We start from the raw sequence: 123,831 nt of genomic DNA on the forward strand, positions 1-123,831 counted from the left end.
AATGAAAGGTTTGATTCCCCTAAAGGCCAACTCAATTAGTACAGACATACTGCAGGTTTATTCAGTTTTTATAAAACTTACACAATGCAAAGTGTTTTATTTCAGACCACTTTTTTTTAGTCTTTAATACCTAAAGAGGGCAGTTAATCCATACATTTTTATTTTATTCATTTTCATGAAATGTTTTTGCAAATAAAAAAAATTAACTAAATTAAGGTTATAAATACACAAATACACAAGGTGTGCTAAACCATTTTGCTTATAATTAAAATGATTCATTTGTTTGTAAAGGATAGTCAATGTGCACCATTATATTAATAGTCTGCACAACAAAACCTGTTGGCAAAGTAATTTATTGTTTCCCTACCTTACCCAACTTTAACCCAGCCACTCTGCCATATCTATTTTAATAATTAGTTAAGTTAGTTAACTTAGTTAATAAACCCAACATACAAATGGATCCCTGCTCTGCTTTCAGCACCCATGTTTTCAGTCAGACTTTGTTAGGTAGGGTAAGGTTTATTGTGATCAGAATGTTTAAGGACAACAGAAAGTGGATTTTGCTGAGTTTGCGGGATCAATGTGTATGTGCTAATATGGCAAAGATATAGATATCAACAATTGAACTTCCACATGTCAAAAAGATTCTTCACGAGTGGAAAAGTATTTTCCCATGTCCGACATATTTCAATCAATAAATCCAATTTTATTTATAGAGCACTTTTCATATATACAATATAATTCAAAGTGCGTTACATCCTTAAAACCTTACATACAATAAGAAATACCCCACCCAAACAATCCACAGGAAACCAAAATGCAGCTCAAAGTGCGCTCACAAAGATAACAACAGAACATCCACCCCATACAAACCCCGTCCACCGCACACAGACACAGGTTAAAATAAGGTCAATGGGACATGGCTAAGTGCAGAGGATCTAGGTAAGGAGACATCACAAGGAGCCGTCTGCACCAGGAGCAGGACACAGACTATGGGCACAGGGTGACGAGACAGAGCCACCAGCACAGCTAAATAGCAAAAGCCATTTACCAACACAGACAGAACCACTGCAGCCACGGCCCCTCACAGCCCCTAGTGCAGAGGGCTCCCTCCGAGGAAATACTGGGACAGTAATAATAATACTAATAAAATAAAAAAACATAAAAGAACAATCTGGAAAACTATAAAAAAAAAATAACATAGAAGATAACCATCCTAAAACTATAAAAGCAAAAAAGACAACAATCCTAAAATGAACAAATAATTAGTTGAAAGCTAATTTGAAAAGGTGGGTCTTGAGCCTGTTCTTAAAAACATGAACGTTCTCTGCAGCACTGAGGTTCTCTGGCAAACTGTTCCACAGACGGGGCCGTAAAACTGGAACGACGCCGCACTGTGTGTGCGTGTCCTGACTTTGGGGATTATTAAAAGACCAGCACTGGAGGACCTCAGGGCTCGGGAAGGCTCATAGAGTAAAAGTAGTTCTGAAGATAAGAGGGCCCAAGACCATTAAGACATTTAAAAACCAGAACGAGAACCTTAAAATGTATCCTGAAACACACGGGGAGCCAATGCAGCGATTTTAAAATTGGTGTAATGTGTTCCCGCCTCCTGGTCTTCATCAGGACACCTGCTGCTGAATTCTGTAATAATTGTAAACTTAAAATAGTCTTTTTGGGAAGACCAGTAAGCAGGGCATTACAGTAATCAATCCAACTAGTGATAAAAACATGCGTGTCCGTGTTGACCTGAGAGAGAATGGGACAGACTCTGGATATGTTCTTCAAATGATAAAAACCTAATTTTGTTATATTTTTAACGTGAGGGATAAAAGTGCGCTCGGAGTCTAAGATAAAACCAGGTTTTTAATTTGTATAGTGAAAGATGCAGTTTGAAGTTTAGGACCGAGAACTAAAACTTCAGTTTTGTCCTGATTGAGCTGGAGAAAGTTTTCTGCCATCCAGGATTTGATATCTAAAATACAGTTAAAAAGAGCATCCATTGGACTGGTGTCATCAGGAGACACAGAGATGTACAGCTGTGTATCGTCAGCGTAAGTGTGGAACTCCATGTCTCCTAATGACATCACCAAGAGGGAGCATATACAGATGAAATAAAACAGGGCCTAAAATTGATCCCTGAGGCACACCACATATTATTTCATGGACCTTAGAGGAAAACTTACCATAAAAGTCCTGTCTGTGAGGTAGGATAAAAACCATTTGTGAACAGCACCAGAGAAGCACATCAGGTGTTTGAGTCTGATTAAAAGAATGGTGTGGTCTACTGTGTCGAAAGCGGCACTAAGGTCCAGTAGAACCAACACTGTTTTTCTTTTTGTTTCCAAGTTGTACCTAATGTAAATCGACTAATTGGACTTGATTTTATATAACGCTTTATCACCACACTGAAGCAGTCTCAAAGCGCTTTACATATCAGCTCATTCACCCATTCACTCTCACATTCACACACCAGTGGGACAGTGCTGCCATGCAAGGCGCTAGTCGACCACTGGGAGCAACTTAGGGTTCAGTGTCTTGCCCAAGGACACTTCGACACATAGTCAGGTACTGGGATCGAACCCCCAACCTCTCGATCAGAAGACGACCCACTACCACCTCATTTAAAATCTTGAGGAGGGCAGTCTCTGTAGTGTGGTTCACTCTAAAACCAGAATGGTACTTTTCAAAGATATTAAAATTGACTAAAAAGTGATTCAGTTGTATAAAAACAAGGTTTTAAAAAGGTTTGCTTAAAAATGGTAAGTTGGATATTGGCTTGTAATTGTTCAAATCATTAAAATCTAATTTGCTATTCTTCAGAAGGGGCCTCACCACTCCTGCTTTAAAGGCTGCAGGAAAGGTTCCCATCTGAAGAGAGCAATTTATAATGTTTAAAAGTTCATACCTGTAAGATCCATAAAATGTTTTAAAAAATGAAGTCGGGATTGGATCTAAAAGACACGTGGTGGATTTTACTGTGGAGAAAACTTTATCAAGCATCTTAGCATCAACCAGGACAAAACTGTCCAGTGTTTCCTCAGGTAACGATAGACACTTAGGACTGTTGAAAACAATGTTACGATTAGATAAAAGGCAAATGTATTATTTCATGGCAAAGGGTAGCTTTATTGAGCAAAATGTGGAACAAAAAGAGGCAAAATGTAGGGAAAAGGGAAACCAGTGGTATTTATTGGCAAAAGGTAGCTTAAGTCTGAAAAAAGTGTCGGAACTTTTGGAAAAGTGGCAAACATGGGACAAAGGAATTTGCAAAACAGCCAAAGGAATTAGGTAAATTGGGGTAAAAAGTTCCCCCTTTTTAAGGTTCTCTGGGGGAATATTAATTCAAATTAAGGCATAAAAAGCCACATGTTACACATTACTGACTTAATAACAGCTTCTACATGGTGTCTGCTGATAATGTAGTGGGCTGGTCTGAAGGAGATGCCAGGGCTGAATTTTTGTCTCAGTCCACAACTGACTACACAAGGTCAATTTGTGTTATCAACGCATCAAGAGTGGAGCAAAGTGTTGCAGTTAGAGCCGCAATGGAATAGTTTTTAGTTTGTCAAAGGCAAATTGAATGCTAAATACCAATCTGAGCAGTTCAATATTTACAGCCTTAAAGTTTTACATCAGTTGATTGAAACTCATTGTTATTTTGCTTCAAAACATAGGCAGATTGAAAAAAAAAAAACAACCACATTTTATTAAGCTATGCTAGCCTACAGACGACTAGGGCATGCTCACAGACCACAGAATGAGAAAGGCTATTCTGGATCAGTCTGTGCATTGGTAACGGAAGTAAAAAGATACTTACTTGGCTTCATTCGGTCAAGCGCAAAGTTAAGAGTAGAGAAAAAAAGTTTTTTTTTTTTGTTTTGTTTTTAAAATGAAGTTAATTTTGGATGATTTCATAATCCTAACTTTGATGAAGCAGTTTGCCAATGGCCAACATACTGTAATTGCACACAAGTACCTCAGCAAAGTGCATAAATAGAGGGGTTGAGCTTGCAGATGAAGAATATTGGACAAGAAATAACTCCAGGATTTCAGAGCTGAGGCTAACAAAAACGCGAGTTTTTCACTGTTGTTTACGCATGTCTCTGAGGACATAAAATGCTTAAGGTAATAAAGTTAGGGCTGTCACTTTAATGCATTGATTGCGATTAATTAATTACAGGAAAAATGTACCCGCCAAAAAAAACAACACAGTTAAATGCTTTTTTTAGCACTCCAAAATTGCGCGGAACCTTTCTTTTTTCAAGAGTTCCCGGTATACCCATAATACTGATGCACAGGCAACAATACAAGACTGCCAAACTGCTAGGCTTCGTTTGGGTTCTTTTTTTCCTTTTAAAAACACCAGATGGAAAACTAAAGCCTGGTTGTGTGCAAAATGTGCAAGAAAGAGTTTGCCTAATCACCGGAGCTTTGTAGCCTCAATGCTAAACATGTAGCAGCTAGGACGGACAGCGAGCGCAGACACTCGGACAGTGGTAACTGGTACATGCTGCACGCCGTGACTGACAAATGAACAAACTCACTGGATAAATATTATCTGAAGGAGAGAGAAAGCAACAAGTTCGGTGTCAGAAAAGTGTTCTTACTGTTTATGATGTGCTAACTTATAACACTACATATGATGTTTCATTTCACTTGTATTTTCTATTATTTGGAGATTGACAAAAGTACACAGCATTATGACACTTAGCCCTTGGGACTAATCTCAAAACAAAAAATAAATGACTTAATAAAGCCACTTTATTATGAATCAATGTTTTGATCTGCCACAATAATTTAATTTAAATGAAAATACCTCAAGTTGAGGGCATTTCTCAGCATTTTTTAGGTGAGATTAAAAAAGAGATTAATCAGATTAAATAATTACAGAGCATGATTAATGAATTGCACAATTATTTTAATTTCTTGGCAGCACTAAATATAGTGTATTGTAGATTATGTTTACATTCATTTTGTGGAATATGACGTCAAGAATTATTATTTGAGCTATTGCTAAGAGCTGATAAGTTTACCAAGATAAAAACAAAGCATGGACACATCATCTAAACGTGCACATCTGAACACTTTCACAGCTGTAGACCTAACAGCATGTTTGCAATCAAACAGTGTTGTTAATTTCACAGCAATTATTTAACAAAAAGGCTTTCCACCCATCCATTGTGGGACGTGAGACACAAATTCCTGTGCCAGGAAGTGATGAGGCCAATGCTGCTTGCCATTACTGTACAGTATCACCTATTTAAAAATATTTGGTCATGATTTACAGCCTGTTTGGCTGAAAATATAATACAAAGGTTGACTTTAAAGCAGGGGTTTTGATAGCACTTTGCAGTCAGTTTGAATCCATGTCTTCAGCTCTGCTTGTTCAGTTTGTTAAGATGCAAATCTACACCTGAGGTTTTTTTGGGGGTTTTTTTTAGATGATTTCCAACATCCATGGAGCAACACCTCAATTGAGTCCAAAAGAATTCCAAGGTGCCATATGATCACGACAAACTCTCACTTCAATGACTTTCCTTAGCAGCTGAACAAAATTCCTCCGATGAATTCAGAGTCTCCAAGATGCTGTCCAAATCTATGTCCATGTTGCTTGCAGGACTAGAAGAATAGAACATATGATAGGCATTCAGTACCTTCAAAAATTAAAGGAGCATAGGGTAGGATTTGTGAAAATATAAACATTCATTTTAAGTTCTTTTTAATGCTAATGGGTGATGAAGCATTCTAAACCAAGAGAATGAGTCCACACACATTTCTACCTATTGCCTCGAAAAGATTGTGTGATACATTTTGTACTGCTGTTCTGCGGACGTGAAGTCAAATGACGCTGGTGCGCATTCATTCCCAATGCCGGAAATGAAAAAAGAAGTAAACAGTCACATGAACGGCGAGTAAAAAAATAACCGTGTCACGGTTGAAGTGCAAATCGGGCCAAATTTTTTCGTCCAAGTCCGACGCAACAGTGAAAACCTGATGTTTTTCTCAAAAAAATGACATATTTATGTTTGTGTCAGTGGTAAGCACATATTTATATTAACATCCATCTATCCATCCATCCATCCATTTGCTTCCGCTTTTATCTGGGGCCGGCAGCAGTCTCAGCAGAGATGCCCAGACCTCCCGATCCACGCATACCTCCTCCAGCCGTTCTGGGGGGACCCCACGGCGACACCAGGGCAGCTCAGAGACATAGTCGAACCAGCGTGTCCTGGGCCTTCCACGAGGCCTCTTCCCAATAGGACATGCCTGAAACACCTCCCGAGGGAGGCGACCAGGAGGCATCCGAAACAGATGCCCGAGCCACCTCTCAGCTGGCTCCTTTCGACGTGAAGGAGCAGCGACTCTACTCCGAGCTTCTCCCGGGTGACTGAGCTTCTCACCCTATCTCGAAGGGTGCGCCCAGCCACCCTGCGAAGGAAACTCATTTCGGCCACCTGTATCCGCGATCATTGCCCAAATCTCATGACCATAGGTGATGGTAGGAACGTAGATTAATCGGTAAATTGAGAGCTTTGCCCCCCGACTCAGCTCCCTCTTCATCACAACAGTCCGATACAGCGACCGCATCACTGCTGACGCCGCACCGATATTTGTTTCTTAACAAACAACTGTTAATGTCAACATGAGATCAGCGCACGGGTAACAAGCGAAAGTGAAACAAACGGGCACACAGCACGCACGATTATTTACATAATCTATGTATCAAAAATAAGGAAAATCCATGTTATTGTGCAGAAAAAGGAATGTTTTAACCGTGTATTCCTTTATAATATATTCTCCCTCCACTGGGGATCACAGCTCTCACTGTTACAGATAAAGTTGCATTCTACAGGGCTACAGCAGCAGGAAAGGAAGAACGCTGCGCGCAAACAACACTACAGAATGTGACCGAACACGACCACCAGTTCTAAATATCTGTCCAAATACTGACGGGACTCAACTGCACCAGACGGGTCTGGTATCCATCCTCTATCCACAGCATCAGCTCCGGTGATAAACAGATAGTTAATGTGCGCCCCTGCGGCGGCTTGGCTGATGGCTTTAGTTACGCTAACCATCGTGGTGTCACTATAGAGTCTGATTTCTAGATCCAGCGCTATGCTCCTTTAATAGATGTAAATGGTTTTCATACACAAACACACAGAGAAAAACCCACATTTGTTCATTGAAGATGGGAGGAGAAGCAGGATTTTCCAGTATATTGTCCGGCATCTCTTGGGAGGTGAAAGACTGCTGGAAATCAAGACTGGAAAAAAACTCAAAATGAGATCAACAGAACAGGGTTGGGGTCAATTATAATCGTGTAATTGATAATTAATCACAATTATGGCCTAATTGTAACTTTAAAAATCTGTTGCTGTTGTAATCCTAATTACATTGTAAATGAGTTCAGATAATTGACTTTCTAATTGTAATTGCCATGAAAATTCTATAAAAATTGTCAATTATAATTTACCGCAAAACTGGCAAACCATGTTACAGTTCTATGTAAAGTTCTACACAATTATTAAAATGTTTCATATCAAGCTTTCCCACATTTTACCATTTAAAAAAATATGAAAACCTATATATTTTCTTTGATTAGGTAGCCTATTTCCATTAGATGATAGATATTTGTTTTTAGTGTATTTTACAGCTGATTTAGGACCTGTTATCATTAGAGATGCTAACAGAAAGCTAACACCAAGAGGAATGTTAACTTTTATTAGGTTATTTATTCCAGACTCAGTAATTATGATTAATTGTAATTGAACTTTAGTAATTGAGAATGTAATTATCTGAAGATAAAAATATTTTGTAAATTAATTGTAATTGGAATAAAGGCAGGCAACCGTAATCATAAATGAATTGTAACTTAACATGGGTAATTGAAAATGTAATTGTAACTGAAAAATGTAATTGACCCCAACCCTGCAACAGAACATTAGAAAAGATTGAGAAATGTGTGTTTATCTAAAAAAAAAAGTGTCAAATTAAAATTAATTTAAAGTGTAAATTCTAAGCTTCTGCAGATGACTAATGCCATTTTTTCCCGACTATCTACATTAATAACAATACAGTAGATTCATATGTATGGGCACCATGGTTGGGGTCAATTATAATTGTAATTGCATAATTCATTACAGTTATGATGTAATTATAATTGTAATTGAAAAAATCTGTTGCTGTTGCAATCATGATTGAATTGTAACTGTCATGGAAACTTTATAAAAAATGACTTTTATAATTTAATTAAAGGGGACTTATTATGCTATTTTTCACCCATTTACATTTGTTCTAAGAACCCCAAAAACATAGTATTTCAGGTTTATTTTCCCAAACTCGCCTATTTTCCAGAGTTTCACCGGTAGCCATCACTCTTTCGCTAGCGAGAAAAACAATAGCGGACTTTCGCAAACGTTTTCATCAGGTTGGCGGCGGAGTCCATGGGTGGAGTTACCAGCAGAGGGGAGGGTAGTTTCTTTCCCATTTTCACTTGTGACATCACAAATGTAGAACATTTGAAACAGAGCACTTTTCTCTGTGTTGTAAGACTTACACAGAGCACAAACAAACAACTTCATGGATTTATTTCACATTTTGTGTGTCGTGTGGACACTCAAGTTACCTCATTTGTGTTAAAAAAGACTGCAAAGGTGGATTTTTCATAATATGTCCCCTTTCAATGCAAACCTGTAGAACCATGTTGCAGTTCTATGTCTTACACATGTAGTTAATAATTATTCAAATATAATTCAGATAAACTTTTCCCACTACCTGTCACTTCTCTTCAGGATCATTTTACCATTTAAAAAATATATAAATCTAAGGGTATACTGACAGAAAAAAGGCTCAGACGCCCACACCAAAATATATTAACAGTGATATTTTCATTGATTAGGAAGCCAAACAAAGTAACCAAGTGATGAAAAACAAATTGGATGATAGATAATATTTTTTAGTATATTTTGATTTAAGACATGGGTCAAACTGACCCGTTATCATTAGATGCTAACAGAAAGCTAACACAAGAGCAAGGTTAGATTTTATGGGATTATTTATTAAAAGCTCAGTAATTGTGATTAATTCAATTTGAACTTTAGTAATTGAGAACATAATTGTAATTGAGTTTCAGGGTAAAATAATAATTTAAATTTAAATTGTAATTGCTGGTCACTGTAATCCTAAATGAGTTGTAATTGAAGATGAATAATTGAAGACGTAATCCTTATGGGCACCCCCATTTTTTTTTTTTTTTAAAGGGTCAATGTTAAGCTAAATTAACTTTTCTGTGCTTTAAACATCATAAAGTGCTATTAGGGCTTCATACACATGCCCAAAGTGTTTTATTCATTGATTCCCTCAATCGTTAGTTATAGGGTGATTTGCTCCTTTCTTACTGCAGGGTGAGCCCAAACACCTCGCTCCAATTTGATGACACTTTCCCAATTTGATGACAAATTGGACGTGGCACTGAGCTGGAGAAGCCACGCCTCCAGGAAGCACTCTGCTGTGATTGACATGTAAGCAGACACGCCCACGAAGGTGAGCATTTCAGTGTCCTTCGTGCAGTGCTATGTATGGAAGTCAGTTTGTGTAGAGTTGCTCAGAAAGTGGCTTTTCAGAGGCTAAAACTCTGGAAAACAGGCGAGTTTGGGAAAATAAACCTCAAATACTATGTTTTTAGGGTTCTTGGAACAAATGGAGATGATATGGGACCTTTAAATGCTTTGTTAAGCTATTCCAGGGAAGAACTGGTCAGATTTTTTTTTGTGTCAATGACAATAAACAAATGCATCTTAATAATAAATAATAAATCATCATGTAGGTGCCTGGTCACATTTATTATAGATGTATTTTTAGTAGAATTTACACTTACACAGGAAAGCCACCATGAGGACTTTTAGAAAGAGATCCTATCTTTGAAGCTGCTGTAGCATCACTGAAAGTAAAATGAGGTGGAAAGTCTGACAAAATAAATGTTTCGGATCGTTTAAAAAACGATCCGAAACGATCCAGTGTCCAAAGCTGGAAAAAAATGCCTTCTAGTGTTTTTTTTATGGTTGCCGGATGAGGTATTCACGTTATTAATGCACATCATTAAAAACAGTATATTTTCTAACATAATTCAGTGACTCAAAGAAGTTACCAACTAAGATGACCACTTGAGAGACACAATCACATTTTCTATGATATTCTACAAAAATGTACAAAAGTGATACTTACACCCGAAAACCACCATGAGAATTTTCAGGGAGAGCCGCCATGTTGGAAGACTGTACCCCCTCCCTGTAGACAAATATGATAGAAACAGAAGTAAAACGGATTAGAACAGATCACATATCATTACATCACCTCTGCAAAGGCCAAACCAAGTACTTTCATCACGGGAATTTAAAAAAAAAGACATTTCAGATTTGTATTTCTATATACACTGGTATGTACTAGAGATGTTCAATATTACATTAGCTTTTTTCTGATATCCAATATTGTCCAACACTTGATTTCCAATAGAGGAAAAACATTTTATTGGTAGATAATATCAGGGGGCCAGTAATATCCCCATCCCAGCCAATCTTATATATAGTATATACCGTAGAGCATGAGGGAGTGGAACAGTTAAGGAACCACATACAGACCAATTTGTCCTGAAGAAGGTTTAGAAAAATACAATTTAACTATTAACAGTTCCTTTTTTTAAACACCTCCACGCGTACACAACTGTGTTACTAAAGCTGTTCATTATTTGGTTACAAATTCACCGTATAATTTTATACTCACTTAAAGCCAAATCTTCCTGCGGGCCAAATGTAATGCTCTGGCTGGCCAGATTTGGGCTGCGGCCTTTAAGTTTGACACGCCTGACCTGAATATGTGAATCAAAAGGAACAGGGACACTCACATACTGAAGCTTCCATGAGGGCTTCCTGCAACAGGTGTTATATTAGGGGCAGCGTCCCTGCATAGAAAACACATGTATAAGCTCATTATTATCACCAGTAGAAACATTAACACCATCTTCCTCATCATCGCCCAGGATTTTTTTTAAAATGTTGGGGAAACTTTTGGATCCTTTTTGACGACTATACCTGCAGGCTGATCTCCTATAACCGTGACCTGTATGGGGAAAGATTTGTCTCAAAAATATTCATGTATTTTTCAAATCCACAAAAAAAGCCACAAATTGCAACAAGTGTTTTTTTAGAATTCCACATGTATTTTTTTAGATGTTCACGTGTTTGTTAGATTTTCATTTGTGTTTTTCAGATCCACAAATACAGCCACGATTTTCACGTGTTTGTGTGTGTGTGTATTTATCATGAATTATTAAACTGGTGTAAAAATGCAGTAAGGTATGAAAAATGAGAAAAAACACCACACCACAAATCAGAGATAAGGCATAAAAATTGAAAAAATTGGGAATTTTTTTTCTGAGATAAGGCTATCACAAGACCCTTAAAACTAGTTCAAATATGATGTGCACACTTAAACTGGTGTGAAAAAGCAGTAAGGCATGAAAAATGAAAAAAAAAGTGATAAACACCACAAATCAGAGGTAAGGCTATAGTAAGGGCATAAAAGTTGAAAAAATTGGGAAATTTTTTTCCTGAGATAAGGCTATCACAAGACCCTAAAAACTAGTTAAATAAAGATGTGCACACTTAAACTGGTGTGAAAATGCAGTAAGTCATGAAAAATGAGAAAAAAAGTGATAAACACCACAAATCAGAAGTAAGGCTATAGTAAGGGCATAAAAGTTGAAAAAATTGGGAAATTTTTTTCTAAGATAAGGCTATCACAAGACCCTAAAAACTAGTTCAAAAATTATGTGCACACTTAAACTGGTGTGAAAATGCAGTAAGGCATGAAACATGAGAAAAAAGGGGAAAATGAGAAACACTCCAATTTAGAGGTAAGGCTATCAATATAAAGACATGCAAATTGAAAAAACATCAGATGTTTTGATTCTTGGTGCTGTCAGGGTTTGAACCGAGGCCCTCATGTATGCAGGGTATACACTCTAACTCTGAGCCACATTCCTCCATTAAAACCTCCAAAAATTAGAAAAAAGTGACAAATACCACAAATCAGAGGTAAGGCTATAGTAAGGCATAAAAGTTGGATAAAAAATTTGGATTTTTTTTTCTGAGATAAGGCTATCAAAAAACCCTAAAAACTAGTTCAAAAATTATGTGCACACTTAAACTGGTGTGAAAAAGTAGTAAGGCATGAAAAATGAGAAAAAAAGTGATAAACACCACAAACCAGAAGTAAGGCTATAGTAAGGGCATAAAAGTTGAAAAAATTGGGAAATTTTTTTCTGAGATAAGGCTATCACAAGACCCTAAAAACTAGTTCAAATATGATGTGCACACTTAAACTGGTGTGAAAATGCAATAAGGCATGAAAAATAAGAAAAAAGTGATAAACACCACAAACCAGAAGTAAGGCTATAGTAAGGGCATAAAAGTTGAAAAAATTTGGATTTTTTTTTCTGAGATAAGGCTATCACAAGACCCTAAAAACTAGTTCAATAATGATGTGCACTCTTAAACTGGTGTGAAAATGCAGTAAGGCATGAAAAATAAGAAAAAAGTGACAAACACCACAAATCAGAGGTAAGGCAAAAAATTTGAAAAAAATGGGAATTTTTTTCTGAGATAAGGCTATCACAAGACCCTAAAAACTAGTTCAAATATGATGTGCACACTTAAACTGGTGTGAAAATGCAATAAGGCATGAAAAATAAGAAAAAAGTGATAAACACCACAAATCAGAGGTAAGGCTATAGTAAGGCATAAAAGTTGGATAAAAAAATTTGGATTTTTTTTTTCTGAGATAAGGCTATCACAAAACCCTAAAAACTAGTTCAAAAATGATGTGCACTCTTAAACTGGTGTGAAAATGCAGTAAGGCATGAAAAATAAGAAAAAAGTGACAAACACCACAAATCAGAGGTAAGGCTATAGTAAGGCAAAAAATTTGAAAAAAATGGGAATTTTTTTTCTGAGATAAGGCTATCACAAGACCCTAAAAACTAGTTCAATAAAGATGTGCACACTTAAACTGGTGTGAAAATGCAGTAAGGCATGAAAAATGAGAAAAAAGTGACAAACACCACAAATCAGAGGTAAGGCTATAGTAGGGCATAAAAGTTGGAATTTTTTTTTTTTTTTTTTTTCTGAGATAAGGCTATCACAAAACCCTAAAAACTAGTTCAATAATGATGTGCACTCTTAAACTGGTGTGAAAATGCAGTAAGGCATGAAAAATAAGAAAAAAGTGATAAACACCACAAATCAGAGGTAAGGCATAAAAGTTGAAAAAATTGGGAAATTGGTGTGAAAATGCAGTAAGGCATAAAAAATGAGAAAAAAGTGGAAAATGAGAAACACTCCAATTTAGAGGTAAGGCTATCAATATAAAGACATGCAAATTGAAAAAACATCAGATGTTTTGATTCTTGGTGCTGTCAGGGTTCAAACCCAGGACCTCATGTATGCAGGGCATACACTCTACCTCTGAGCCACATTCCTCCATCAAAACCTCCAAAAATTAGAAAAAAGTGACAAATACCACAAATCAGAGGTAAGGCTATCAAAAAACCCTAAAAACTAGTTCAAAAATTATGTGCACACTTAAACTGGTGTGAAAAAGTAGTAAGGCATGAAAAATGAGAAAAAAAGTGATAAACACCACAAACCAGAAGTAAGGCTATAGTAAGGCATAAAAGTTGGATAAAAAAATTTGGATTTTTTTTTCTGAGATAAGGCTATCAAAAAACCCTAAAAACTAGTTCAATAATGATGTGCACACTTAAACTGGTGTGAAAATGCAGTAAAGTATGAAAAATGAGAAAAAAGTGACAAACACCACAAATCAGAGGTAAGGCTATAGTAAGGCATAAAAATTGGATAAAATTTTTTTTTTTTTTTTTTTAGATAAGGCTATCACAAGACCCTTAAAACTAGTTCAGATATGATGTGCACACTTAAACTGGTGTGAAAATGCAGTAAGGCATGAAAAATGAGAAAAAAGTGGAAAATGAGAAACACTAAAATTTAGAGGTAAGGCTATCAATATAAAGACATGCAAATACAAAAAACCTCAGATGTTTTGATTCTTGGTGATGTCAGGATTTGAACCCAGGCCCTCATGTATGCAGGGCATACACTCTAACTCTGAGCCACATTCCTCCATCAAAAACTCCAAAAATTAGAAAAAAGTGACAAACACCACAAATCAGAGGTAAGGCTATAGTGAGGCATAAAAGTTGGATAAAAAAATTGGAATTTTTTTCTGCGATAAGGCTATCACAAGACCCTAAAAACTAGTTCAAATATGATGTGCACACTTAAACTGGTGTGAAAAAGTAGTAAGGCATGAAAAATGAGAAAAAAAGTGATAAACACCACAAACCAGAGGTAAGGCTATAGTAAGGCATAAAAGTTGGATAAAAAATTTGGATTTTTTTTTCTGAGATAAGGCTATCACAAAACCCTAAAAACTAGTTAAATAAAGATGTGCACACTTAAACTGGTGTGAAAATGCAGTAAAGTATGAAAAATGAGAAAAAGGTGACAAACACCACAAATCAGAGGTAAGGCTATAGTAAGGCATAAAAATTGGATAAAATTTTTTTTTTTTTTTTTTTTTTTAGATAAGGCTATCACAAGACCCTTAAAACTAGTTCAGATATGATGTGCACACTTAAACTGGTGTGAAAATGCAGTAAGGCATGAAAAATGAGAAAAAAGTAGAAAATGAGAAACACTAAAATTTAGAGGTAAGGCTATCAATATAAAGACATGCAAATACAAAAAACCTCAGATGTTTTGATTCTTGGTGATGTCAGGGTTTGAACCCAGGCCCTCATGTATGCAGGGCATACACTCTAACTCTGAGCCACATTCCTCCATCAAATACTCCAAAAATTAGAAAAAAGTGACAAACACCACAAATCAGAGGTAAGGCTATAGTAAGGCATAAAAGTTGGATAAAAAAATTGGAATTTTTTTCTGAGATAAGGCTATCACAAGACCCTAAAAACTAGTTCAAATATGATGTGCACACTTAAACTGGTGTGAAAATGCAATAAGGCATGAAAAATAAGAAAAAAGTGATAAACACCACAAATCAGAGGTAAGGCTATAGTAAGGCATAAAAGATGAAAAAATTGGGAATTTTTTTTCTGAGATAAGGCTATCTATCACAAGACCCTAAAAACTAGTTCAATAATGATGTGCACACTTAAACTGGTGTGAAAATGCAGTAAGGCATGAAAAATAAGAAAAAAGTGACAAACACCACAAATCAGAGGTAAGGCTATAGTAAGGCATAAAAGTTGGATAAAAAAATTGGAATTTTTTTCTGAGATAAGGCTATCACAAGACCCTAAAAACTAGTTCAAATATGATGTGCACACTTAAACTGGTGTGAAAATGCAATAAGGCATGAAAAATAAGAAAAAAGTGATAAACACCACAAATCAGAGGTAAGGCTATAGTAAGGCATAAAAGATGAAAAAATTGGGAATTTTTTTTCTGAGATAAGGCTATCACAAAACCCTAAAAACTAGTTCAAAAATTATGTGCACACTTAAACTGGTGTGAAAAAGCAGTAAGGCATGAAAAATGAGAAAAAAGTGGAAAATGAGAAACACTCCAATTTAGAGGTAAGGCTATCAATATAAAGACATGCAAATTGAAAAAACATCAGATGTTTTGATTCTTGGTGATGTCAGGGTTTGAACCCAGGCCCTCATGTATGCAGGGCATACACTCTAACTCTGAGCCACATTCCGTCATCAAAAACTCCAAAAATTAGAAAAAAGTGACAAACACCACAAATCAGAGGTAAGGCTATAGTAAGGCAAAAAATTTGAAAAAAATGGGAATTTTTTTTCTGAGATAAGGCTATCACAAAACCCTAAAAACTAGTTCAAAAATTATGTGCACACTTAAACTGGTGTGAAAAAGCAGTAAGGCATGAAAAGTAAGAAAAAAGTGATAAACACCACAAATCAGAGGTAAGGCTATAGTAAGGCATAAAAGATGAAAAAATTGGGAATTTTTTTTCTGAGATAAGGCTATCACAAGACCTGAAAAACTAGTTCAAATATGATGAGCACACTTAAACTGGTTTGAAAATGCAGTAAGGCATGAAAAATGAGAAAAAAGTGGAAAATGAGAAACACTAAAATTTAGAGGTAAGGCTATCAATATAAAGACATGCAAATACAAAAAACCTCACATGTTTTGATTCTTGGTGATGTCAGGGTTTGAACCCAGGACCTCATGTATGTAGGGCATACACTCTAACTCTGAGCCACATTCCTCCATCAAAAACTCCAAAAATTAGAAAAAAGTGACAAACACCACAAATCAGAGGTAAGGCTATAGTGAGGCATAAAAGTTGGATAAAAAAATTGGAATTTTTTTCTGCGATAAGGCTATCACAAGACCCTAAAAACTAGTTCAAATATGATGTGCACACTTACACTGGTGTGAAAATGCAATAAGGCATGAAAAATAAGAAAAAAGTGATAAACACCACAAATCAGAGGTAAGGCTATAGTAAGGCATAAAAGTTGGATAAAAAAATTTGGATTTTTTTTTCTGAGATAAGGCTATCACAAAACCCTAAAAACTAGTTAAATAAAGATGTGCACACTTAAACTGGTGTGAAAATGCAGTAAAGTATGAAAAATGAGAAAAAGGTGACAAACACCACAAATCAGAGGTAAGGCTATAGTAAGGCATAAAAATTGGATAAAATTTTTTTTTTTTTTTTTTTTTTTTTTAGATAAGGCTATCACAAGACCCTTAAAACTAGTTCAGATATGATGTGCACACTTAAACTGGTGTGAAAATGCAGTAAGGCATGAAAAATGAGAAAAAAGTGGAAAATGAGAAACACTAAAATTTAGAGGTAAGGCTATCAATATAAAGACATGCAAATACAAAAAACCTCAGATGTTTTGATTCTTGGTGATGTCAGGGTTTGAACCCAGGCCCTCATGTATGCAGTGCATACACTCTAACTCTGAGCCACATTCCTCCATCAAACACTCCAAAAATTAGAAAAAAGTGACAAACACCACAAATCAGAGGTAAGGCTATAGTAAGGCATAAAAGTTGGATAAAAAAATTTGGATTTTTTTTTCTGAGATAAGGCTATCACAAGACCCTAAAAACTAGTTCAATAATGATGTGCACTCTTAAACTGGTGTGAAAATGCAGTAAGGCATGAAAAATAAGAAAAAAGTGACAAACACCACAAATCAGAGGTAAGGCTATAGTAAGGCATAAAAGTTGGATAAAAAAATTTGGATTTTTTTTTCTGAGATAAGGCTATCACAAGACCCTAAAAACTAGTTCAATAATGATGTGCACTCTTAAACTGGTGTGAAAATGCAGTAAGGCATGAAAAATAAGAAAAAAGTGACAAACACCACAAATCAGAGGTAAGGCTATAGTAAGGCATAAAAGATGAAAAAATTGCGAATTTTTTTTCTGAGATAAGGCTATCACAAGACCCTAAAAACTAGTTAAATAAAGATGTGCACACTTAAACTGGTGTGAAAATGCAGTAAGGCATGAAAAAAGTGGAAAATGAGAAACACTAAAATTTAGAGGTAAGGCTATCAATATAAAGACATGCAAATACAAAAAACCTCAGATGTTTTGATTCTTGGTGATGTCAGGGTTTGAACCCAGGGCCTCATGTATGCAGGGCATACACTCTAACTCTGAGCCACATTCCTCCATCAAAAACTCCAAAAATTAGCAAAAAGTGACAAACACCACAAATCAGAGGTAAGGCTATAGTGAGGCATAAAAGTTGGATAAAAAAATTGGAATTTTTTTCTGAGATAAGGCTATCACAAGACCCTAAAAACTAGTTCAAATATGATGTGCACACTTAAACTGGTGTGAAAATGTAATAAGGCATGAAAAATAAGAAAAAAGTGATAAACACCACAAATCAGAGGTAAGGCTATAGTAAGGCATAAAAGATGAAAAAATTGGGAAATTTTTTTCCTGAGATAAGGCTATCACAAGACCCTAAAAACTAGTTAAATAAAGATGTGCACACTTAAACTGGTGTGAAAATGCAGTAAGGCATGAAAAATGAAAAAAAAAGTAATAAACACCACAAATCAGAGGTAAGGCTATAGTAAGGCATAAAAGTTGGATAAAAAAATTTGGATTTTTTTTTCTGAGATAAGGCTATCACAAAACCCTAAAAACTAGTTCAATAATGATGTGCACTCTTAAACTGGTGTGAAAATGCAGTAAGGCATGAAAAATAAGAAAAAAGTGATAAACACCACAAATCAGAGGTAAGGCTATAGTAAGGCATAAAAGATGAAAAAATTGGGAATTTTTTTTCTGAGATAAGGCTATCACAAGACCCTAAAAACTAGTTAAATAAAGATGTGCACACTTAAACTGGTGTTAAAATGCAGTAAGGCATGAAAAATAAGAAAAAAGTGATAAACACCACAAATCAGAGGTAAGGCTATAGTAAGGCATAAAAGTTGGATAAAAAATTTGGATTTTTTTTTCTGAGATAAGGCTATCAAAAAACCCTAAAAACTAGTTCAAAAATTATGTGCACACTTAAACTGGTGTGAAAAAGTAGTAAGGCATGAAAAATGAGAAAAAAAGTGATAAACACCACAAACCAGAAGTAAGGCTATAGTAAGGGCATAAAAGTTGAAAAAATTGGGAAATTTTTTTCTGAGATAAGGCTATCACAAGACCCTAAAAACTAGTTAAATAAAGATGTGCACACTTAAACTGGTGTGAAAATGCAATAAGGCATGAAAAATAAGAAAAAAGTGATAAACACCACAAATCAGAGGTAAGGCTATAGTAAGGCATAAAAGATGAAAAAATTGGTAAATTTTTTTCCTGAGATAAGGCTATCACAAGACCCTAAAAACTAGTTAAATAAAGATGTGCACACTTAAACTGGTGTGAAAATGCAGTAAGGCATGAAAAATGAAAAAAAAAGTAATAAACACCACAAATCAGAGGTAAGGCTATAGTAAGGCATAAAAGTTGGATAAAAAAATTTGGATTTTTTTTTCTGAGATAAGGCTATCACAAAACCCTAAAAACTAGTTCAAAAATGATGTGCACTCTTAAACTGGTGTGAAAATGCAGTAAGGCATGAAAAATAAGAAAAAAGTGACAAACACCACAAATCAGAGGTAAGGCTATAGTAGGGCATAAAAGTTGGAATTTTTTTTTTTTTTTTTTTCCTGAGATAAGGCTATCACAAGACCCTAAAAACTAGTTAAATAAAGATGTGCACACTTAAACTGGTGTTAAAATGCAGTAAGGCATGAAAAATAAGAAAAAAGTGATAAACACCACAAATCAGAGGTAAGGCTATAGTAAGGCATAAAAGTTGAAAAAATTGGGAAATTTTTTTCTGAGATAAGGCTATCACAAAACCCTAAAAACTAGTTCAAAAATTATGTGCACACTTAAACTGGTGTGAAAATGCAGTAAGGCATAAAAAATGAGAAAAAAGTGGAAAATGAGAAACACTCCAATTTAGAGGTAAGGCTATCAATATAAAGACATGCAAATTGAAAAAACATCAGATGTTTTGATTCTTGGTGCTGTCAGGGTTCAAACCCAGGACCTCATGTATGCAGGGCATACACTCTACCTCTGAGCCACATTCCTCCATCAAAACCTCCAAAAATTAGAAAAAAGTGACAAATACCACAAATCAGAGGTAAGGCATAAAAGTTGGATAAAAAATTTGGATTTTTTTTTTCTGAGATAAGGCTATCAAAAAACCCTAAAAACTAGTTCAAAAATTATGTGCACACTTAAACTGGTGTGAAAAAGTAGTAAGGCATGAAAAATGAGAAAAAAAGTGATAAACACCACAAACCAGAAGTAAGGCTATAGTAAGGGCATAAAAGTTGAAAAAATTGGGAAATTTTTTTCTGAGATAAGGCTATCAAAAAACCCTAAAAACTAGTTCAATAATGATGTGCACACTTAAACTGGTGTGAAAATGCAGTAAAGTATGAAAAATGAGAAAAAAGTGACAAACACCACAAATCAGAGGTAAGGCTATAGTAAGGCATAAAAATTGGATACATTTTTTTTTTTTTTTTTTTTAGATAAGGCTATCACAAGACCCTTAAAACTAGTTCAGATATGATGTGCACACTTAAACTGGTGTGAAAATGCAGTAAGGCATGAAAAATGAGAAAAAAGTGGAAAATGAGAAACACTAAAATTTAGAGGTAAGGCTATCAATATAAAGACATGCAAATACAAAAAACCTCAGATGTTTTGATTCTTGGTGATGTCAGGATTTGAACCCAGGCCCTCATGTATGCAGGGCATACACTCTAACTCTGAGCCACATTCCTCCATCAAAAACTCCAAAAATTAGAAAAAAGTGACAAACACCACAAATCAGAGGTAAGGCTATAGTGAGGCATAAAAGTTGGATAAAAAAATTGGAATTTTTTTCTGCGATAAGGCTATCACAAGACCCTAAAAACTAGTTCAAATATGATGTGCACACTTACACTGGTGTGAAAATGCAATAAGGCATGAAAAATAAGAAAAAAGTGATAAACACCACAAATCAGAGGTAAGGCTATAGTAAGGCATAAAAGTTGGATAAAAAAATTTGGATTTTTTTTTCTGAGATAAGGCTATCACAAAACCCTAAAAACTAGTTAAATAAAGATGTGCACACTTAAACTGGTGTGAAAATGCAGTAAAGTATGAAAAATGAGAAAAAGGTGACAAACACCACAAATCAGAGGTAAGGCTATAGTAAGGCATAAAAATTGGATAAAATTTTTTTTTTTTTTTTTTTTTTTTAGATAAGGCTATCACAAGACCCTTAAAACTAGTTCAGATATGATGTGCACACTTAAACTGGTGTGAAAATGCAGTAAGGCATGAAAAATGAGAAAAAAGTGGAAAATGAGAAACACTAAAATTTAGAGGTAAGGCTATCAATATAAAGACATGCAAATACAAAAAACCTCAGATGTTTTGATTCTTGGTGATGTCAGGGTTTGAACCCAGGCCCTCATGTATGCAGGGCATACACTCTAACTCTGAGCCACATTCCTCCATCAAACACTCCAAAAATTAGAAAAAAGTGACAAACACCACAAATCAGAGGTAAGGCTATAGTAAGGCATAAAAGTTGGATAAAAAAATTGGAATTTTTTTCTGAGATAAGGCTATCACAAGACCCTAAAAACTAGTTCAAATATGATGTGCACACTTAAACTGGTGTGAAAATGCAATAAGGCATGAAAAATAAGAAAAAAGTGATAAACACCACAAATCAGAGGTAAGGCTATAGTAAGGCATAAAAGATGAAAAAATTGGGAATTTTTTTTTCTGAGATAAGGCTATCTATCACAAGACCCTAAAAACTAGTTCAATAATGATGTGCACACTTAAACTGGTGTGAAAATGCAGTAAGGCATGAAAAATAAGAAAAAAGTGACAAACACCACAAATCAGAGGTAAGGCTATAGTAAGGCATAAAAGTTGGATAAAAAAATTGGAATTTTTTTCTGAGATAAGGCTATCACAAGACCCTAAAAACTAGTTCAAATATGATGTGCACACTTAAACTGGTGTGAAAATGCAATAAGGCATGAAAAATAAGAAAAAAGTGATAAACACCACAAATCAGAGGTAAGGCTATAGTAAGGCATAAAAGATGAAAAAATTGGGAATTTTTTTTCTGAGATAAGGCTATCACAAAACCCTAAAAACTAGTTCAAAAATTATGTGCACACTTAAACTGGTGTGAAAAAGCAGTAAGGCATGAAAAATGAGAAAAAAGTGGAAAATGAGAAACACTCCAATTTAGAGGTAAGGCTATCAATATAAAGACATGCAAATTGAAAAAACATCAGATGTTTTGATTCTTGGTGATGTCAGGGTTTGAACCCAGGCCCTCATGTATGCAGGGCATACACTCTAACTCTGAGCCACATTCCTTCATCAAAAACTCCAAAAATTAGAAAAAAGTGACAAACACCACAAATCAGAGGTAAGGCTATAGTAAGGCAAAAAATTTGAAAAAAATGGGAATTTTTTTTCTGAGATAAGGCTATCACAAAACCCTAAAAACTAGTTCAAAAATTATGTGCACACTTAAACTGGTGTGAAAAAGCAGTAAGGCATGAAAAGTAAGAAAAAAGTGATAAACACCACAAATCAGAGGTAAGGCTATATAGTAAGGCATAAAAGATGAAAAAATTGGGAATTTTTTTTCTGAGATAAGGCTATCACAAGACCTGAAAAACTAGTTCAAATATGATGAGCACACTTAAACTGGTTTGAAAATGCAGTAAGGCATGAAAAATGAGAAAAAAGTGGAAAATGAGAAACACTAAAATTTAGAGGTAAGGCTATCAATATAAAGACATGCAAATACAAAAAACCTCACATGTTTTGATTCTTGGTGATGTCAGGGTTTGAACCCAGGACCTCATGTATGCAGGGCATACACTCTAACTCTGAGCCACATTCCTCCATCAAAAACTCCAAAAATTAGAAAAAAGTGACAAACACCACAAATCAGAGGTAAGGCTATAGTGAGGCATAAAAGTTGGATAAAAAAATTGGAATTTTTTTCTGCGATAAGGCTATCACAAGACCCTAAAAACTAGTTCAAATATGATGTGCACACTTACACTGGTGTGAAAATGCAATAAGGCATGAAAAATAAGAAAAAAGTGATAAACACCACAAATCAGAGGTAAGGCTATAGTAAGGCATAAAAGTTGGATAAAAAAATTTGGATTTTTTTTTCTGAGATAAGGCTATCACAAAACCCTAAAAACTAGTTCAAAAATTATGTGCACACTTAAACTGGTGTGAAAAAGCAGTAAGGCATGAAAAATAAGAAAAAAGTGATAAACACCACAAATCAGAGGTAAGGCTATAGTAAGGCATAAAAGATGAAAAAATTGCGAATTTTTTTTCTGAGATAAGGCTATCACAAGACCCTAAAAACTAGTTAAATAAAGATGTGCACACTTAAACTGGTGTGAAAATGCAGTAAAGTATGAAAAATGAGAAAAAGGTGACAAACACCACAAATCAGAGGTAAGGCTATAGTAAGGCATAAAAATTGGATAAAATTTTTTTTTTTTTTTTTTTTTTTTTAGATAAGGCTATCACAAGACCCTTAAAACTAGTTCAGATATGATGTGCACACTTAAACTGGTGTGAAAATGCAGTAAGGCATGAAAAATGAGAAAAAAGTGGAAAATGAGAAACACTAAAATTTAGAGGTAAGGCTATCAATATAAAGACATGCAAATACAAAAAACCTCAGATGTTTTGATTCTTGGTGATGTCAGGGTTTGAACCCAGGCCCTCATGTATGCAGGGCATACACTCTAACTCTGAGCCACATTCCTCCATCAAACACTCCAAAAATTAGAAAAAAGTGACAAACACCACAAATCAGAGGTAAGGCTATAGTAAGGCATAAAAGTTGGATAAAAAATTGGAATTTTTTTCTGAGATAAGGCTATCACAAGACCCTAAAAACTAGTTCAAATATGATGTGCACACTTAAACTGGTGTGAAAATGCAATAAGGCATGAAAAATAAGAAAAAAGTGATAAACACCACAAATCAGAGGTAAGGCTATAGTAAGGCATAAAAGATGAAAAAATTGGGAATTTTTTTTTCTGAGATAAGGCTATCTATCACAAGACCCTAAAAACTAGTTCAATAATGATGTGCACACTTAAACTGGTGTGAAAATGCAGTAAGGCATGAAAAATAAGAAAAAAGTGACAAACACCACAAATCAGAGGTAAGGCTATAGTAAGGCAAAAAATTTGAAAAAAATGGGAATTTTTTTTCTGAGATAAGGCTATCACAAAACCCTAAAAACTAGTTCAAAAATTATGTGCACACTTAAACTGGTGTGAAAAAGCAGTAAGGCATGAAAAATGAGAAAAAAGTGGAAAATGAGAAACACTCCAATTTAGAGGTAAGGCTATCAATATAAAGACATGCAAATTGAAAAAACATCAGATGTTTTGATTCTTGGTGCTGTCAGGGTTCAAACCCAGGACCTCATGTATGCAGGGCATACACTCTACCTCTGAGCCACATTCCTCCATCAAAAACTCCAAAAATTAGAAAAAAGTGACAAACACCACAAATCAGAGGTAAGGCTATAGTAAGGCATAAAAGTTGATTAAAAAAATTGGAATTTTTTTCTGAGATAAGGCTATCACAAGACCCTAAAAACTAGTTCAATAATGATGTGCACACTTAAACTGGTGTGAAAATGCAGTAAGGCATGAAAAATAAGAAAAAAAGTGACAAATACCACAAATCAGAGGTAAGGCATAAAAGATGGATAAAAAATTTGGATTTTTTTTTCTGAGATAAGGCTATCACAAGACCCTAAAAACTAGTTAAATAAAGATGTGCACACTTAAACTGGTGTGAAAATGCAGTAAGTCATGAAAAATGAGAAAAAAAGTGACAAACACCACAAATCAGAAGTAAGGCTATAGTAAGGCATAAAAGTTGAAAAAATTGGGAAATTTTTTTCTGAGATAAGGCTATCAAAAAACCCTAAAAACTAGTTCAATAATGATGTGCACACTTAAACTGGTGTGAAAATGCAGTAAGGCATGAAAAATGAAAAAAAAAAGTGATAAACACCACAAAGGCATAAAAGATGAAAAAATTGGGAATTTTTTTTCTGAGATAAGGCTATCACAAGACCCTAAAAACTAGTTAAATAAAGATGTGCACACTTAAACTGGTGTGAAAATGCAATAAGGCATTAAAAATAAGAAAAAAGTGATAAACACCACAAATCAGAGGTAAGGCATAAAAGTTGGATAAAAAAATTTGGATTTTTTTTTCTGAGATAAGGCTATCACAAGACCCTAAAAACTAGTTCAAATATGATGTGCACACATAAACTGGTGTGAAAATGCAATAAGGCATGAAAAATAAGAAAAAAGTGATAAACACCACAAATCAGAGGTAATGCTATAGTAAGGCATAAAAATTGAAAAAATTGGGAAATTTTTTTCTGAGATAAGGCTATCAAAAAACCCTAAAAACTAGTTCAAAAATGATGTGCACACTTAAACTGGTGTGAAAATGCAGTAAAGCATGAAAAAATGAGAAAAATTAGAAAGTTTCCAAATCAGAGAAGTTGAAAAACTGTCCACATGTGTGAAAAGCACCACCCCTCCCCTAGGCAGCAGTATTAAAGTCTCTGCTGAATATTAATTCCATTGAAGCATTCCATGCATACATGTGTAAATCTGAAAAACATGTGAAATCTCTCCCCATAGACCTGGTCAATTTTTTCCATTTGAGTTGATATCACATGGAATGAGAAAGGCTGACTGACTATTCACTGAAATAAATGAGCAATCTTATAGGAGAAGCCAGGAAAATAAGAGGAAAAGAAACATTTTTCCATTCTAACACTTTACATTAACTCCTACTCTCCTCTTATATTAGGAATTAGACCTTACATGCCGACTTTAGTTTGAAGAGACACAGGGATGTAACCGGCAGTCGTGGGCACTTGAGGCTCTATAACAAAGTACACAGAGAAGAAAAAATACCATTTCATTGTTTGTTTTCACAGTAATTTCACTGGCTCAGTTCAAACAGATACCTGAGTAGTACTTTTTGAAAACCTCATGTTTAGGACAGGCAGGATACAAATACATGATGTCGTCAATGTCACAGATCCGATCCCCAAGGCTGCGGATTTCCAGATCTCTCTTTGTGAACGGCTGAATGTTCTGGATTTTCTGCCCACCATCTAGATAAAACAATATTGGACGTGTCAGTGTATATATGAGGGGAAGGTTTGTGGGATCCATCCACTGATGTTCCTCTGTGTTTACAGAGCTATGCAGAAATGTAAAGCGTAGACCAGAGGGGTGATCCATAAAGCGGGTTAGGTTCAAACTCTGAGTATGTTCGGGCTCAAATGAGGGAAACTCTGAGTCGCAGGTTCGCGTCCCGCTTGAGCTTTTTTTTATGACATATTATAGGACGTCAAGATGACTCTGGCGACAATATTACATTAAAAATCAATATAAATGATTTGATATCAAGCGGCAATCACTGTCTTTGTAGCCAGTGTAAGGGGAGGGCTCTCTATGCAGCCATCCTTTACTGCTGCCACGTCTCCTCAGACACATTTTATTCATATTATTCACCACTCGTCACGTTACTGAAGCGATAAAGCGATGAAGTGACCAAAAACCGCGACTAATCATGGTGATTTAAGCCACTATAGTCACTGAAGGTGGGTTCAGTGTGAACACACCTTTAGAACAGGCTCATATTCCTCAAACACCGGCTTATTTCACCCATCAGGGTCAATAAATCACTCTCTTCCGGGTGGTTACCATGGTAGTTTGTGTAACCCTTAATCCTTTGATGATGGCTTTTTATCGCGCGCGTGCATGTAAGTAACCCAAGGTTTACATACTCAGGGTTGATTGACCCACATCATACCAGCTGTAATGGAATCAGATACCCAGAGTTTCCCATCGCGGGGTATGTTGACCCAGAGTTTATGGATAGACTCAGAGTTTGTTAACCCTCCTTTATGGAACACACCTCAGGAGTGTCAAACATACCGCCAAAACCGCGTCGCCAGGAAGTCCAATCCCGTACACGGACTTTGTTTGATTTTTGTTTAAAAAATGATATGAAAGACATTTTGTCTAAAACTGCTTTACCTAATTTGCAGTCACACTGTTTTTGTAAGAGTAACAACCAGGAGAATAAACAACATTTCAGAACTGAACAGCTGCCAAACCTAAAGAAAGGTTCTCCAATGATCTAAAACATCCATTTTCAGTCCACTTAAGCATTTGATTTGATGAAAACCTGAGAACAATATTACATACTTAAATTTGAGATATTTTCCCAGTGAAATATATGGTACGTTATTTTATGTATTTATTTATTTATTTCCAACAAACAAGACAGAAGACAGAAACAAACGACGATACAATATCCTGACAACGCCCAAACGAAACGACATTTTACGTATCCTTCATATTACAATAAACAGTGTGTGTGTGTGTGAAACAGGGGGGAAAAGGATGGAGAGAGGAAAAATAATAATAATAATAATAATAATAATAATTAAATTAAAAAAATACATTGACTAGGGCTCAGCTGGTAGTTTTTTCGCTTAAAGAAGCAGAGGGGCCCAACCCGGCGGATAGGAAGGAGCCCAATACCCCCACCACCGCACCCCCCAATGCACACGTGCACTTTTTGCGCATGTTTTTCAAAATAAACTTTGCAAAAAAATATTTGAAAAAAATATGCACACCTATAGAATGTGCATGCATTAAACCGAAGGGTGAAGATTAAAATTATTTAGAAGTTTTTATGCCATGATACTACACTTTAATGAGTTTGACACCAATGGTCTATTGAGTCAGATGTTAAATTGGATAATCAGATGACACTGACACTCACTCTCAGTCGCAGACACATAGGCAATGGTTATGCCTCCAATCTCAGAATCACTGAAACGGAGCAGGAAGGTCCCGTTGGGGCTGTTTTGAAGAATCAGGTGAAGATGCTGCTTCCCAATGAAGCCAAATATCAGCCTAATGGGGTCAGACATTTGTCATCAATTCACAATATTATCCGCTGACAGTTAGCACCTCAGTGTTTAGTCATGGGTTCAGCTCACCCCTCACTCCAGTAGGTCCGAAGATGTTTCTTAGTTAACTCGATCACTCCTTCAAACCACTGCCAGAAAGTGAATGTTCTACCTGGCAGGACTTCCTGGAAGTAACACAACTCTGAGACTTTGAATTGAGTTTTTTGTGTGTAAATTGGCTTTAGGAGAAACATACTGTACCAATGATTACCTTATTAAACTGGAACCAAGAAACCATCATGTTGCTGAAGTCATCAACACAATTGTTGAAGATTTTTTGAGCCAAAAAGTGTTGATGGTACTGGTCCAGGTTGTGTTTGGTCTGCACCTCAGACGTGAATTTACTGTTCAAAGTGTTGTACATCATCCTCCAAGACACACGTTCTGGCACCATGAATGGCACTCTGTCCTGGAGATGGAGACAACAACAAACACTGACGTGCCACGACTGGAACAAAATACCTAAATCAGACATGGGCATTGGCAGTCCTCCAAATAATTTTGTAAGGCTCCCAAAGTAAATGCCTGAACATTTTTAATTCAAGAAGTTGGATTGTATGAACACAATACATAAAATAACTCCAATAACACACATAGTGACAGCAAAATGCACAAATTGACAACAAAGACACAAAACACCCACTTCAATAGACAAAAGGACTCCAAAAACACATAAAATGGCAACAAAAATACACAAAATGATAGAAAAACATACAGAACAACAACAACAATTTTAAAAATCAAAGAATAAAGCACAAAATAACAACAAAGACAAAAGTCTTTCTTTTTTCCTGTGTCAATGCTTACACTGGTCATTATTCTATATGCTGACAATAATGTTGAAAATGACAGATCAGTTAATCACATTTTCCCTCTGTGATAAAAGTTGCCCATCCCTGAGCAAAACTATAGCCCACACCTTCATCTCTTCGTTTGGCAAAAGATTGAACAACATTTATTTCATTTCTAAGATTTTTTTTCTATCGTTGGAAAATTACAATGTCCAATACTGAACAATAAAACAAAAAGTGAGTTAAGAAACGTGAAACTGCAGAGGAAGAAACTAAACTTTGTTGTGTGTTAATTGATTTTGTTTCTATCTTGAATATTTTAATGCATAAAGCCTATCCTCTCTATAAACATGCTGCTCTAATGATGGTTTCTTAGGAAAAATCGATGGGCTTTTCCCCCATTAGATGTTGTAACATTAGAACCCACAAGTGCATCTGACAGTGTGTCTCATCAGTATGACTGAGGAAGAAGCTTTCAGCCTGTTAATGGTTTAATGTGGATAAACTAAAAGCTTTAATGGCTGCAACATGAAGGAACTGTTGACACACAGATTGAAAATGACTTTATGTTATTGCTGTCATTAACAAACTCAGAGTAAAGAAAGGTAAAATGTTAATGAATTCTGTAACTCATATACGTCTTTGGGCTAAGCGGTTACCGTCACCTGTAAGTGTCTTTAAAAGAGAGTAACCAACTGTTAAAAACAAATGTATTGGTGCATGAAGTATTGCAAATTTATACTTGTCCAACTTTCTTTAGTCGCTTTGGTCAAAGTATTTTAATTTGCTGTATTTTGTTGTAAACAAATGTAAGAGTGACAGCCCTCTATGGGTTGAAACTGGGCTAATACAACTGCATTTTGCTATTGGCTGAGAATGCTGGCTAGTGATGCTTTGGTGGCTTCTTACATCACAAACCACCACTGTTGACTCCGCCCCTCCAATACAAACTAGCACCTGCTGACTCAGAAATCTGTGGTGAGTGAGTTTGACTGACATAATTGTGAATAGGGAGGTATAGACCCTTGCAACTGACGTCACGGCACATTGACCCAGCGACATCTTGTAAGATGACAGCCCTTTACGTATGTACCTTGGTGGGTGTGTTTACTTAAATAATAGCGTTATTTTTTGACTTATTGAAAGCAGCCCATGTGCTTAACGATTGTCAAAGGTCGTCTCCGTTTGGCCTTAATATGTCGGAGGCCACGGATTATGTTGACACTCTACCAGAAACTGAGAGAAGTTGGTACAAGGAGAAACTGGGTCTGATCGGCGGGAATGACCCCTACAACGTTCCCGTTGACAAATGGAATAAAGATGTCTCCTATTTGCTGGGAGTGACTTATCCTGACATCGTGAACGACCTCTTCTTTACATCTACCTCATACACAATGGACCACATGAAAAGTTTCAAGGGACTGGAAGCTTACAACCAGTTTGTTTGTGGCTGGATTTGTGAAGTAGCTGCTTTTATTCATAATGGACTCCATGTGGTTAAATCCAGGGTAAGAAGGCAAATTTTTCATAAATCATCTTTAATATGAATGTGCAATGCTGGTTTTTCAGAATCTGAGCTATTTTATTGATTACCTAAATTTGTGTGAAAAATAGATCTGCACACTTGGGATCAATGCAAATAAAACAATTTAATTTCCCAAGCTTTCAGTCAAAGGACCTACATCAAGGTAACAAACAACATGGCGACAATGAACAGGCTTATATAATACAGTTAGAACACTCAAACTGCGCAAAAGTTTACCATCGATGTGTGCTCTCTGCTTCGCTATATACAGTCTATGGTTTCAAAACGTTTCCTGCGGTGGCTTGTTCTTCCATCATGGCGGAAGGCCGTACATCACGTGACCTGTGAGGTCATGTGGCATGGGTCTATAGTGAGTATTGAGTAGCTAGCTCGCATAGTATAGATTGTTCTTTGAAGATTTTATAGTATGGACTGTGTAGGAGAACATGTCTGTGGCTGATACCACAGCTTAATTGTAACCACAGGACAGCGAAAATAACCATGTGTCTTTCCCCCTCCTTTCTCTCACAAGAGACAAAATGAGCATACGGAAATGTATGACCTAACTGCATGCTCTTCCCCCACCCTTGCTTATCACGCACTGAGGCAGAGACACTGTGCCTTTTCTCAAGAATTAACCATATAACATTCTAAAAATGGACAAAGGTTTTGATACAATCTTGAAATGTATTTTTCCTACACTGTCATTAACTCTTTCATTCACAGGTAATTCTGAAAATAAGGTTACACACAGTAAAGCTACATTTATGTGTTCTTAATGAATATCCCTCATTGACATTATATCATGTTTAGTGTGAAACAAACTAGAAAAATATGATCTTTGCTCTCATTATGCTTTGAAAGTTATGATTTAACTGTGTTTTGAGTTATTTTAACATTTCTTTCCCAAATAAGTTTTTCATTCTATCTCACATGAACACACCCACAAATCACCCAAAGCAATCTGATTGGCTCCTGCAAAAACGTCGACCAATAGGAACACTTAAACCCAGCATGACATCACCATTTAAAGACCAGGTGCAGAGATCAAATCTTTGGATCTTGTCGCTGCTGGTCGCTGAACACCCCATTGCGATGTAACCTTTTATTTTTCTTCGTAACATCACCGTGTTTTGTTTTATTAGACTTTAACTGAGCGCGTGAGCAAACTTCACAAAAACATGTTTACAGATCTGTGTTTCTCAAATTTAATAAACAGTGGTGACTGTTAAGGCTTTTATTTTCAAGTTTGATGTACTAAAGGAAGTTTTGCTAAAACTGAATTAGCTGAGCTTTAGTTTGTCAATTACTCTAACTGTTATGCATCACATACTTTCTAACATAGCATAACAGCTGAATAAAGGTAAGCTAGGCTGACTTGGAGCGAAAGGTGGCTTCTTAGCGAGAAACAGACACTCACTGGTTCAGAAAATGCACAATCCCATATGATGGTAGCAACTGCGCTGTTGTCTTGACTCCCGTGAACAATGACAACCACCGGCTGAGAGATCATCTGCAAGCAGGTTAGTTTTCATTAATAGGTTTGTTGACGCAGAGACTATAAAATAATATTTACCTTGAATATTCCTACACAAACAATACTACATTTTCTGAGTTGAAGCGGGGCAGGGTGTAAAGAGCCAAACCTGTATCCTGTAAGGAGTGTCACAACCAGTGATGTTGATCTCAGTGGAGAACAGGAGAGCAAACTTTTCCTCAGTTACAGACTCAGTTCCTTTCCTGTCAGCCCTCTTGATTTTCTTGATGGACTTTTGAATGTTAAAAAAAAACAAAAACATTTTGAAATATTTCAGGCTAACAATAGATGAAGACTTGCGTGCGTACCATGTTTCTAAAGGTAGCACATGTGCTTTTGCTGGTTGTGTTGTGCTCCAAGATGGCCGAGTTGTTGATCAGCTCTGCAACATTTTCCCTGCATCACAAAAAGTTATTTGTTAATGTGTAAAATAATGATCTAGTCACTGAATGGTGTAATGTTTTACATGTGCAGTGCACCATTATTAACTGGCACTTAGTGCTTTTTGTTATAAACCAAATAAAAAATGCATTTGTGTAAACAATGTCATCCCTCATTCTGATGAGTTCCACAGACAGACACTTACCCCAGCATCCCGCCCAGGTTCCTGGCCTGCAGTTCATTTACAATCTGTGCCTTTAGCACTACAGGCTTTCCCGGAGCTACCTTCTCTCCCAGAAGATATCGCACAGTTGTTGAGAACTTTGACTGAGTCTTAATAACCTGGGGAGGCTGCTTGTCCACAACAAGGGAGCTACAACAAAGTTATGTAGATAAGGGGCATCAAGGAGCATGGACCGAAGTTGAGAGAGTGATAAATACATGAATGAAAGAATGAGTTATGAATACCTTTCAATCACAGTCTGCAGAAGTTGCCTCAGTCTTTCCTGAAGGTCTAGAGTTTGATCTCCAATCAGCATCAGTTCTTGTCTCAGTTTTCCATTCATCGCAAGCAGTTGCTCGCACCTTTCCAACGATGAGGAAACACAATGTCAGACCTTTATCACATTTCTGATGGATGGATGGATGGATCACCTCACCAGGTCTGCAGTGGGTTGAGGTTGTCGTCAAACGGAAGGCCAATGGCTGCTTTGTGCTGCTCACACCTCCAGGCCTTCAGCTTGCTGATGAACCCAGTCTGACAGCAATCCAGACAGTCCACACAGTCTTTTAGCAGCTGGAAATGGTTCTACAAAAAACAGCACACATCCTAATTACAAACACACACACAGGCCCTTATTTAACAACTGCTCGAACGTTCAGATCTGAGTACAAGCAACTGTCATTTAAGCATAAACAGACACACATTTAGAACAGATCAAAATGCACTATTAAAACTAAATAAACCAAATAAATTCAATTTCCAAAAAGGCCACTTTATTATTGATACCACTTTTTTTGGTTTTCCTTCCATGGTATACCATATAACCCCGCTAATAAACTCTGCTCCTGAGCAGGAGTGCATGGGTTCACCCAGTGCGCCCACACGGACATGTTGCTATGCTCTGTCTTCAATAATAAGGTCCTATTTCCTGCGTACAGCCTCCAGTGATGTGCTGTACAGAGGAAATATGACCTCATTAATGCTTTTAAATGTAAATAGTTCCTTAAACTTTTACAAATGCGCTGCAGTAATTGGTAATGTGATGAATTATAGGTGAAATTGGCTGAAGGCATAATTAAAACACACAAGAGACAACATTTAGTCATTTGTAAAGCTTCTTTGAAAGCATTTTGATTGTTAATTTCTTTTAATGCAATATTTATTGTCGAAAGCGTAGGAACTGAGGCTGATATAAACGTTATATCCGTGTGTGTCTCCAGAATCTCTGCTGTGAAGTTGCACACAGGGGGGCAGACGTCACCTTCTCAGTTGAAATGCGCTCATTAAGTACAGTTTTCACACAGTCATGATGTGAGGATGTTGATTTTGACCTTGGGAAAGCGTCTTTTCTTGTTTGACCTCAGTGAGGCAGGGCCTCCAAACAGGAAGGTGTAACATGTTAATGACAGTTGAATTCAGCCGGCACATTTATCAACACCCAATCATTGGTATACTGAGATTGGTCATATACAAATGTTTCGTGAATCAGACGTTGGTCCTGTCGTACGACCAAATTTCACCCATTTTCATGCAAGGTTGATAACTGAGGGCCACAGTGTCTATATGTTACACACTCCACAAACACACAATCATACAGAACTTTCATCTCATTATTTAAGTCAACTTATTATTTGATCTTTACTGACCCACTTTCAGCAGATCAGTATATTTACTATTACATTGAAGTTAAGTCAAATAACCGAAACCACACACAATAGGTTCCCATAGTTTAGTGAATGTAAAGATTTTGCTCACAGTGGACATTGTGTTGACTTTGAACTCCAGCTGCTGAATGTGCTTCTGGAGTCTCTGCAGCTCAGTGTTTGGCGGATCCATCCCATTCTGTTGAAATGACCCTGTTAAATCAAACATTATTCATTGAGTCGTCTGGGCTGTCGGGAAAGAAAACAGCAAAATGACTAAAAAATGGATGACAAAGACGAGACCAACACTAAATAATTGGTTGGACATAACAACAGAAATCTATAGAATGGAGGGGTAAACAAATCACTTCTGCACTAGAACTCAAAATGGGTCAATTTTTATATTATTGTGAAAAAATTGATACAATATGTATTACTTTGTCAAATAAGTTACTATAGTGTTATTTTGAGTTTCATTAAGAGACAACAGTGTTTGATTATTTAATAAGTAAATAACCTGTCACCTATGCATTTTTCCCCTGTTTTTTTTTTGTTTATATTTTGCTCATTCTCTCTGGATCTAAAAAAGTGCACCTTTGTTTTTCATTTAAAGAGTGATACATAGAAAAGGATGAAAAAGAGAAAGGAAAATGTAGACAAGAACAGCCTGGGAATGAATGTGGCATTATTTTTTATGTTTCTTTTTTTTTGTTTATGTCTATGTACAGAAAAAAATGGATCCATGTCTTGAAATATGTGTTTAATGTGACAGAGAGTGGGAGATAATCTGTAAATAAAGTTATTAATTGTAATAGATGTCTTCATCTACCTCAAAATTGTATTTTATTTTTTTCATATTCTAAAAAAAATGACCTTTAATGTAAGTAACTACACAAAAATGTACTTATTTTCCCTTTAGCCTTTTATCAAAAAAGCCTTGAATTTGACTCCATGGGTGAACCTAGCACTTTCTAAGTGGAGTTTGCATGTTCTCCCAATGACCATGTATTTTCATCCACGAATACTTTAACAAGAGTTAATAGATGTGTGTGCGTGTGTGTGCGTGCGTGCGTGTGTGTGTCCCACCCTGCTGTAAACTCTCATGGTTTTGCCTCTCCCAGTTCAGTTCTTCTTGCAGCTGGTGCATCTGCTTGCGTATCTCCTGGACCTCCAGCACCTTCAGCTCCAAGTGGTCGACATCTTGCTGGTTCTTGTCCCTGCTGAGGATTTTTTGATACTGCAGATAGTGGAGATCACAGAGAAAAAAAAGTTTTGCCTTGTATTTCCACACACTAATGCACTCTGGCCCACATGCAAATGCCATAAACTTTATAAGCAATGTACACCATGAGTAACACATGTTTTGATAGTTTGTGAGGTTTGAGTGTAAACACACATCAGTATCACTTACTCTGGTAATGAGAACTTTCTCCCGCCTAAGAATGTCCCTGACGATTACTGCAAACTGCAACGGCTGCTGTTGAAACATACTCTGGAAAACACACATACGACTCATTTATCTAAAACATCAAAACAAATGTCATTACAATCCTTAAAGTTGGAAGGATTGGCAGAGATGTGTGACTAAGGAATATTTGTTATTCCTACCATGTGTAACAAACTGTTTTATTAACAGTTCTCCAAGCATAGAAAATGTATTATTTTCATCGAGTGCCTCAGGAATATAGTGGTACAAGGTCTCATCTAATATCTTTTCCTCTGCCACCAATGCTCAAACCTCTAAATACTAAAAGTGGACAATCAACAATGCTCAGTGTTTCAAAAGTAATCAGCTCGAATTCTGAATAACAGATTAGATCAAATCTTGAAAATGGGTTTTTCAAAAGAAAAAAACTGATTACGTAATCGAATTAGATCACGTAATCCAATCTTGGTTTTGATCTGGATCAAACCTTTAGTTTGGGTTGTTCTGAACATTTTAGATTGGGATCACTTTGATCCAAAAAATCTGGATTAAACTGATCCCATCAGAAGAGTGGATTCAGCATAGATTCCAGGCCCAAATTGTAACAAAGCTTTAAAAGTTTATTCATAAGGTTTTAATTTGATTTATTCATTCGTCAGGCTATAGTGATTAGGTAGTCTATTTAGCCTATGAGCACAGGCCTACAGCAAAGTAGAAAGAGTTTGCCTCATAAAATAATTCCCCAAACAGCTGTCAATTATTAACATAATTTTTAGAAACTTTATTTGTCCCCATGGGGCAATTCAATCTCTGCATGTGACCCATCCCTGAGGAGCAGTGGGCAGCCACAGTGTAGCACTCGGGGAGCCGTTAGGATTCAGGGACTTGCTCAACATCTCACAGTGATGGCCCAGGTTAGATTCAAACCGGCGACCCTCGGATTACAAGCTTGCTTCTTTAACCACTAGGCCACCACTGCCCATTAACCATAAATAATACATTTAATTTTGTCACTAATTGATGTATATTCATCACATTGTTGTTATATTAATAATTAGTGATGCATGCAATAATGAAACAGGATAATAAAGCAATGGCATTAGTGGTTTTTGAAATCTAAAACAAATCCAAATCAGACACAGCAGAATAGCAGGCTGACTTTTTAGCTAAAAAGGTGGTTCAGGTTTTTGAGGAAACCTAAAATTGATTTTAATAATTAATGTATAAGATCCACAATATTCAACAGCATTTCTTGATTAATCTATCCCTCATAATAACATCTTGTTCTATAATCGGGCTCTGAGCTTATTCAGGATTCAAAATGGGATAGAATATGGATACATTGAACAATTTATTTATTCACTTATAACTACTGCAATTATGATGATGTTTCCATCCTCAGAGATGTCACTGGGCATCATACGTAAGGTTACCATGTTCCTGCTGATCTGCATCAGCTTCATCCGGTCCACGACATTGGTATTCTGCTGAGCAAGCAGTTGCAGCACGTTGATTATCTGATCCAACAGAACCTGAGCCTGGCTCTCCTGCTCCAACTTTTCCAAAGCAAAGTCCTCCCTGTGAACACACACACACACACACACACACACACTTAATCTACCTGACATGCACAAGACGTCATACCTACAAAGTTCTTGACAATAATCCCACCATTTCCCTCAATAAATGACATCATGCATGTTTATGAAGGATCAAGGTTCATTAGACTAGTTTAATAAATCCCATGTGGTGTGTGTTAGTGTCCTACCATCTTTGGCTCTCTATCCATGCTGCAGCATAATGTCTGACTTCAATAGGGAGGGTGTTCAGCGTATAAAGGCTGCTGACCTCATCTGGTTGCGTTGGCAGAATCTGAGCCATTTGTAACCACTGCGCCATGATGAGGCAGAACTGCAAGACAATGCAGTGTATTTAGATCAAATAAAAACATGAGACATTTTAGTGTCAAACTGGACCCAAACAAGAGCACTCAGAGAGCAAAAAGTCCACCAAGCGGCAAATATCCTCTTTGTCAGTTATTGTCAGTTATCTGGATCAATGGTCTTGATCATAGTACAATTATCATTCACACTTTAAAGGCTTTGGATCAATTTTTATCCTCCTTAATAACGATACAGTAGGTCCACACATACATATGTGCACCTCTTTTTTTTCAAAAGATCATCATAAAAATGTGCAATCTGGATCTGATCCAGATGAAACTCTGTTGGGTAATTGAAGAACCACCCTGACATATATGCATCAAATTCCATAAAGATTGGTCTATTACGAACCAAGATATGAATTTTTGAAATTTTGCCAATGATTACAGACATAATTTTACAGATTATTTAAAAACAATCCAGAGACAGTATATTGATCCAATTCCCTCCATAATGTAATGTAATCTTCCATGACATAAAGTCCATATGTGATTGAAATTCTGTCAAAATCCGTTAAGTACCTTTGATGCAATTCTGCTAACAGAGAAATAGAAAAACTAAAACGCTGGTGAAAATATTACTGTACCTCCCTGGCAGAGGTAACAATTGACTTCTTTCTTAAATTCATATTCTCTTTCTCTTTAAGTTGGAAAGTTTAGCAAATGCACATAAATTCATGAGAAATACAAGGCTGTATTATCACCATATGGACTGTATGAGCATACTGTATGTCTCACTGGCAGCCATTTGAAGAACACTGGACTAGAGCAGTGGTTCTCAAACATTTTTGGCTCAAGTACCCCTTTCTCTTCCTTGTATGTATGTAATGTAAGTATCCCCTTGTGTTCGACTACTACGTTTTGCTTAGAATTCTGTGAAAAACCAACTTTAGAGCATAATGATGTAATGAATGATTGATAACAAACATTTTAAACAATCTAATTTTGTAAATAAGTGGAATGAAACAGTATTTAGTGCTTCCTGAATAGATTTATTTCTATAGTTTTTATCATTTATGATTATCTCCCTCCTGATGGGGGACCAAGACTCACTCTTGTATTTTCAGTTCATGTTCTAATCAAGCTCATTTCTATCAATTTTGTGTTTTTGGTGTCATTTTGTTGCTTGTCCGTTTATTATTCAGTATATTTTTCTCTTATTTTGTGTGTTTTTGTTGTCGTTTTACCGGTATTTAAATTATTCTATCTCAGTGTGTGTTTTTGGTGTCGTTTGGTAGTTTCTTATGTCGTTTTGTATGTTTCTCTGTTATTTTTGTGTATTTTGTAGTGATCTTGTGTATTTTTCTCTCTTAGTGTGCACGTTTTTGATTTCATTTTTTGTTGTTTGTCTATTCTTTTTATTATTCCGTATATTTTTCTTTTATGTTGTGTGTTTTTGTTGTCTTTTTGTGAGTTGCTGGTTATATTCAGTGTGGTTAGCATTTTTTTGAACTAAAAGTAAACATTAAAAAACCCCATGTTTTTAATGTTTTCTTTCTTAAATTCTCTCTCTCTCTCTCTCTCTCTTTGCTCGCTGTACTGCTATCACATACCACATATTAAGAAAAACTGGACTAGAGGATCACTGAATCTATTTCAGGACATAACATAAAAAGATAAATAACTCCCTATAAGTACATGTGAGGCAGCAAACATCTGGATAATATAAACACACTGACTGCAGCAGTCTCTGAATCAACACTTCACATAATAAAATAATAATAAAACAAAACAAAACCATTAATTAATGTATTATTATTATTACTATCATCATCATCATTATTATTACTATTAATTTAATTACTGAACTATCGGTTTTCAATATTAACATTTAGGGGCAGTAGGTGCCGAATGCTTAAGGAGGCAGCCTTGGGTTGTTGGTTCAAACAAACTGTGGGCCATCACTGTGGCACCTTGTGCAATACTCTAAACATGAACTGCTTCCAGGGCTCTCTTAAAAAGAGATTATTTCCTGGTTAAAGGTTTTAAAAGAAAACAAAACTACATTTGTGAATAGCTGTTACATTAAACTTAAGGAAGCTGTATGTATGACTCATGAATTCCTGGGACTTTAATAACAGAAAGTGAAAGTGTAGTGTGTGTGACCTGGTTGACATTTAGAGAATTTTGTTTTCACCAGTTTGAACAGAAAGAAAATATTGACACAAAGACTCTGGCAATATTTTATTGATCCTTTCCTCTCTGTTGTTGTTTTGGTTAAAGCTGCTATCCAGAGTTTCTGAGAGGACGTGTCTATGTCCCGCCCTCAACAGCCTCACTTCCTCCTCCTGCCTCTGCAATCTACCAGAAGCCACGCCTCTACTTTTCTGCACAAGCATCGCAGAACATAACAAGGTCGCATCGGGTCGCATTGATATAGGTCAGGTAAGAGCCACAATCATATTTACCTGTTTGCTGTTGTGATGCACGGCCTTGTTAACGTGCACAGTTCAGCATTCACTTTGATTGACAGTCTCAAAAACACTAAGTCAAAGCCTATTGGCTGGGCGCAGTCGGCAATCGTTTCCATTTATATAAGGGTCTATAGGACGAAGGAGGGACTTACAGGTAAAAGCCAGTGAATTAGAATATTTAGAAAAACTTGATTTATTTCAGTAATTGCATTCAAAAGGTGTAACTTGTACATTATATTTATTCATTGCACACAGACTGATGCATTCAAATGTTTATTTCATTTAATTTTGATGATTTGAAGTGGCAACAAATGAAAATCCAAAATTCCGTGTGTCACAAAATTAGAATATTACTAAAGGCTGATACAAAAAAGGGATTTTTAGAAATGTTGGCCAACTGAAAAGTATGAAAATGAAAAATATGAGCATGTACAATACTCAGCTGTCCAAAAGGCGACCATCGACACATTGCACAAGGAGGGAAAGACACAAAAGGTTATTGCTGAAGAGGCTGGCTGTTCTCAGAGCTCTGTGTCCAAACACATTAATGGAGAGGCAAAGGGAAGGAACAACTGTGGTCAGAAAAAGTGTACAAGCAATAGGGATCATCGCCCTGGTCAGGATTGTGAAAAAAAACCCATTCAAGAATGTGGGGGAGATTCACAAGGAGTGGACAGCTGCTGGAGTCAGTGCTTCAAGATCCACCACCAAGAGACGCTTGAAAGACATGGGTTTCAACTGCCGCATACCTCGTGTCAAGCCACTGTTGACCAAGAAACAGCGCGAAAAGCGTCTCACCTGGGCTAAGGAAAAAAAGAGCTGGACTGCTGCTGAGTGGTCCAAAGTCATGTTTTCTGACGAAAGCAAATTTTGCATTTCCTTTGGAAATCGAGGTCCCAGAGTCTGGAGGAGGACAGGAGAGGCACAGGATCCACGTTGCCTGAAGTCTAGTGTAAAGTTTCCACCATCAGTGATGGTTTGGGGTGCCATGTCATCTGCTGGTGTCGGCCCACTCTGTTTCCTGAGATCCAGGGTCAACGCAGCCGTATACCAGCAAGTTTTAGAGCACTTCATGCTTCCTGCTGCTGACCTGCTCTATGGAGATGGAGATTTCAAGTTCCAACAGGACTTGGCGCCTGCACACAGCGCAAAATCTACCCGTGCCTGGTTTACGGACCATGGTATTTCTGTTCTAAATTGGCCAGCCAACTCCCCTGACCTTAGCCCCATAGAAAATCTGTGGGGTATTGTGAAAAGGAAGATGCAGAATGCCAGACCCAAAAACGCAGAGGAGTTGAAGGCCACTATCGGGGCAACCTGGGCTCTCATAACACCCGAGCAGTGCCAGAAACTCATGGACTCCATGCCACGCCGCATTAACGCAGTAATTGAGGCAAAAGGAGCTCCAACCAAGTATTGAGTATTGTACATGCTCATATTTTTCATTTTCATACTTTTCAGTTGGCCAACATTTCTAAAAATCCCTTTTTTGTATCAGCCTTAAGTAATATTCTAATTTTGTGACACACGGAATTTTGGATTTTCATTTGTTGCCACTTCAAATCATCAAAATTAAATGAAATAAACATTTGAATGCATCAGTCTGTGTGCAATGAATAAATATAATGTACAAGTTACACCTTTTGAATGCAATTACTGAAATAAATCAAGTTTTTCTAAATATTCTAATTCACTGGCTTTTACCTGTATATACATTAATGTATATGAATGACCCCCAGCAGTGGACCATAGTGAAAGACTAGTTAGGTATTTTTTCGCATTTCAAAAGAATCATACATAACATAGATTTCTCAGAAACTCCAGATATAGCAGCAATTTCTAATAACTCAGGTCAAACTTTAAACTTACCTCAGGACATTAATAACATTTTTCGTGATTATTATCAAAACTTATACTCATCAAATTTAAACCCTGACACTGAAGATATTAAAACCTTTCTTAATAAACTAAACCTACCACAGCTCACTATAGATCAGAAAACCACCTTAGACTCACCATTAACCTTACAAGAATTACAAAATGCTTTAGACAGCATGTCAACAGGCAAAGCACCAGGTCCAGATGGGTTCCCTGCTGAATTCCTAAAACATTTCTGGTCAATGCTGGCTCCACTATTTTTCAGAGTAGTAACAGAGATCAAAAATAAAGGTTATGTAGGAGGTCACATGAATACAGCGAACATTAAATTGTTACTTAAACCAGACAAGAACCCCATGTTACCCTCAAGCTATCGTCCCATCTCACTTATTAACACAGACTTAAAAATTATTTCCAAAGCACTCACATCCAGGTTAGAGAAAGTAGTACAGTCAATTATACACCAAGACCAGACAGGATTTATTAAAAATAGACACTCCACAGACAATGTGAGAAGACTGTTTAATGTGATCAACATGGCACAGAACTCTAAAAAGAAAAAAATAATCTTATCACTCGATGCAGAAAAAGCATTTGATAGAGTAAACTGGTCATTCCTCCTAACTGTCCTTGGCAAATTTGGCTTCGGAGAATCATTCATACAATGGATCTCCACCCTGTACAATAAACCTAAGGCCTCAGTAACCACAAACCAAATAACATCCCAAAACTTCACACTGCAGAGGGGAACCAGACAAGGCTGCCCACTCTCACCTTTGCTTTTTGCAATATTCGTTGAACCTCTCGCAGCAGCTGTACGTCAGAACTCTGTTATTAAAGGAATCCACTCATCCATCTCAGAACACAAAATTAATCTTTACGCGGATGACATCTTACTCTATTTGGAAGAACCGCAATCCTCTTTAGAGGAAGTATTTAATCTAATAAACAGCTTCTCTAAATTATCAGACTATTCCATTAACTGGACAAAATCATCAATCCTCCCTTTGACAAAAAACTCATGGAATCCTGCAAACCAAAATCCACAACACCCCTCCACCACAAATACAATTAAATATCTAGGCTTAAATATATCACCAAACTTAAATGAATTAATTAAACTAAATCATGATCCGATGTTGGACAAAGTCACAGAAGATCTGCGGAGATGGAACAATCTCCCCATCTCACTACTTGGCAGGATAGCTTCAGTTAAAATGAAAATCTTACCTAAAATAAACTACCTGTTCTCAATGATACCACTGAAACCACCAAAACAATGGTTTCAAAGATTAGATTCTGCAACTACAAAATTCTATACTAGAAATAAAAAACCTAAAATAAGCCTTTCAACCCTTCAAAAAAACAAAGACGAGGGTGGTTTAGAAGCCCCTAATTTCATGCATTATTACTTAGCAAACCAAATATTATATTTAACAGAGTGGCTAAAACCAAAAGAATACTACAACACCTGGCTAGAAATAGAACAGTTAGACTGCAAACACATTAAACTCTCTGATCTCCCTTTTATCACTGCGACCCTCAAACATCACAACTGCTTTAAAAACCCACTAATTGCCTCCACACTGACTGCATGGTGGAAAGCCCTGGACATCACAAATGTCCAATTAAAAATTAGTATACTGTCTCCAATCTGGCACAACCCTGACTTTAAAAATAAAAAAACACCACTCTATCTGAAAACATGGGAAGAGAGTGGAATCACTCATCTCAAGACCTTTTGAAAATGACAAGATCAGGCCATATAACAATCTAACCCAAGCATTCGATATAAATAAAAGTAACTTTCTACAGTACTTACAAGTAACAGAGACAATAAAGAAAAATACTCCACTAGACTTAACTACTTTACAACCTCCAGAACTGGCTATATATATGAAAAAAATCTCAACAAAATCAAAAAAACTCTCAAAAATATACAGAGCGCTCTCGAACACTAACTGTAATTACTTACCAATCGCGAAGTGGGAGGCCGAACTCTCAATCACCCCGAGCACTGATTTCTGGACAGAAATTTGTTGTAATACTTTTAAGATGACAAAAAACACAAACCTTCAGCTAATTCAATACAAGGTCCTCCACAGATCCCACACTACCCAACAGAAAATGCATAAAATGGGCTTCTTAGCAACAGACATCTGCTCTCAGTGCACCCAGAATACAGCGGATTCCTATCTACATGCCTTATGGCTTTGCTCCCCAGTTCAACACTTTTGGATTCTAATCACTGAAAAACTGTCCTCCATTTTGGACTGCAGGATTCCTTTATCTCCAAATCTTTGTTTGATTGGAGACCTGACAATGCTTCAACTTCCAGCAAACCAATCACAATCAATCCTTGCGGCACTAGCCATAGCAAAAAAAACAATATTACTAAATTGGAAAGACAAAAAATCCTTAAACATAAACCAATGGCAAAATCTCCTCACAGAATTTATTTCCATGGAAAAGATGTCTGCTCTCAGAAAACAAAAAAAAATAACGTGCTTTGAGGAGCGTTGGACTCCTTTTTTAATTGCATTAAATCTAAATTTTTAAAACCCTGATGATCTAGCCTGCAAGCGACTGCCAGCACCACTCTTTACTAACGCACTAGCCCAACTGTAAGCTTGGGCCACCTTGGGCCTCTGGGGTGGTCTTGGCCGGGGTGGCTGGGGTGGGTTGCCGGGGTCTCTTGTTGCCTCGACACGGGTGTGCATTCCTTCTGGGTGTTCACGAGGTCCTGGGGCTGTTTGATTTGGCGCTGTTGCCCCTCGCGTGCACATCTGGTTGGTCTCTGGGGCTGGGGCCCTGCGTGCTCCCCTGCCGCTCCTTCCCCTTGCTCCCTGTCCCCCTGTCTCGTCCTCCCCCCCCCTCCTCCTTTGCTCTTGCGCCCGCCATCCTGTTGGGTTGGGTTTGGGGGGCTCCCGTTGGCCTGGGCGCTGGTGGGGGGGCTGTGGCTCCCGCCTGGGGGACGGGCGGTGCCGTGCCGGGTGGGTTGGCTGGGGGGTGGTCTCGTGGGGGGCCTGGGGTGGTGGGGTCCTTGGCTCCGGTCCGGGGGGATCCGGGGTGGGGGTGGCTTTGGGGGTGGCTGCTGCCCGGGGTCGGCGATTGCCTCCTGGGTCGCTGGGTGGCGGGGTGTGGCTGTGGGTTGCTCCGTCGGCCCTTGCGGGTCCTAGGCTTGGCTCCCTGGGGCGCGCCTTTGCCAGGGATGTCGCTTGCGCGGCGAGCCAGGCGGGGCCCCCTCCGGGGCTTTTTGTTTGACCGCAATGGCCGGGGTGTGGCCGTTACGGCTAGAGGGGTGGGGTGGGGGGTGCTATGGGGTCTCCCCGGGGGTCGTATTGGGTGGGTGTGCGGGGGCGCGGCGCGTGGTTCTTGGCCTGGTGGATCCTTGTCGGGATTGGCTGGTCTGCTGGCTGGGTGCACCGGGCGCCGTGGGCGCGATTCCGGGGCGGGGGTGCCCCGGGGGCGGATCCTTGGTCTACGTTTCCGGGGGAGTGCTCTCCTGCCATCTGCCCGGGGACCGGCCGCGGCTCGTGGCGGCGCTGCGCAGCCTTGGGCGGGGCGGGGCTGGTGGCCTCGGGCCCGCTGTCGTCCGGGGTGGGCTGGCGTCGGGGGGGTGTCTCGTGCCGGTGCGTGGGTCGTCGGGGATCGCCTCCGTGGGGGGGGGGGGGGCTCCATTGGCGCCGTTGGTGTGGGGGGGGGGGTTCCGGGCTGGGGGTGCTTCGGTACTCCGGCTTGCCGGTCCGTGGCTGGCGGGATGGCCCTGCTTGGCGGTGGATGGCGTCCTCTCTAGTCGGGGGGGCCGGGGCCGCCTCCCGGTGGAGAGTGTTGTATCGTGGCGCCGGGTGGGCCTGTGCTGGCCCTGGTGCGGGCGCGGGCCTCCCCCCTGCTCGGCCGCTCCCCTTGGCGGCGGGGTGGCGTTGCTCCGGGCCGGCGTGCGGCGGGGGTCGCCCCCTGGGGCGCCGGGGGATGGGGTTGGTGCCTGGCTGTGCCCGGGGGTGGGGGTTGTCGCCGTGCTCCGCGGGGCCGGCGCGGTCTGGGGGGTGCCGTGGGGGGGGGTCTCTGGCTGTGCTGCTCCGGGGCCCACAGTGCCACTTGCCCGTCTGCGCCATCTACCCTCTCGCGTGGCCCGCCATGCGGACGGGCCCGGCTCACACCGGACAGGCCTCCTACATGTTCACTTCACCACACTCCCAGCTGGTCTGGCTCACTCACAAAATGCACCACACACCCATACCCAACCCTTGGGGGGCTGGATGGTGGGGCTGGGGGTGGAGGGGGCCGCCACCTGTGTTACTATGTAGTGGCGTGGGGGCGGCACTCCCACCCTAGTTGCCCTACTAATCCCTCCAATTTTAATCACATCTCAACATGCCACCCCCCGGAGGGTGTATTATCACTTACACCCTCCGGCCTATTACACCACATACACATAAATCCACAGAGGCTGGATGGGGAGCACCGCTCCCCTCCATCCCCCTTCTTTTAATCACACCCCATACATTCACCAAACACACACATTCACACAGGGGATCGGGAAGTGCCTCTCCATTGGGGAATGGAGAGGCACCATAACAGGGTGGTGGGTTGGTACACACATTTGGGCCTCTCCGGTGGGGGCCTGGCCCCTCTGTTGGTGGCTGGGCCACTGCATAGAGTAAAAATACATCACGATGGTGCGGTCGGGCGTGGCGGTGGGTCTCGGAGGGGCTTTGCCGGGGTCTCTCCTTGCGGGGTCTTTCCGGGCGGTGTCGGCCTGGTGGGGCGCGGGGGTGCCTCTCCCCCTTGGGTGTGGCTTGGTGCTTGTTTCGTCTCCTGGTGGCCTTGGGGGCGGGCCCCGCGGTGTGCGGGCCCGGGGCGGCCTGCCTCGCCGGTTTGGGGGGTGGGTGTGCTGGGGGGGTGCTGGTGTCCTCACCGGGGTTGGGGCGGGGTTGTTTGGCGCCTCGGGATGATGCTGTTTACTGGGGGGGCGGCGCTAGCTGTTCCGGTGGTTGAGGTTGCTTTCGGCCGCCTGGTGGGTACGTCCTGCCATCTGCGGACTGGTGGGTGGGTCCGGGGCATCTTTGGCTGGGGGCTGCTGTCCCTTACTTGATGTGTGCCGTTGGGGTGCCTCCGTCCCCGCGGTGGGGGTCGCCGGTTGCTCGCGGGCCGGCGGGGGGCGCTGCCCCGTGGCTTGCGCCGTCCGGGGGACGGCGGGCCCTGGGCTGCTGGCCTTGTGCCGTCTGGGGCTGTGCGGTTCTGCTGGGCTTGTGGCCGGGTCCTGGGCCGGGGTGGGGGGCGCGTCCCGGGGGCTTGGCCCGGGGGCTTGCCCTTGGGGGGTCCTGGTCCCGGGGGGTGCTCCTGGGGCCCGGGGTGCTTGGCCTGCTGGCCGGGCCGGTCGTGGCGGGGGTCTTTCGGGGCGGGTGGCGCGTGCCGCGCCCTTGCGTACCTACTGGTACGGCCCCTGCTTGGGCAGTGCCCCGTGAGGCAGGGTGTCGGGGCCCGAACAGGGGGCCACATCCGGCGGGGCGGTCTGGCTTGGCCCTTGGGGGGGGCCCTGGCTTTAAAAAAACTGAAGCTCGTGGCGCGGGCGGCATCAGCAGGGGGTGATCTGGGGCGCCATGGGGGGCTAGGTTGGGGTGCCTGGGGGCCGGCGGGGGGACTCCCAGCGGCCCCCCTGGTGCCTTATGCGGCTTGGGGTGTGGTCGTCCTCCCTGGGCGGGCTGCTCCTGGTGCTGCATCCATTCCGGGTCCTTCTGGCCTGGGGTCGGGCCCCTGCTGGCTCTGGGCTCGCCGGCGGGTGCCCGCCGGCTGCCCGTTCGGCGCGGCTCTGGTCGTCTGCTGGGCGTGGGCTTCGGTTCCTCCGCTGGGGCCTCGGGCAGGGAGTTCTCTGGGCCCTCCCCTCGGGGGGTTGGGCGCGGGGGTGTGTGTGGGGGGGGGGGGGGGGTTGGTGGGGTGGGGGGTCTGGGGGTTGGGGGTGGGATCGGTGGCGTGGTGCGCTGGGTCCTTGGCTCCTTGGGGCTTTCTCGGGTGTGTATGGGGGGGGCGATGGCTGCCTCTCGGCTTGGGACCTTGGGGGCGTGCGGGGGGCTGCTTGGCCGTGGGGTGGTCGCCGGGGGCCCTTAGGCTGCCCGCTCTCGCTGCTGGCCTGACTGCTTCTTCGGGCCTGGGGGCGGCTCGTGGGTTTTGCAGTGGCGGTTCTTGGAAATACATTTGTCATGTATGCACTGGCCTTGGGCTGTGGGATAACACTCATACTGGGCTCAACCTTAGACACCTTGTTCCCAAATACCTGTTTTATGGAATTTCCACTCACCTCTTCCTCTGTTCACAGCCACCACTATTATTCCTAAACCGCACACTGGTCACCAAACTGCACAATATACACAACCACAATTTCACATCGCATCACTTGGAACCTAACAACTATTCCCCACTCATTCCATATCCTATCTTGTATCCCTCTTCCCTGTTAACTTCCCCACCCCCCTCCAACCCCTCACCTTGGTGTAAACACTGCCCTCTCTTTTTTTACATCCTCCCTTTAATAAAGTATTTCTTACCCTTCCCTAGGGAGGGCTGGTGATGGTCACAATTATGCAATGAAATAAATAAATTTATTTAATTGCAATAATAAAATATGCACTGCTGTTAAAAGATTGCACTTCTTGTAGTGTTAACCTTCGACAGCATGTGCAGACAAGGTAAGAAAAAAAAAAAAAAAAAAAAAGAAACTCCAGATATCAGCTTTAAGGGTCTACTGAAATGTTATTATTTCCTCAACCTGTTGATTGAAGCACGTAACTGTAGGCGCGTAAAAAAGCGCTTAAGTCCAGAGAGGAGAATTAACATTTAGCTCATTCAACGTGGAGAGGTGAGTGCACAGAAGCACAAAATGACATTTGAAGAAGTTCAATTGGAGGCAGGTGGACTTCTCTGTCTGTTGCACAGACATTTAATAATGAAGAAAACAAACTAAACAAATTAAAAAAAAAATGTTTTTTTTTAAACAAAAAACTTAACCTAAAACCTATTTTCCTACTTTAATGTGGGTGCTCCGTTAGGTCCTGTAACTTTGCTCTTAAAACAGGCAGATTTAGTCAGAAACCGTCCTATTGATCTGTTGATGCCATTGATCTGAGTTAATGCAGCAACAGAGTCTGTCAATCAGCACCATTTGAAGATGGTCAACTGACCATCATCCAGCACGTCTGAGCTCCTGAGTAGTCACGCACACTCTCATTTGTGAATATCGTGCCATCGCTGCGTGAATTACACCTGCTGCTCAGCTGATTCTGACCTAGCATCAACGCAACACAAGAGAAATACACAGGAGCACTTTACTCTGCATTTTCTTATTCAGTGGCTGTTAGTTAGTTAGTTAGTTAGTTAGTTAGTTAGTTAGTTAGTTAGTTAGTTAGTTAATTCATTTATTGTCCACAGTGTGGATATTAATCTTTGGTCTCATATAAAAACAACAAGCAGAACAGCATAACAACAACAACAACAACAGCAACAACAACATTTACACACAGACATCTTCAGGGCAAGAAGCAGGACAGCAGCATGTATACAACACATCAACGGGACATGGTGTTCAGTACCCCAACTGCTTTAGGGATAAAGGAATTTTTAAAAATATTACGATTTGCCCTTGGCACTTTGTAACGTCTACCCGAAGGGAGAAGTTCAAACTCCCTATTGAGTGGATGGGACGGGTCTTTGCTATTTTGACTTTTTTTTTTTTTATATATATCATTTTCTTATATTAGAAAGGTTAACAGGAGCATTTTTTCCATCTCCACTCTTTTTATTCAGTGCAGCGATGATCTGTGTGTGTGTGTTTGTACCTGAATGTGGGTCGTACTATTTTTGGCACATAAAACAATCACCGGAAACAGTTCCTGGTTTGATGAATTGCATTTTTTTTTGTGCCCCTTATGAGATACGCCTACTATACATATAGTATAAAGGGAAATAATGTGTTTAATGGATTGTGGGCGCATTGTGACACGCTGAAGACGTGCAGTCCTGATTCCCTGGGGTTTGTACCCCTTATTAGCATGTGGAGTGACGTTTGCACACGTTTTAATACCCTTAAACCTTTAGTGAATCCGCCCCTTTGTCTTTCCGTTTGAGCATGTGTGAATTTCAACAAAAACCCACTGTTCAGGAATGTTTATCTACAACATAAACAAAAGAGACACATTTGCACACTTGTTTTTGGAGCTGATGTCTATTTAACTATGTGAATGTCAATATTTAACCAGTAGTTTGCTATCAGTGAGCTGCTGACTCCAAGTGATATGATCCCAAAGCTGCCCATCAGACCATGTGATAACTACTTGGAAGATGTTGTTTTTTATTAAATGTATTTATGGGTACTGCACGTTTACAGCACTTATCATAAACAGCGCCACCTACTGCAACAGGTAATCACAATAGCCAAAAGCAGTGGCACATGCGGACAAAAATATGTAAACTTTTTTGACCTAAAGAGTTGAACCATATGAGTTATTTTAAATGATTGCTCAGACCAATATACAGTGCTTGACAGTATCAATGATCCGAGCGGGGCTTCCCTCTTGAAATACTGACCATGTAACTTTGGAGAGACTGACCGTCTTTGGCCAGGTCATGTGACCTGGAGAATGCCTAAATAACATATGACTTTAAGGCAGTCACATGACCACAGGCTCAAGTATACTCATTGGGCTAAGGCTTTTGCTAGTATTGTTCTGCCTGTTCGACTCCTGGTCATGACCGAGGCAAGCAAAAAGTTTCAAACTGCTTCTGAGGAGGCTAAGGAGACACCGCCGAGATCCAGCCCCCTCCTGATTCTGATTCTATCAGATATGTCAGTATTATATTATCTACTATAGCTGCCTTTTTTTGTTGTTGCTAATGTCTGTCTCTATGTGTCTCTCTCAGGCGGTAGTGACATTTAACAGCGGGAGTCACATACACATACAACTTTTTTTTTATTAATTATAAAATAAATAAATACCTGCCTCCAGAGTTGTCCTTGAGTATTGACTCTTTTCCTGTATTTCAAACTGTCATGTTTGAAATAAACCACAAAGGCCATTACATATGTTTAAATGCCAGTCTCAGCAAACAAGGTATGATATTATAATATTAATAATTACTATGACGGTGAATTAAACTTTTAAAATCTTAGATAGAATATGAGTAGTAATTTGTGTGTTCTCTGGCCCTGAAAGTGAAGCATCCAGCTCTGTAGCCAAACTAGGATTAGAAATGAAAGTGGCATTCATACTCCTTCAATAAGCCTTTTAAATAATAAGTGCATATTTTGAGTGAAATCATCCTTTAGTAACTCTGTAAGTTAATGTAGCATTGTCTATGAAAAGCTCTGTATTTTTGATAAATTTTTATTTGGAATATTTGGTAGGGACTTTGTACATCAATAAAACATCCCTTTACATGTACCCTACCTTTAGTAACTACGTAAATTGAGCAATAAACCGTACGTACAGGTGGCGCTGTCTACGATAAGTGCTGCAAACGTGCGGCAGTAGAAGAAAAGTGCAAGAAAAGCCTGGGAGCCCACCAGGCCTATAAAGCACTGGGACCAACCCTGGATGCCCAACATCTACAAACATGAACTAATTACAGTTCAACACCCAAATCGACAAGAGAAAATGCACACAAAAGGAAAACATAAGAGATAACTAAATAATAATAATAATAATAATAACAAAACATTGCAAAAGTTATTTTTTTCTATAAATTTAACCTAAGTATCAAATTATATTTTCTATTTTTCGTTGAAACAGGAAAATCTCAGATTTTAAAGCAGACCATGAAGGGGGGCATTTAGCATATCTGCATTTGTGTATATAATATTTTCGGTAACACTTTACTTGAAGTTCTACACATAAGGCTGAGATGACGCTGTCGTTATTATGACATGACACCGGTCATGACTCATTATCATAAATAAGTGTCGTGAAAGCTGTCATTAAGTGTCGTTCATTACCCTAACCCTAAAGGTGTCATAATTTAGAGAATAACACTTAAAGACACCCTTCATGACACCTTTATTTTTATTTATTTATTTATTTATTTATTTATTCAGTTTATTTCCGACATGGTTACATTCACTTTTTTTTTTTTTTTCACATTTTTTTTTTCTTTTTGTACATGCCGAAAAAGGAGACGAGAAAAGCAGTTTGCTTATCCGGGTCCCGTCCCCTGTTTTACCATCGCAAATTTACATGGGTTTACATGTCTCTCTGGTCAAACATTCTTGAGTTGTTCTGAACCGTCCTTTTTTGTGTATTCTCATCTGTAGTCAGTGTTGTCCTCCTCCTCTCTATCGTTGTTCGTGTTGGCCTTGTTCCCTGCCAGACGTTGTTAGCATTCCTCCAGTTCAAGAACAGTTCCTCTTTCGAAGGTGTTTGGAAGGTTTTTTCCCTTTTCATCCATAATGTCACCACTCGGGAATGTCTCTTTTGGACACACAAGTTTGCAGCTTGTTTTGTCTCTACATCAAGGCTAATCCAGCTGTTGTCAGCTCTATTGGCAGTGTTGCGTTCTCCACTGTCAGATCCAACTTGTATAAACACATTATTATACCCTAGTTCACAAGCAAGGTAGTATTTTAATGTATTATATCTTAGTTCATAAGCGTGTTTCTAACTGCTGTTGTTAGTTCTATTGGCAGTGTTGTATTTTCCACTGTTAGATTTAACTTGTATAAACACATTATTATATCTTAGTTCATATGCAAGGTAGTTATTTCATTGTACAAGAAAACGTGTTTCTAACTGCACATACGACAATAAACACTTTGAATTTAAATTTAATGTAATCCTTAATCACCCCACCACCTAGCAATTGAAATGAATAAATGACAGACCTTTTTAACTCTTGGTTTCCACATTTAATTCAGTCTCCGTAAAATAATCACAGTCTGAGTTTTGTTTCCAGTGTTTATATAGATCTGGGTCCATATCCATGATTACCATCAGTAGTGTTGTTGTTTAGGTGGATCCTTCGTAATCCTGTCATGCTAATGACAGTGTAATGTCAGTATGTATTAAACCTTAAGTAAAGTGTTTACCATACGTGTTTATTATACTTAGATTATTGATCAAAAATGTACATTTGATGCCAAATTGAATATTTTGAAATGACCAAAACTGAACGTTTATATGTTTAGAAAACAGGTTTGAATGTCAATAGAGACAATGATGTTAACTGTGAACATGCGTGACGGTACACACAGGAAGCTTGGTGTAACTTACAGTATTTGTGTCGAATGATGGGTAAACAAGAGAACGCTCTCTTTCAAACCCATTCACATGACGTACACACAAAGCTAAATGAAATAAATAAAATAAAATACATGTCTTACCTTAGATATTATCTTTACTACCAAGTGTTGACAACAAGCCGCGTGCTGCGATACTTCCTCCTCAGTTCACTCGCTGCATCTGCGCGCTTGTCAAAAGCATCCGGAAAGATGATTTAATGTAAAATTAAAGAAAAACTGAAAAAACAACTGCACTGTGTGCGCTCAGCAGCACCAAACACAGCGCCTGACAGCGCCTGAGGGGAGAGTTAAAGGGGGTGAGGCTCACTTCCCGTTTATGCAAGCGCGCGACTCAACAGTGGATCGCGTTTTATTTCCTGCTCTACAACTTTTTAAATGCAGGGCAGAAGTTCACACGCGTGTCAGCATTTTTTGTGACAGAGTGGTGAAACAGTTTGTGATGAAAATGGGAAAGGCGCAGAGAGCGACACACGGTTATTCTTCATTAACTGTTATTCATTTCCACTCATTATCTTTCTGTGGCCGTGACTCAGACTGCACATGGGTGGGAGGTGAACCATAGGTGAACGGTCTCCTCCTCCACTGAAGAGGCGGATAAACGTCACACGAGGCAACAACCACTTCCAGTAAGTTTCAGCTGCGGACGTTCACGATATCATATCTGCTGACTGCAGCACACAAACATCCCAACTGTAAACCATGAAGAACATCTACAGCTTTCTCCAGACTTGGGTACAATTATCAATTTATTTTTATTTATTTATTCAGTTTATTTCCGACATGGTTGCATTCACAGAAGTTTTGTTATTCTTTTCTTTTTTTTTGTACATGCCGAAAAAGGAGACGAGAGAAGCAGTTTGCTTATCCAAGTCCCGTCCCCTGTTTTGTACACCGAAAATTTACATCAAAGCTTGTCTCTCTGGTCAAACAGTCTTAGGTTGTTCTGAACACAATTTCATTTTTTTTTTTTTTTTGTCCTTTTTTATGTCGGATTTATTCTCATCTGTAGTCAGTGTTGTCTTTTTTCATTCCTCCTCTCCATCCTTGTTCCCTGCAGATTTCATTCCCCGACTTTGTTTACGTTCCTCCAGTTCAAAAGAAAACTTCATCGTCTTTCGAAGTTCCTTGTTTTGTCTCTGCATTGTAATCGTAATTTTAAAAGAAACATGTTGCTGTTAAATCCTCATTGAATTGTAATTGAATTAAGATAATTGACTTTGTAATTGACATACACATTCTATAAAACTGTTATTTACAATTTCATAAAACCTGGGGAATCATGTTCTAGTTCTATGCTGGGATGGACGGACTGGCCATCTGGCATATGGTGGACCTTCCACCCGAAGTGGCCAAAAATGGTCCAAAAGTAGCAGAAACGTGGCAAGAAAAGAGTGTAAAGTGACTAAAATGGACCAAAAACAGCCAAGAGTAGCCAAAAAATTGGCAGTTATAGAAAAACAAGCTGGTATTTAATGGCAAAGGGTAGCTTTAATGGGCAAAATGTGGCAAAAAAATTTGTAGGGAAAAAGGAAACAAGTGGTGTTTATTGGGCAAAAGTTAGCTTATTTGGATGAAAAATGGTAAAAAAAAAAAAAAAAAAAAAAAAAATTAAAGAAAGGACAAGAATTGGATAAAGGTGCCAAAATGAACTTGCAAAAATGGACAAAAAATAGAAAAAAGGGGTATTTATTGGCAAAAGGTAGCTAAAGTCAATTATCAAAATATGTTTCATATCAAGTTTACCTGTCAGTTCTCGTAAAGATCATTTTACCATTAATATATATATATATATATATATATATATATATATATATATATATATATATATATATATATATATATATATATATATATATATAATTGAGGGGTATACTGACACAAAGAAGGCTAAGACACCCACACCAAAAATATTAATACCGATATTTTCAAGTATAAGGAAGCCTAACAGGGTAATAGCTAATAATTTTTTTGCATATTTTACAGATGATTTAAGTAATCTTAAGCATAATCACAACACTTTAATTGCCATGAATAATTATGGTACTTAATAACTTTACCACGTTAAAGGGTTCATTAAAAACTACTTTATCTACATTGAGTAAGAACTTTTATTTGTTTAACATTTCAGACCAGGGGTGTCAAACTCATTTTAGTTCAGGGAATAAGGAACAGTTTGGTCTCAACTGGGCCACAAATTATTGTGGGAAAACAAGTAATTTCAACTTTATTGTGTGCTAGTTTTTGCACTTCTATGTATACATAAAATACAAAATATGTAAGAAACTGACTATATACAAGCAATAAGTGACAGATATCAGTAGCAACAGGAACTTCACTTTTAATTTCCTAGATTTTGTGACCAATTTTGATTAAATTAAGGAAAATATTATGTCTTAATTTGATGAAAATTCAAAGATTTTGTAACTGTTTAACATTAAAATTGACTACAGTCATGCCCTATAAGCACCGCGTAAACTGTGAGTCCCTGCAAATATTGTTGAGTTTCATTTACACAATGACTAAAGTTTTGTTTTTCATTTTGGCTTTCTCATGTCGGCCGAATTGGATGCTTCAAAGGGCCGGATTTTCCCCCGGGCCACGAGTTTGACACTTGTTTTAGACTAAAAATGTCAATGATATCATAAGTGCACAAATGTAACACATTTTACAGTCCCGGCAATTAATTATTTCTGGTTATTTGAAACAGATTCAAAGACAAATGTAATGAAATGTAATTTAAAGGAACACAAAATGAAAGAAGAAACTAAGTATACCCAATGCGTTTTTCAAATTTCCTATTATTATATATCATATTATTTGTGCTAAAAATACATTCTGCCTTACACATTACTGCCTTTTGGGTTGCACTCTTGCTCCAAACATGGATAAAATCTTTCAGCTGACTGTCAGTTGTGCAGGACTTAAATAGTGCTATTTAGATCTGTAATTGTATAAAGACATATTTATCACCACAAAACAAATCAGGAAAAAGATCAGCCACTGTAGTCCAAACATACCTGAAGAGTATATTTATCATCAAGACAAATATACATATTTTATTTATGTTAATTATGCTTCTTTTGTTTTATTGTCATTCAAAACCCACAACTGATTCTCTGAACACTGAGAATAATTTAGATACAGAAGAGATATCTGGATGGGTCCAGAATGAGATGATTTTTCTTCATCATTAAAGAGCATGTTAGAGAAAGCTGTAGATCAGAAGGTGTCCTTATAATAAATATGTTAGGTATTTACATACCTACATACATATATACATACACGAACGCATAATCCCTTATGGATAAAAAGGTATGGTGATAGGAATTCATATAAAGCGCCTGGTGTAGTGACTGCAGCATCATAAACAAACAGGAGTTTTTGTTTGTTTATGATGAGACACTTTATCTGTAAATAAAAACTGGAAACTGAAAGCGTCGCAAACACGGAGCAACTATGTATATGAGGTTGTTCTTTTTAACTGTTAACACAGACAACTTTGTCACACACTGTGACACCAGAGTGTCACAGTGTGTGACAAAGTTGTTTTCAGTCATTTGGGCTATCAGTAGTGTTAATATGGCTCATCTTGGAGCTTATGTTGCTAATGCCCTATAGATTTTGGCATGTATTGTAGTAGTAGTAGTTGTCGTCATCGTCGTAGTAGTTGTAGTAGTAGTAGTAGTAGTCATAGTAGTATAGTAATAGTAGAAGTATAGTTGTAGTAGTATTAGTAGAAGTAGTATTAGTAAATGGTAAATGGACTTGATTTTATATAGCGCTTTATCACCACACTGAAACAGTCTCAAAGTGCTTTACATATCAGCTCATTCACCCAATCACTCTCACATTCACACACCAGTGGGACAGGACTGCCATGCAAGGCACTAGTCGACCACTGGAAGTACTGGGATCGAACCCTCAACCTCTCGATCAGAAGACGACCCACTACCACCTGAGCCACGGTCGCCCTAGTAGTAGTAGTAGTAGTAGTAGTAGTAGTAGTAGTAGTAGTATAGAAGTAGTAGTAGTAGTATAGAAGTAGTAGTAGTAGTAGCATAGTAGTAGTAGTAGTAGTATAAAAGTAGTAGTAGTAGTAGTAGCATAGTAGTAGTAGTAGTAGTAGTAGTAGTAGTAGTAGTAGTAGTAGTAGTATAAAGTTAGTAGTGTGTCGTAAGATAGTAGTAGCCATTAGTAGTAGTCGTAGTTAGTTAGTAGTAGTAGTAGTAGTAGTAGTAGTAGTAGTATAGAAGTAGTAGTAGTAGTAGTAGTAGTAGTAGTAGCATAGTAGTAGTAGTAGTAGTAGTAGTAGTAGTAGTAGTAGTATAGAAGTAGTAGTAGTAGTAGTAGCATAGTAGTAGTAGTATAGTAGTAGTAGTAGTAGTAGTAGTATAGAAGTAGTAGTAGTAGTATAGAAGTAGTAGTAGTAGTAGCAGCATAGTAGTAGTAGTAGTAGTAGTAGTATAGAAGTAGTAGTAGTAGTATAGAAGTAGTAGTAGTAGTAGCATAGTAGTAGTAGTAGTAGTAGTATAGAAGTAGTAGCAGTAGTAGTAGTAGCATAGTAGTAGTAGTAGTAGTAGTAGTAGTATAGAAGTAGTAGTAGCATAGTAGTAGTAGTAGTAGTAGTAGTAGTAGTAGTAGTATAGAAGTAGTAGTAGTAGTAGTAGTAGCATAGTAGTAGTAGTAGTAGTAGTAGTAGTAGTAGTATAGAAGTAGTAGTAGTAGTAGTAGTAGTAGAAGTATAGTGGTGGTAGTAGTAGTAGTAGTAGTAGTAGTAGTAGTAGTAGTAGTAGTAGTAGTATAGTAGTATAGTAGTAGTAGTAGTAGTAGTAGTAGCATAGTAGTAGTAGTAGTAGTAGTAGTAGTATAGAAGTAGTAGTAGTAGTAGTAGTAGTAGCATAGTAGTAGTAGTAGTAGTAGTAGTAGTAGTAGTAGTAGTATAGAAGTAGTAGTAGTAGTAGTAGTAGTAGTAGTAGTAGTATAGAAGTAGTAGAAGTAGTAGTAGTAGTAGTAGGAGTAGTAGTAGTAGTAGTAGTAGTAGTAGTAGTAGTATAGAAGTAGTAGTAGTAGTAGTAGTAGTAGTAGTAGTAGTAGTAATAGTAGTAGTAGTAGTAGTAGTAGTAGTAGTAGTAGTATAGAAGTAGTAGTAGTAGTAGTAGTAGTAGCATAGTAGTAGTAGTAGTAGTAGTAGTAGTAATAGTAGTAGTAGTAGTAGTAGTAGTAGTAGTAGTAGTAATAGTAGTAGTAGTAGTAGTAGTAGTAGTATAGAAGTAGTAGTAGTAGATTTCTAGATATTATTCATATTGTTGTTACTATTATTATGTAAATTTTGTTTCCACCTTTTTTCAAACACATTTTTTTTAAATCGTGACGTCAGGTCACGTTCACTGCACTTACCATTTCTGACCACATGAGGGCAGCAGCGATCAGTTTGAATCATAAAACTGATCTGACATCACAACAGCGTCACACATGTTCACCTTCAAACAACATACATGAAGTTAATCTAAATCCTTACATTTCCCCCTCTCTGCCTCCATGTTTGGTGGTTTTATTAAGTTGAATACTCACAATTTAAATTGTTGACTATTTGTTTATCCAGTGATCACCTATAAGTGGTGAAGGAAGGGGCGGAGCCATGAGATTTGACCAGGACATTCCACCTGTCAGCTTTCATTTCCTGACAGGTTTGACTGACCGACACAGAAACAATGCAGCTGCATAGGGTCGGACATTTACTCTGAACAGTGTCCTATGTGCTTGTTGGTCATAGATCTATAACTATATCAGAATGAGAAAAGTTTTATAGTTTAAAAACAACACAAGGAAGGTGACTTGGTGGATGGTGTGAAGAACAAAAAACAAACGAGAAACACTATAATAATAATGATTATAATATATATAAATTATATAAATGAAGAATATATATATATATATATATATAACAACCCTGGATCAACCTGTCACTGCGAAATGTTCATGGACATAATATTTTCATTTAAATGTTCACCTGCACTACTCATCAATGCACTACTGCACTATTATCTTATTATTATTATTGTATTTTTATTCGTTATTATTATTATTATTATTATTATTATTATTATTATTATTATTATTATTACTATTATTATCTTGTTATTTTTTATTTAGTTTGCACATATTAGTCTAACTACTCTTATATTTATGTTTATACTTCTTTTTTTATTTATTTTTCTTTATTCTAGTTGATTGTTATTATTTAATGTTACACTATCTGAGAGAGCACAGGTCACCAAAACAAATTCCTCGTGTGTATTCATACACTCTTGGTCAATAAAGCTGATTCTGATTCTGATATATATATAACTATTAGCTGCACCCTTTCATCATTTGCTCCCTCATTTAGTTTGTCAAAAATATGTATTTTTTTTAACATTTTAAACTTGTCTTTTAAAAATGTCGATCATGTAACTATTTGACAACATACGTGCACAGATGTAGCTTATTTTACAGTCCTGGTATGCAGTTATTTTTGGTTATTTGAAGCAGATTAAAAAACATTCTGTAATTTAAAAGAACACAAACTAAGAGAAATTAAATTCACAATTTATATATATATATATATATAATATTATTTCTGGTAATACTCATGATAATTTACTCAAGATATCTTGTGTTGTTAAATGAAATATTGAATTACAACAATATAAGCTTGTCTCCTTGTAGTTACAGGTTGAGTCGTGAGGATGTTTTGAAAAAGTGAAATAAATAAATAAAAAACCTTTTGCTAACCTCTGTGTGTGTGTGTGTGTGCAGGCCTGTCACTGTTTTAAGGTGCTCTTAGGTGAAGGAGCTCCACTGCAGGCTTGTGAGTTGCAACATCTGGAACCAATACAGATGTGCCGGCTATCTTTGGGACCAAAGGGCTTTGGAGGTTGCAGGCTGCATTGGTGGGTGGGGGGGGGGCTGGGCTAGTTGCTACTTTGGCCCCGGGGGTCTGTGTGTCCCTGACTTCAAAATAGACTTGATTGCTAACAGCTGGCAGTGCTAACTCACCCTGTGTCAGAGCTCTCCTCTGATGTCAACCTTGTCAGTATCAAGGCCCGGACAAAGGAGGGGCAGCAGCAGAGTGCACAACATTCACACACATCTTTTTTTTACATTTTTGAACAAAAAGAGAAAAAAAGATGACAGTGAAATGGCTGTTTGTTAAATACACTGAAATGTATAAATCAACTAAATCTGTATATATACACACACAAGATGTCAATGCTGCAAAACAGTTTTAAATAGCAACATATTAACTATTTCTTTGTATTATCTTAGTTTATTTGACAGGGACAGTAAATGTGCCATTATTAGCTACAGAGCTAATTGTCAACTATTGTCCCTGGTAGGCCTGGGCAATATATCAAAATTCAAGATAAATCAAGTTGTTTATTTTGGCGATATAGAAAATTCCAATATCGCCTATATCGATATGTTTTAATTTGAGCTTATATTGTATTAGAATATTTTGCTGTTGCTACTTCTCAGAACAAAGCACAGTTAGATGGATTTCTGACTGCGTCCTAAGCCAGACCTTCAACTAAACAAGCTACACTACAGAATTCACTCACACGTGCTGTCCCTTATAGGAGAAAAAAACTAAAGTGGAATAGTTTGTGCAGCTGTTTGTTATTAAATATCCCTGTGTGGCATTTTTCAGCAAATTTAACCCAGAATTGTCTTTATTGTAAGACTTTATTGAGTTAAAAATAATGAGATTTATATTGAATATCGCCATTTTGAGAAATAATATTAAGGAATGAATTTTGGTTCATATCGCCCAGCCCTAGTCCCTGGACAAGGTGTATAGTGTCAACATCAGTAGAAAAGTCATAGTGGTAGCATAATATTTGATTTGATTTGATTTACATTTTATTTGGAACATGAACACAACAGCAGTGTATTTACCACAATGACAAAATAATAATATAATAATAGTTAGAAAAAAAAAGAGAGAAATCAAACAAAGCAAAGTGAGGATAAATGGTTAGAAAATACTGCACGTGAAGCCTGTACATGTTCAAAACAGAGTAGGAGGAAGTATAAACGTATGTGATCCTACACCACCTTGTAATATCTAGTACTATACTTTATTTCTATACATTAATCTTCTTATAACTGACTGTCCAAAGGTGGTTCATCTGTAGGGCACGTCACAGTGTCCTCTAACCATGGGCCTAATGATTCTACCACAAGTACATTTTAGTTTGATGAATTCCCTTAATGGTGGTGGTGTAAATTCATGGAGTGTTTTATATATCGTCCAAGCAAACACAAAGTAAACTGAATTTTTTAAAGTGCATTTAAAAAAAATTGCATTTATCTGCAGAGCAGTCCACTGAAAAGCTTTTCCTCCCTCATAAGTAATCTCTTCGAAACCCAACATTAGCAGTAAATCTGATAATCAGCACACATCATTCTTTTTGAATATTCTGCACTCTACTCTCAGGATCACTTTGTCTCCTCCGCTCTTTGTCCGTACTTGTTTACGTGTAAATCCACCACAGAATCTCAGCCCTGAAAGGCAGTGATGCTGAATGAGTGGTACAGCAAGGGCCACACAAATGTTTTTGTTTGACCAAAGGGCCACATTATTAACATTCATGTCAGCATTTAGAATAATGACCAATCTTAGCCTTAACACAGAAAAGAAGCAAGCGTTTTTATGTCAATTTTGTGTGTTTTTCTGTCATTCTGTGTATGTTTGTGCATTTGTATATTTTTTTCCAGTGAAATGTATGTGTTTTGGAGTCATATTGTGTATTTGTGTTGTCATTTTGTGTTTTTTTGGAGTAATTTCTGTTGTTTGCTCGTACTGTGGGTCTGCAGTCATTTTTTGGTATTTTTCTTGTCTTTTAGTAGTCATTTCATTCCATTAAACACTAAACAAAACATTTCCATTATTTTGTGTACAGCACGACCAAAAGGGTTCAGGCTGAAGTTAATACTTAATATGCCTAACCTTGTTTACAGACTTTTGCGAGACAAAATCACAAAGATTAATAATAACCAATTTCAAGTGTCCAACAGAAGAGAAATACACATGTATTTAGAATAGTTACTTTAACATAAATTTAATTTTGTTTTATGTTTTTTTTTTTAAACTAACCCATGTCATCATTTAATTCATTTCATCCATAATGGATTTATTAAAGTTGCTACTTTATTCATTCTGACCTTATATTTTAATTATAGTAGATGTATACATATTTTTGAAAGCTGTGACTGTTTTATTTGATCTGTCGTGTCATTCCACAGATTAACACCTCTTATAGAGATACATCAACTTTTTTTATTTGCTCCAGCTTTTACTTTTTTTTGAAAATGCCGGTTCCTCTGAGGTTAGACTGACTTTTCCTGTGTTTAAAAAGCTCCTGGATGTGAGGAGGTAGAAGATTATTACGTGCCTTGTACACCATTACTAATGTGTTAAGGTCAACAAGATCATGGATTTTCAATAAATTCAGTTCTACAAAAATAGGGTTTGTTGGTGCATAAAAATCTGCTTTAGTGATAATTATTTTTTGTGTACTTTTGTTGTCATTTGGTGTAATTTTGAGTAATTTTGTATATTGCTGTATTACCTTTAGTTTTGTGTTTTAATGTATTTTTTGTGTTTTTCTCATCTTTAAATATATTTTCTTGCAATACTGTATTCTTGCTTTTTTTTGTGTATTTTTCTGTCATTTTGTGTGTTCACTTCGGGGGCCGCATGAAATGGGCCGCCAGTTGCCCATGTCTGTGCTAAATACTGCTCCACTGAGCAGCTGAGGATCATTTTGTATCCTTATGAGTACATTGGACAGCAACTCATGAGCATCCTTTATCATCCAATTAGAAACTGTGCCTATAATTACCACCAATAGGCAGGAGATGAAAATGATTGACTTCCTGAAGACGTCGACTCGCCAGGACAAGAAGGATGTTGTGGTTATTTGTGGGATTGTCGGTCAGTTTATACAAAGTCACAAATGAGAAGACAAGCTAGGCTAATTATTAAAGCTCCCAGAACAAATGCACTTTCCATCCTTCTACCCACCTTTTTGATCAAAGTGCCTGGTCATTTCCATAACTTTAAAAAATGAGGACATTTTTCAGGACTTGACATAGCCAGGATAAAGACAAAAAAAAAGATAACATTTTAGTCTGAGAGAAGAGAGAGTAAAGTGTCACATTGTAAGTAAAAATACAACAAATTATGTCTTTAAATATGGTGTGCCAATTGTAAAGTTGCGCATGCTAAAATAAAAAAATACTTTTTGCAACAATGTGAATTTTTTTATGATACTTTTGACCAGATTTACAGCAATATTTGTGATATTTTTTTCTCATAAAATTTTATTTTCAATGTTAAATCTAAATGTTACATTTGAATATAAATGCTAAATGTGAAATCTAAATGTATAATCTAAATGTTACATTTGAATATAAATGCTGAATGTGAAATCTAAATGTATAATCTAAATGTTACATTTGAATATAAATGCTGAATGTGAAATCTAAATGTTAAATGTAAATGTTTAATCTATATGGTAAATCAAAATCTAAAGTGTATATGTTGGAATGTGGAAACTCTTAAGCCCAACCTGGCAACACAGCTTCTGCAGCAATTCACTCTTCTGTCTCTGCTGCTGTGTTTTTAAATAAGACGTGTTTTGGACCAGACTTGTACAAGGCAATGCCAGACATATGGCCACACTGGATCAAAGTCCTTTTAGGGGGAAAGTGTGCTCTCTGAGGGGTGGTACATGACTTTCTTCCATTAGTTTTCAGTTCTCAAAATAAAACAAACAGCTTCTATGGGCTTCAGGTTTCCTCAGCTGAAGTTAGGTGATTATAGCTTATGCTAAACTCACAGGAAGGAAGCCAGCCTTCTATGTTTACTAATAAGTCCCACTACTTTAGCTTTTACTCTCGTTTAAGCAAAACCTTAAAGTAAAAATATTTATTTTGTTATAATAAAGCCAGCCACCAACGGCAGCCGTCAACACACACGGAGGTTGATCACAAGAAACGAGAAGCACCAGTAGAATAATTACACCACCACTGGTTCCTTTAATCACATATCATGTGCATGCTTTTCATAACATCCTTTTTTTCCTTTCTTTTTGATGTATTAATAACGTTTCTATTCACCAGTTCATCAGTTATGTGACTTTTGCGTTGCTTCTTCAGATCAAGATTTAATTTTAAAACAAAAAAGTGCTGCTTATCTATTTATTTGTTATGTTTGTTTTGGCTTTAAGTCAGTAAAACAAAATAACCACACCATTTATTTGTTATTTTGATTTGGTTTTAAAATGGAATAACCAAAGAACGAGCGGTACACGGACTTAGTAGTGACTCCTGGTTTCATTTCTCATGGTTTTCTCACTAATGCTGCTTTGCTGGTTCTATGTTAAAGTACCTATATACACCAAAATGGCAGCTGCTGAACAAGATCCATGTTCATCAGAGCAAAGCTATGCATCACTTTTCTACAATTAATCGTTTTTGTCATTAACACCGGCAGCCCCACTGTTCTACTGGGATTCAGGCACAGATGTTACAAACTACATTTTGACAGTGCAATCTGTAACGAAGACGCAAACGATCCTGTTTCATGCATCAACTCAACGTTAACTGTTTTGCACAGAAGTTGCTCGGATTTCCTTTATTCTCACTGTTATTTTGCACTCAATGAAAAATGTCAGGAAAGGCAAGAAATAGTGGTGGGCAGGCCGCTGGGATGAACTGTTGTTTACACACAGTGACAGCGATGAAGGACCTCTGTGCTTTGGTGCTGGGCCTAAAGCCTCCGGGGTGAACCAGCACTGCTGCTATGGACGGATGCTACAACACGCACATGAAAAAAACCGTACAGTCAGGTTCACACGGACATGAACAAATCTGTTGGCTTGCTTTGAGTTTGTCTGCAAAGCACACACAGATTCATTTGCTCATTTTAAGGAATTAGATCTTTATAAATCCTTAATATTTCTTCTAATGTGCTTTTGTGCCTTCAAAAAGGTCACGTTTAGGTTCACTCCTGTAAACAATAAAAAAGAAAACACACAAAAAAAATCTCCATACAATATTGACAAATTCTGTTTAATATTGTGTGATACTCTTTTTTTAAAATACAGTCTTTTCTGAGGTAGACTATTACAGTTCAAGAACATTATTGTTTTTTAAAACAGACATCCAAAAAAGACATGAAATAAATACTTTCATGTACAATATGCCGCAAAAATGAGGTAGAAATGGTTACAGAAAAATGTACACTAACCCAGAACAAAGTTTCTGCCGTAATCAAAACATAGAATAAAAGCTTGTTTTGTTGGACAAACTGTCAAGAGTGAAGCAACCAAGAAACCCAATAAGTCATTATTATCCTTTTATTTTTGTAATCTGATGTGGTTGATTACTGGATTCGAATGCGGCGTCTTGTGTAATTTGTAAAAGTGTTTTGTTTTTTTTTTTGTGCTTGTGAGACTGATCAGCATGCACAGTGGGGGTCACTATGATTGATCTGGCTGTACGGCATGACTAAAGCCACCAGCTGGAGAGGAAAGGCTGCACTGTGATATAGGATTGCTGGACATCAATCAGACCACTTCCACTCTGGTAGAATGGGTGTGAGGAACGGGTGATGTGTGTGTGTGTGTGGGGGGGGGGGGGGGGGGTGCCATGTGGCCACTGGGGCTTGTGACCAGGAGGCAATCCAATCTAATGAGATTGCATTGGGGAGGGAGAAAGAGTGGGGGGAGTGATGAGGGCGGGGGAAACAGAGAGAGGCTGATGGTAGGAAATATTACATCACCCTGTGTGTACATCCTCAGCACCATGGCAACCATCTAACACATACAACCCAGTGAGGGCATTTTTCCACCTTGTTGAATACAAATATGCCACAACTGAGGAAAGACAGACTTTTATGGATTGTCTACATGTTGGTTTCATCTACAAAATGTACACATTGGCCAGGGTTTGGGGTCAATTATCATTGTAATCGTGTAATTGATGATTAATTACAATGAATGAATGAAGAGTCCGTCCTTAAGACTGCTCTACTGTAAAGTGTCTTGAGATACCATTGGTTATGATTTGGCGCTATACAAATTAAAGATTGATTGATTGATGGCATAATTATAATTGTAATTTTAAAATTCTGTTGCTGTCATAATCATAATTAATTCAGATAATTGACTTTGTAATTCTAATTGCCATGAAAATTTTATAAAAATTGTCAATTATAATTTAATGCTAAACTGGGGAACCACGTTCTATGTACAGTTCTACACAAATATAGTTGACAATTATTCAAATATGCTTCATATCAGGCTTTCCCTCATTTTACCATTTTTAAAAAAATGAAGTGTAGGGGTATACTGATACAAAAAAGGCTCAGATGCCCACACCAAAAATATTAAAACTTAAGTTTTCATTGATTAGGAAGCCTAACAATGTAACCAATAGATAGGAAAGCAATTAGCTGATAGATATTTGTTCTTAGTGTGTTTTAAAGCTGATTTAGGGCCCGTTATCATAAGAGATGCTAACAGAAAGCTAACACAAAAGGGAGGTTAATTTTTATTAGGTTATCAGTAACTGTGACTAGATTTTAACTGAACTTTAGTCATTGAGATGGTAATTATAGCTTACTTTCTGACAATAAAAAAAGTTGTAATTGGAAAAAATGCTGGTCACTGTAATCGTAATTTAATTGTAATTGAACATGGGTAATTGAAAATGTAATTGTAACTGAAAAATGTAATTAACCCCAACCCTGACATTGGCTTCAACGTTGAAAGACTTCATTAAAAGCTACACGTGATCACTTTGGAAGTCTTTTTTTTTTTTTTTTTTTTTTTTGTAGTTTTTTTTTGTCATCTGAGGTAATAGTTTGTGCTCAAATATTGAATGAGTGCATATGTATGATTGTGTGTTATATTTACATTTACAAATTACATTATGAAACAAGAAAAACTATCTTGACGTGACATGCATATAGAGGATATGTAGACACTATGTAACATTGAGATTTGCAAGCAGTTTGTCCAACAAAATATTTTCTGTATTTCTAGCATTTTCTGAAGACAATCGTCACTGCACCATAAACTACAATAAAAATAAAGAGTAAAAGAACAGAAAAAAAACTTCTTTATATATTCATATATAATAATACATGGATTTATGGCATCAAATATCCTTTGAAATACCTGAATTACATTCATTGTTACTCTTTGTAGCAGATTCAAGTTTCTCTCCCGAGGTAAAAGCCCAGCTGCAGCGCGTGTCACAAAACTCCTCAATTTTATATTTCGCTCAGCGCAAATCTCTACTAAGACCCTAAGATTACATACATTCTTTATTTCATATTTCTGAGGTAAAGAAAATCTTCCTGAGCATTTCAAACAAGACTAAACACTATGCAAATCAAAGAGAGTAAGTGGAAAGCAAACATGCTGTGGGAGAAGCTGGATGTGCAGGTGTACAATTCATACATCTCTGGATTCGTACATCAGAAAACTGTGTGTGAGTGTGGAATGTGACTCACAAAGTTTGTCCTCAGTAAATTGCGGATTGCGCAATGTAACCGTGGTTTATGAATTCACATGTTTGACAGCATGACAAACATGTCTATGACCAAAGAAGTCCAGTGGAAAAGCACAAATTCAAGTTGTGGGTGATTTAGTTAACACATCTTTCCTATAGTTAAATTAGTAAAGATCAGCTGTCACGTCCTCTTTTGGTTGCAAGCTTTTAAAAAAAAAAGTCAATACTTTTTCATTTATACGACCAGTTTGTTTCAACAACATTAAATGAATGGATTTGATTTAGGTTTTTGGTCAAAATCTGTGATCTGCCGAGGTTTTGCTGATCCCAAGCCCTTTGCACTGAATGATTATTGACAATTCAATGAGTAAATCAACATCAAGATAACTCGGAAGCGGACTGGTAATAAATAGGATCCTGAGAGAGCAGCCAAAGGGGGGATTTACCAAACCCTGATTATCTATAATCTTGGACCACATCACCTAGCAACAAACAATTGATTTTGTCCAGGACCAAGGCTAATCAGGGTCTCTGAGAGCATTCAAAAAGCTATCTGATTTTCCCATTGGCCAAAGCACTAATGGATTGCCTTACTCTGCAAGGCCTATTTGTTATCTTCTTTGGGAAAATAAAACATTGTGTGTTCATTGCAAAATAAATGCAGCACGATGTAGCATGCCTTTGCCAGTGAAACTTCTCAGTCAGCTCTCCTGGGTAGTTGAGCCTCTCACTTTTGGCTGCATAATCTATTACGAAACGACGACAACAAAACATTCCCAAGTCTTTCTATGTCAAAGCACACACAGGGTCAATAGTGCAGTCCGACTGCAGAGATTGGCTGCCTTCTCAGTGGTTATACAGCTTGCTCCACTCTATAGAAGCGTCCAGTTCTTTTGTGGTTGTGTGTGGCCGCACCTTGCAGAAGGCGTTCTCAAAGTCTGTGAAATCTGGGGGTTTAGATGATCCGGTGAGGCCATGCATTGCTCCAGCAGAGGAGGATGCAGATGAGAGTGATTGCTGGCAGAGCTGCAAAACCTCACAAACTGAGAAGCCCTCGCTGCGCTGTAGCACAGCGTTCAGCTCTCTCTCACTCATGCTCCAGCCCTGGGGGGCCAGCGTCTGCAACAGCACCTGTCTGCGCATATTTGCATCTGGTAGGCCGACATGATACCGCTTGGCAAAGCTCCGATGAACGGCCTCTTGCAGCAGATCTGGCCTTCCAGTAGCACACACTAGAATTACTAAGCCTGTGGTTCCCACTTGGACTTTTTCCAGGGTGGTCAGCAGTATATGCCTCAGCCCCTCCTCTTCCATGGCCTCCACCTGGCTAAGTAGCACCACTGAGGGCTGCCGTGCTCCAGCCATCTGCAACAAAGACCCCAGAATGTGCTCAGCCTCTGGCTTCCCTTTGGAGGCTAGCATAGTGCCACTTAATCGATAGAATGAAGCCCCCAATTGCGATGCTAAAGAACGAGTCAGAGTTGTCTTACCCCCTCCCCTGGGGCCAAACAGTAGGACGGTTCTTGGTGGGCGCACCACTGGACTAGGCCTTAACACAGGCCAAAGCAAGTCCTCCTCCAGGGCAGCTTTGACATGGGTGAGCCCAGCAAGTTCCCCCCAGCCCAGCGCTGGGCTGCAGTCCAATAATTCCCCATTTACAAGGTCCAACAGACGGGGATCTGGGCTCTTTAGGGTCTCAACAGTTGGTGTACAGATAGAGGGACATTTGAGAGCCTGGGAGCGGTGCTGTTGCTGCTGGCTGAAGCCCTGCTCGGCCACACCATTCTCCCCCGTCATGCCTGTTGGAGGGCTATACTCCCCTGATGCTCCGAACTGCGGAGAAACCAGGGGCTGGGTGGAAGGCTTGCTAGTTTTGAAGTTTTGTGGTTCTGTGCTGCCTGAACTGCTAAAACCATTTCCTGTCTTATCATTAACACTATAGGGTGAGGTACCCCCAGCTTTCATTGGGTCATAGCCATACTTTCTGTACCGAGACCTTTCAGCACCTTCATCATCATCTACACTCATATCAAACGCTTTTCTTTTTAATGTGCCGCCAGACTCAGGGGTTCCAAGGTTGGCACTTTGATAAGTGTAACTACCTCCTAATGCTGTCGGCCTTGAGGGAACAGGAGAAGGAGTTGGCAGGTACGTGGCAGAGGGATGGTTGTAGCTGCTAGCGAGGCTAGTCTGCGGGGGGTACGTGCTAGGAGGGTAGTTATAGACAGGTGTTGTGGGACTATAGCTTGGTACAAGTGTGGGAGTAGATTGGAGAGTGTGGAGGGTTGCAGGGGGAAGTGCTGCATTGGCTTGTGAAACAAACCCTGAGGATAAATAGGTGCCATTGTAACTGGTGGGATAATCACTGGAACCACTGCAGGAGCTACTGCCACTGTAACCAGAGTCTGAGAGGTTACTGCTCACTACAGACACACTGCCCACCCCTGGAGGACCTGCCGATGTGTTTACGGTCTTGGATCCAGAAAGGCTGTCATGGCCTCCAGGGGGCACCAGGGGATAGGAGGAATCAGTGCTGTGGGTCAGTGGCCACTGCTCTAACTCAGTTTTCTGGCCATTAAGGACTCCAAATGCTCCTGGCTCTGGGTAAGTACCAACAGCAGACCGGTCATAAGGTGAGTCCAGGACACCGGCATACTTTTCAGCGTAGCGCTTCAATAAGTTGGAGGCTGTAAGGGCAGAGATGTCATCATTGGCCCAGGCATAGTTGTAGGAGCTGCGATTACGACCTGGGTAGAGGTCAGCCTTGTGGGCCGGGGAGGAGGTGGTAGAGGAGACGTCCAGGTGCTGCTCAGGCCACTGGCTGAGGGGCTGGGCATGCTCTGGATTCCAGTGCATCTTTAACAGGCCTGAGAAAAAGAAAAACACACGGAAGAAATGTTAATGTATGAGGAGAAAAAAAAAGATATGTTGCTGTGGTTATAGAATGGAAAGGTGAAACGAGTGAAAAAAGACTTTAGACCTTCAACTTAAAGTTAAGTTAAATAGAAGTCAGTAGTCTTGTTAAATATTTCATTGTTGTTAATACATGGTATGTATTAGTTTTTCTTCTGAACGCTCTATGTTCTTACAAAGGTATGGATACACAATCAAAAATAAACAAACTAATGATGAATTTCAATAATGTTTAATGTTATTTTATTTTAATCTGACTTCTAAAAAGCAGGAATTCCAAGCTCTGCACGATATGATCATTGCTTTTGAGACAATATTATTAGCGTGAACTAAGTTTAAGTTATTCTGTTAGTCTCTGTCTTCCTCAAACAGTGAGTGACAAAAATATTGCCATTCTTCTGTTTGCAAAGGCATCTTTTCCTATTGTTACCATCATGTGTGGCAGCAGAGTCGAATTTCCCTCAAGAGGGGGAGGAAAGTAAACGGGAGGTAGTGGAAGTCGGGGAAAGCTACAGAAAGAAAGACAGCGGCTGATAGCTGATTACTTAGTCAGATGTGTTGTTTTTGCAGTTTCACAGCTTATGTTGGTGGACCGATAAGACCCCACTACTATTCCCTGCAATTTCTTGCATCTGCGCCCAGGGGACCTATTGTTATCTCCTCGTGCATGTTGCTCTGAATGTGCGCTCTCTCTGCCTTTTACCCCCACCTAACACCCCCCCACCGTACACCACAGCTCCAAGGGCCTAGCGGCTGAGTGGACACAGAGGGGGTGTGTGGAGAAAGTGTGTGTGGACAGTGGCGTGGAGGGGAGAGAGAAAGAAAGGAGGTGGGGGGACTGCAGCATAGTGTGCTATTCATCAGCACAGGCTCTCATGGAACATTGGAAAAGTGGAATGTGTGTTCCTCTGGCTGACTACAGCACCGGCCCAGATTTTGATTGATCATCATGAGCAAAGAAGAGAAAAGCAGCCACAGAAAAAGATGTTTTGATCCAAAACTACAGTTTATCTAAAGTCTGCGCTTTCAACGGTTTAATTGTTCATAAATGACATGCACAATGAACAGTGCAAACACACTGTGCACCAGCCACTTAATACACAGTCACACACACACACACATACAGATATATACTCTATAATGACTTGCTATGAAGTGGATTATTTCATGAAGAGCAGCACTTGCTGAGGCATTAGCTTGACATTCCACACATAGCTTGGTATTATTGAACTGTCATGATTTCGCCTTAGGTGAGGGCTAATCTTGCCAGAAACAGGGAAGTAAAGAGGAATATGGCAAAAAGCCATCATGACTACCCTCTCTGCCTTTAATTCAATAGATGATTCATTATTCATGGCTGTCTGTGGGTGTGTGTGGAGCCAAGATTCTTATTGGCAATTAAATCAAACCTCAATATCTACAGCCTCAGACCCAGCCCTGCTCTCCAGCTCACTCCTAAACTTTGGTCTCTTTTCTTTAACCAGATTTCTAAACCAACCCTGTGTGTGCTTTCAGATTATGTCCGTTGTTTATTCATTCAGATGAGACCAGCAGGCCAGATGGCCATTGGATTATCATGTCCTTCATATTCAAATGCACTGCCTTAAGTTCCCAATGGCCAAACCAGTTCAAGTACTTTCCTAAACTCCAGGCAGCCCACACGGTCACACACCCACCACACAAGAAGTGCAAAAAACATGTGCTGACTAGTACTCAAATATACTTTTAAAAATTAAATAAATAAAACTGAGGACATTGGGCCGGTCCACAACTAGATGATCATGTATTTTTTTTTGTGGTCTGACCCGTAGGTCTTTGTCCAGGCTGCAAAAACCATATATATGTCCTACAGGCCTTTCCCATCTGCAGTCCAACCCGTTTGTGAGCAGACCCAATAATGGGGCCTGTGTGTGACAGAGATGGATGAGAGCCCAGGGGAGCTCATAAAACCTGAAGCAGGGAGGGAGGAATGGAAGAAGCTTGGATGGAGGGAGGGGAAAGAGTGGACAGCCGGCCCTTCGTCCTTTCTACCCGGACTGAAGCAGACATTAGAGGACTCAGTGAGGCGGGCTAACTGCTGTGCACTTCATCAGTGTAGCGTCAACGCAGAGTGGTCCACCACTCACATCATCAATGTAATGACCAGCTGTCTATACCTGACAAAACATTTCACTCTCAAATCTAAAAGTTATTACTTTGAGTATATCTTTATTTTACTTTTTTTTTTTTTTTTTTTTTTTTTTTTACAAATAAACCTATATTCTGTAGTTTTACTTTGTTGGATGAAGATGAAGCTCCAATCTACTGAGCAGTTTAGCCCTTTTCACGTAATTAGATCTCGCCTTGTGCTAGATTGTGGTTTTTAGCGCTATGGCACTCTACAATAACTGAGCAAGCTCTAATCTACACTTCTGCTTAAATAAGAGCCATCATGTAGATTAATTCACTAGAGGAGCTGGAAGAAAGCTAAGATTAGAAGTAGAAAACCAGGACAATGAGAGTATATAGTGCTGTGCAGTGCAACCCTTTGATGACCTCTTGTGAAATGCTTTAAGCTCACAAATTAAAATATTTTTCTCTTGAAAAGAATTTCGTAATTCATTTGTAAAAAGGAAAGAAGAAAAAAAAAGCACCATTAGAGACCAAGTTAAAAACATTAATATGCACTTGCTTCTATTGACAGACGGCTTTGCTTGGCTGCTGCATCATTGATAAGAGCCTTCTGTGCATGCTCATGAAACTTTCTTCTGTTTAAATGCATGTGTCCTTGGCCCCAAGAGAGACAGATGTTCTTCTGCTGACCGCCTTACTGTCTGTGTGGCCATTGTGGTGGAAGACCATCCAGCAGACGTGCATGAATCCGACAATCCAGTTGGCCCTGAGACAAAGCCAAAAGGATCCTATTGTCAGGGGCCTGTCTAATTATGGAAATCTTATTAATCTATTCAGCAGCAGTCCACTGACAGCTTTTGTATCAGCCTGGGATTTATTGGGGGACCAGTGTGCGCTGCATTCTATTGTAGAGGACCATGATGAAGACAGTGGTGCACTTCTCCTTATTTTTAATGAGAATCAAAACACAACATTCTTATGGCTTATGCTGGTTTGAGGGAAGTGCTGAGGTTTAAATCTTTATCATTTTAGTTCTGGCCCTTTCAGATTTACTGAATTTCCTGGCAACTGGGTGAAAGGAAACAGCTTCTGGCTCTTAAAGGCTTGTATCACTGTCGGTCTTGTTGTGGGTTCCAATAAAGGAAGTATCAGTGGGAAAGGTGAAACATTATCTTGGCAGAAAGTCCTGAGACGGAGGGCTCCGGTGCTGCTTCACAGCTCCCCTGAGGCTGCGTTTCCTATCTCCCTTTGGCACTTTTGTTTTTCCTGCCCCGAGGAACAAAACAGACATGGATGCAACAAGCCTACTGGGACAGCACGCTATTAAAACTGTGCCGATCGGGAAGAGTAGGCTTGTAAACAAGAGCTCTGTGGATCAATCCAATCATGGTTCTATTCAGGGTTTAGCTCCACTCCCCCATCCACGGCCATACAATCAGACACATCTGCACAGAGGAGGAGGAACGCAGCAGGTAGAGCAGACGGCTTTGAGTCCATGTACATGTTTATAATGCAGTGAAGTAGAACCTAAACAATAATGATAAAGTGATTTGCTTAGCAGAACAAGTGTCAGATTACAAACTATCTAAATATGTAGTTTTGGCCACATTTGCCCTCTTCTCTAATTTATTCTGCTGATCTAGTAGAGGCCCAAAGGTCCTCAATATGTAGGAAACATTAAGAATCAGCACATGCATAAATGTGACCACAGCCTTTCAAAATAAAACACTGAAAATATGTAAAATGTTCAGAAAATGCTGCTCTGTTTGAAACGCAGCACGTCAGGCGTTCAATTTATCTTAGATACAACACTTGAAAATAAATGCTTGACAGCGCTGCACTTTCAATACAAAACACACCGCCTTTACAAGAAGAGATGACAGGCAGGGAGCAGTGGTAAGGGCGAGGTGTGACCGACACAATATTTGTGCTGATAAATCACAAAGTTGATGCTCTGATGACTGGATTGGATGATCTGTATTCAACAAGCACAAGCTGATCAATGACTTATTGGATGAAACTCCTGCTTGACGTTCATAAATATGTAGAACAAATTATCACCCTGTTGAAGAATTTCCAAACACTTTTGTGCAAACAAACAGACTGAAGAAGTGCTTCAAAGGGGAAATGTAATAAACAAACACAAGGTTAGTTTGCCAAGCATGAAGCTACTCGGAATGGGTTATTTATGTTTGTTATCTTGATTTGTCGTTGGAAACCCCTTCAGTCCTCTGTTCTCAAGTTCACTGTGATTTATGACACTAATATCAAACAGGACATTCTTTGTAGGGTGTACGGAGCCGCATTCAACCGGTCTGTCATAAAAACACCAATCTGAGGTGGGCCACATTTCACAGCACAGCTCGTGGAGACACTGGAAAATTGTCTCTGGATGTCCTCTTACTTTGATATGAAGTGCGTTATTTATCAGCACTTAAAAGTAACCTGAGCCAACTGGAAATTGATAAATTACTAACATAAATTGTAGATTATGTATGTTGTATGAGACCTATGCTACACAGGGTTACACTGTATATCGTTGCTGATGTTCAGCATTATTGCTATTCTGTGCTTGGAGCAGAACATTTGCTAAAAGATGATGCTTTTTTGAGTATATTTCTAAATCGGTAATTTTACTTGTACTTAAGTACGTTTTAAAAGAATTAAAGTAATTTGTTACAATTCTACACCCAATCGTTACTGAGTAAATTATAATTTTTTGTTTAAAAATTATCAACTGACATCGTGAAACTACAAAAAATGCAACAACAATGAAATACATCACATCCTACTGAACCAACCAGATTAAACGTAATGCACAGTGCCAAAACGGCATTAAATGTCGGTTATTTACTCAGTTTTACAATTCATAAATGTAGCTATACTTAGAGCCTGATCGTTTTTTAAATTTTGAATTGAATTAATTGGTGTTATTTTATTTTTAAAAGAATTGTATATTTTTTATTATATACAGATGCCTTTGTGGAAAATAAATTAAGTTCCAATTGTGCAAGATTTGGTCTCTTCCTTTTTAAGTTTATACATGAGATGTTTACTGTATGCAAGGGAACAGTGGCAAGATTTATTACCAAAAATAAATGTGGGGGTTGAAAGTAACCAGTAATGTTTACTTTGAGTACTATTTAACTGAGCTACTTTTTAATTGTACTTGAGTATTTTATTTATGACTTATTTGTACTTGTACATGAGTACAGTTTAAATCAAGTAACAGTACTTCTACTTGAGTAGGATATATCAGTACTCTTTATACCACTGCTTAAAACACAGAACCATCACCAATTAGCCATGCAGGATTGGACTTTTGTAGGTGATGGTCACGTGTCAGCTATTACAAGTAAGACTGGCCTTTCTTAAAAAATGAAATTTTAGCTCATCTGCTGTCTTTCATGGCTCTCGAAAAAGATGTAATAACAGAAGCTCTAGTCTGAAGTTTTCACACCTGCTGACCAGATCGCGAGCAGACGCAGCTCTTTTCAAACATGCCTCACCACCAGAACAGTCCCAAGAGGAAGGAGCCCATCTCCTGCAGTGGCATTGAGGGATGTCCTCTGTGTGTAAGTGTGCGTATGCACCCCTCTATCCTCTCTCTCTCATCCATTTACTCTTCCTCTTTTGGTGGATGAAGCTATCTTTACTCCATGTATCAGGTTGACAGTTTGACTACTCTTTTTTTGTTTCATCCTCCTGTGGGAATGTTCCAGGCCAGCTGTCAGAAGAGTTTTTGTCAGCATGTGTAGCAAATGTTTTATTCGAAGATGTCCCTTTAATACAGGAACAAAAGCAGTATCAAAATTCAACTGCTGCTACTGTTAAAATCCTAGTCAATACTGAGACAAAGTAAAGGACACCTCTAAGCTTTAAATCTGTGATTCATGAGCGGCATCCAAATATTGATCATTAAAAGTTGTTATTAAGTAGAGAAGCAGGAGCCAAACAACTTGATGGCATTTTTAAACACTGATTAATCGATGGATGTGTTTAGAATTGCTAATGATAGTGCAGCAACAGGCAAAGGCCCATCTGGAAGTGTGCTTATTTTACTGCACTTTCCTTAGGACTCTCCAAAAACAAGAAAGCCTTCCGAATACTTGCTGGATGCGTCACTTCATGCTCGTAATTTTAGAAACAACTCCCCCATCCCCCGAGCCTGCTATTGCACGTCCACAAATGACAGAAGCCTGTCCAGCCCCTCCAAAAAACACCACCCTCCCCCTTCCCTTCAAGAAAAACAGGGTCCCTATTTTCTGTGACTGCGGGCTGGCTTTAGGTCATTGTGTCCACTAATATATCAAAGAACAGCTGTCCTAAGGCTCTGTGATGACCAATCACCCCTTCCATCTGTCTCACTCACCCAATCTCTCACTCGCTCTATCTCCTCCTCTCTGCCTCCATCTTTTCCATCCAATCTCCTTCCATCCCTGTTTCTCTGGATCTCCACCTCCCTTTTTTCCTCCCCCATTCCCAGTGAGCATGTTGCATTCCCCCTTTTCTGACCAAATCCTCTGTCCCCTCTGTGCTCACAGCTTATGCTCTCAGCACATGGACAGCTCTGGGATTTGTTGTTGACTGTTAGTACATGCACAAATTAGAAAAAAGCTTCTGGCTCTTGTGTTGAATGTTATTATCGAAAGCACTTCAACAACTAACGGTGCAACAATTAAAGTGTGTTATTTCTCAAGTGTGGTCATTTACTAATTAGTTGTGCTTGTGTGAAAGTTGTGTCGCATTGTCAAAGCTGTGAATTGTGCTGCCTCAGGAATTCAGTGAAGTGTTGCTATCCAAATGAGCCTCACCACCCTGCTTCTTAATTGGACTCTTAATGGGAGCGCTGGCCTCCTTAATGAGTTGATAAACCCTTGGAGAGTCGGAGCACAGGGCCTGTGGACTCAGAGGGCTCTGGGTTCCTAACCTTCTTTTCTTATGTACACAGAAGCATGCACACATCTACACACACATGCATACAAACACACAAGCGCACTGGAGGCTAATTAGAGCTCATTCACACCCACACTAATGATCCTAGCACTTATTCACACACTCTTGAGCAGGCTGTGTGTTTACTCAAGGGCCTCACAGGCACCTCTACTGCACCACTTATACCACTCTGCCCACAATGGGGATGGACGCTTGGCACAGCCCTCCAACCTGCTCAATAGAGGCCAGGATGAGATCTACTTTATTTTTCCTCGATGAAAACTGCACCATGACTTAGCAGAGTCATTCACAAAGGCACTTACAAAAAAAAAAAAAAACATAAAAACAGAGCCAGAGAAAGAAAGAAGGGAGGTCAGTCAGAGGAGAGCTATAAAAGCTACCAGATCTGTGTGTGTCTGTGTGTGCGTGCATGTTTTAAAAGAAAAAGTATCGCTACACCAGCAGGGGCCCCCAGCAATAAGAGTTAGGGCACTCCTGGGTTGGCGGCCTGGGACTGATTTAAGAGTGTGTTTGAAGTGCAGATTACAGATTCTTTGCACCAAATCCCTCCAGGAGTATCCATGGCCTCTGGAATCTCTCTCAGGTTTCTCCTCAGGTCCAACCGTAGCTATTCACCACAGCTTGAGGTTTTCTGACCTGGTCAGAGATGATGACCAATGCCAAATAATAACTAGACACACAGAATGGCTGAATGGAAGAACTACACCTATATTCCTGAAAGTCCAGACTAGCGAATGCTGTTGCAGATACTTGTCCAACCTAAATGTCACCTTGAGAACCTATGACAATGTCGTACAGTAACTAAGAAGAACGCTCTACACATTTCCACACAGGGGATTCCAACATGGAGGTGAGAGTCTTCGCATGTCCTGCTCATTCGCTGAGTTCACTTCACGAGGCAGAATTATGACTAGCGTCTTTAACAGCAGGACAGTGAGCTGCAATGCCACTCACCCATACAGGGGCGTGTTTGTGTGTCACTCGTTTGAGAGTAAACAATGTGACTACCTAACACTGCCGTGTGTGCTCCAAAGATCTCCGCATTTACACACACACAAACACACTTACACACACTTGCAAGAATGTTCTAAACACATCTCAACACAACAAGTCTCAAAAAGAGTTTTTCTTGGACAGGCATGATAAAAACCTAGACTTTGTGTCCTGATCATAAAAGCTAACTGCATACAAAGGCCTGTGTTTGTTGAGCTGGATATTTCACATGAAGGGCCAGTAGTGTGCCTTCACTGAAGGCATGTTAAGTATTTCATCATCAGTTTGCGACATTCTGTCCACTCCTGCAACAACCAGTGTGTTCAGCCAGCGTGGACCATTGGGGTACAAGGAGCTGATGGAACAACCAGTCAAACAGTGGGAGGATGCAGTACACACATGTACATTTCCTTCAAAAATGGCTGAATGTGAAGTGATAAACATCATGTAACTACGGGAAACATCCTGTAAGAACTGGCAACGAGTCAACTGAGGGACACTTGCGGGAGGACATGTTTCACAAAACAACTTTAACGACTTATTCAGCTTTTCTAAGAATAAAACATGTTTATATAAAGAAAATCTCTTGTTACATTCAAACATCTGATAATGAAACACTGATGGGGCTGTTGAGTCTCAAACCCACACCCTTGCCAGCAGTTGCTCGTCAGTTTATCCTTTAAACATTCAAAAGATCCATTTTGAAGCAATACTTTTTAGATTACTATTCTGCTGGACTTTTTTCCTTTCTGTTCTTGTAACTGTCATGCCAATAATGCTTCTTTGAGGTGAGTCAAAGAGCCGGGAAAAAGGGGTCTCTTGAGACCACGGCCAAGGAGGCAGCCCCATGCTGACCAGCAAACAATGCTGTTTTGGAGAACCAGAGCACTGGACTGAAATGAAACCTGGTGGGAGGGTGTTGGAGGGGGTGGGGGCAGCAGCACTGGACACGTCAGTTATTAGGTCAGCACTAAAGGGAAAAAAAGGATGAAGGGGAAAGAGGAGGGAAGCAGGAGGCAGCATAGTGGTTGTAAGTCATGAGTTGTATCAGTGAAATGTCACTTGGCAGAACCAAAGCGCATGTGTAGCGTAGAGTGCCAGTGTGATGTAGCATACTCACTATAGGGGACAATCGGACTCAGCATTCTGTGGAGTTGGTATCAGGAAGAAGGAATGCTGTTTTGTGAATACCAGCTAAGGTTAGCGCACGTCCGGCTGTGGTCCATCACTGGCGTGAGCGTGCAGTGGCTACAGAGCAGCCTTGAGCGAGAGATTGAGAGACAGAGGTGATGCAGTTACTGACGAGTGGACACTTATTCACAAGTCAACCAAGCACACACTGCTACACACATACAGAGCACACATGAACCGGTGTGTGACAGAATTACTTACCAACCTGAGAATCAGTGTAACAAACATGGTCACAGTGACTCACACATGCACACAAACGGCCAAATTGTGGAACACAAGGGCATTCATTATAGGCAGCATTAAGCTGATTGTGAAGCTTCGTCCAGCTTCTAAAGAGGGCTTTCTAAATCTGCCTTACAAAAAGACTCATGCATACCATTGCTCTGTGCACTGGGGCAATAAAGACTGCATTCTTAAGACACCAAACACTTTTGGAGGAATATGAGCAAAAATGTATGGGAATGTATGTGGTCTGTAGTCACAAACGTCCTCTAAATTTATGTCAACTAAAAATAGTTTCACATCTATCATTTGATGTACAAAAGACAATTTTTATTTTACATGTAGAATGAGTTTAGCAGCTGCATCTATGCATCATCAAATAAAATGTCTAAACAAATTTTTGTTGGATTTTAGTTAAGCACCGTTTTTAACAAGATAATCAGAATCTTTTTATTTGTCATTGCACAAAAGCACAATGACATTTTACAAAACAACAACTCATAAACAGCAAAAGATAATCTATTTTTTAATTGAATTTAAAGCCTGTAAAACAACATAACTTTGAGATATAGCTGGATTGTAGCTGTTTTGTGAATACCAAAGTTCACTATTAAACGGTAATGTTGTCAAAATAAAATCTTTGTCCTAAAAAGTGCATAGTACAGAAATTATGTTTCATTTAGGAACAAAAAAAAGAACACAAATGTAATTTGTTACCCGAAGTATTGTAGATAGAGATTTATTTTTAATTGTGGCTCAAAATTGAACTTCTGGTCAGTTACTAATTTACATCCACTTCTGTGCCAACAATATAGCAGATAAATTATTGTGCAACAACCACTCGGTTGTCTCTGGACAGAAACACTGTCTAATGGCTTGAGTGACAGTTAACTTTTATCACTTTGCCCAGAATAACAATCCACTCTAAAGTAGAAAACCACAATGTACATCATCAACTAACAGCTGTGTCATTTTACAGTCCATGGAGATGTTTGGCTTGGCTCTGAGGAAGTTGTCATGGTCAGTGGCCAGAGGAGAGCCTGCTCTGACACGTTCTGCTCTAGCCTTGCTTTAACTTCAGTCAGGTTATCTACAAAGCCGAGTCCAACGTGGGGGGAGACTAGAGCAGTAGGCTATGACAGCAGATCAGCACACAGATGCACAGAAGACAAGCAGCCTTACCTATTCATGCCTGCATGTCCTCCATCAGATCTGAAAGCGCAAGGATAATCCCTGGAGCAGACCAGACCCGTGTGTGCACGGTTATGTTTTTTCCACATATGGGACACAACTCTGCTTGCTCTCTCCCTCTCCCCCCGTCTCTCTCTCTCGCTCTCTCTCTGGCCAGTGACAACAGAGTGAGTACTCAGCTACCCTCCCCCATAGAGCTCCCCTCCCCCTCCCTCCCTTCTTCTCTTGCTTTATGCTAAAAGTATCTAAGTAGGAAAAGAGAGGGAGAGAATGTGGGGAGGGCTTCGGCGAGGGTGGAGGGATGACCTGAAGGGGAGAGAGTGGGCATTTCTTCCAAAAGCTGGACATTGGGAGCATTGGGAAGAGAGAAATGGGTTGGTGGGGGGGAGTGACCAAAGGAAGTGTTAGAGTTTTGAGATACTCTAGTATTCAGTACCTGAGATTGCATACAGAGAAATATAGTCAGAGGTTTAGCTTTGCTGAATCAATCAATCAGTTTATTACAGATTAACAGAAAATGAATCAACAACAATATTAAGTCAATAGGATATAACAGGCACTCATCTAAAACACCGCTGTGGGCGTCAGGGTCGGTTCACTCCTGGGCCTCAAACGTCATTTTCTTTTTATTCTATTTTGTTATCTGGCGTTTCTCCTCCCATGTGCAGCACGTGTGTCTTCTTTTGTCATGATACTTAAAACATTTGTGATTGTCAGGGTCAAACATGAGCTGATCAAAGATAAAGACATACACAAATGATATAGGTCAAAGCACAGTTTTCAAAAGTTCAAATCTAACAGTATTCTTTTATTTAGATGTTTTACATTTAGAAATCAAACGATCAATTTATTGTAGTTAGTTAAAGATGACATTTACTGTTGATATAAAGCAACACATATGTTCAAGATTATTGATGTATTCATTACTATTATTTATCATCTAGGGGTATATTGTGTCTGTTTATTTGATTTATTAGGTATATGTATATGCGTTGTTTACTGCGTATTAAAAGTGTAATATTTAGAATAGAATTATTCTTATTTGTTAATGATTTAGAGTTTGTGAATTTTGGTCAAACTCTTTTTTTTTGTTCCAAAAAATAGTTTGTGAGAAAGTTGACCTGATTGTATTTTATTATGAGTAAATAAGAGCTATTGGACATTTAATTATAGTATGTTAAAAAAAAAAAGAATCCATGAATAATAATCCATATTTTAACAAGTTTTGTTTATTTCACTACAATCCAAAAACAAAAGCATCCAGATTCTGGTTTTTAAATTCTTTGTTGACAACATGTCTCATGAAAAAGTACATACTTGACTGATTACTAAAAAAAAATGTTATATTACCAGTTATATAGGGTTTTGAGCTTCATCAAAGAAGCGCTAGAACATGTTGCAAAGCTGCCGCACCTACACAACCCAAACTCTAAAACAATGAGATATAGAAAACAGGACAATGTGGTTTGGCAGGTACAAAGCAGGTTTTAGGTATTTACTCATTAACAACAGACAAATAAACTAAAAAGCCACCACATCACGGTCATGCAGATGTTTTCTCATTCTTTTGCATGATGTATTGGTGTATAGACGTAGACACAGTTTAACAGAGATGCATAAAGCAAGGATAATAAACTAAAACTGTGAGAAGTCCAGTAAGTCAACCTTGCACCCCTGCTGAGATCCGAGCAATTACATACCTGAAATGCATGTCATACAACCTCATTTGTACATGTTAATAATTGTTTTTTTAAAATCCATTTAAAATCAAACAAATAAATCTAAGTTTAACACATTATTGAACAAAGTAGCCAACATTGTTAAATATTTTGCAAAAACCTAGTTTTGGTATAACATTCTTAGGGACAAAAATATGTAAAATGTACGATTTTGAACAGTGTCCTTCTGAAAAAGCTTTTGATACATTAATAAACTCAATCAGTGCCCTAGGGCACTCAAGTGCCCTAAACCCATCATATTTAAATTTTTTTTAGAAATGCATTCTTTTCAATACATGAAAATCATATTAATGTAATAGTAAATTCAGATCTCTACTTCCCTATATCCATGGGAGATACGTGATTTAGGCTTTCAAAAATAAAGAACTTGTAATGAACAAATGTTTGATCAATGAAAAACAGTGTAAAAGCATTGCTTCCAGTTAAATTAATTAATTAATTAAACCTTTTCAAAGTGTTCTAAAAGCTAAACTAAAAGTAAAAACTTGAGAATTTTTTTTTTAAATGAATAAAAAAAAATGACATCAAATCCCACTTACAGAGTGTCAGTTCATCTTTACTTACCTACGTTTTTAGTCAGTGGCAGGAAATGTTAAAGGCAGTTTCTCTATCTCAAACAGGCATTTAAATGTTTATTACCAATTCTATTTCCTTGTACTCATGTTTACACATACAGCTGAGAATCAGAATTCTCAGTTATATGTGTCCACTTGTAGATCTGTTTAGCATCTTCTGAAAATGTGGTGACATTTCTCATCAGAAAGGGATTTTGAATGGAGCTGCTGTCCAAGATTACATTTGTCAAAGCATACCCGGGCACACCCAGTTTCCATTAAAATCCTACATGTCCCATGATTCTTAGCACTTCTCTGTAGTCCTTGTTCTCCTGGGACGTGTTTGAAAGGTGTCGCTACTTTAACAGCTAGTCTGCTAGTCTCTCCTCTAAACTTGTGTTAATCTCTCCTGCTATGTTTCACCAGGCGGTGAAATCCAGGTCGGTGTTTCATTTAATGCGGGTCGATACAATGCCGAGCAGTGTTTTGTGTGACGCCAACTACAAGAGGAAGGCCTTGCGGTAGTAAAATCGGAGCTTTACATTTAATTGGCCTGGCGGACTCTGCGAGGAGTCCGCGTGGACTACGCTTTGCGGGTGTCCGCCCGAGTATGTTTGAGCCTTTAGTGCGGAGTAAAAGAATAATGCCATGTAAAGCGCTTTGAGGGGCAGATTCATTAAAGGTTTAGTGGTATTTAAACGTGTCCAAACGTCACTCCATGTGCTAATAAGCCATACAAACCCTAAGGAATCAGGAGTGCTGCTTCACGTCGCAATGCGCCGTCATTCCATTTAGCGAGTTTCCCCTCTAATGAATATGTATAATAAGCGTAGCTCCCAAGGGGTTAAAAAAATCTGGGAGGAGGACATGCAAATAAATTAATGCAGTGAGCGCAATGCAATTCATCAAACCAGAAACTGTTTGCAGTGATTGCTGCAGAAAATAGTACGACTGACAAGCAGGTGCAGACACATACGCAGAGATCAGCTCAAACTCTAACACCATCTAAAATTACAGCAGATCATTTGAATCTACATTCACTTCAAGCAGGAATTCTCAAAGATGATGAAGCTGGTGAGATGACGATGCCCTTAGAAAGTTCACGAGTTGCAGCGCTGTATTCATAACATCTGCATAAACAGCACAGACTGGTGGATATTACACTGATATGAGGAGACGTCTGGGTTGTCCTCTCTCATTCGACTCACTGCTCCTTTTCATTTTCCTATCAAGGATAGAGCTCCATCTGTGGTGATGGACAACATTTTTCAGGCTAATGCCTCTTTGTGTAAACATTTCTTCTTTTATGGCCTGATGTACATCTTCCCTTCTGGTGTGTGTTGGAGGAGCTCTGAAACCCAAGATTTCCTCATAAAAATATCTGCATGGTAAAATCTGACATACACTAAAAACTGGGAATTGTCAATAATATAAATGTTTTCGTCATTGCTAATACTATGCAAGGTGCTGTCTTGCTTGTTGGAACTTGAGGGCATAGCAATGAGGGAACCATCATCAACCTCTTGAATTGCTCTGTTTATAGTTTCTTACTAAATTTTGCACTTTTATTCATATAAATCACAATGAATTGTCTTGTGGGGGAAGTGACAAACAACAAATACAATTCCCTTGCTTTAAAGAAAAGTGGTTGATGCGTTGCTTTTCCAGTAAGACACATGATAATTGTGAACTTTATCAAATGAATTGTGCAAAAAGCTTCCTTCCTTTAGATTTATCTCAAAACTGGTCTTTAGGAAAGTTTTTTTTAAAATATATAGCATTCCTGAAGTGAGATATTTGAAATAACAATGGACAATATTCGTTATAAACATGTGCAACATAAACATTAATGATTATTACATTATACTATTATTATTTAGTTTTTGTTTTAGTTAAACTGGATTAATCATCAGGGGATGTGCTTTGTTTTCACTGCTAGCAGAAGTACATCTTTTTAGTTGTGTGTTATGTATTCACGTGGGTGTAAAGTATTGAAATGATTTACACTGATGCAAAGAAGTGTGTGTGAACAAGTGTGAGCTCCTCTGCTTTACAGGTACCAGCTTGAACATAGCTTTTTACTGCACGAACCTAAAGAAGGCATTTCTGTCTGCATTCTTCTCTTGACAGTTTTTATCACTAAAATGTTGGCTTCAAAGACCATCAAGGCTCCTCCTCAATGTGAATCAATCAACTTCCAGCTTCTCAACTATCAAATAAGTCAAAGACTTAAAGGGGACATATCATGCTAATTCCACTTTTTTAGCCCTTAAATGCATTTTGTTGTATATTTAGAGTGCTTAGAAGTACAGAAAAAATCAAATTAGTCTCTTCAGGTGCTCCGTAGATATCTTTATATTCTGTTTTGGTCATATTTTTCAATCTGTTTCGATTTTTCTATTCTCTATTACGTTTTTTGAACTATTACATCACAGTATTTGCAGCGGAACTGCCAAATTAGGACATCGACTCACTTCGAGCAATCCGCCATTTTTATTTCTCGCTGCGATTTTGTAGTCCACGCTCAAGGATGCCGAAGTTACGAGAGGAGAAATCAAAATGTTCGGTTGTTGGATGTAGTAACCCACACGCTTCATTACACTGTCTCCCAGCATCAGAACCTTTTCGAAGTGCCTGGTTGAGTTTTATTTTTTATGGAAATGTACCCACATCTGTGGGTAAGGTCATTTTTGTGTGCACGAAGCACTTAAAGGATGACTGCTTCAGCAACCTCCACCAGTATAAAGAAGGATTTGCCAAAAGACTTTGTCTGATTGAGGGTTCAATTCCTTCTATCTTTGGAGACGACGAACAGAGCACTTCGGTAAGCTGTAAATAATGCTAAAAAGTGTGATGATAAGACGTCCCTGTCATTGTTTGGTTAGCATTAGCAGTTGCTTAGCAGTTGCACCGTCTTCAGACTTCATATGTTAGCGCTGTGTGCTCGTTTTAGATCCTTGATGATATGGCCTACGTGATTTAATTTAAGTCTAAAGTTTTCATTAGTCATTTCATTTTGTCGTTTTTGTCTCCGAAAAGATTGTATTAAAATGCATTTCGTGACGTTAGCTTGGCGCTGGCGTTAGCTCGGTGCTTGTGTTAGCTCACTTGTTAGGGTTCTGCAGGTTCATCATCTTCATTTTCATCTCGCTCCGCTGGGTCAGACTCTGGCTGGAACATGTAAGGCTGGATGGACAAGTCTTCCGTTGTTGACATTTTGTAAATAACCTCTGAATAAAAAGTTTATGCGCCGCTACATAGCCGTATCTCTTCTATCAAACTACAAAAATGGCCGAGCAGGGTGGAGTTGAACCGAGTGTCACCTGAAGAGGGGGCGGGATATGGAGTGTCTCATTTGCATTTAAAGAGACAGCACCAAAACCAGTTGCTCTCAGAAGCACATCAGAAAAGGGGTAGAAAAGGGGCCTGTGGAGCTATAATAATGAGGAATTCAGACTCAAGCATTGCAGTTCCGCTTTATATTGACCACAACTGTATGATTTATATGTAAAAAGGAAGGATTTAAAAGCATGATATGTCCCCTTTAAGGAAATTAACCGACTCAGTAAATGAGTAAAACAATTTCACAGTATCCAAAGGAGTCACAAGAACTTCTACTCATCTCTGATATAATGCTGTACATGTACCAAAAGCCTTGACATCATCCAGGGTTGCATAATGTATTATTTTAGATTATTGTACAATAATTTTGGTTCATCTATTGCTTTCAGAATAAACACAGACCTGCAACCCTGCAAATTTCACTTTACTCACAATACAATGTCAAAATAAATGGTGTTTTCTCATGTTTCAGAAATTGATAGAAAATATTTGTTTTAAAGAGTTTATAATTCAACCATCTCTTCAACTATTCAGGCACACCACCTCACTCTTGATCAAATGCTTTTTTAGTCTTATTCCCTCTTTACACACAGCTGTCAGGCTGTTTTTAGCGCCACACTGAGGGTCACATGGTCCAGTCATGTCCTCCAGTTACACAGAGCATGTACATCAGTCAGGCTTCCCTCACAGGCCACGACCACGCATATTCACATAGAGGTTAACACAAAGAATCAGAGTAACGGCTTGAAATAAAGCTGGACACTGAACTTCCAGGTTTTTAGTCTTTGACATTATCATCTAAAATGATAAATGGGGTTTTTACAAGCATGTGCTGACAAGAAGTGAATCACTGATGCACTGTTTGAATGATGAATCAAGCATTTATTTTATATTATAATTCTGTTACTTGTGATATGAAACACCCTGAACAGGACTGAACAACTTCCTGTCCAAAATCTGATGTAACACTACAAATAAAGGCAGCTCTGTTGCTTGACACGAGTCTGAAAATACGAGGAATAAGAACATGATTCATCTTAAAAGAAAGTTATTTACTTAAGGTATGCAAAGGATATCTATACAATTGATATCCTGGCAAAAACATGCACAAACAAAACAGATTAAAACCAAAAAGAAAGCGGTTTAAAACTTTTAATGACCACAATATTTTTGTGTTTTTATGAAATACTCACATTCATGGAACAGTTATAAGAGGTGTGTGCACCTTGGACAATACCATGGTGTAATGTTTACTTATGCCTATGCTTGTTCGTGTCGTGTAGTACTTGGAAGTCCGGCTCTCTGAAGAACCTTAATGATTACAGTGTCCCAACTGGTAGAGACAATGGAACAAATAAGATCCAAATGAACAAAATGATCTTTAGCCACATGGTCACAGAAATCCTTATAGGTAACGTGACATGAGGGTTGAGCTATTTTAGGACATGCCCCACTGGTCAGTGACATGGCTGAAATAGGAATGTAGGGCAATAAAACCATTGGAGGAAACACTGCAGCTCATTAGAGTGGTTACAAAACTTAACACACCCAGTGAGTCCCAGTTCAGAACCACAATTAGACTCCTTGATGTTTTCCCTAATATGGGATCCTCAATAGATTTGCTAATGTTGCCTCGATGGGGGGTTAGGTGAGGGTACGGTTGAGTAGGGACATTGAAAGCAGACAACTGGCGCTCTCTATCACTCTATTGCCTTATTAGTGCTGAGGCAGCAGTGTGTGGACACAGGCTGCATGCTGAGCCTAGCAGTACTGAGGCACAAAGACTTCAGGACTCAAAGCAAGCCAAAAACTGGGTAAAACCTCATTTGTAATAAGTGCAGGGCTCCTGCTATAAAATAACGTATAAGTGAATTTCTTCTATTTTTTTTAAGCAGCATTCACCTTCATGTATGAAGATGTATCTTCTTCCCTGTGACATCCTGACATCACAGATGCTCAAAATATTTGAAGTTAGTGGGTACCAGGGGACATGGGTTAATGTCAGGGCTTGGAGGTTGCATAGGTGCCTGGTAGTTTAAGGTTAATGGAGAGATATGTGTAGCAGACAAAAGAGCCGTGGCAGCTGAAAATGACTCCGGAATGAACAAAGGGTGCAGGTCAACACGCGACCTGATACTCCAGCGCATGTCAACTCAACACCTCCATTCAGCAGGTTGATCTCCAATGATGAACTGTGTTAGCAGGTCAGCCTCAAGTCAAAATGATGAATATGGCTTATGTTTAATTTAGTTAAATGACAATCTGCATGCAGAGCAGCCCAGGATGATTAGCTAAGCTGCATATTATGCTAAGCAGCTGCACTAATATTCAGTCCTTAAAGCTGATATCCGGATTTTCGGAGAAATCTATGTTTATGTATAATTCTTTTGAAATGCAAAAAAATACCTAACTAGTCTTTTACTATGGTCTACTGTCGGTGGTCATTCATATACATTAATGTATATAAGTCCCGCCTTCGTCCTATAGACCCTTATACAAATGGTAACGATCACCGAGTGCACCCAGCCAATAGGCTTCGACTTCATATTTTTGAGACTGTCAATCAAAGTGAATAAGGAACTGTGCATGGAAACAACGCCACGCATCACAACAGCAAACAGGTAAATATGATTTTGGCTCTTACCTGACCCACAGACCTACAGTATATCAATGTGACCCGATGCAACCTTGTTCTGTTCCGCGATGCGCGTGTATAAAAGTAGAGGCGTGGCTTCTGGTATATAGGGAGAGGCAGAGGAAGTGAGGCTGTTTAGGGCAGGACATCGAGACATTTCTTAGAAACTCCAGATAGCAGCTTTAATCCATGAGTCAAACTTCTACATTTGCTGAAGTAGGCCTTACAGTGGATATTCACAGATATTGAAGGACGATGGACAGATCACAGTGAGTAATAATTAGCTGTGTTTCCATTACCCTTGGAAATGCACAAAATCTCAATAACGCAATAAAAACTGGTAATGGAAACACATGAATTTTAAAAAAAAACTCAAATATTGCAAAAAAGTTTTTACGAGGAATTTCAAACGTTTCGATATTGAAATGTGTTGCTAAAGCGCTATGGAAACACTTTTTTCCGCAAATACACTTCACAGAGCGTGACGTACATGGTCACAAGACCACTTCTCTATGAGAAAACATGGCGCGGTACATGTAAACAGAAGAAGAGACCGAGATATTTCTTAGCATTATACTTAAAAACCAAATAAAAGCCACATTAGACGTGAAACAACAAAGAGATACCGAGTGTTACAGTATAAGGAGGTTCTGAGCATCCCTCTTCCTGCAGTGAAGTCTCGCTGGATGAGATTTCACGGTAGTTACAAGGCTCCTGCCTAAAACAACGTTCAAAGTGCGATTATACTATATCGACTTTTAGAAATATCGCTTTTATTTTGCAAAAATCTGTAATGGAAACCTAGCTACTGATGCTTTTAGTGAAGTACATTTATTATTCTCTTTCAATACATTTGACTCTAATACACTGCCCCACCATGATCCTCTTTGCATGTTAATATAAAATAAATGAGTTCTCTGTGAAAGCACTTCTGCTTTTAAACCACTTTTTGTTAGAATAACAGTGACTTTTATGAATGATGCACTGAATAATTTTTTTTTTAAGTGCATACAGTGTTTCACAGTGCTAATTTTGGCACTGATATTCTCATAAGGTTTAACCTTAGAAAACCTCCTTTGGTATAGTGAAAGCAGGTCATCCTAATGCTTGACTTGGAGGTTTAGTTGCTGATTAACTGCTGAACACTAACATCAGAATGGATAGTCAAATCCCTCACATTATCATTACTCAACTGCCTACAACTCAGGGTGTGGTTGAAGTTGGAACGGGGGATTGGACCAACTCAGCTGAGTATTTTTGAAACTGCCAAGCAACAAAAGCAAAATTAAATATTAGATCAAAAACACTTTTTGTAAAAAAAAATATAGTCATGACCAATTATTAACCCCCTTGAATTTTAAACAGCTCAGAAGAGAAAATGGTAAAGACCAAACTAGTGAAATCTTAGGCTGCACTGGGTTAAGTAAAGGAGTGAGAATTTCACCAATCCACAAGCCAGCAGTGTCAGTGGGTGTGTGGGAGGAGATGTATGTGTGTGTGCTGGTGGTGATAATCAGTTCCAGGCTGCCAAAGGTTGACCGATATCATTTCATTAACGCAAAGGAGCGAGTGCTGTGGATTTAGCTGAGATTAGAGCAGACAGAGAAACTCTACCCCAGCCACAGTTATCCTGAAGTTTGTTGGCTCAACAGGGGAGAAGAGGACAAAGTGTGTGTGTATTTTTGTGTTTGCAAAAGTGTACGGGGATTATTAGTGGGAGGTTCAGCTGTTTATTATTCCTATTCTATCGCTAACAGCTAAAAATTGGAGAATTAGGTGGTCGCCCTGTGGAACCTGGGGATCAATGCAGAGGGGTTAAACCCTGTGGCACACACTGACAGCGCTCACAGATCCTGACGCAGCACACACACAAACACACACGCACACAGACACCGCAGAGGTCATTCCAAAAACTTAACACGCACATCAGTCTTACCACTTTCAAGTGTTAAGACACTCACAAAGTTCACAGGTTGCTGGAATAGCTTGACATTACAGAAGTGTGGGAGCCTTTGAACAAACAGGGATGTCAGTTTTAGTTATCTTTAATCATCTTCTATAATTGTTGTTTCCAGAATAAAACAGCGAGACAACATTGGAAACTAGACTATAAATAGACCAGCAGTCAGGAGCCTCCATGCATTGCCACAAATTACACATTGGCCTTAGTAAGACTAACCTCTAGCGGTGAAAGAAAAACAATCTCAATATCAAAAAAACAAAAATATGGCTAAAGCTAAAAGGCTTTGCGCTAGCCAAACGTGTTTGATGCCCTTTGTCACCAAAATACTTGTGTGAAAGTGGATTTTCAGCTTTGACAAACATGAAAACAGAATATAGAACAACAAGACTTTGCGTGGAGAACGATTTTAGACTCAGACTCTCAAATTCAGCCAAACACTGCAGTTATGTGCAACCGCCATCTTCACCATTATCATTACAGTTGTAGTGAGTTGTATTTTACAGTTTCAGGGTAATGAATATGTTGTATTACTGCTATATCAACAAATGTTTGGTAGAGATTGTTTCTCAATGAAAATGCCAGTAGGCTAATTGATTAAATAAATCAAGTGATTATTCTGACTATGATGTTTTCTTGTGTGCTTACATATTGCTTTTTCTTCATTATTATATATTATTCCTCAACAGGATAGGTAAAATTCAGAGACATTTCACTGTAGGGATACATTGTATATGACATTACATTATTATGTTTTTTTAAGTGTGCAGGAGTAGGGAATACATGATTTCAGGTTAAATGTCTGGAGGGGTACGGGACTGGGAAAAGTAAACCTTAAATTCAAACTGTTGTCTGTTACTAAATCCTTTTCTTGGTGTTGTGAATCATCACCTGTGACCAAGGAAGAACCACAGAAGCCAGCTCAGCATATCTGGGTGCAAACGCCTCCTTTGCACATGCAGAAATTCTGTGTTGGGTAGATCAGTGGAAGGAACCTGAGGTTCTGTGGTCACGTTCATGCATGTTGTTAATCTGGCGAGATACAGTATGTGACCCTGGGAACTGGGAAACCTGAACTTTCCACAACATCAGTATGCAGCCCAATAGCAAGGAGAACGACCTTTGAACACATGTAGGCCAGAGAGTTCAATTCAGATTATAAATGAGCAATAATAAAAGATAACAGAGGAATTAATATAATTTACCACAAAGATAGTAAAAAATAAAAATGAGTGCTGCAGGATTATTTATTCAACATATTTGATCAGAGTAAAATTGACTTATTTATAGGTCACTGAAGCTTATTCCTCCTTTCTATGAGCAAATACAGAGATAGAAACACACTTAAACTACAATCCTACAATGCTCCCACTTTAATCAGAAGATCAGAAGAAAAAAAAAGTTTTTATTCAACAAGTACAGTACAAGGAAATTGAACTTGGTGGTTGGTGCGAAGAACAAGAAAGAATTAAAAACAAAAAACAAAAAAACAATAACAATAATAATAATAATAATAATAATAATAAGTGCATTAAAGCTTCTACCCACAATGATTTTTGTTAGACAAATTCATGGTGTATTGTATCCCTAACAGATCAAAATTGCAGCCCGAAAAGCAGCTTTAAGAAGTGCATGTGCATGATTTGAATGTATTAGAATAATAACTGACCTAAAACTTAACCTTGCTTACAGAGGTAGCTTTTAACTTGATGTTACAAGTCATTGATGGTAATTTGTAAAAATGCTTACTTAATTAAGGTAATTTCTATAATAGTATGCATGTGTTCATAGTGAAAAGGTCAGATTTAAATCAGATGGATGCAGACATTATCACAAATAACTTCCAAAGGACAATACCAAACAACACTATGCATTCTTACCTGAACCTGTAATTTAAAACTTTAAGCCTTAAAAATATTTTCATTTAATTACTGCTATACAATACATGCAAAAAAAAAAAAAAATAAAAAGTCAGAATGAAGAGTAAATTCTGTTTTTAGAGATTGATAGAAAAATGATTAAAAATGAGTCTATCTGGCCACTTAAACAGTTGAGGTATCCGTGGATAAAATCTCACTTTATCATGACTCGATCACTATTTTCTCAGTTCAGCAACTATTGATAAATGTGTTTTTGACAGAGAAGTCTCGGAAATTGATTTCATTTGAAGATGACCATTCAGATATGCAAGACAAGCAAGAGGAAAAATCAATGTTTGCTCTCTACATGCAAAATAGAGATGAGACGAGACTGCTTCTGCTACCAAAAAACATCAGAGCAAGGAAATATGGGAATATTATTAATGTCAGCTGCCAAGATAGAGCTGCAGTAAATTGTCTATGTATGCTTGCACATAATGCATATGAATGCATTCTAGTGTAATAAGGATGTAGAAAAGAGGAAAAAGGTTCAACCTACAGTTGCGGTCTGACACCTTGTATATACTGTACATGTGTTTTCCTATTTTATATATGTATTTATAAAAAGCACTTAACGGGGGACTCGGATACGTAATTTCATTTTATCTATGTTTACGTGAGCATGAATGACAATTCAGGTCGGTGGCGGGGTGCGCTGGGATCTCAGGGGCACCTGGGACGCCCGGTTGTGGGGGGGTGGCCTGGGGCTCCTTGGCCCCCGCTCTTTCTGCTGGCCAAGCTGCGTCTTCGGGCCCGGGTGGCGCTTGGGTTCGTAGAAGCGATTCTTGCACAAACATTGGTCATTGACACACTGGCATGTCTTGGGCTGTGGGATAAACTTGTTCTGGGCTTAACCTTAAACACATTGATCCCAAATACCAGTTTTAGGTATAACCACTCACTCCTTCTCTCTGTTCACGGCCACCACCATTAATTATACTTAAGCTCCACACTTGCCACCAGACTGCATGAACGGATTACACAACACAATATGCACAACTATAACATCACATCTCACTCTCACTTTAAAGCAGTCAACTCTTCCCCACCCTTTCCATTTCCTACCCTGACTCCCTCTTCCCTGTTCCCTTCCCCCTCACCTAGGTGTAACACTGCCCTCTCTTTTTATATCCTCCCTATAATAAAGTGTTTCTTACCCTTCCTTAGGGAGGGCTGCAATAAAATAAATTAATTTATTTAATTGCAATAACAAAACATGCATTGCTGTCTTTAAACGACTGCAATTCTTGTAGTGTTGACCTTCAACAGCATGTGCCGACAAAGTAAAAAAAAAAAAAGTAATTCTTTTCAGTTTTGTTGGATTATTCGGTCTTTGGTTTAAATAATATTTTAGAATTTTGTTTATATAATTTTTTTTTTTTATTATTTGTCTTGAATTAAAATGTTATGTCCAAAATAAAAACCTTCATTCATTCAAAGTTAACTCTACATAAGTCATTACTGAACCTAAACAGGCAGAGTCTTTTTAGCTCAGAATTGGTGGAAATGCTCTAAATCCTGAGAAGGAATTAGTTTTCCTGTGATGTCGTAGGCTCCACAAGTTCCTGTTGGTCTATTGGTTTCTCCATTTTCTCCTCCATCAACGGAGGTTGGTAGGGAGCTAATAGCTATTCCCCACTTCTTTTAAACCTTTTCTCTTGAGGCTAACTCATGCCCAGTGTTCATGGACACAGGGGCAACAGAGCGGGGCACAGCTCACCAGGGTGTCTTTTCTAAAGTGTCCAGCTCGTTGGAGGAGACCTGGATAAAGCAGCAGCACGGTGAAAGCTGCCTGTTGTCCACCTAATCCCAGCCATGGCCCTGTCTCTATTGACAAAGCAAACCTAAACAATGGCGTCTTTCACGAGTCCTTCTCTTCACTGACACACTGACAGAGTGACAAAAGAAGAAGACACTCAAGGAATGAAAAAACCTTGTCCAGGATCACACATTCTTTCTCTACAAAGGATACAAAAACAAAACTGTATTTTAAATGTCTGAAATGAATCAAGGATTCTCTGTGAAAACACTCTTATCGCAGAAATGTGGAGCCTGCAGATTGTTCTTTCACAGCTTTACTGATGAAGGCAATAAACAGAAGCTGAGGACAGGCAGTTGCAGCAGACCAAGGGGTGAAATAGGCTGCACTGTGTGGTCTTGGTTTAAAATGATTTCTCTTCTTTGAGATCAGCCTTTTCGCACCTCGCATTTTACTCTTCTTCTGAAAACATTTGCTGACCAAAAGGAAAAGAAGATGAATCCTTCCATTTCCGATGCTGAAACCCCCTTCTCTCATCTCCTTTGATCCAGATTTCACATTAAACTTGTAATAGCATACGACCCCTGCAAGGCACAATTCTCATTCGGGTGGGCCATGTTATATGAATGAGATTTGGTGAAATGCCTTTTTTCATCATTGCATCCACTTCAGGACTGAAGGTAGAGCAGCTGTCATTTGATACATCAAATTATACAGAGCAATACAGAGACGCGCGCACGTACATGCACTCTGAGCTGCAGCCACACGATGAGCTGGTTTTCCGTGCTGTCCAGATACAGGTTAGTTTGTAATAAACTTATCACCAGCGCTCACTGCAGCAGCAGGATTCACCCAGCTGGCCGCACAGCAACAGTCGTTGTAAAGGTCATCTGTCACAGTCTGCACGAGGCCGTAGCTATTTGACGTCCCCAGGAGGTCTGGGGAGAAACAGAGAGGCGTCTCTGAAGGACACTTTCCCTCCTCTCCTGTACTCTAATTCAATAGCTCTGACAGTGTAGTAGTGTCCCAGTGTCTGCCCGCCCAGTATTCTTTGTGTAATTGAGTTCCCAATCAGCCATCCATCAATAATGCATCTGGTTCCATGAAGGAAGAAACAAGCACACAGCTCCAGCATCCTGCACCAAGGAAGGAGACAGTATTCTGCTCTCACTGGCTAAGACAGAGCTTCTTTCCTTAAATTCCTTAAAGTTTGCTTCTATTTTTTTTAAAAGAACAGATAATTTTATCAGTCATTAAATGCTATCGGACTGACAGAAGCTGCGTTTCCATTACCCTCGGAAATGCTCAAATTCTAAATAGCGCAAAAAAAACTGGTAATTGAAACACATAAATTATGAAAAATTGAGGAGGAATTTCAGACGTTTCGATATTGAAATGTGTCGCAAAAGGGCTATGGAAACACTTTTTACGCAAATACACGTCACAAAAACGTGACACACATGGTCACATGACGTGAGGTACCTGGTCACATGACCACTTTTCTCCTAGAAAACTTGGCGCGGTACGTGTAAACAGAAGAGGAGACCGGGACATTTCTTAGCATTATACATAAAAATCATTACTGCCACATTAGACGTAAAACAACAAAGGAATACAGAGTGTTATAAGGAGCAGGGTTCTTCACTATTTTTTTCAGTGGTGCGACTAACTTTCTCAGTTGGTCGCACCAGCACAGAATTTGGTCACACCTTTTTTTCCTTTTTTTTTTGCGGGGGTGAGGAGGGTGTACACCATAGTCATGCATAAGGATAAATAGTGGACCTAACTGGCGTACCGTAGTTTTGTATGAAGTAAAGATTGACAATGACTCGAGATATATTTTCTAAATGTTTTAATGTTTTAGTGACAATATTAAGTTTTTTTGCAACAAGCAGTGGCTGAAATAACAGGTCATTTCTTTTATATAATTTAAAATGAAGTCAATCAAAGCAAAGCATAACAACAGGTTACATGTATTCTGTTTTTTTTTTTATTTTGCAGAAATGCTGTACTTGAATTAACTTAACAGTAACATAACCAACGTAGCATCTGCATTGCTTCACCCCATGGAACTAAATTCAGAGGCTCCAGCATTTATAGTGGGGTCTCCTAATCCTCTTCCCCTGGTCAGGGGTCTGCAACCTTTACTCTACAAGGAAACATTTAACCTCATCTCACCTGGATTAAAGTCCTCCTGGAACCGAAAAAATACCTTCTCAATGAAGACAATACAGTGTATTAAATTATATGCTGTTAAAATTATATAGAATAATGTTTGATTTAATTTGATGTGATTTATATTGATCATGTAAATGGAAACTTAAAAATAGTTTAAAATAAAATACAGTAAATTGTAAAAATAAAACAGTATCTTGCATCTTCAAATTCTTACACATCTCACTTTACATGAACACAATGTTATATAAAGAATATTTTGTTTTAGTTAATGTATTTGAAAGGCTACAAAAAGTAATTTAATTTGATAACATGATCATGTGGTCAAGGCATGCTGATTGCTCTTTTCTTGCCACACATAAAGCATGCATATTTAACCAGCACATTGGTGGTTAAATGAATCTGTTCCCACACAATTAAAATCTCTATTTTCTTCCAGAATAGTGTTTTTATTGGTTTAGTTATCTTACCAGGGATTTAAAACTTAAGGTTAGTCACAGGTGCAGGAAAGTTGATGGTCTGTAGATGTTGCAGGAGGTGAAGTAGGAAGGTGCTGAGTCATTGGATAATGTGATCTATTTTAGGTGAACAAATTGTTATATCTTGATTTTATTTGTCATTAATCATTAATAGCCTCTGTAAAAATAACTTTATTTCAATCGTTTTTTTTTTTAAATTATAGGCAGCCATCGCAAAATAGTTAGGCCCCAGAGCCACAGTTAGCAGACTCCTGCTCTGAGAGAACCACAGTTGAACATCTGGCCTGGTATCATAGTCCATCAGTTCTGGTCCCTCCATGCTGATTCTGATGAGTGTGTACGTTCTATCACTGCGCTCAGCACGTTCTTCCTTTTTACTGCTGCCCTCAATGTGAGCGCGCACTCAGTGAACGACTCATTATGCCTGGCTCCATTCATAGCGGACCGCGCACACTCCAAAGGAGAACATTGGTGTTTATACTCAGCTTATTCACCGTTGCATTACCCGCAGCAAAGTTGCGTGAGCGTGCACCGTCTCCTCAGTCGCAGCACTGCGGTCAAGCCAGCATCCACTCGGTCAACCTAGCCGCCAGCCAATTTGCAGTGCATGTTTATAGATGGTTTTACGGTAATCCCGCAGCGCGGAGCGTGAGAGAGAAGTGCACTCTGTGGGACGTGACGATGCGCTCATTAGCTCCATATAAAATAACGTCACCCTATACGTACTCGCACGGATGCAACCAGATAAATGTTTCACTCGCACACATTGAAAATATACTCGCATATGCGACCATTTTGGTCACAGTCTCGAGCCCTGAGGAAGTTGTTAGCGTTCATCTTCTTGCAGCGAAGTCTCGCTGAATGAGATTTCTCGGGGGTTACGAGGCTCCTGCCAAAAACAATGTTGAATGGAAACACGTTCAAAGCGCAAATATACTTCGTCAACATTCAGAAACATCACTTTTATTTTGCGAAAATCTGTAATGGAAACCCAGCTAGAGATGTTCAGACATTAGCCCACACGTGGACGTTAGAAACATATACAAAGAGTGAACCCCTTCAGGGATGAGTTATATAGCTGCAAGCCTTGGAATTAATTAAATGGAAAAGGACAAGAAGCCATTGAAGCATCTTTATGAAGGAGCAGCCATTCATGCTGTTTTCTCAGGCTTTCTGCAATCTACAATGACACTAACCTGTTCAATGTCTATCCACGTACTTCACACTTTTCAACTGCTCTACATGCCAACCCATCAATTAGTGACTAAGACATGGCCCACTAAGGTTAAACTGTACAGCTGTCTGAATGATTTTTTGATTATTCAGCCAAGGTGCTCAATGGCTCAGACCCCCCCTCTCATTCTCTCCCTGGCCTCGTGGGGTCATTTCTAACAACCAACACCTCCCATATGTAATTGTACTTCATCTCGTTCTCTCTCCTCTATATTGTTATCCCCACTTTCAATTTTCAGATCCTAAAGCATGCAATCTGTTTCTGAGTCCTCAGCTTGCACCTAGTCTTGAGTTATGAATAAGCAGCTTTGGAAAGATGTTAGGCCAACTGAATTCCAATGAGAGCTGATGAAATATATTCATAACGGGATGATTTATTCATCAACTAGAAAATTCTGTTGCATGGTAACATCCCAGTCTAATATTGACAAAATCCATTCAATTAATTTGAGGTTGAAATCAAAACTAATTTGTGGTAATCTGCAGCACCCTACATCTTGGTTACATCCCCGCTTCCCTGTTGTGCTGTCCCTTTTACCCTCGGGTCGGCCAGATTAATGGCTCATTTAAGTCCCCATTACATTACATTAGTCCACTCAAGCAGCACATCCCGTACACTTCCAAGAAAATAAATCACATAATGAAAAAATTAATCAATCTCAATAAGTGCCTTCACATAATCTCTTCGATGTTCAAGTCTTTGAGAGAGGTTTATATTGAGAGCAGCAAATTACTGTCACTCACGAAGATTTACGGACTCTAAGAGCAGAGCAGGAGTTTCATTCATAACTGTTGCTCACGCACAAAACGGGGTCTGATAGATCGGCATACATTCCACGCAAAGTTTGTGATCTATTAAAATAAACTTAGCATGAGAATGTGTGCATTAGTACGTTCAATTTGGCGTAAATCATCAGGGCAGTAATGGGCGGGGGCGTGTTACCAGGGCTCCTCCCACCGGACTCTACTGCGCAGACTCTGGCTCCAAATGAAGTCAAATTTGCAAGATGGCAGCACCCCTAAGCACTGTATTTTGGCTTCAAGCATGTTGAGTGGGAACAGCTACAGTGCACGCCCACTGCGTCACACACACAAGCTGCTGAGGTGAGAGCAGAGGTGAGCTGAGCTGCTGCATTTAACAAAGAAGGACGACACCTCGGGGATCGTCACCTGTAATTCCTGCAAGAGGGATCTGTGTGCGAAAGGCGGTAACACAACCAATATGTCCAAACATTTGGTCACGGCATTATACTCAAGCAATGCCGTGTCTTTGACGCACTTAGCAACACCAGTGCTAGCACTAGCACAGCAGGTAAAATTAAACAACTCTGCCGCTGGCTCTACGCTGCAACAAACTCCATTGACTCCTTTAAAATGCAGCTAAAGACACTTTTATTCAGACAAGATTTTAATTAACCTCTTTTATAAACTTGGTGTTAACATTGCATTTTCTTTTTCCTTGTTTTGAAGGACTGTCTGGATTTGTATCTTTGTAAATCACTGTTTATTCTGTTTTGACATCACTTTGTGATTTCTATCTGTGAAAGGTGCTATATAAATAAAATGTACTTACTTACTAACGTTGTGTGATGAAGATAAAAATGAGGTTAATTTATTATCCTAAGCCAATAGCCACTTGACTTGTGGACTAATTTTATTGAGTATTGTTTATTTGTTTATTGAGGACTCATTTGAGTATTTTTTATTCTCAGCGGTGAATAATGAAGATTTATATGAACCTGATATTTACTTTAATAAACCAAGCTGTATTATTTTCTGTACTCATGTACTAGTTGTTTTTCAGCCTATTTGGGAATCGATAAGACCAGATCGATAAGCAGGAATCGATAAAGCATCGGAATCGCTAAATCAATAGTATATAAATTATCAATATACATCTCTACTAGTCATACCTAACCGTCCCATGATGCATTGCGAGCGGAACGTAAAATGGGTATGGGAGCAGCTTCAAGCTAAAAATGAAACATCTCCTTTTCCAACAAAAGCATCTCTTCTTGTCTTCCATTTGTTTTTAAGGTGTTTGTAAATAGGGCTTTTGCTTTGAAGTTAACTGGAAGTTTTGTCAGTAGCACAATGGCGGGTCTCCGAAAATCTCAGAAATGTCGTCATATAAAATGTGTTTCCGCGAGTTTTATGCATCAAATTACCACATTTTGATATTCTACTTTCCATTCCATAGTGAGACATCTCACAAAATATTATGAAATAGAACTTCAGCTTATTTACATACACCCGATTCTATGAGCAATATGAGTGAGATGTCACACCAGACAACCCTTCTTGCTTGGGCGAGTGAGAAGAGGTGCTTATTTTGAAATTTGTGTGTCGTCCGCCTCCTCCTCTTAAAGGAGGTGGGAGTGTGCCTAGTGGATGGACATTGTTTGACCCTTGTGCACAAACATCTTGGAGTAAATGACGCCGCCAGTGGTGAGGTGGTGAATCGAAGCCAGATTCATGTCATACATGTAATAACATATCAAAGTTATAGTTCTGCGTGATCAATAAATATCCAAGCCTGCTGTGTTAAAGATGTGTTCTTTAGTTAGCCACGTATACTAATTAGGGTTGTCTCATCACAACTTGTTCACATCCGATACGATACACATTTTGTAGCCTTGCGTATTAGAGGATTTTGATCCAATACGTTATTATCCCTAATCATACATATTTTTATAATTTATTTTTGAGCGTGGAATGTTAGAAAAGGCTTGGTCAAGTGATAATGCTCAGAGAAAACAATAGTCTGCAGAAAAACTGACCCATTTATTACTAACCAATGGTTCACATACATTTTGACCTTGAACAAATGAATATTCTATAATCAAATAGAATAAATAAATAATAAATTAGAAGACCCTGCAAATTTACCTCAATAAAACTAATATATATTATACCAGATATTTTAAACGCAGGCTGATATAATCTGATCGATATTGGATCGAGACACTATCATTGCAAATAAGTTCATATTAAAAATTTGAGTGAAAATGAAAAGCATATCGGCCTACATTAAAAATGTGGATACAATCAATTTAGCACTCGGTGCATGGTGGCTCAACAGATGATTAATGTATCCTGACATGCAGCAGTGTTGGGAAAAAACAAGAGGCACGTCTTGCGCACTTAACTTCTACTTCATTCTAGAATCTCTTTTCATTTCTACCATAACAAGCGTAAAATGCCATTGGTTAGCAAACTCGTTCACCCATTCACAAGGTCCTTTGCATTGACCATTTATGGTACAATGTGGATGTATTGAATTTAATATTAAATAAAATTAAACTTTAAAGGTGGATTGTGATTTATTGAGTAACTAATACTTGCAGGTGTGTGTACGCACATTTTTATAAATCAAAAACATTTGCATGTGCAGCACATTTTCAAATCTTTGATTCATGTATGGATTCTATGCATTGCTTTATTTAGCCTCAAGTCAATTAGTTTACCATCACAAACATTTTGTGAAAAATCTAATTTTAGTACATCTGAAACACTGGTTCCACAGCTACAAAGCTTAGAGGTTCAATCTACTGCATTACACTACTCAGTGGTCCGAGCAGACGTGTGGATGGCTGGTTGGGCCAAAAGCCACAAAATGCCACAAAACAGCCCTGCTTGCTCAAGCATTTTAGAAAACCGATTCTGTGCTGCATAATGGTCTGACAGTGTTAGTTCGAGCAAAATCTGTAAAAAGTGTAGGAGGGTTTCACACCAACACAGCTACACACATACATAAACACACTTACACATATACACACACGCACACACAGCGTTCCCAGCTGGAGGTTAATTCAATCCCAGCATGTTCCATTTTGAGGCCGCTGTCAGGCTCGGGTCTGTGCCGTGACATTGTGAGCGAGAGGTAATTACATTTTGGTCCAGTTCGGCGACTCAGCGTCTATTCATAGGGTGCTGTCAGTGCCCTCCTCCTACAGACCACAGCCACCGGAGGAATGTCCAGCGAGGAATACAAGTGTCTAGACAAATAGCTGGAGTCACTGCTGATGGAATTTAATTTGTAAAACATTTAAAAGAAAAAAAATCAACACAGTTTGTTTTAAAGAATAAGCATTGAAGCCTTGGTGTGACTCGTTTTTTATAAAACATTGTCCATGGCTCTCAGAGGACCACCCTGCTTCATTTTAGGAAAAACAGTAACATAAACATAATGGATCCTTACCAAACCTTTTGAAAATTGTCTGTCTTGCACTGTTTGATTTTAATTAATTATGAAAGGCGGTATACATAATAATTGTATGAGCTACTGACTTGTTTCACCTACAGCAACATTAAACTTTTTAATAGAATTAATTAACGTCTTTATGCAGGTATCCAACAAACTAAAATACACCCTGTGTACATGATAAGGACGGACTGTGCTGCACAGCATTATCACAGCATTATCTTGCTGTGATAATGCTGTGCAGCACAGTCCATCCTTCAAGTAGTAGGATCTCAACAAAACAAATATTCAACATACTTTATGTTTTGTTGCCCCAATACATTGAGATACTGACTTAGGAGAACTTTTGATGGAGTCTTAATGTGCATTTCTAAGGCTCAAAGTAAAAAGATTTTGAATGTCACAATCCATCAAAACAAAGTAATAGAATTTAAATAGGGATGAATCAATACAATTGCATGAAGTTCCAAAACAATGAATGGAATTGAATCAATGAATGTTTTGTCCAAAGAGTTTATAGTAAAGATACACCGAATGTTCGGCCAAATATTGCAAAAAAAGCAACATTCGGACTTCGGTTTAGTGAGTTAAAAGCAAGGCCGAATAGTAGCGTGTGACGCAATGACGCAATCAAACAAGTTATTTTGAGTCGGAAAAGTGTGTGCTTTGCTGCAGGAGTACAGCAGCTGCTCCTCCTTTCCGCTTACCGCTCTCCGTCGCCGCGTAAAAGTTGGAAACCGTCTAATTCCACAACCGAGCCCGTTGTTAGCGCCGTGAGCCACGAATCCGTAAACATCCCCATCTCTCCCCATTTCTTCCTTACACTACAACGGGGTTCGCTGCATAGGCTGGTGTAGCATGAGCACGGAGTGCTAACAGTTGATGTGTGTAAACAATGGGTCCGTGGCTCCAAACAGTGACTCCCAACACGATCGGTAGCAGAAAAAGTAGTGCAGTTTGGGCGTCCAGTCGTGCAGTTTGTATTTACATATACGGCAATAAAGTATAATATATATTCTATATGAAACCGCAGTGTTTGTTTTAGCTGTTTGATAGTTGGAGAGGGAGGAGCTCACATTCTGGGAGGCGTGTTAGGTGATGTCACCTACCAACGTGGGCAAAATCCAACTTGCCCGTTTAAAGCTGACTTTTTACAAAAAGTGGAATAACAAGGGAGGAAGGAAACAGTACTTTTTCAACTTTGGCCTTCTGAATGAGGCTAAAGGGATGTATATCACTGTAGCAAAACCATTATAAAGTGATTTTTTCATCATACCTCCCCTTTAATGCACTTTAGCTTCTTTTGGAATGCATGTTTTGTTTTATTTGAAGGCCTAAAGTAAATGAAAAACTTTGTTGTGCTTTTTTTGAAAAGCAAAGGCTACTGGGATATTTAAAAAATGTCATAATATTCAATAAACATTTACTTTCTTTAAAAAACATGTCTAAAAACGTATTCCAGGCTATTGATGCACTATTTAAAAAAATAGCGAAAAACGTTTATATTTTATTCGGCTTCGGCCTCAAATTTTCATTTCGGTGCATCCCTAGTTTATAGCTGTTACTAATTTCCTAATCGTGTCCCTAGTTGGGCATTTACATAAGATATTATAATTAATGCACTTTATGTAAAACGTACACTTGCTAAAACAACCCCATACAACCCAACACACATTTAAAAACACATAAAATCATCACAACGGGCCAATAAGCGTCAATCATTGTGGAACTGCCTTAAGCAGTACACTAAAATACATACGGACCAAGCACTATACATACAGTATCATCACCCAAACAAACAAATATCATCAAGACATAAAGAAAATGAGCACAGCTTGTTTCTCTTTTAGCAAGATATTCACCTTTACTGTAAACAGTTATATTTGGAAATTATTTAATAATCAGTTATTCCTTCTGAATTTTAGCCAAAATATAAAAACTAAAAATAACAAATGTTTCCTTTGCATTTTTATGTACAAACTATATGGTGGAAAGAAAATCCCAAATCTGTTTTTGTTGGAGTTGAAACCTACTTTGACGACCCTTTAACTTTACTTTCATGCTTGAGCACAATGTTAAGCTTTTAAATGGAATAAATTTAAGCTATTAAGCAAGTTACCATATTCACAAGAGCATAGGTACTACACTGTATTACACATTTCCATTGTCAATAGACTGGAGTAAGTGATTATCGAGTGATCTCGAGCAAGATTGTCATTGGTTGGAGCGCCCACTGTCCTGTTCATTCCATGTGAGGTTTGCCTGTTTTCCCTGATTATGCACAGGTTTTCACCAAGTACTTAAATGACACGTATGAGGAGTTTATTGAGACCATCATTGGGAATTGATAATTCTTCACTAAAATGGGAAAAATCTTGATAAATACATACAATTATTGTTAAACTGACTATAAATAGCAGCATTTGAGCAGTTTGCAACACATTTCATTGAAGACAAAGTGAATGTTGAAGTAACTTATCAGTATTTACTTTTGTTTTCAAATAACGTCATTTGGAAAAATTTGTAGAATTTTACTTTCGTTTTTTAAAGGCCCATTTTGTCTGAACAGGTTAGACAGGTCCTTAACTTCAGATAAAAAGTGAAAAAGAGGCAAATTCTACTGATTTCTCAACAGTTCGTATACTCGCCACTCACCTGACCACAAAACTTTAGGATAGATTTATGGTCGTGCTGCAATGTTTTGTTCATGTGTGGTCATGTTGTACTTGTCCATTGTGTACTATTGATCAAGCTGGTGAAACTTGTGACTAAAGCTCAGTCCCATCCCAGCAGAATAAATCACAGTATTGATCTTGCGGTTATCAATAAAGGTAATGACAAACATCTGGCCCCACCTTTAATGGAATCGACAGTCTTTCTGGCAGGCACCCAGCATTGGCCACACATAGATTGCCTTGATCTTTTCAGTGAGAAACTACTCTTAGTATGCAAATAAGCAGAGAGAAAAGCAATGTCCATCTAAAGTGGAGCTATTGAACGGGAAGCCAAAAATCCCTGTAAACACCAAAGGAAAAACCTTAAAATGTCTGCTGACAATACGCCTGTTTGGACTAAGATTTAGTCTGTCAAGGAGCTGTGACATAGTGTATCTATGTCAATCGGTGAATAAGAGAAGAGATCAAATCAATGCTCCACTGAGGTCCAGGGGTGCTGAGCTGGACTTCTGAAACAGCCTGCATAGGCAGCATTCTGCTCTAACTGCACTAAATATTGGGTGTGTCAGTCCTGGACTTACATGGGATAATACAGATAGTTCCTAACAAACAGAGACCATGGACCTTGCTATTGATGATTTTCTCTTTCTCACTAGGGACAGACATGTTCTACCTGTAGCGCAGGCTGATCAAATCTCATTCATTCTAATGGGAATATCAGGTGTAATAAGAACAATAGAAGCCTTTCCAAAGTGAGTGCCAGATAAAATCTTCTAATACAAAAACATTGCTACTCAGACAATAAGAAGCAATATATATTGTATGATTAGTTTTTCTCACTTTCTATTTGAGCTTTAATAGTTCCAACCTCAATCGCAAAATCATCCAATGAAAGCCAATTACAAAATAGCGTGAATCATCAACATGACGTACAGCACCAGCAAATGGTCCCAAATTGATATACAACAAAAAAAAAAAGCTAAAGATTAAATGAAAGAGAGAAATGTGTAAGATACAATATGTTTTAAGATTTACTTTAAAAGTTCAGGTCAGCATGTAAAATCTGCACTTGATGTGTTTGTTATCTAGGATGTACTGTACATTCAGGACAATTTAGTAAAACAAGGCGATGCATTTGAGCATCATCAGATTTCTGTGTCCCCAATCATGTATTTATGATTTAATAACAAATCTTATCTCTTTTCAAAGTCTATGACCAAATATAGTCAATGACCTACTGCTTAATACCCAAAGAAACTTATTAATTTGAGACACTTTCAAGAGACACGTTAAAACTGATTTCTTTTTACCGGATTTTGTTCAAATATGGCTGCCTTAAATTTCTTATACAAGGACATCGTATAGCTTCAGATTGATTAATTGAAAAAGTCTAAATGCAACTGTTAAGATTTGTAATACAGCACTTACAGTATATCAGATACCCTGCGGCCCACTTAGTGTTAGCCTACAGATGACAATCAAACATGCTCAGCTGAGTAACAGTAAATGACCCAAAATTCCACTCTATTGACAGTATTGAATTGCTAAAGGCACTGCGTGCAATCATAGCTTCCAACACATAGGGTTTGAAATAACATGAGCTTGGATGGAAATGTCAAAACTGACATTTTATCACAAAAATAAACAGCATTAAAACACTGGACTTAAGAAAAGATACAATGTGTGAGGTTGAGCTATGGAGAAAAATGAACAAATACAAATCGAACATCATTTTAAAAAAGGGAACATCCAGTCATATCTTTCTGGATCTTACCCAATGAAATCAAAGCTAGTGAATTTTTTATCAGCAAGTCATGACATCAGTCCTGCCTCTTCAGGTTTATTTGTCTTTTATTTTGGGCTCCCACCTTTTTTAATAGATGTGCAGAAGATGAATGGGTTTGTGACTCATAAAGTGGACGCACACACACACACAGCAAATAAACAACAAAAAGGTTTACAAGAACAATGTAATTATGGAGCTTTGGGGGATACTGTGTCTGCAAGGAGTGTGACAATATCTCGATACGGTGATATATCGCACTATTTTTTCGCACGATCGATTATCGATATGCTTGTATCAATTTTTTTTTTTTTTGGATTTAATATTTATTTTATTATTGTCAAAACCTTTTCTGCTTTTTCACTAACATGTGCAGGTAGGTCTTCACAGAAATTTTGTCACTGTTTGTTGAAGGAACCAATATTTTGTTTACTAGAATATTGCACTATAATGGTGTCACTGGTAAATAAAAATTGTTTTTTTTTCACTTAATCTTTTTTTTTCTTGTTATGTCATAGATTATCGTAGATTGATTTCTGACCAATATATCGATAATCACAGTATCGTCATATTGTGAGATAAACGTTATCGTGAGCTTTGTATCGCGTATCGTGAGGTACCCAGAGGTTCCCACCCCTAGTGTCTGCCATCACATTTTTCAAGTCTAAACACAAAAACACAGAATACACACCCTCGGACAGAATACACACCCTCGGACTATCCTTCGCCTGAACCCACTTATCCTTATCAACACCCAACAGCACACAAGGACTCACACATTCACACTTAAAAGGCTTGTAAGAAATTTCTATCCAAAAGGTCAAATTTGCTTAAATATATGTTTCTCCAACTCAACGCTCTATTTGTTGACAATTTTGTGTATTGCATTGGGGGATATGTAGTCCCATAAACAGATTCATTTCACTCTTACTGTGATTTCCTGATTGTTTTTTGACAGGACAGTAATTTGCTTGACACCACTTTTTGTTCATGTTTGTTCTCAGTATTGCCCATGATATCAGAATGAAGTGAAAACAATTCTGTGTATCCGATTACGGGACTCCACATCCCACGATGAAATGCGTGAAAATGTCAACAAACGGAGTGTTTACAGCGGAGATGAAAACAAACTTTCAACTGTCAAATTCAACTTTTTTCCTCTTTTTTTTTAAGTGAATGATATTTGATTAATTCATCTATGAGGCATACACTCTGATTTTATCTATTAAAAAGTATCAGGGATAGCAGCTTTATGCTCAGACAGTGTCAGAGGACACATCATTTTGGCTGGTGGTAATATTTTTTATTGCTGCGGCTATATATCTACACCTTTCTTTACCCAGGATATCTCATTGAGATTAGCATCGCATCTTTTGGAGAGACTTTCAATAAACACATCCAAACTCATAAAGATAAAGAAAAACATAAGGCTCTACTTTTTATACATTTTACATGCATAACAAGTAGATAAAATAACTAGGAATAGGAGCATGTTTCAAAGGTTTTTAAAGACAAATAGCCAAAAAAAAAAGATAAACTAGTGTTGCAAAAATAATGTCTGACAAAATCAGTGACTTGTCACTTAATATCATTGTGAATTACAGAGAAGATAAATGACTGCTAAAACGGGGTGAATGTGTTTTTTCATTATTTCCTGAGATTTGTGGGACTTTTTCATGGTATTGTAAGGCAGCTCTTAGCCTTCCCTACCAATCCTGTTACTGCCTGAATTTGTTCTGCTGCTCCTATAAAAGATTAGTCCTCCAGGAGAAAGAATTGACTTGATTAGCTGGACAGCAATTTAATGGGATTGTCAGAGAGCCTACAATAAATCAGCTTTTGTGATTAAATGGGATCTCCAGTAAAAGTTGTATGTCACCAAATCAATAACTATCGAATGTTTTCCCTTTTGTCACAGAGGAGCGTAAAAAAAAAAGCCTATAAGAAACAAAGCCAAAATTTCTGGCGAGTAATGACCCCTTTAGCCAGCAATGAAAAGCTTACATGTTCAGTGGGAGGCGAAAAGAAAAGACAAGGCGCCTCTCAAGTGTAAGGCGAAAGGGGAGAGGGACCGAGAAATGGATCCAGAGATTTGTATTTAGAGCAAAGAACAAAGCATAGGGGAATAGGTTGAGCATTAAGTGAAAGCAAATGGACTTCAGCAGAGCTGGATGTACAGCCATAATTGAACTGGTCCTGTAAAAGCTTTAGGCCTCTCTATAATGGCAAACCACAGACAAGCACTGTCCTGTCCGTCTCTGTTCACATATGCACATGGATACGCATCAGGTCAAGAAGATAGACTCCATGTGTTTCCTTCTTGTTGTGATTGAACAGTCATAGAGAGAGCTGGCTTAGTCTATTAGCAGGAAATAAAACAGTGAGGAGGCACAAAGTCTGGAGCTCGTGACTCCAGTAGGGATGAAGAACTGTCTCAGTCCATCCGGCACAAGCACAATAACTTGGTAAGATACAGGTCCAGCTCAAATCAACACATTATCAATAGGTAAATGGTCTTGATATATATAGCACTTTATCCCCACACTGAAGTAGTCTCATCGCTTTACAATATCAGTTCATTCACACACCAATGGGACAGAGCTGCCATGCAAGGCGCTAGTCGACCACTGGGAGAAACTTAGGGTTCAGTGTCTTGCCCAAGGACACTTCGACACAAAGAGGTCGGGATCAAACCTCTTGATCAAAAGACGACCCCTCTACCACCTGAGCCATGGTCGCCCTAAAACTGAGGGTGTTTCTTCTGTCTGTTTTGGATTTTACCAGATGTACTGGAGGTTCAAAGATTTATTGACCTTCTTTCAGGGCTTAGAGGTTGAGAAAACATAAAAAGTTCTTCAGAGCATGGAAAAATACTCATAAAACAAAACACATCCACTTAAATAAAAACTGACTGGGCACTATCAAAGTGTCCACCTTTTTGGTCTCCTTTATGTGCAACAGATGCAGCAGTCTGCTATCCAGCTGTAGGACCGTGGGCCTGCTCTGTATCTTGGGTGCTGTGTGCCGTGCTAAGCTCTGACTCACCCCTCCACTTCACACATCACATTAGATCAGAGAGCTCAGAGAGCGTTCCAGGTCCTACCAGCCCGCTCTACATTCCTGCTGCTTTGATACTGGGGGGGCTCCCCCGTGTCTGTCCATCATCATCGTCTCCCCTCTCCTCCACCTCCAAAACTCCTCTAATCCTCCCTCCACACACACATCCACTGCTCCTTCTCTCTATCCTCCCCCAGCTCTGAGGAATTCTCCTGCTCTCTGGACAATGTTTCATTTCTTCACAGGCCACATTTGATAGGTTAATGGCCCCCACGAAGAGGGAAAAACAAGCAGAGGACACAAACATGGAGTTATCAAATGTGCCCCATATTCATTCAGACTATGTGATGTAACAATGTGAGGCAGAATTCAGTGTTTGTGGAGGGATGCAAGAAACATGTTGTCAACATTTCCATATGACCCTGTAACATACAGAAAGCTAAATTGATGTATGTGCCTTTCACAGGCAGCAGCTCCCAACACAAGGACAGTGCACATAAGAACAGCCTCGGGCATTTACCAGCACTGACTCAAGAGCTTCTCACACAATCAAGCCAAGTGTATAAGCCTGGACAGAATTCTATGTCCCTATTCACCTTTCAATCTAACAAGCAACAGCAGCTTTGTCAGTACCATTTCAATACCTTCCATTTTGACAGCACCACAAGTGTGTACGCTAGCTGTCTCTGCGTCCTTCTGCACTCTAAAGATCTGTTCATTTCCAAAGATGAAGACACAAAGAATGGCAATACATTCCACGCACTTTTTTAAACTTTCGCAAAGCATGTAGCCGCACTTGGCCAGACTTAATTGTCAACAGATTTTTTTTCTTCTCAACCATGGACACAGTCAATAAATCCCAGTGCGATCAAAAAGTTAATGAAGAAAACCATCTCAGTTGTAAAGAGCTTCGCCTTTAGTTACACACTGAACTATTTTATACACCTCAGATAAACAGTTCTTTGGGCTTTCACTACCAAGTAATGTGAAATGTGAACAATAATCAAATGATTACACTGTAGTAGGGCTGGGCGATATATCGAATATACTCGATATATCGCAGCTTGTAGTCTGTGCGGTGTTGAAAATGACCATACCGTTAAACTCGCGGACTTTTTTTTTTTTTTTTTTTTTTTTTTTTTTTTAAATATCTTAGTGGCATTATGCACAAAAGGTGCACTTAAATTTAGTGTTGTTTTGAAATGTCATCTTAATGACAACATGCACAAAAGGGCACTACTTTTTAATATATTGTAGTGGCATTATGTACAAAAAGTGCACTTTAATTTTGTGTTTTGAAATGCCATGTGAGTTGCATCCTGCACTAATGTCTTGTTTTGAAATGTCTCTGTGACAATTTTGCACAGAACGTGCACTTTCTGTTGACAATTTTATGTTTGAGCCACTCACTGTTTAATAAATACAGTTATGTCAACTTTGACTTAGTTGTGATATCCCCTTTTTTGCATGAAAGTTTAAAATTGGCATATATTAATGCAGTATGATCAAGAATGTTTTAATGTAGAGATATAGAATCATCATACTGGTGTGATTTTGTGCATCAAAGTGTTAATTCAAGGGTAATGCAAAATATCGAGATATATATCGTGTATCGTGACATGACCTAAAAATATCGCGGTATTTATAAAAGGCCATATCGCCCAGCCCTACACTGTAGGTAAGTGATAAGAGCAGCTCAGCAGTCATTTTTTCAAAGATTAACCTCATACTTAAGTTAAAGTAGCCAACTTAAAGAGTAAGTTAACTCTGAGGTTTTAGCCTGACGTGTGTGACGCATCTAGGCTGGAGAATCAAACAGTACCTTGATTATGGGCCAGGCTACTGAAGCTATTAAGACTCGCTTAGTCCATGCTATAATCTATGCTATGCTAACTGCCTACTCAATACTCATTATACCTCTCTATTCACAACAAAGTCAACAGATGCTATTCTTTATGGAGCAGCTGGGCCAACAGTGCTCATTTGTTATGTAAGCCAAAATGTCACAAACCACCATTCTCAGCCAATAGCAAACCTGTATTCCTGTACCTGTATTCCGGGTTCCAACCCATAGAGGGCAGTCACTATTACATTTTTACAACAAAATATGACTAAAATGTCAAAAGTTGGACAAAAATCAACCAAAAACACTACCTCATACCCAAATACATTTGTTTTCGGCAAAAAAAGTGGTTTTTAGGGTAAGTTACTTTTTAAAGTACTGTAGTTGCACATCCTAGACCTCCAGTTAGGCAGACCTTCAAAGGGATTAACTTTGAAGGTTTTTAATGCCCATCTCAACCATTGTATTAAACATCCTTTGAAGAGTATCTAAACTTTAGACTATCTAAACCAAATGTTTTTGTTGCCTTCTTACGTCACGCTTAGCCGCGCCCGTCTTTTTAAAATTAGCATCTGTTGATAAGTGTGGCGAGAAGGTTGGATTGAGAGAATTGCAAATAGAGAGGTAAAGTGAGCATTGAGCAGATATTAGCACAGCATAAACCAGTGATTCTCAACTGGGTCGCGGACCTGCACTGGGTAGGTTGTGGACAGCTGGTCAAACATAAACAAATACTTAATGTCTCTCATGTTGGACTTGTCTTTTATTTTGAAATAAACTTTTTCTTTTGACAGGCATGCTGTGAAATGCATGTTGCACAGGAAAATATATGGATTTATGTTTTAAATATATATATATATATATATATGTGTGTTTTCAGCAGCTATTTTTGAAAAACTAAATGGTTGGTTGAATTGTAAAAGAAAGTCGATCACGATTTATGTGGGTCCCAGGTGAGACCAGTTGAGAACCCCTAGCATAAACTATTCTTTGTACATTTTATAGTATAAACTGGGCGTGTCTTAAATGCTCCAGAAGCCCCGCCCATAATCAAAACATCTTTTGAATTTCTAGCCTAGAACCATCAGCCAAAACCTCTGGGCTTATTAACTTTTGCCATATTCGCTTCAGTTGTAAAAATATGGAGTCCTGCAAAAGATAAAACCTAAAACTCCCAAATGAAGTCAAATTTGTGTAATAACTGAAACAAAATGTATTTTAATGAAAAAAAAAAATCTAATGAAGACACAGAAGAGGCTGATTGGACAAATTTAAAGAGGAAAAGCCAGATGAAGACAAGCGGCCAGCTTCAGCGCACAGTCCCACCGACCATTGACCTTCAAGGTGCCATATTATATAGAAGTCATGGTTCTGCTTTTACAGGCAACCCCCCCCCTCCTTTCTCTCTCTGCTTCTCTTCTGTAATAACATGGCTTATAGTCATTTTAAGCTATTGGACATTTTATGACAGCCATAGCTATGATTGTCGAGCAGGCCGCTGGCATTGACAGGCTGAATGCAGAGAACAGGGTGAAGGCTGACCCTAAAGCAGTCCAGCAGAACAACGAAGCTCAGCAGACATGCACTATTATAGCGGTAGAGCTGCGAGTGAGGGTTAATCTCAGGTGTTGTGAGCAGGTTTTCATATAACTGGTCAGTGGGGATGTGATATGGGATAATTGCTTCTGGGGTTGTCACAGATGGTGCTGGTTGATCTGTTAACTATGGAGCTGTGTCAAGGACGTTTTTACTGCTTTGATCTCCTTATCTCGCCCTCACAACGTCAATCAGCACTTGTCCTCTGGAGCTACTATTTTATGTGAACTTCATTACATTTCTGGATTATGGTTTACTCAGCAGTTAAACTTCCACAACAGCACAACACAAATAAAAATATATTTTTCAATTATGGTATGGAAATAAATGAATACAACCTTAAAATCTTCATCCAAAATGTTTTTTTCAATAGTTCAAATAGTTGCTTCTACAATTTTATTCTGGAAAGTATTCCTCTTTTTGTTTAAACCACAAAATAATGTAGACAGTATGTATATATTGCTGAATAGATTTTTGTTTAAATTCATTCAATTGGATCTCTTCTGTTTGTAAAATCTGAACACTTTTGATAAATAACAGACATCTCTTAAACTTTGACATAATTTAGTTCTTTTACATCATTTTACACAAATATTTAAAGAGATACAAACTTACATTGAAACATCTGTTTCACAATCTGCTTAAAAAATGAGATTTATTGATCGTAAATAGACCACTAAGATGTTATTTATCATGCTTTATCATCTAACCATTGTTTAATAAATCTCAGTGGGGGAAAAATAACTTCAACTTGTGAAACAATAATAGAATAGCATAGAATACACCTTTATTGATCCCAAGAGGGGAAATTCATATTTGCAGCAACACAATATAAGTGCAGACAGTAAGAACTAAAATAAATTCTAACATAAGATAATAGTGGAAACACTATGTTTCCATATGTATAGGTACCTTTATTTATTTGTATTAATTATTTGTATAATTTTAGTACCTTATCTTTCATTTGTACATTTTTTGTGTAGTCGTGCTCCTTTGTTCTGCGTGTGTATAATTATTAATATTAGTTGTTTCCTTTTTTTAAATATGTCGCTCTTTGCTGATCTAACTACCCCTCGGGGTTTAATAAAGTATTTTGTGATTCTGATACTGATTTTGAAAAACATAGTAATAAAAGAAAATAAAAAGATACAAATATGTGAATAGAGTAAATGTTTTCATTAAATTGTATTTCTAATTCACACTTGGCAATTAAATAATAATAAACAATGTGGATGAATGGATGAATGCACGAATGGACACGTTATTCTCACCCAAACTAAAATGCATGGATAACAAAGTCTAAAATATTTTTCTCATCATTGTTCAGATAAAACAGCTTTTGCAAACCTGTTGTCCCTTACATGGCAAAGAACAAACAGCCGACATGCATGCACACCCAGAGAAATAAGGAAAGAAAGCGAGAGTGACGGGGAGCAGCAGCAGAATGAGAGGTCTGTGCTTGCCTCTCAGCAAAGCTATTCCAAGCGGCTGCCCTGTCAGAGCACGCCCCAGATGAGCTCTCTCAAGGCGGAGAGTGAGCTGTCATAACAGGACGCCTGAAGGGTTGTACGATGAGCTAGACGGCACTAAGCGGTATAAGACACACACATATACACACACAGAAAGAGCAGAGAGAGAGAGCGAGACCCGTCAGCATGTACATAGTCCTTGCTATGGACACAGAGTACAGCCCCGCTGACAGACAGCTATCATTCAGTGGCCCTTATGTCTCCCTCCCTCTCTTTGAGGATCCCTCTTTCCCTCCTGCCTTCCATTTCTCTCTGGTTCTCTCTCCTCTGTCTGAGAAAACGAACAAAAGTGAGGGTGCAACACTGACAGCTTCACTTAAATATTTATGCTGACGGGGGAAAGACAAGAATGTTATCTTTAACAACTGACTCAGCCACTCACATGAAACACTTACATCCTAAAATCCCTCCTACTCCTCCTTTGCTTTAAGCTATAGTTAAAAAGGTATATGCGTTAAAAAGAAAGAGAATGCAGATAAGATCAAATGTCTTTTTTAAAGCCTTTTTCTCATCTTTTACAAATATTCACAGAGTCTGGGAAATAAATCTACAGTACACCAATAAAAGTTTAAAAATCCCATCCCACTCTCCCACTCCAATACCATAAATGACCCATTTCTCCTTCACCCATATTCCTGCACATTCTACCTCGTTATTCACCCTCTGAGTCCATCTGTGGACATCCACGTATACGCAGCCCAGATGAGCTGGTGTTTGTTACAGTGCGCTCGGCCCCGGGGACGTGTACGAGAATGAGGAGGCGGCGGCGTTCGCAGATGCCGCATCCCATGCACGTCCCATTAAAGGATGATGGACAGCTCCTCCAACAACAGATCACCTTTTTCAAACAGGCCTTTGTTCTTCGACCCCTCGGCAGCTGGCAGCAATTAGCTGCCAAGACAGGACACACTGCAGTCCAGCTCGCCAGTTGCTCTATAATGGTGGAGGGCCAAGGGCAAAATGGGAGTAGATTCACAAGAGCCGGGGGCAATAAATTAGATAGGTGCGGATTTTTCAGTGGTTTAGAAACTTCTGCTGTATCCTGTTACCATGGCAACGGTCAGCAATCGATACATTGAGATTCACCGTACAAAGTCTTTTTTCTTTTTAAGACATTCGCATAATCGCATTGGAAGTTGCTCATCTACAGCACCAGGAAGAAGAATCACCGCTAGGTCAAAGCAGAAATTTAAACGTGATCAGAGGGAAATATTTATGTGTTTCATCAGACCTCAAAAAAGGGATATGGCATCATTTATTACAACTTGATAAGCCAATTTTAACTTTATAACACGTGGTGACCGAGAATTTTTAGCCTTAGCACCAAAACTCTGGAACTCCCTACCCATGTTAATCCATTCTTCTGACTCCCTAGAGTCTTTTAAAAAGCTTTTAAAGATTTGATTAGATCCCCATTATTTGATATGCACATTACAATTACATTGGTAACCCAGATGTATTGTTTTGAGTGTGTTCGCACATGTGCTAATTTACAACACCTGTCCACAGGAGGCTTTTAAAAGGGTTAAAAGTAACAGAAATAATAAGAAAGTAAGGAACAATGCACTGCAAAAAACATTACAAAAAGAAAAGCAATATTCAAAGTTATATACAGTCATTAGTTATAGGGCAGAGGCAACACGGGCAAGCGAGAAACCAGGTAAAACTTTTAATGTGAACATCGTTGTTTTAATTTTAGCCATTTTTTGAGTCCATTGTTGAAAGCAACAAAGCTTTTGTTATTTGTTTCATTTGATGTAAAGCACTTACTGTCTGTAAAAAGTGCTTTATAAATAAAGTTTACAGTACTTACTTAGATATCAAAGTCCATGTAAAGCAGAAATAAATTTGTGTTATGAGTTTGACACACCACAGAAACGTGTCATTGAGCACTGAGCCAAATTTAAAAGATGAATAAAATTGCTGTGTATAAAATTAGGTCTCAAAATCATGGAAAAACAATCACTTCTCTCTGCTCTTAAATGCTGAGGGCATGTCAGTTAGAGGCGTTGGAACCACGCCCACATGCGGGAAGCACGCCACCTCCGTGTATTGACCCTAACCCTATGGTAGAGAGCAGTGTGAAAATGGCCAAACAGTGTCAGCGGAAAGGTCTTCTCCGCCCGAGTCCGAATATGTGCATCTCTCCCGGGTAGAATCAGAACTGCGCCTGCTAGAGGCCAAAAACAAAATTGTGATGCATAAAAAGTGCTCATTTCATGGAAAATGCGGCACCAGCGGACGCGTTTTATTCCCTCAAGTACGAATATGAGGTTTGTTTTTGGCTAGTGGCCGAATTGCGCTCGCTGGATGCCGTGGAAGTTTGGTGTGGTAATGGTTTATGCTAATGATAGCTCCGTTACGTAACGCGGCTATGATTTCTGACCCGCCCATTAAATCCTGAACACAGAAATTTGAAAGACAGTTTGTGAAACCTTGCTCCCAATAAAATAAATGGTTGAATGGCTTTTTACATGTTTTAAGTAATACATTTATGTTCTATTTAATGTGTTTAGAAGAAATTGGCTGAATTTGCTTTAGACAAACTTTAAAGACTTAGTGGATTGTGGAAACATTTTGTGTGTGACCCTTCACTAATATCACACAATGTCAGAATGTGTGTCTTTTTTGTCTTGTTTTTGCTTCGTCGACGTGGCTCCACAGAAGTGATGAGTTGGGCTCACCCCATGGACATCCAAGTTTCCCCTTGAAAAGTCTTGTTGCTGACAGCAATAATAAATTGCAATCTGACCAATCAATTGCAGACTAGCTTGAACCCCTTAAGTCCTTAAGAATGAGAGGCTGGGGAAAAATCAATTTGCAATTTACATCAGGCTGATGAGTGTTGAAAACGCTAAGAAACAGACAGCTTGGTGTATAATTACATCGAAAGCCAGAACACTGCTGCGGTGCTAACATCATCATAGCTTTGACGATCAATCGGATATCTCACAGGGGAGGTGATTTGTGACGCATCAACAGGCGGTAAGTGTGTGATGACAACCTCTTAGTGCTCTGACTTCCCTGGTACATTGCAACCTGGTTGTAACATAATGGAGCATGTTGGAAGAGGACACCATGAAGGTGAAAGAGCACATTGAGTCCATAAAGTTTCCTGAGTGCCAGAGGCCTCGGCCATTGTTTGTGAAACCGTAGCGACTATGGTGAAGGGAAATCAGATCTGTCAGGGTGTTTAGTGAGAGCTGGACATGGCATTTTCATCCATGTATGCATAAGTAGAACACTCTGACACAAGTGCACAATGTGTAACCTGGCATGACGCTAAAAGTCATGATGGAAAAAAGCAAATGGCGGTCAATGCAAAGTCAGTATATGTTTTGTTTCAAGTAGAGACAAAAAAGGCAGAAAAAGGAGCAGGCTCGAAGGGTTAAACGTTGGCAAAAAGCGGGGAGGGGACAAAAGGCCCATTGTAAGGGACAGAAGTGTCCCCGGAAAGGAGAAGAGAGGAAAAAAAAAAGTCCCCTGGACCCATTGAGAGCAAAAGGGAGTGCAGCCACGCATGACAGATGTCCGTGGCCATTGTTAGCCCAGCAGCCTCCTCTCTGCCTCCTGCTCTAACTCGGAATTCGTGAGACGCCTCCGTCTGTGAGCGCTGCTCAACGCAACTCGTCTCATGCTCACTAGCAGTGGACTGGGACAAAAATGCAGTCCTGGTATTTTCTGTCCAGACCAGCCCACTACATTATTAGTGACACCCTGTAGAAGCCGTTATTAAGTCAGTAATGCTTAACATGTGGCTCTTTATGTCTTAATTTTAATTATTATTCCCCCAGAAAACCTTAAAAGCCTTGTTTGCCACATTTTGCTCATTTAAGCTACCCTTTACCATTAAATACCAGCTGGTTCCTCTTTATTTGCCATTTTTTTGGCCACTCTTCACTGCTTTTGGCCAATTTTTGTCACTTTACACTCTTTTCTTGTCACGTTTTTGCCACTTTGGACCATTTTTGGCCACCTGTTACCAGGTCTGCCTCCACTTGCTCTTCAAGAAAAGAAAAAATGTAGTAGACCAACCCACTTCGAGTCAACAGTCCACCATGACGATGCCAGGTATGCCAGATGGCCAGTCTGCCCTTGATGCTGACTACTCCCTCACTGGTGCTGAATCAGAGGACATGGTCAGACACTTTGAAACTTAAAAAAGGGGGTACACTAACCAATCAAAACTAAAACTGATCCCAACACTGTGTGAAAACTGTCTGACGTGTTAAAATGGCTCTGATGTATTGATGTTAACTAGTCAAAGCAGCACTACTATGGCATCAGTCACAGGGTTTACACAATGTCAAATCTGGCATTCACCCACTTATGTATCAATAAACATGCGATCACTTGCACTTGTAATCATGTGAAAGGCTTACAACACAAAACACACTTGCTGCGTTTCACCCTTAGGCGTGTGAAGCAAGAGCAATTACCACAGTAAGTGTTAAGTGAAGCGCAGGTGAAAGCTTTTTGCAACATAAAGAGTTGAGGTAAGCTGTTTTTACAAAGCACTGATGTTTTTGTATTCTCTATTCACCAGCCCACCATGTGGCAGATCTGCACAGGCGGTTTGTCGGCCTGTCAGTCACAGCAACAGCGTGCCAGTGGGAAGTGAGCGCAACAATGGCTCTGTCTGGTTAATGGGTGAGAGTCACTTCTGTGTCCTACCACACTGTCACTTCTTCTCCGTCCCATTCTTCTCTTAGCCCTTACCACATTCTGCCAACGTTCACTCACGGTTGCCCCACCCCCAACCGCCTGTTAACATTCAGCACAAGCCTACACATACACACACACACACACAAAAACACACTTGCATTCCAATGCATAAGCATGAAAGAGAGAGAGCGAGAGAGAGAGAGATCTTTACACAGAGTGGAAAATCTCTTTGAACACTATGAATGTTTACCAGACGGATCAATGGCTGCTGTTAAATCATTTGGTGAATTATAACAGCAGAGGCTGCAACACACAAGGATGCTCTGGCAGGCTGACACACACACGCGCACGCACACACACGCACACACACACACACACACACAACAAAATTCACAGTCAGCAGAAACTGTGGGCCATGTCACTACCTAAAAGCTATGATAAAAACACATATTGTTATTAGCATTTATTAGGAAATTGTATCAGTGCCTTTTCAGATTTTTCTTCTCAATTTGGTTAAAAAAAAAAAAAAGAAATGTGGGGTGTTTAATATGTGTGTCATTGACATCATAGTCATCAATATGTCTCAATAATGGAATTGATTGTATTGTTCAATCATTTTAGTCCTACATAATGTCTCTGCTTTGGTAATACATAACCATTCTGTAGGCATTGACAACAGTTTTACTCGCCATATCTGCAAATCCTCTTGCAAAAATGCAGCCCCAAACTTGCATGACACTTTCATCATGTCTCAGTTTTTTGCCTGTAGGCTGTAAACAAACTGCATTCTGCTCCAGCCAGTTACTACATATTTTGAGTTCTTAGTCGAGAGATCAATGATCACTGCGTGTCTGAGCTACTTGTTGGCCTTTTTGCTATAACTCTGAATGGAACTTGTGACTAAAGTCAGCTACAAAAAATGGTGTTTTCTTGGCTGCTACTGCTGGATTATGTCAACTCTTAGCTGGTGACAGCTTCTGATTTCAAAGGCAAAGGCAAAAAGACACAAAAGACCATAATAGGGGTTCCTTGTTTTTTTATAATAAAAATCCTGGAAGTATTCATTCTTAACAAGCAAAATAACAAAATTAGAAATTAGTAATGGTCTCCCCTCCCCCCCACCCTCTGGTTTATTTGTCTCTCGGTCTAATGGCTAATTTCCCTTAATGGTATCGGCTAGGCATTACACCAATTGACTAGGTTGTATTTTTGGGGAGATTTTCCATTAGAGTTCAGTGACATTATTTATGTCTTTTCTGAACACAAGCACAATGACGTTACTAAAGTAATACGACCATGAGATGGCCGTGGCTGCTGAAAGGCACCAATCAGAGCGTTACCTTGTCTTACATCATCATTTGGTGTCTGTGCAGCCCTGGATATAATGGCAGGTGAGGAGGTACAATGGGATCTGGTAAATAATATTAGAGTGTGGCCCAATGGAAACACAACCTGCTAGTATGCCATAAAAATCTCTCTGGATAACAGGGTTTGAAAAAGGAAAAAAGAAGAGTCAATGTAATAAAACACAACTACTGCAACAATAACTGTAGAAAACCTGTACAGTATATGATTCAGTTTACAGTCACAAGTGAAAGATAGGTGTTTTAATTAAAGGCTTGTTAATCTGTGCATAGTACCATGGTAGCCACGATGAAGGATGGTGAACCAACATATTTAGCATTGGGCCCTAACATGCGTTTTTTGGGGCAATATATAGAGATTCATGTAATATCGAATTTTCTCCTTTGGCGATATAGAAAATTACAATATCGGTACTTAAATTGGTTTAGTTGTTGGTTAAACTGGTTATCACAGCTGAAGAAAAGCACATAAAATATGAAATTAATTACAGTATTTGACTCTGTTAACGCTATTTAGCATTTTTGGTATGCTTTCGAAGCCCTGTCCATTACACTCTACATATTAGAGTGTAATGGACAGGGCTGTACATTGAGGACATGAAGCTTCTTGATTGTTGTAAGAGCAACTCTAATAACACTAGTCCAGGATAGTTAACCTAAAAACACACAGTGTTTAAGAAGTGTGGCAACTACACTTCTCCGCATCCTTTTGCTGAAACATTACCGTCAAACATCTCAGCAAAGCAGATTATTATAAAGTCATGTCTTTCACAGTCGAAGCCACAGAGCCACACATAAACACAAGTTAAGAATTCACCCAGAGGAGTATTTATGCTTGCTGACTGGCCTCTGTAACCCAGTGGTGTGACCTTCACTCCGGTGGTGAGAAAAACATAACATATGGGCTCATCAGCTCAATCAGCAGACTGGGCTCTGAATTGGACCAGCAGACCCCTGAGGAAAGTCAAATGAATGCATGTAAACATTTAGCCCCCTGTGCACTGTGCCGTGATCCCTGCGTGGGCTTAGGTGACCTCAGCCAACATCAGTCAGATAGAGTACAATAGGAAGAGGCGCACAGGAGATAAACCGGGGTCAACCACATCTTTTAATAAGCAGTCATGGACGGCATTGAGGAAGCAGACTGGACTTGTGTTCATGACGGTGGGTAAGCTTTGAACTCCTGCTCTCGAAACTGCAAACGACAATTATGAGAAACCCTGAAAGCCTTGGCTTTAGAGATGAGCGGATAATCTACTTGGGCAGATTTAGGACTAATCTGCCATTTCTGCTCTCAAACCAAATGACACCAGGATACATATAGGGCTTATGCACCGATATGATGATTTCAAAGTATAAACACAATGACCAGAGGGCAATATGCAAGGATTTGGAGAAATATGAAAAAGAAAGAAACAAGATTTCTTTAGATGGAATAGTCTTAGAAGCTCATAGCTACTGTGGCTCATTCACTGTTAAACAAACACTCCTGGACAGTTTAAACATGGGCTCAAACACATTGAACTTTACATACTACACATAAAATGGTGAGAGCATCTTTAAGAAAATAAAATAAAAAGCAGACTGTGAAAACTGTCACTCCTGCAAACACTTATTATCTCATTACATCTCTGGTCAAAACCACAGCTCCCATACACGGACATAAACACATTGATTCAACAGAACAATAGCCGAGACACGTATTCAGAGACTCACAACTACACAATTACCATGAAATAAAGCAGGGGTGTCAAACTTATTTTAGCTCAGGGCCCAAATACAGACCAGTTTGATCTCAAGTGGGCAGCAGATTATAGGTGGAGGGTGGGGTAGGGGGGAGAACAATTTTAACATCATTGTGGCCTAGTTTTCAATATCAGTTTAATTCACTTAAAAAATGTAGATTTTCTTACCATTTTTTGTGTAATTTAGAGGAAGTTTTGTGGAATTTTTTTGGGACAAATTGCAAGATTTGAGTAAAAAATTAGAGCTCTTTCCACAATTTGCTATTAAAAATGACTGCATTCATGTGATATAAACAAAGGAAAAACTCAAGCCCCTAAAAATATTGTGGAGTTTCATTAAATTGGTAATTTTTTATTTTACAACTAGATTATTTGGTAATTCACAGAATAATTCATGTTTTCTCTATCATTTTTACTTCCTCGTGTCGGCTGAATTGGAAGCTCTAATGGGCCAGATTTGGCCTCCGGGCCTTGAGTTTGACACATGAAATAAAAATGTGTGGGAATCACAAAGCAAATCACAAAACAGGATATGAAATGATTTTCATCTAAGTAGGTTTAAAGATTAAAAAAATTACTTAGACAGAATTTTTCCCTGAGAATAAATGATATTGAATAAAATCTTCAAATCCAAATCTCTGCTTGGAGATGTGTGTGTG

At 38.8% G+C, this 123,831-nt stretch overlaps 2 protein-coding genes across 8 annotated transcripts; both read right to left on the minus strand.

Moving 5' to 3' along the window:
• Positions 1-2,507: 2,507 nt before the first annotated feature.
• On the minus strand, positions 2,508-53,254 carry stat6 (signal transducer and activator of transcription 6, interleukin-4 induced). 7 transcript variants are annotated; one of them, XM_028452022.1, is made up of 22 exons: positions 52,852-53,254; positions 37,021-37,163; positions 36,686-36,830; positions 35,238-35,318; positions 34,913-35,063; positions 33,939-34,039; positions 32,620-32,768; positions 32,429-32,545; positions 32,166-32,333; positions 31,888-31,975; positions 31,689-31,811; positions 31,463-31,555; positions 27,938-28,135; positions 27,757-27,851; positions 27,537-27,670; positions 25,702-25,851; positions 25,556-25,616; positions 10,907-10,963; positions 10,231-10,293; positions 9,884-9,946; positions 7,181-7,270; positions 2,508-5,622 (listed from the first exon to the last, which is right to left on the minus strand). In XM_028452022.1, exons 2-22 carry the CDS (start codon positions 37,149-37,151, stop codon positions 5,529-5,531), a joined length of 2,352 nt encoding a protein of 783 aa, XP_028307823.1. In that variant the 5' UTR covers positions 37,152-37,163; positions 52,852-53,254; the 3' UTR covers positions 2,508-5,528. The 7 variants fall into 7 exon arrangements, 4 of the variants coding, with proteins under 4 accessions (XP_028307823.1, XP_028307822.1, XP_028307824.1 ...); XM_028452021.1 differs by having other exon boundaries at positions 27,531-27,670; XM_028452023.1 differs by lacking the exon at positions 9,884-9,946 and having other exon boundaries at positions 27,531-27,670.
• A 13,376-nt stretch (positions 53,255-66,630) lies between these two features.
• On the minus strand, positions 66,631-81,044 carry fignl2 (fidgetin like 2). The gene is made up of 3 exons (XM_028452025.1): positions 80,908-81,044; positions 79,433-79,572; positions 66,631-70,205 (listed from the first exon to the last, which is right to left on the minus strand). The coding sequence occupies exons 2-3, from the start codon at positions 79,455-79,457 to the stop codon at positions 68,185-68,187; spliced, it is 2,046 nt and encodes a 681-aa protein (XP_028307826.1). The 5' UTR covers positions 79,458-79,572; positions 80,908-81,044; the 3' UTR covers positions 66,631-68,184.
• Between the last annotated feature and the right edge of the window lie 42,787 nt (positions 81,045-123,831).

This window comes from Gouania willdenowi, chromosome 7 (assembly GCF_900634775.1).
Source record: "Gouania willdenowi chromosome 7, fGouWil2.1, whole genome shotgun sequence".
NCBI classification, from domain to species: domain Eukaryota; kingdom Metazoa; phylum Chordata; class Actinopteri; order Blenniiformes; family Gobiesocidae; genus Gouania; species Gouania willdenowi.

What these genes read in the sequence shown, in the direction of transcription:
- stat6 (XM_028452021.1), bottom strand. Translation starts at nt 37,151, where the DNA reads ATGGCGCAGTGGTTACAAATGGCTCAGATTCTGCCAACGCAACCAGAT. An exon ending in AAGTCAACACAATGTCCACT is followed by an intron (nt 32,769 to 33,938) that starts GTGAGCAAAATC and finishes TGTTTTTTGTAG; the next exon opens with AACCATTTCCAGCTGCTAAA. An exon ending in GTCTGCGACTGAGAGTGAGT is followed by an intron (nt 25,852 to 27,530) that starts GTCAGTGTCATC and finishes TGTTTTATCTAG; the next exon opens with ATGGTGGGCAGAAAATCCAG.
- fignl2 (XM_028452025.1), bottom strand. Translation starts at nt 79,457, where the DNA reads ATGCTGAGTCCGATTGTCCCCTATA. An exon ending in GAGTCCGATTGTCCCCTATA is followed by an intron (nt 70,206 to 79,432) that starts GTGAGTATGCTA and finishes TCTTTTTCTCAG; the next exon opens with GCCTGTTAAAGATGCACTGG.